General features: G+C 42.9%; 3 protein-coding genes across 5 annotated transcripts in view; all 3 read right to left on the bottom strand.

Moving 5' to 3' along the window:
- Positions 1–835: 835 nt before the first annotated feature.
- Positions 836–26597, bottom strand: prkcda (protein kinase C, delta a). Its single transcript, XM_064966242.1, has 18 exons — positions 26469–26597; positions 18568–18703; positions 18143–18342; positions 17995–18064; positions 17437–17596; positions 15373–15404; positions 15087–15172; positions 12458–12587; positions 12264–12364; positions 8019–8112; positions 7606–7736; positions 7205–7378; positions 6817–6908; positions 3122–3184; positions 2732–2870; positions 2381–2569; positions 2141–2269; positions 836–1870 (listed from the first exon to the last, which is right to left on the bottom strand). Exons 2-18 carry the CDS (start codon positions 18680–18682, stop codon positions 1712–1714), a joined length of 2064 nt encoding a protein of 687 aa, XP_064822314.1. The 5' UTR covers positions 18683–18703; positions 26469–26597; the 3' UTR covers positions 836–1711.
- Positions 26598–48857: 22260 nt separating this feature from the next.
- On the bottom strand, positions 48858–112528 carry LOC135539967 (FYVE, RhoGEF and PH domain-containing protein 5-like). Of its 2 annotated transcripts, none has more exons than XM_064966243.1 (21): positions 112268–112528; positions 102407–105164; positions 93299–93452; positions 93156–93214; positions 92946–92976; positions 89110–89261; positions 84827–84983; positions 72176–72266; positions 70647–70697; positions 64809–64867; positions 64314–64385; positions 63702–63770; positions 55740–55823; positions 55384–55463; positions 54885–54981; positions 54509–54646; positions 54233–54335; positions 53598–53737; positions 53148–53246; positions 50215–50369; positions 48858–49988 (listed from the first exon to the last, which is right to left on the bottom strand). In XM_064966243.1, the coding sequence occupies exons 1-21, from the start codon at positions 112320–112322 to the stop codon at positions 49952–49954; spliced, it is 4641 nt and encodes a 1546-aa protein (XP_064822315.1). In that variant the 5' UTR covers positions 112323–112528; the 3' UTR covers positions 48858–49951. The 2 variants fall into 2 exon arrangements, with proteins under 2 accessions (XP_064822315.1, XP_064822316.1); XM_064966244.1 differs by having other exon boundaries at positions 72176–72263; positions 112268–112527.
- Positions 112529–140510: 27982 nt separating this feature from the next.
- ccdc174 (coiled-coil domain containing 174) overlaps positions 140511–144179 on the bottom strand; it is a 6368-nt gene continuing 2699 nt past the window's right edge. For both annotated transcript variants that reach the window (XR_010455693.1, XM_064966246.1), the window contains one exon: positions 140511–144179. This exon is cut by the window's right edge and continues 1290 nt beyond it. The gene's annotated coding sequence lies outside the window, so the exon portion shown is untranslated.

Raw genomic sequence — 144179 nt, forward strand, 5'->3', positions numbered from 1 at the left:
TAAAATGCCTAAATTTATTATTCCAGATAAAATATCTATATGGAGAGAAATTGTGCTTGTAGATCAAAGACCATGCTAAAAGGGATTGTTATGGAAATTAGATTAATTAGTCGGGATTTTTTCAATATTGTAATTACACATTAGGAACATTTTGAGGCCACCTAAATGAGAAAAAAACATATCGAGAGATACAATTCCATATACAGCTAGGATTCTTCAGGAATTGCTGAATCCAATTAATCTTGAGTGCTATTCAAAGTGGGAAAAATCAAGATAATTGAGACCAACCCTCTTCATAATCACAGATGTCTTGATATAATGTGTCCTGTTCTTCCATACAAGATTAAAAGGCACATTATCAATGTTCTTGCTTATCTGATTTTCGACATGCAGCATAAGTGAGCCTGGAAATACCCTCAGCCTTTGTGAGCAATATTCTACCATTCAGAGATAAATCCCTTTGTAACAAATGATTGAGTTTATTTTCAGATATTTTCAGACCAATATCTATGGTGAAGACCCATTACGTCGCCAGAACGATGTGTACATTATGCAAGTGGCCCGCTAGGAGGCATCGTCACTCCAATATCGATTTTTAGATACAAGAACTAAATCAGAAATTAAGGTAAATTCTCATGAGAATTTAATTTAGATTCAACATCACATACAATAAAAAAAGAGTTCACAATTTGCAGAAAGCAAAGGTATTTGATTAACCAATCTTGCTAATAGGCAATTTCTTGATGAGTTCACTGAGTGTGGGGTTTATAAAACATCACTGTGTTTTGTATGTTCATCACAGAGTGAGTAACACTTGACAAGGGACTAAAGACACTGGGAGTTGATGATTTTTTATTAAGATGTAAAATGGAGACAGTAAAAAAAGCTAATCCTTAGCGCACCAATAATATACGCAACAACAATATACATATAGATCTATATACAGAATCTCGCTAAGTACCACTCAAATAAAGACATTCATATAGCATCATACACAATAAGCACTTATTGACTTACACCAAATCTGTCCCTGTCCCAGATGACGCTACATGGAATGGCAGGGATACCTGTAGTTGCTCAGTCTGAACTTGGTCTTGTTATGGCAAACACAGACCACAACTCCCTCGTACTTGGCTAGTAGATGCAAGGGCTCCCCATGCTGTGACAAACTGAACTTTGATTCAGTTAATCTTTCAAGAGTACGTGACACACATTCAGAGGTTGTTGAGATTGAGAGGTGGTTGGTGTTGGTATGAGGTCTTTATGCATGCAAACAGCTCATTCACACAAAACCCTCTGCATTGACATTGACATTTACATTACCTTACACACACACACACACACACACACACACACACACACACACACACACACACACACACACACCATTAAAATATAAGGCCCCTAGTACACCTGGACACTCTAGCATGCACACAATAACACCTATCTGTACAACAGAGGCCAATTCCTGTATAAGTTTAACTCTTATCATTTCACTAAGTAAGTACCCGAAGAGGAAACTTGTGTTTCTATTACAGTCACAAATACTGAACGTAGAACAGCTCACTCAAGATGAAGGTTTGATCACATGAATGAGGACACCTTGACAAAGTGACCCTAAAACAGTAGTAATGTAATCCTGGCTTCACCTATGACCCCAGTGATGTCACTGAGAACTAAGAGCATGGGGATTGGCTGAGAGACCCCTCCGTCACTTTTCCAAGAGGTGCTCCATCTCTGGGTTGATGAAGGAGAAGCCGGCGAAAGCTGATTGGTCCATGGAATCCATGAAGTTCTTGTCACCATGGGAGAGGCGGGGCTTCTCACTGAGGAACTCCCTGTCAAAGTTGCTGCAGTCATTTGGGGCTTTCTGTGATTGGCAGAAGAGATATGCCAGTCAGAAGAGAGGATACATGATAGATGGAGACAGTAAGTGATGAATCAAATAATAAACAGCACATGCCTAATTTCTACAGAGCATTCAGTAGTTGAATTACTGTAGATCTTTGACTTGATACACGAATGGCTGTCAGTGACAGCCTCTTCTCCCCTTTGAAACTACCCCAAATATGTTATATTGTGGTAGGCCTATTACAACTGTCCTTTATCATTACTATAAAACCTCATGTCTAGACCGTACCACTTTGGGTCTGAAGGGGGGTTCCACCTCCCTTTTCTCGAGGGCGGGCCAGCTGATGGTTTTGAAGAAGGGGTGAACACGGATGTTACCCACGATGCCTAGCCTGCGAGTGGAGTCTCTCTCAAACAGCTGCAGGGGCGGAGGAGAGAAACACAGTGAGAAAGGGATAAAAACACACGAAGGAGGAGAGAAACAAACTCAGGGCAGAATTGGGACACTGTATGGGGGGGGCATACAGACCCTCTCCATCAGGTCCTTGGCCTCCTTGGTGATCCAGCGAGGGTAGTGGGGCGTGTCTGTACGGATAGACTCAAACAGCTCGTCCTCATCATCACCATGGAAGGGGGACTGGCCAATCAGCATCTCGTATAGCAGCACTCCAAACGACCACCAGTCCACAGAGAAGGAGTACTTCTGACCCAGCAGGATCTAAAAGTGACAGGAAGACACAGTGAGTGATATCATCAGTGAGACCCTCACAGTGATAGTTTTTCAAATAATACCCTATTCCCTATTAAGTGCACTACTCTTGCTCTGGTCAAAAGCATGGTACTAAATAAGGAATAGGGTGTCGTTTGAGATGATCCATACCTCTGGAGCGATGTAGTCAGGAGTCCCACAGAAGGTTGTAGCCTGGTTCTCCCCAAACACATTCTCCTTACACATGCCAAAGTCTGCTATCTTTACGTGACCACTATGATCCAACATCACATTGTCCAACTTCAGGTCTCTGAGGGCAGAGAGACAAAACAAGTAAGGGAGAGTAGGAGGAAAGACAGGATGGGAAGAAAGGTGTGGAGGGGAAAGGGTGACTAGAGTTATGACAGCTAACAATCACATACTCACTGTCCCACAATGTGACACTATATCAATCCTTGGTGGAGGGGTTCTGGCCATTCTCTTTCATCTGTATGGTAATGTGATTGAGTGAGTGGTTAGTGAGTGTACATTAGAGTGCCGATGATGGTGTTTGTGACTTACCTGTAAATGATCCCTTTGGAGTGCAGAAACTGAAGACCACAGATGATCTCAGCAGAGTAGAACCTGGAGGGAGGGAGAGAAGAAAGGAGGGAGGAAAAATAAATATAAACATCACTACACAGTCTAGAGGTCCAGCTAGCTGGCAGCAGAGTACTACTCTATCTATCCATCTCCCCATTGAGTTGGCCCCTGAACAATGCTGTCTGTCCCTGAGGACTCCAGTCCAGTGTGTAGCTAGCTGCATTACTGAAGATGGCATTTGTATAGAGTGGTACACAGAAGAGGCAGCTGAACAATGGGTAAGGATGAATGAAACCTGAGAGATGCTCTTGGCCCAGTGGCCCCAGCCTAGCCACAACTAAAGGATTAGCCTATCTCTGACCTGCTTTTCTTTTCACCTCTGGGGGGGGGACTGATTGGGCCTTGATATGGATGGAGAGATTAGGATTAAGAGACTGATTGATTGACAGGAAGTGGATTTTGTGCAGACAGGTTTCTCCCTTGACTCTCACTCAACACTCACAAACATTAACAAGTACACAGCAAATTGGCCAGTGTTACTTAGTGTTGATTTTTTAGTGTAACATTCTAGTGTTGATTCAGGAGTTACATTAACTCTATAAGAGTGAAATTAACACTAGTGGTTTAAAAAAAACAGTGTTGGTGTTAATAACAAGTGTTGAGTGTGAGATTGTGATTGAGTCAGCTTTACTTTGTGGAGAGTAAAACATTCCCATCAAAACCATGCTCATCATTTTCAGATTTCCCAGCATACTGTAGTAGAGCTGTCACGTTCGTTATAAAGATGAGTTCCACACGTTTTTAACAAAACCGAAACTCAGCAAAACAAAACAAGCAAGCACAAACGAAACGTGAAGCTATACGAATAATGCAGACAGGCAACTAAATGTAGAACAGATCCCACACCAGAAAGTGGTAAAAAGGCCTGCCTAAATATGATCCCCAATCAGAGACAACGATAAACAGCGGTCTCTGATTGGGAACCATATCAGGCCAACATAGGCATACAAAAACCCTAGACATACAAAAAAACCTAGACATACAAAAACCTAGAGTACACACACCCTGACCTAACCAAAATATATAGAAAACAGAGATATCTAAGATCAGGGCGTGACAGCAGCTCGATTTTTTAAAGATTGGATATTAAAAACACAAAAAAATACAGTGAATACTACAATAAAGTCTTAAAAAACACAACAGGGAATACTATAGTATTTATACCATAGTATACTAAATCAAATCAAATCCAACTTTGTCACATACACATGGTTAGCAGATATTAATGCGACTGTAGCGATTCCCCAACAACTACCTAATACACACAAATCTAGGGGTGAATGAGAATATGTACATGTAAGAATATGGATGAGAGATGGCCAAGCGGCAAAGGCAAGGTGCGGTAGATGGTATAAAATACAGTATATAAACTCCCTTTTTCAGGACCCTGTCTTTCAAAGATAATTTGTAAAAATCCAAATAACCTCACAGATCTTCATTGTAAAGGGGTTAAACACGGTTTCCCATGCTTGTTCAATGAACCATAAACAATTAATGAACATGCACCTGTGGAACGGTCGTTAAGACGCTAACTGCTTACAGACGGTAGGCAATTAAGGACATAGTTATGAAAACTTAGGACAATAAAGAGGCCTTTCTACTGACTCTGAAAAACACCAAAAGAAAGATGCCCAGGGTCCCTGCTCATCTGCGTGAATGTGCCTTAGGCATGCTGCAAGGAGGTATGAGGACTGCAGATGTGGCCAGAGCAATAAATTCCAATGTCTGTACTGTGAGACGCCTAAGACAGCGCTACAGGGAGACAGGATGGACAGCTGATCGTACTCGCAGTGGCAGACCACATGTAACAACACCTGCACAGGATCAGTACATCCGAACATCACACCTGTGGGACAGGTACAGGATGGCAACAACTGCCCGAGTTACACCAGTAACACACAATCCCCCCCATCAGTGCTCAAACAGTCCGCAATAGGCTGAGGGCTTGTAGGCCTGGTGTAAGGCAGGTCCTCACCAGACATCACCGGCAACAACGTCGCCTATGGGCACAAACCGATCCTTGCTGAACCAGACAGGACTGGCAAAAAGTGCTCTTTACAGACGAGTCGTGGTTTTGTCTGTCTCACCAGGGGTGATGGTCGGATTCGCGTTTATCGTCGAAGGAATGAGCGTTACACCGAGGCCTGTACTCTGGAGCGGGATCGATTTGGAGGTGGAGGGTCCGTCATGGTCTGGGGCGGTGTGTCACAGCATCATTGGACTGAGCTTGTTGTCGTTGCAGGCAATCTCAACGCTGTGCGTTACAGGGAAGACATCCTCCTCCCTCATGTGGTACCCTTCCTGCAGGCTCATCCTGACATGACCCTCCAGCATGACAATGCCACCAGCCATACTGCTTGTTCTGTGCATGATTTCCTGCAAGACAGGAATGTCAGTGTTCTGCCATGGCCAGCGACAAGCCCAGATCTCAATCCCATTGAGCACGCCTGGGACCTGTTGGATTGGAGGGTGAGGGCTAGGGCCATTCCCACCAGAAATATCCAGGAACTTGCAGGTGCCTTGATGGAAGAGTGGGGTAACATCTCACAGCAAGAACTGGCAAATCTGGTGGTCCATGAGGAGGAGATGCACTGTAGTACTTAATGCAGCTAGTGGCCACACCAGATACTGACTGTTACTTTTGATTTTGACACCGCCTTTGTTCAGGGACACATTATTCCATTTGTTAGTCACATGTCTGTGGAACTTGATCAGTTTATGTCTCAGTTGTTGAATCTTGTTATGTTCATACAAATATTTACAAATGTTAAGTTTGCTGAAAACAAATGCAGTTGACAGTGAGAGGACATTTCTTTTTTTACTGAGTTTACATGTGATATGAGTCATGTAAGATATGTAAACATTATTAAAGTGGCAATATTTAGAGTGCATTGTATAAAGTGACTAGTGATCCATTTATTAAAGTGGCCAGTGATACATATGCATGTAGACACGCACGGGGGCGCACACACACACACACACACACACACACTGTGTCTGAGGGAACCGCACAATACATGCCAAATGGTGAAGAGGCAACTCTTTAAGAACCAGTGTGTATTTACTGTAATGTCTTAAGTGTGATTTAGTCATGGCCCACTGTGTCTGTGCCTCTGGGTTAAGAGGTTAGGGTCAGTCAGTGAATAGATAAACAGGTTCATTATGTTCTGAGATAGTGAAACTCATTGGAAACTCAGCAGTTTACCAATCTGTCCAAGAAACCAAACCAAGACTCCATTCTGCGATGCCAGCTTGTGTGGTGTGCAAACATACACACGCACAATTGGTTAATGATTAATACAGCGAGAGGGTGAATAGCTCTCTCTCTCTCTCTCTGAAACTGTCTAGCCCATGCTGGATCAGGTATCGTTGGCAACCGTGTCGAAGTGAATGCCTCCTCATCTCACCTGTCCTGAGCACAGAGGCTGTACAGGCTCCCGAGGACTGAACATCTCCATAATCCCAAACTGAGCACCAGTTAGTTTAACATCCAGTTTCAGATACACACTCTGAAGAGCTCAACAGCCACGAGACTCTGTACCTCCTCTGTGTTTGACCTCACTCAAACTATCTGAATCTATACACTATCAGTGTTTCTGACAGGTGAAACTCACGTTGCCCTGTAGAGGTCAAAGCGTCCCTTCTCCTGAATATGGAACATCAGGTCTCCTCCATTCAGATACTCCATGACAAAGAACAAGTGTTCCTGTGGACAACACGCTCAACGTCAGGCATCATAACACATAATGTATAGTCCCTAGTACAGTAGTAGTGTAATAAGCTATGAAAGCGAGTTTGTTATGCGTTTATATCACTTCTTATTGGAGACAGCTTTTGTAGACACTTATCTTTTGCTAATACTAATCAGAAAAAAACAACGGCTAATCTTTCTGTTGTGTTTTTGCTTCTCTTTAGTACATCACATTGCTATATGTTGCTGTAATAGCCAGATTGACACACAGTAAGAGGACCAAGGAGTGTGTGTAGGGCTAGAGTCCGTACCTTGGACTGGAAGGTGGAGTAGAGGTGTGTGAGGAAGGGGTTGTCCCAGGCCAGGGCCAGGACTCTCTTCTCCACCATGGTACACTCCACATCATCATCCATCAGAACCACATCTTTCTTCAGAGCCTTCACCGCAAACCACTCCCCCTGACCTTTCAACTCTGCCAGCAGGACCTGGGGAGAGAAGGGTGGGGGACAGTAAGGGGAATAAAATGAGAGGAAAAGAACAGAATAAAGGAAAGAAGACAAGAAGACAAGAGAAAACAAAAGAAGAGGGCTGAACCTGATTTAAATATTCTATTGGTGGTAATATCCTCCCATAAAGTCTGTTGTGTCTACTGGTGTCCAGTATGTGAACTGTGCTGCTCTAGGATCCTGACGGTCTGCTGTACCAGGCTTACCTTGCCAAAGCTGCCCTTGCCCAGGACCTTGTGAAAAACAAAGTTGTCTACGTTGATGCGTGTCAGGTGGGTGAGGCGAGATGGGGGGTGAGGGCTTGAGCCCTCCCACAGCTTGGCATAGGAGGGGCCATCTGGGGAACCCACACAGGTCATTATAAAGTCATCATCCCAATCGTCATGACCATCATCATTATTATAATTAACATTACCCTTATGGAAAAAACACACACATTTCACAAGTGATCATGTGAAGTGTTCGAAAAACACGTTTTCACATGTTAAATCATGTTTTTTCCGTAAGAGTATATATAAAAACATATTTGTCTTCAAACAATTTACACCAACTTGATTTCAGTGAATTTAACATCACACATCATCATCAAATATGTTCATAAAATCAAACACACACTGACCATCCAGACCACCAATGGAGTTCCTAATGACTTCCTCATAGACCCCTATATCTGGGTCAGGTAGGGTTGGGTCTGAGCGCCGAGAGGAGGATTTCTGAAAAACATACAGGCGACAGAGGGAGAGAGAAAATGTTTACAAAAGGGTGATGAGAGGGAGAAGCAAATAAAAACACTTTCCTTTTCACCACTGACATGTCCACACAGCAAATTCTTCAGTCTTAAATCAACACTAACCATGTTTCCATCCAACTTTTCTATGCGAGTGAAGTCTGATGGAAACTGCAAATTTGTCATAAACTTTCCAAGCCAGCCAAGGCCGATGGACACAATCTCTACTCCCAACCCCCCCTTTCTCTCTCTCTCCATGTCTCTCTACCCATACCTCCCACTATCGCGCTCACAGAACCGGCACCAGCCCACAACCAGGAACCAGCCACCACCACAAGAGGGAGGAGGGGAGAGCTAAACATCAGACCTTCACCCAGAGCAATCGGACAACAGGCGAATGCCCTCACTGACCCCTGGATCTAGGGCTCCTTTGTGTGCCTGCTTGTTCCTCAGGTTGTCATTCCTCCACTCTGCAGATCCAGCACCAGTCCCAGCACCAATCCAGAACCAATTGGCCAGTCCCAGCACCAGATGAGGAGGGACCAAGCACCAGACCTTCACCAGGAGCGAGCGGACCACAGGGGAATGACACAATTGACCTCTGGGTCTCGGGCACCCTTCCATGGCTGCTTGCTCCTCAGATTGTTGTTTGAATGGTTTATTATTTGGAATTTTATTTGACATTTTAACATGTAATTAATTTTGAAATAACCAAATAAATGGACCTAAAATGTAACTAGTTACAGCTCTGGTTTCTCTTTATTATGCCCATCCCTGTGTGGTGGGGATGTCCTGGGGTTGTATCCCTCTCTCTGCCATCTTTTTCTATCTGTCTCGCTTGTATTTGATTTTCTTTCGAACAGTGGCTTTACCGCGGCTGGTGCTGTTCGCCTAGTCCATGACCACTCAACACCCCGGAAGGACTGGGGAAGAAGGAAAGGTAACAGTGGCTTGACCGCTGCCCAACCTGACACCCCAGTCCACACGACACCTGAAGGGCTTTGGATGAAGGTGAGTGGGTTGAAGTTGGATGGATGAAGTTGAGTGACTCAACCCACTTGAGTGGGTTGAGACACTGATGTGATCTTCCTGTCTGGGTTGGCGTCCCCCTTTGGGTTGTGCCGTGCTGGAGATCTTTGTGGGCTATACTCGGCCGTGTCTCAGGATGGTAAGTTGGTGGTTGAAGATATCCCTCTAGTGGTGTGGGGGCTGTGCTTTGGCAAAGTGGGTGGGGTTATATCCTTCCTGTTTGGCCCTGTCCGGGAGTATCATCGGATGGGGCCACAGTGTCTCCTGACCCCTCCTGTCTCAGCCTCTAGTATTTACGCTGCAGTAGTTTATGTGTCGGAGGGCTAGGGTCAGTTTGTTATATCTGGATTACTTCTCCTGTCTTATCCGGTGTCCTGTGTGAATTTAAGTATGCTCTCACTAATTCTCTCTTTCTTTCTCTCTCTCGGAGAACCTGAGTCCTATGACCATGCCTCAGGACTACCTCATGACTCCTTGCTGTCCCCAGTCCACCTGGCCATGCTGCTGCTCCAGTTTCAACTGTTCTGCCTATGATTATTATTATTTGACCATGCTGGTCATTTATGAACATTTGAACATCTTGGCCATGTTCTGTTATAATCTCCACCCGGCACAGCCAGAAGAGGACTGGCCCACCCCTCTAGGGAGTTTTTCCTAGCCACCGTGCTTCTACACCTGCATTGCTTGCTGTTTGGAGTTTTAGGCTGGGTTTCTGTACAGCACTTTGAGATATCAGCTGATGTACGAAGGGCTATGTAAATACATTTGATTTGAAGGAAAGGTAACAATGTCTGGACTGGGGCACGAAAATGGCTGGTCCAGTTAAGACCGGATCAAATGGAGTGGGCGGAGTCCAACACCTCCCCAGCACCATCACACTTGGGAACAACAGGTGCTCCGTCCACTACTACAGCATGCCCAAACCAGGCAGGAACTGCGGCCAACTGGGCCATCTGGCCGCAACCTGCACAGCCATCATCTGTAAGATCTGTAAAAACATCCATCCCACCTCAGACTGTATCTCAACACGCCGCTGCAACCTGTGCTGGAAAAGGGGCCACTTCCTACACCGGCAGGGAAAGGGCCATCACCACCAACCCCAACCCCACTAACCCAAATCTCAACCCCAACACCCCACCCGTCCACTAGACAACAACTCCTGAATCAACACTAGAAATGTTACACTGAAAAAACAACACTAGGTGACGCTGGCCAATTTGCTGTACCAAACTTGATCTGGACATTTCTGACAAGTAATAGCTCTCTTATGGTATGAAATGACTAACATGACAAGAGGAACTGATGATGCGCTAACCAATTTCGAAATTGCACCTTGTGCATTCTACTATTTCAACTCTCAAGAGTAAGTTAAGCCGGACGGGGGGGCCTTTACAGGGGCTTTACACCCCCTGCTATATTGTGGATAAAGAGTTACCTGTCTAACTGAACACAGAGGGTGTTCTTTAATGGAAGCCTCTCCAACATAATCCAGGGGAATCAGGAATTCCCCAGGGCAGCTGTCTAGGCCCGTTACTTTTTTCAATCTGTACTAACTAAAGGCATTGTATTTGGGACAAATCATTCACTAAACCCTAAACCTCAACTAAATCTTGTAATGAATAATGTGGAAATTTGAGTTGAGGTGACTAAACTGCTTGGAGTAACCCTGGATTGTAAACTCTCATGATCAAAACATATTGATACAACAGTAGCTAAGATGGGGATAAGTCTGTCCATAATAAAGCGCTGCTCTGCCTTCTTAACAGCACTATCAGCAAGGCAGGTCCTACAGGCCCTAGTTTTGTCACACTTGGACTACTGTTCAGTCGTGTGGTCAGGAGCAACAAAGAGTGACTTTAGGTTAATTGCATTTGGCTCAGAACAGGGCAGCATGGCTGGCCTTTGGATGTACACATAGAGCTAACATTAATAATATGCATGTCAATCTCTCCTGGCTCATAGTGGAGGAGAGAATTACTTCCTTACTACTTGTATATGTGAGTGGTATTGACATGTTGAATGCACCAAGCTATCTGTTTAAACTACTGGCACACAGCTCAGACACCCATGCATACCCCACAAGACATGCCACCAGTGGTCTCTTCACAGTCCCCAAGTCCAGAACAGACTATGGGAGGCGCACAGTACTACATAGAGCCATGACTACATGGAACTCTATTCCACATAAAGCAACTCACGCCAGCAGTAAAATCAGATAAAAAAACAGATAAAAATACACCTTACGGAACAGCGGAGACTCTGAAGCAACACAAAGATAGACACATGCATACAAACGATAACATACGCAATAAACACACACTTATACATAGATTTTGTGTTATAGATAAGTAGTAGTAGAGTAGAGGCCTGAGGGCACACACTTAATATGTTGTGAAATCTGTTATGAATGTATTGTAATGTTTTTAAAATGTATAACTGCCCCAATGTTGCTGGACCCCAGGAAGAGTAGCTGCTGCATGGCAGCAGCTAACGGGGATTGATAATAAATACAAACAACATCGGTGATGTGAAGTCACTTTTGAGGACACAAGCTCAAGTACACAGTACAAACATGATAAAAATATGAAAAATCAAGTATGATTTTTTTCCTATTGAATAAAAGTAGGGGAATAGTACTTGAAATTATTGAAATTATTGAAATGATTTCTAAATATACTAACAATCTAATTCTAAATGACTTACTATAATATTTCACCTGTCTTATAACTGTAAAATAAATATATGATCATACTTATTGACAGTACAAAATTGGCACCATTTCATATAACTGACGACAGCGCATTTTCTGTCCATCGTCCTCTGAGCAACGCAGAGACGCCATTCAAATGCCTGCTGACTCATTGCAACTTCAGCTTTAAGCACACATTGATTTTGGCTGTCTGTAACCAAGAGAAAGTGGTCTTGTTCAATTCCACAAAATGATTTTGTATTTTTACATGTTGAGAGCTTTAAATCCATCTGAGAACATCACAGCGAGATGACTGCTTTTGCTGCAATCGCTTGCAAGAACGTACGTCCACATACACGGGACACACAGACCACATGCCTGCACGCTTTCACATACACACAACAAACTCTCTCACTTACCTGGCTGACTTGAGTAAGTGCTTCAGCTAGAAGTTTCTGGTTGATTCCACAAAGGTTGGCCACTTTATCCTGACACTTATGATGCACATTCATGGCACAATCTACAAGAGAATAGAAAGAGTTAAAGTATACTGTATAGGTAAATACAATGACAACACAAACACAACAGACACAGCACTCACACAGCTCCCTACCTTCACACTTGAGGCCCTGTTTGACCAGGCCCCACAGCAGACTGCCACAGTGGTCACAGAAGGTGGGACTCATGTAGTTGTGGTTCTTGAAGCGGTGTGGCATGTCAATCTTAAAGCGCTCCTTCTGGAACTGTGATGGACACACACACAACTCATCAACACCCAGATCCATCGGTACCAACTGGGGGCAAAACAGCCGCCTGGGAGGGTACCTCATGGCCCTGCGCACCTGTCTCATCATCCCCATTTCTCTTCCTCTCTCTCCCTCTGTCTCTCTCTCTCCTGCCATGCTCTCTCCCCCTCTCCTTTTGTTTTGTATCCCGTGGTGTGATGCTTCCTGTAGTAGTGTCTGTGGGGTTCCTTAGAAGGCCACAGACTGACAGACACACTTTCTCTTGGTCTCCTCTCCTGCTCTATCTCTAGTCTACAGATGGCCTTATTTAAGCCCCTCTCTCACTCAGAACATGCCCCTTCTCACCACTCCTCAGGTGTGAGTGAATGCAGAATCCCTCACTTTTGAATGTAACTAAGCACAGTTATCTGTGCTCTTTTGTCCACTCTATTGATTAATATTGACTGGAATGTGAGGGGACCTCATCCGATTGGTTGTAGGTCTGATTGATGCCTGCTAGTTTGGACTCTGACCCTATGACACTTCGACAGCTAATGGCATCACAGCTACACACTAAAAACAAATGGTTCTATATAGTTCCAAATAAGGGTTATTTGGCTGTAACCATAGCGGAACACATTTTGGTGCTATATGGAACCTTTTGTTGAAGGTTCTATAAAGAACCATGTTTAAGTTTCTAAATATAATCTGTATGGAGCTATAAAGAACCCTTTCCTAATGTTCTATAAAGCAGGGTTTCCTAAACTCGGTCCTGGGCTCCCTTGGTGCACATTTTTGTTTTTGCCTGTGCACTACACAGCTGATTCAAATAATTAACTAATCATCAAGCTTTGATTATTTGAATCAGCTGTGTAATGCGAGGGCAAAAAACTAAAAGTGCACCAAGGGGGGGGCCCAGGACCGAGTTTAGGAAACCCCGCTATGGTTACAACTCTTTTTGGGGCTATATAGAACCCTTTTTTATGGAGAATGGTTCTACAAAGAACCTTTCTCAATCTCAAAGATTATTTGTAGAACCAGAGAGTTTATTTATTTATTTTAGTGTAATAGCCATATCATATTGTAAAAAATCCATAGATTTTATTATTGTGTTTATTAACAAATTGAATCAGGTGTGCTAACTCTGGAACGGCTGGGGGTCCCTGAGGAGATCATTGAGAACTTCTGACTTCTCAATTGACACAAGGCCATACGTGAGTCTTTTACAAGACACAGTAACTGGCCATAGTCATATACACTGAGTATACCAAACATTAGGAACACCTCCCTAATATTGAGTTGCATCCCCCCTTTTGCCCTCTGTACACCCTCATGGTGTCGAAAGCATTCCAAAGGGATGTTGGCTGGATGTCCTTTGGGTGGTGGACCATTCTTGATACACACAGGAAAATGTTGAGCATGAAAACCTCAGCCTCCAGTATTTATGCTGCAATAGTGTATGTGTTGGGAGGCTAGGATTAGTCTGTTATATCTTGAGTATTTCTCATGTCTTATCCGGTGTCCTGTGTAAATTTAAGCATGCTCCCTCTAATTCTCTCTCTCTGAGAACCTGAGCCCTAGGACCATGCCTCAGGACTACCTGGCATGATAACTCCTTGCTGTCCCCAGTCCACCTGGCCGTGCTGCTGCTCCAGTTTCAACTGTTCTGCCTGCGGCTATGGAACCCTGACGTGCTACCTTGGACTCTCTCTCTCTACCGCACCTGCTGTCTCTAACTCTGAATGATCGGCTATGAAAAGCCAACTGATATTTACCACTGAGGTGCTGACCTGTTGCACCCTCTACAACCACTGTGATTATTATTATCTGACCCTGCTGGTCATCTATGAACATATGAACATCTTGGCCATGTTCTGTTATAATCTCCACCCGGCACAGCCACAAGAGTATTGGCCACCCCTCAGAGCCTGGTTCCTCTCTAGGTTTCTTCCTAGATTCCTGACTTTCTAGGGAGTTTTTCCTAGCCACTGTGCTTCTACACCTGCATTGCTGCTGCTTGGGGTTTAAGCTGGGTTTCTGTACAGCACTTTGTGACATTGGCTGATGTAAAAAGGGCTTCATAAATACATTTGATTGATTAAAATTTGATTACAACCATACCCCATTCAAAGGGACTTACATTTCTTTATTTTTCCCATTCACTCTCTGAATGGCACACATACGCAATCCATGTCTCAACTGACTCAAGGCTTAAAAATCCATCTTTAACCTGTCTTCTCCCTTTCATCTACACTGAAATAGATTTACCAAGTGACATCAATAAGGAATCATAGCTTTCACCTGGTCAGTCTATGTCATGGAAAGAGCAGGTGTAGTTAACGTTTTGTATAATCAGTGTATAACATGTAATAGCCTAACTAAACAGATTAGATAAACTGGAATGACACTCACTCTCACGGTTGCAGGGAGAGGGAGAAAACTCCACGTTGGACTGACACAGGACAAGTAAATAAGGAAATGTCCTAATCAATGAATGAATAAGTAGTCCCAACGTACCACAGTGTCCCGGCTGTTGGCGGCCGTGCCCGTACACCTGCCAATGATCTTGTCGATGCATTTCTTGTGGATGGCTGCATTGCATTCTGGGAGAGAAGGGATATGGAGTATATTGATGGCAGGTGAGCACCGTTCATACAGGCAGATATGAAAGTCACTGGTAGTGCTGTATAGTCTGCCCTGCAGTGTGGGAGTGTTCATAACTACAGTGTTTATAATGTGTATCTATGATGTTGTGTGCATTGGTTTGTATAGCAGTAGGTTGTCCATGTTATTGTACACTTACGTCTGCACTTGTAGCCTTGCTTGTTGAGGCCCCTGTAGAATACAAAGGTATAGGAGTGAGAGATTATGGAGGGCCATTGAAGATGATGATCACCTAATTATTAGGTGTTGTGCTGATGATGAAAGGAGATAAAGTGAGAATGGAGTACATACTGTACAGTCACGACCAAAATTATTGGCACCCTTGATAAAGACGAGCAAAGAAGACTGTATAAAATAAAGAACATAAATACTGAGCTATTTTGTATGCAAAAAATATGGGGAAATTATATTATTTCATACTAATACAATTGCTCGGAGAAAACATTTTTTAGTCATAAAATAAAATCTAAAAAAAGATACTTGGCAGAATTATTGGCAGCCCTAACGATTCTTATGAATAAAATCTAAAAACATTGAATCTGCATTAACATTCAGCTTTGTTTTAAGTTAATTTCTGCTTAAGGAAATGTATTGTGGCGTTTCAGGGCTTCCTGTTTCACTGGGGTTAAAGAAGTTGGTCCTCTTGTCACCCATCACCATGGGGATAGGCAAAGAACTCGCTAATGAAAAGAGACAAATGGTTTTTGACTTTCATAAATCATGCAATGTGTACAAAAAACAGACTGAAAAAAAGAATATATATACAGCTTACCACTATTAGGGAAACAATGAAGAAGTTTATAACCACTGAAACAGTGATAAACTTGCCTGGAAGTGGACCCACGTGTATCTCGTCCTCACGCACAGTGAGGAAGATGGTTTGGGAGGCAAAGAAAAGAGCAATGGCAACAGTTGGAGAATTACAGAACTTGGTCACATCCTGGGGTTGCCAAGTCTCCAAATCTAGAATTAGACGCCACCTCCATGCCAATAGACTATTTGGAAGGGTTGCCATAGAAAAGCCTTTATTGAGAGAAACCAACAAATGTAAACGCCTAGAGTTTGGTAAACGGCATTGGCACTTGGATTAGAACCAGGTGCTATGGTCAGATGAGACACAAATAGAGCTCTTTGGCCACACACACCAGTGGTGGGTTTGGCCTTGAAAGAAGGATGCATATGCAGAAAATAACCGCACGCCTACTGTAAAATATGGTATATTGATGTTTTGGTGCTGTTTTGTTTCCACTAGTCATGGGGCCTTGTTGGGCAGTCCATATGCGCAGACCGAAGAATATCAAGAATCTGGAAAGATGCTGTATGGAGGAATGGTCTAACATCCCTCCCAATGTGTTCTTCAATCCCATAAAACATTATAGAACAAGGCTAAGTGCCGCTATTTTTGCTAGGGGAGGCTGCACAAAGTATTGAAAACAGGGGTGCCAATAATTTTGATAGACATCTTTTTCTCAGAGCAGTTGTATTAGTATTTTTTTGAGCATAGAATATAGCTCAGTATTTGTATGCTGTTGATTTTATACACTCTTAGGAAAAAAAGGTGCAGTTTACAACCTACTGTAAAAGAGTGAACCCTTTGAAGTGCCCTTTTGGTTTCTAAATAGAACCCTTTCTACTTGGAACTGAAAAGGGTTCTCCTATGGAGACAAGAACTCTTTTGGATCCCTTTTTTTCTAAGAGTGTACAGTATTTTTTGCTAATCTTTATCAAGGTTGCCAATAATTGTGGTTGTGACTGTAGCTGACAGTTGAGCACCGTTTACACAGCAGCAAACGGAGACTGTCACCGTCTCTACAGACACCACCTATTCTAGTAGAACACAACACACTACAGCACTTGAAAATAAATGACTAGCAGTGGAAGCGGTGCTGATTTTGCAAATACACTACTAGATGTTGTGCTGGTATTTCCACACAATGCAGGATTTTTGACCCACTTCCTTAGCCACCAACCCTAAGTCTAAAGTTAGTTAGATAGGAGGAGATTACTAAGACATTGTCTAATCTTATCTCCCCACTCAGTCTCTCAGCATGAAGTAGACCGACCAAGACGTTGCCACTTAAATTAGATGAATGGAACCGATAATAAAACGTGTAAATATTGAATCACTTCTGTTAGCAACAAGCGAACAGATAATAGAGCGAGGAGTAAAGAGCCAGATGGCTGGACAGACTGAATAACTGACCAGACAAACTCTCTGCAGACGGAGCAGAAAGTGGGCTGTCTGAAGAAGGTGGCGATGAACTCGTGACATTTGACCTCGTGGATCTTGGCCTGTTTGATGGCTCCTCGCCTGCGGTTTATGGTGGGCCCCCCTTCCTCCTCCTTCGTGGGCAGCTTGCCCTCTATGGGTGACAGGGAGAGAAGCGTCAGTGGAGCGCTACAATTTAGAAACATGAATGTAGTGTTAGGAACAGTAGGGACAACATTTGGAGTGCTTCGTCCACTGTTAGTATGAGAAAACAGGCAAAACCTTATATAGGAAAGCCAAGAATAGAGAACTATGTTTAGAAAACCGGGATTCATATACAAGACCTGTACATGACTGCAAGAATGTGTGTGCTGTGCTGTCTGCTCTGTCTGTATTCAAGTAAGTGCAGTGAACAGATGAGAACCAAGGGAACAGACAGAAGGCTTCAGCGTGACAAACATCACATAAAAGATACATTCAAAACAGGCCAGGTAGGAAGGGAAAAGTGGAGGATGAGAAGAAGACAGGTGGGCTTTGTCTCCTGACTCTCACCTGTATCAGTTGCTCCCTCCAAGAAGAACTGCACTGCCATCATCACCTTCCCTGAGGGCTGCAGGTCCACCTGAACACAAACAATCATCTGTAAATTAGACACATAATTCAGGCAGGAAGGTAGAGAATCCGACTGCAGACCTCCTACCCAAAATTCAGCACGGCCGTTGCCCTTTTTGCAGCGCTCGGCGAGGACGGACACGCCCACTGTGACCTCGGCCAATGGCTCCTCGGCAGACTTCATCAGCAGCACCTGCAGGACACGCCCCTCGTAGATGTGGGCGTCGAAGCTGGCCTTCCAGGCTGGGAACATGGTGGGCTTCCTCTGAACCAGTGTCTTACCACGCTCTGGAGAGAAGGAGGGAGAGAGGGAAAGAAGGGGAAGGGGAGAGAAAGGTTAGATAAAGGTTAAAAAGATAAGAGACTGATTTTTCATACTCTTGTGTAACAATCAAAAAATGTGCACATCTATACCACACTGGTTACAGGTTACAATGTGATTCTATGGGACAATGGGACTGAAATAGTCCTACTATAACACAGTAATAACTACAGTAATAGTCAGATTATCACCGGTGGTGAGGGCCTCCTTCATCTTGATGGCACAGAAGGGGGGATCAGAAGGGGCCAGTGGAGACAGCACACCCAGGTCGTAGGAGTTGAAGGCAATCCGCAAGAAGGGCGCCATGGTGATGTGTCACTGGGCCACCTGTTCAAAGACATGGCCAAGCAGAATGTAACCACGGCAACATATTTGCAGTGACATGTCCGTCACTCAGCCTCCTGTTCATACGCACATGACAGCCGTGATTCAGTAACTTCACCATCTGTTATGAGGGGTATGCACACACGCACGCAGGCACGCGCATGCAAACACACACATCCACCAGCATCAGTCACATGCTACTAATGTGGATAATTGTTTAATTCATTGTTTCATGAGTCAAAGGTTTGGACACACCTACTCATTTGAGGGTTTTTCTTTATTTTTAATATTTTTCTACATTGTAGAATAATAGTGAAGACATCAAAACTATGAAATAACACATATGGAATCATGTAGTAACCAAAAAAAGTGTTAAAACAAATCAAAATATATTTTATATTTGAGATTCTTCAAAGTAACCACCCTTTGCCTTGATGACAGCTTTGCACACTCTTGGCATTCTCTTCAACCAGCATCATGTGGTGTGCTTTGATAAAAGTTCATTTGTGGAATTTCTTTCCTTCTTAATGCGTTTGAGCTAATCAATTTTGACAAGGTAGGGGTGGTATACAGAATATAGCCCTATTTGGTAAAAGTGTCACAACCTGATCCGTTTCAACCGTCCTTGTGCTTGTCTCCACGCCCCCAGGTGTTGCCCATCTTCCCCATTATCCCTGTGTATTTATACCTGTGTTTTCTGTCTGTCTGTGCCAGTTTGTCAAGTCAACCAGCAGTTTTTCTCCTAGCTCCTGTTTAATTCCAGTCTGTTTTTGTCGTCCTCATGGTTCTGACCCTTGCCTGTCCTGGCTCTGAGCCCGCCTGCCTGACCATTCTGCCTGCCCTTGACCTCGAGCCTGCCTGCTGCCCTGTATCGTTTTGGACTCTGACCTGGTTATGAACTCTTGCCTGTCCCCGACCTGCCTTTTGCCTACTCCTTGGATTATAATAAATATCAGAGCTCAAACCATCTGCCTTCCATGTCTACATCTGGGTCTCGCCTTGTGTCGTTATAAAAGACCAAGTCCATATGATGGCAAGCTAAAATAAGCAAAGGAAAATGTCAGTCCATCATTACTTTAAGACATGAAGGTCAAAAAATCTGGAAAATTTCAAGAACTTTGAAAGTTTCTTCAAGTGCAGTTGCAAAAACCACCAAAGCGCTATGGTGAAACTGGCTCTCATGAGGACCGCCACAGGAAAGGAAGACCCAGAGTTACCTCTGCTGCAGAGGATAAGTCATTAGAGTTACCAGCCTCAGAAATTGCAGCCCAAATAAATGCATCACAGAGTTCAAGTAACAGACACTCTCAACATCAACTGTTCAAAGGAGACTGTGTGAGTCAGGCCTTCATGGTCAAATTGCTGCATAGAGGCCATCAAGGCCATCAATAAGAGAGACTTGCTTGGGCCAAGAAACACGAGCAATGGACATTAGACCGGTGGAGATCTGTCCTTTGGTCTGATGAGACCAAATTGGAGATTTTTTGTTCCAACTATCGTGTCTCTGTGAGACACAGAGTAGGTGAATGGATGATCGCCTCTTGTGTGGTTCCCACTGTGAAGCATGGAGGAGGAGGTGTGATGGTTGGGGGTGCTTTGCTGGTGACACCGTCAGTGATTTATTTAGAATTCACGGCACACTTAACCAGCATGGCTATCAGAGCATTCTACAGCGATATGCCATCCCATCTGGTTTGCGCTTAGTGGGACTATCATTTGTTTTTCAACAGGACAATGACCCAAAACACACCTCCAGGCTGTGTAAGGGCTATTTGACCAAGTAGAGTGATGGAGTGCTGCATCATATGATCTGGCCTCCACAACCATCTGACCTCAACCCAATTGAGATGGTTTGGGATGAGTTGGACCGCAGAGTGAAAGAAAAATAGCCAACAAGTGCTGAGGATATGTGGGAACTCCTTCAAGACAGTTGGAAAAGCATTCCAGGTGAAGCTGGTTGAGAGAATGCCAAGAGTGTGCAAAGCTGTCATCAAGGCAAAGGGTGGCTACTTTGAAGAAGTTGATTTGTTGAACAATCTTTTGGTTACTACATGATTCCATATGTGATATTTCAAAGATGGATCTATTCACTATTATTCTGCAATGTAGAAAATAAAAAAAATAAAAAAAACAACCCTTGAATGAGTAGGTGTGTCCAAACTTTTGACTGGTACTGTATGTATCCATATGTGTGTATATTACAGGAGGCTGGTGAGGGGAGGACGGCACATAGTAATGTCTGGAATGGAGTCAATGGAATGGCATCAAACACATAGAACCATTACTGTAAAATGAATAGCTCTATGTTGTAACAGTTAACAAGTTATAAATGGTTAATAGTGAATAACAGTTCATTTAACTCAACTATGGAAAGAAAATGTATCTGCTTTATCTAGGATGTGAAAATCTTAAGTAGATTTTGTGTTCTTAGCGAAGGTAAAACTATGTATTTACTCTTATGTGTTTGATACCATTCCATTAATTCCATTCCAGCCATCACTATGAGCCCGTCCTCCCCAATTAAGGTGCAACCAGCCACCCGTGGTGCAACCAGCCACTATTTATGTGAGTGAGTATATTCGTGTGTGTGTGTGAGTGCGTATGTGGGAGAGTGTGTGTATGCGTGCGTGTGTCAGTGAGTGAGTGAGTGAGTGAGTGAGTGAGTGAGTGAGTGAGTGAGTGAGTGCGTGAGTGAGTGAGTGACTCTAGTTAGCGAGTGAGAGTATGGGTGTGTATGAGAAATAAAGATATTCTGAGTCACCTTAACAAACAGAAACTCTTTCTGTGACATAGGCCTAAACCTACTAATGAGAAACGGAGCTGAGTCAACGCCCATATCTCACATTCACATGTGACTTTAACCTTACTGACACTGTAAACCAAAGGTTCAACTTGAACTCTGATGGTTCAATCTCACATTAGAAGAACCCTAATCCAAACCAACACACACACATAGCCTACAATAGGAACACAGAAAACATGGCATTTAAGCACTTCTGTCAAGAACAGCTTCATTTATAATTTTGTCAGTGAGAATGTGTGTTTGGTGTGAAATGATAGTAGCAGGTGTTGAAGAATGTGTGTGTGTGATCTCTGTGATTCTCTCTGAGTGTAGCTCTCGTACTGAAGGTATTTCCCTGCATCCTGGGAGGGAGCAAGTCTCAACAAGTCCAAAGTCTAAAGAGGGCTCCTCAACAACATTCCTGTGTTTCTGTTCCCCAGCTTTACACCACCACCCATACACGTCAAAAAATATGTCAGAAGACAAAGAAATGATGGCAAAAACAAGGAAAGAAAAAAGAGAAAAAGTAAGAGAGGACAGAAAAATAAAAACAAGGAAAGAAAAAAGGTAAGAGAGGACAGAAAAATGACAGACAGAGGAATGACATTCAGCATGTATTAAAGCAGGAGTCGATGTGTTCAAGCTTTGAGCTGTGATGATTCCGGGTGTTGATCAATAATAAACTGTGTGTGTGTGTGTTACCAGGCAATCAGAGATTGGTGCCAGCCGCACCAATGTATCGGAAGGAAACACCGTTCAACTGACGACCAAGGTCAACTTGCAAGTGCCCGGCCTGCCACAAGGAGTCACTAGAATGCGATGAGCCAAGTAAAGCCCCCCCTCCCTGGCCAAACCCTCCCCTAACCTGGACGACACTGGGCCAATTGTGCAACGCCCTATAGGACTCCCGATCACAGCCAGTTATGATACAGCCTGGGATCAAACCCAGGTCTGTAGTGACACCTCTAGCACTGTGATGCAGTGCCTTAGACCGCTGTGTCACTCAGAAGGCCCGATCATTTTTTTAAACATGAAATGCTCTATGCATTATGTGGATTGAATGCTGCAACAACACAGAATAAAACAATGAATAAAAGTCCCCTGATGGTAGTGACCATTACTGCTTATCACTTATTAACCATCACTTATTGACATTACTTTATTTTAATAAAATATTTCAGTTGTTGTGTATATTACATTTGTTTTATTTGCTGACTTTATTATTTCATTCCAAGTCATCATCTCATCTCTATACACCTGCTGTCTATGCGGTCTGACAAAATCACTATTTTATTAGTTCTTCAAAGTAAATAAAGCATACTTTTATGACTGCTGAAAACCTACCAGCAATCACTTAGATCATGTATTTTCAGGTAGAGATACCTCACGAAGAAACTGCTCTGTACATCAGTAGTATGTGAGTGATGGGTGAGCGTGTGTAAACTGCTCTGTACATCAGTAGCATGTGAGTGATGGGTGAGCGTGTGTAAACTGCTCTGTACATCAGTAGTATGTGAGTGATGGGTGAGCGTGTGTAAACTGCTCTGTACATCAGTAGTATGTGAGTGATGGGTGAGCGTGTGTAAACTGCTCTGTACATCAGTAGCATGTGAGTGATGGGTGAGCGTGTGTAAACTGCTCTGTACATCAGTAGCATGTGAGTGATGGGTGAGCATGTGTAAACTGCTCTGTACATCGAATGTATGTGAGTGATGGGTGAGCGTGTGTAAACTGCTCTGCTATGTATCCTCTTGATCGCACATCCTTCTGTCTCTTACGTAGCAGGAGTAAAATAAACACAGACCGTACAAGTATACGCAAAATGGATTATGGTCATTGTAGTTCATTATCATATTTTCTGAGCTAAACTATGTAAAACATTGGCCTGTTGGAAACTACAACTCACTACTATATCACACAGTTCTGGCATGATCTAATTTATCTCCAGAAAAGGTGCAGCGCAGTGTGCACATTGAGCTCACATTAAAAAGAAAAACTAAATGGAATTCAAATAGGTTGGTCAATTAGTTGTTTAAAAAACTAAAAATAACTGATATTTCGGTTAATCGCTCAGCCCTATAATCTTGTCCACCAGCCGGTTCTCTCTCTCTCTGTATGTAGTGGCAATGAGCCTGGCTGTGAGCTCATACTCCTTTCCATATCGCTTTCTTTCTTCCTCCTCTCCCATCGCCTGTGTCCACCTCCCTCTCCAAACACTTTGTTTGTTTATAGTATGACAATCTAGTGAATCACAGCAACTGTGTTGAATAAACATATGCATATTGTCCCAATGCAGTCATGCATTCACACATTATCCCCTTCTGACTCACAGACAGCTGACTGACAGCACCTCAGACAATGACATCACACAGCTGTGCTACAGTACACTGGCCATCATTAGCCTGGCAAACTGTAGCAGAGCTTTTTGGTAAATGACTAGCGCAGACTGGAAACGTGTTAGTTACTAGTCAGCCATGGGTAGCCAGGTGTATTTACAAGACTGTAGATGGTTCTATTACAGCACACAACGAAATAAGCATCACACATCCTATCAAATCACGTGGGTCTTAAAGCTGGACTCATTAGCAGTGAAACTGCCATGTCCATTTGCGATGTCACAACAAAGACAGTTCTTCCCCGTTGGACATCATTGCACATGTGGTAAAACAGCAGAGTTTATATTCCATTTTTGTTTTACCAATATGCTGGATGCTCCTTTCCTCCTTCCATAAACAAAACAAAAACAGTAACAAATGCGCCTGGGGCGACCATTGGCGCTGTTTCACCTAATGCGGATTCCAGCCTTAAACCGAACACTAATAGTGTGTCTGCTTGCGTGCATGTGTGTGTGTGGGCGGAGTGTGAAACTGTGTGTTAGTCCAAACTTTCATGTAGAGAATACAGATCTGGACAAGGAAGTGAAGCATCATCGCATCATCACCCTGTGGGGATCAAACAACGCAACAACGGTAGACTCATGCTAGTAGACATGCAAGCACACACACCATACACAGAGACAAACACTTATTATAGCTGAGAGACCATCACACAAGTGTAAGCTTAAAGAACCCCTCTGACACACACACACACTAGTGAGACAGCAGTCCTGGAACAAGCTCATACGATCTATGGCAGTCATGGTTGTTTCTTTCACAGCAGACCACTTCTAGTAGACTCTGCAGGAGACATGACCTGTAGTAGACTGTAGAGGACCTGGACTCTAATCTCCTCCTTCATAACTCAAGGCTACTGGGCCAGTAGTGAACTGTACAATTTTCACTTGGGACATGTCCCCCCACATTCTGAAATTGCATTTGCCTGACCCCCCCCCCAGTTTTATCATTAAAATGTGAACCAAAACGAAGCCAGGGTGTGCTTTAGGACCATGCGGATGCCTCAGAGCGGTCTGGTAGGCTGTTTGGAGTGTTCATCTGACCTGATAAAAATATATATGTCCCTGTCCACCTTTTGTGTTACCATCTATAGTGTAATTTATCCTATAAAGTTGAAGTCTGTCACCAAACCAACGGGTGAGAACAAATACTTATGATCTAACAGAGAGACCGAGATGAAGGGAGAGAGGGAGAGATGGATGAACGGAGAGCGAGCGGTAATGACTACAGGCCTTCTTACACAGACTCATAACTCAAACTCTAATGGGGCCATTCAAAGTGACCACTATTCAGCCTGTTAATCTATGACATAACATCTCCAGTGCAGTCACAGCCAAAGCCATGCAGCTAGTGAGCTGAACAATGTTCCAGTCGGGGTATGATCTTCTGATTGTTGAGCAGCGCAAATAAACACGCACGCACACTCACACAATGGGCTACACTCCAGGCAATGAAAGTGAAGCGTATGGATAAAGCTGATCACCCTCTGTGATGGAGGCTGCAACACGATGATCAGTCCAGTCTTTATAGTGGGACACAACGGAATAAGATATTAAAGAGTCAATTTACTCCATGCGCCGGAACACACACACGCACACACACACACACACACACACACACACACACACACACACACACACACTTCCTTTTGAGAAGAATGAGATCAGTGTCTTCAACATCATCATCTGATCAGTTCAAGTTGGCCAACAGCTGGGTGTGCAGAGATCATTTCTTCTTCTTGTTTCATCTTTGCACTGTTAGTTGGATGTGAATGTGCTTCACCAACTCCAGTAGGCATTGTGATTGGGCCCAGTGGTGACTCACAATGCAATGCAACATGAAAGGGGGATTCCCTTAGCAAGCAAACCTGCATACAAAAGGGCCCCGGGGACCAAAGTTTCAGTCAAGTACCTTTCTTTTAGCCAACAACAAACATGCAGAATTGGTCATGAAAGGTAAAGTAATTGGGAAATGAACTGAACAGTGTTGATAAGTGGATGCCTTTAAAACGGGTTTTCCATCAATGCCTTCTCACTGGGCACAGACGTCAATTCAACGTGTCGTGATATTGAGAAACCCCAGAGCGCTTTGGAAGCAAGGTAGGCTATTATGTACAGTATCATCACTCTTTTCTACAAATAGAAAATAATAGTTTCTTGATGTCTCATAATTGAGAAAAGTCTGGATTTATATGACAGTGTGTTCATAAAAAGACCCCGGCGTTTACAGTTTAGAAACATTTGAAATATTCGTCAAGGCCAACGTTCTCTTGAAGGATTCATTCGTCTCTTGCACGCCATGAAACTGTAGGTTACTGTGCAATTTTTTTTTTATCTGGAATGTGGCGCATGTCAGTGCCCGCCATAAACAACAGATAACATTACAGTTGTAGGCTTGTACTCGAAATACTAGTACGCTATTCGCGCAAGCGCAACTACTAGTAAAACGTATACAGGCTATTTAAGCATTCAATAATCAACCCTGAAAAACTTCTCAAACTAGGTTGCAAAACGCAACAAAACCGAAAAAAGTTTTTAAAATATATATTTCCTCAATTGGCCGAATGACCGAAACTCATTTTCCGTTGACTTACCTCGTCTTGCAAACGTGTGGATTATTTCTTGTTTCGTGAGTTTTCTTGTCCTTGTCTTCCCTTCAGTTTCTCGTCTGTGATTCCGTCGATCGAGGAAGTAAGCTACTGCTCGCTTGCTCTCAGGCTTCTCCGCAGACTGTAGCGAAGTGACGTCGACCATACACACACACACACACACACACACACACACACACACACACACACACACACACACACACACACACACACACACACACACACACACACACACGCACGCACGCACACACACACACACACGCACTATACTGCACTGCACTGCGGATGCAGAAGTCTTTGCGGCAACCCAGAATACACGGGTCCATGTCCTCTTTTGGTTTCACTGATTATTGGTAATCTACTGACTCCTGTGTGACATTGATCCATTGTATAGGCATCATAAAACATTTATGCCAATTGGTGATAATAATGAATTGCCCTCTTTTAACTCCAAGTGCTTCAACTCTTAGCGTTACAACAGTGCTTAGTCAAGTCTGCCTCCACTTCCCTATTGAATTCTACAGTTTTTTATACCGTGACTTTTTTTAAGCCTTTCTCAATATTGGCAGCGCTGTGAGTATGTCTGTCCTAGATCGCTGTATGCGGGATGAGTATGTCTGTTCCAGATCGCTGTATGAGGGGGACCGTTATGGAAAAAAACACTTTTCACATGTGACATTTCCACATGTTTTGCACAGGTGAAATCATCTAAAACAATGTGTTTTTCGAAAACTTCACATGTGATGATATTTCACATGAAGTTTCACATGTGATCGCATAACCTTTCACAAGTGAATTACACATTTTCACATTATTTTTTTTAACATATTTGACACACTTTGAATATGTTTACAGTAATAACTATTTAACATGTCCTTACCTGGGATTTGAACTCACAAATGCTTGGAACACTGCATTCCAATCATCCTGCTATCCCACCATGTCTATTACTGATTTCGCCTTTATTCATACACTTTTGGACTTCAAAGTACATCCCAGCTTTGATAAAAAAATACACTCAAGAAAAAGTATTATTTATCATAGGGATTCAGGTGTAACATTAAAGCAGACTAATATGCACCACCAACATTATACAGCTAGACAGAAAACACTCAAATTGAGGAAATAAATCAATGTAAGTGCAGAGATGTATTGAATGTGTATACATACTTTGTGGCACAGCAGAAAGGTCAGTGTACCTCACATCCAGAAGATGTGAGTTCAAATTCCAGGTGGGGTCATACTTGAGCTGAATAGCGATAACACATGAAATTGCCCATGTAAAAAAAGTAACCTCCAGGCTGTGTAAGGGCTATTTGACCAAGAAGGGGAGTGATGGAGTGCTGCATCAGATGACCTGGGAACCACAATCACCCGACCTCAACCCAATTCAGATGGTTTGGGATGAGTGGGACTGCAGAGTGAAAGAAAAGCAGCCAACAAGTGCTCGGCATATATGGGAACTCCTTCAAGACGGCTGGAAAAGAATTCCAGGTGAAGCTGGTTGAGAGAAAGCCAAGAGTGTGCAAAGCTGTCATCAATGCAAAAGGTAGCTACTTCGAAGAATCTGAAATATTATTTTTATTTTATTTGTTTAACCCTTTTTTGGTTACTAAATGATTCCATATGTATTATTTCATAGTTTTGATGTCTTCACTACAATGTAGAAAATAGTGAAAATAAAGAAAACCCCTGGAATGAGTAGGTGTGTCCAAACTTTTAACTGGTACTGTACATGTGCGGAGAATTTAGCATAATAGTAAAATTTTCTACCCAATACATTCAATTTAATGCTGCATTCGTAACAATTTGGGAGGTGGGAATGTACCAGTTGTGAAGTCGTAAATACCAGTTGGATGCATTCAGGTGCTTTGAACTTGTTGAGAAATGCTGATTGCCTAATGACCAACAAGCTGCATTAACCATAAACTAAAAGTACAGCTATCATGCTTGTAAGCAAATTACAGTGTTCAAAATTCATATTAATATATTGCTTTTTATTAATAATGTTGTGTTGTTGCATTTTTCCTGCCGAAAATTATGTTATAAAGGTAATTTCCTTAGTAGCTGACGTCAGAGGTCAGCATGTGGGAGAAGTGGGAGCTCAGGATGATAGACAAGTTTGACAGTAGTAATTACCAGTTGGAAGGCTGTTCAAGTGGATTTCTCCCAGTTTTATGTGTTAATTCCCACTTCCAAAAGAATAGGAGAGCCGCACACCCAGATACAATCATTTGATAAACTAATAACCAAGACAAGCTGTCTTCATCAGGGTATAAATTCCGACTTCCCACTTGGTTAAGAACACACGCTGCGTTCATGTCAGTAGAGGCTCCTCAGAGAAGGAAGGGGAGGACCATCTTCCTCAGTGAATTTTATAAAACATTAAAATGGTAAAGCATTTAAGAAGTTATCCTTTTCAGATAAAACTATACTAAACGTCACCAAATAATTTATTAAAACACACTATTTTGCAAAGAAGGTCAACAGTAGCCTCAACAGCACTCTGTTGAGTGGCACCATGGTGTAGCCGGAGGACAGCTGGCGTCAGTCCTCCTCTGGGTACATTGACTTCTATACAAAACCTAGGAGGTTCATGGTTCTCAGCCCCTTCCATAGACTTACACAGTAATTATGACAACTTCCGGAGGACGTCCTGCAATCTATCGGAGCTCTTGCAGCATGAACTGACATATTATCCACCCAATCAAAGGATCAGAAATGAATCTAGTACTGACAGCATAAGCTACAGCTAGCTAGCACTGCAGTGCATAAAATGTGGTGAATATTTGACTTAAAGAGAGAGAAAGATAAAAGTTGATCAGTTTTGAACATATGAAGGAGAAGGAGAAGCAAGAGAGAAATATATAAAGAGAGAAATTGTATTTTTTCTTCACTTTAAGTTTTACTTACTTAGCTAGCAAATGCAGCTTGCGAGTTTAGCCTACTGAAACACCCTGCTCAAACAGAGGCTAAGACTATCCAACACAACACTGGAACTCTTCCAAGTCAAGGTAAGCTTTTGGTTTTACAAATGTATTGCCACCAAGCCCACCGGTGCAACTGCTTGCACTGTAATGTTACTTCATGATTGTAGCACATTTACTAACCCGTTAGTTCTATTAGCTATTTATTTATTTTTTTACCTTTATTTAACTAGGTAAGTCAGTTAAGAACAAATTCTTATTTTCAATGAAAGCCTAGGAACAATGGGTTAACTGCCTGTTCAGGGGCAGAACGACAGATTTGTACCTTGTCAGCTCGGGGGTTTGAACTTGTTGAACTAGTAACTTCCGGTTACTAGTCCAACGCTCTAACCACTAGGCTACCCTGCCGCTATGCTGACTATGACGTTACTTTAGCTAATATGGTGACAACAATGTAGGCTTTGTGTTGTGCAAGAGATGAGAGGAGGAGAGCGCATGTCAGGGGTTAAAAAAACTTTTCTTATATGGAAGCAATCGGAACAAAACGGCAATAAACATACTTGAATTTATCCAATAGAAACCCTTGTTTGCAACTGTTGGACTAATGATTACATCCTATATCAGCAAGATGCAGGCAAGTGTGCAAGGTGGTATGGAATTTCACACTCAAATTTGTCTCTCGACCTGTGTGCACCTAAGTTATAAACTTTCCGTCATACGCTGTCAGTTCTGCAATTGTTGTAAGAACTTGTGACAATAAAGAGCTGCAGTGTGACAAGGTTGCTGTGCATTTTCCAGTAGGTTAATGGCAGCTGGTTGACAAGAAGTTTATTTTCAATAACTTACTGTAAACAAGTTGCAAGCGGGTTCTTGTAAAATTCACAGTAACTTACCTGTAGCTAAACCATTACACTCACTGACCTGGGGGTCTGGTAGGCACGTGAGTATACTCCTGAGACCTGCAATTATTTGGGGTGAAAAAACATGTTACCAAGATTTGATTTTATGTGCAAAATTGTCCTCCGTATTGGTCATTAGGATGTAAATATGAAAAATTGTACATTACAGTCAATGGGTACAATAGGTGAAAAACATAGTTGCGGAATCCAGGTGTCACGACTTCCGCCGAAGTCGGGTCCTCTCCCTATTCGGGCGGCGCTCGGCGGTCGGCGTTGCCGGTCTTCTAGCCATCATCGATCCACTTTTCATTTTCCATGTGTTTTGTCTTGTTTTTCCTCACACCTGGTTTCAATTCCCTCAATTACATGTTGTGTACTTAACCCACTGTTCCCCCCACGTGTATCCCCACAGGCGGAGACGGCGGCTATGGAAACATATGTCTCCGAATCCCTGCGTCAGGGGAACATTTGGTCCTCCACTTCACCCGCCTCCTCAAGTTTCTTTTTTGTAAAGAAGAGGCCTAAATCAGATCACTGTGAGGTACAGTTACCCGCTACCTCTTCACCAAACTAGATCTCAGGAGTGCTTACAACCTGATGCGTATCCGGGAGGGAGACGAGTGGAAGACAGCGTTCATTACTCCCTCAGGGCATTATGAGTACCTCGTCATGCCGTACGGGTTGATGAATGCTCCATCAGTCTTCCAAGCCTTTGTAGACAGGATTTTCAGGGACCTGCACGGGCAGGGTGTAGTGGTGTATATTGATGACATTCTGATATACTCCGCTACATGCGCCTAGCGTGTGTCCCTGGTGCGCAGGGTGCTTGGTCGACTGTTGGAGCATGACCTGTATGTCAAGGCTGAGATATGCCTGTTCTTCCAGCAGTCCGTCTCCTTCCTAGGGTACCGCATTTCCACCTCGGAGGTGGAGATGGAGAGTGAACGCATTTCAGCCGTGCGTAATTGGCCGACTCCCCCCACAGAAAAAGGAAGTGCAGTGGTTTCTGGGGTTTGCCAATTACTACTGGAGGTTTATCCGGGGTTTTGGTCAGGTAGCGGCTTCCATTACCTCACTGCTGAAAGGGGGCCCGGTACGTTTGCAGTGGTCGGCTGAGGTGGACAGGGCTTTTGGTCACCTGAGGGCTCTGTTTACCTTGGCTCCCGTACTGGCCCATCCGGATCCCTCTTTGGCGTTCATAGTGGAGGTGGACGCGTCCGAGGCTGGGATAGGAGCCATGCTATCTCAGTGCTCAGGTACGCCACCGAAGCTCCACCCCTGTGCCTTCTTCTTGAAGAAGCACAGCCCGGCGGAGCGAAACTATGACGTGGGGGACCGGGAGCTGTTGACTGTCGTCAAGGCTCTGAAGGCGTGGAGACATTGGCTTGAGGGGGCTAAACACCCTTTTCTCATCTGGACTGACCACCGCAATCTGGAGGACATCCGGGCAGCGAGGAGACAACCCTCGCCAGGCAAGGTGGGCAATGTTTTTCACCCATTTTGTTTTTTCCCTTTCCTACAGACCAGGTTCCCAAAACGTGAAGGCAGATGCACTGCCCCGACTGTATGACACAGAGGAGCTGCCCATGGATCCCACTCCCATACTCCCGGCCTCCTGCCTGGTGGCGCCGGTAGTGTGGGAGCTGGACGCGGACATTGAGCAGGCATTACGTGCAGAGCCAGCTCCCCTCCAGTGTCCTGCAGGGGCGTCTGTACGTTCCGTCTGCTATCCATGACCGGTTGATCTATTGGGCCCACACGTTTCCTTCCTCTGGTCATCCTGGGATTGTTCGGACGGTGCGCTGTTTGGTTGGGAAGTACTGGTGGCCTACCATGGCCAAGGACGTGAGGGTATATGTTTCCTCCTGCTCGGTGTGCACCCAGTGTAAGGCTCCTAGACACCTGCCCAGAGGGAAGCTACACCCATTACCCGTTCCACAGCGGCCTTGGTCGCACCTGTTGGTGCATTTTCTTACCGACCTCCCCCCTCACAGGAAAACACCACGATCCTGGTCGTTGTAGATCGGTTCTCTAAGTCCGGCTGTCTCCTCCCTCTACTCTGTCTCCCTATGGCCCTACGGACTGCGGAGGCCTTGTTTACGCATGTCTTCCGGCACTACGGGGTGCCTGGGGATATAATGCCTGTCAAGGTCCCCAGTTCACTTCGAGGGTCTGGAAGGCGTTCATGGAAGGTTTGGGGGTCTCAATCAGCCTTACCTCTGGGTTTCATCCAGAGAGTAATGGGCAGGTGGAGAGAGTGAACCAGGATGTGGGCAGGTTTCTGAGGTCGTAATGCCAGGATCGGCCGGGGGAGTGGGCAGCGTTCGTGCCCTGGGCCGAGATGGCTCAGAACTCGCTCCGCCACTCCTCCACTAACCTCTCCCCCTTCCAGTGCGTACTGGGGTGAAGCCAGTTCTGGCACCTTGGCATCAGAGTCAGACCGAGGCTCCTGTGGTGAATGACTGGTTCAGGCGCGGGGAGGAGATATGGGACATCGCAGAAAGCCAGCGCAGACTGTCACCTCAGTGAGGCCCCGGTGTTCGGCACCGGGGGACGGGGCTGGCTCTCGACCCGGAACCTGCCCTTAGCTTACCCTGCCGGAAGCTGGGACCGCGGTTTCTGGGGCCATTTAAAGTCCTGAGGAGAGTGAACGAGGTTTGTTATAGGTTATAGCTTCCCTCTGATTAACGTATTAACCCCTCGTTCCATGTGTCGCTCCTCAGGCCGGTGATGGTTGGCCTGCTCCAGGAGTCTGAGGTACGGGAGGTTCCTCCGCCCCCTTTGGACATCGAGGGCACCCCGGCGTACTCCGTTCGCTCTATTCTGGATTCAAAGCGTCGTGCGAGGGACCTTCAGTACCTTGTGGAGTGGGAGGGGTATGGTCCGGTGGAGAGGTGCTGTGGATGTGTTGGACCCGTCAATGCTGCGGGAGTTCCATTGTCTCCGTCCGGATCACACTGCGCCTCGCCCTCCGGGTCGTCCCGAGGCCGGCGTTGGCGCGCAGCTCCAAGGAGGGGTACTGTCATGACTTCCTGCCGAAGTCGGGGCCTCTCCTTGATCGGCGGCACATGGAGGTCGGCGTCGCCGGTCTTCTAGCCATCATCGATCCACTTTTCATTTTCCATGTGTTTTGTCTTGTTTTTCCTCACACCTGGTTTCAATTCCCTCAATTACTTGTTGTGTACTTAAGTAACCCTCTGTTCCCCCCATGTCTTTGTGTGGGATTGTTTATTGTAGTGCTTGTACACGTTCCCCATGAGCGCACAACGGGTTATTTTTGTGCCCATGTATCTTGTTGTTCTGGATGCCGTGGGTTTTGCTAAATAAATCTCCGGTTATCACCCAGTTCTGCTCTCCTGCGCCGGACTTCTCTGCCACCAATTACGCACCACGCTACACCAGGTGTCTTATTGAATGTGAAAAAAGTATTGCACAGTCCTGACAACTCACTTAACTATGCCTGATATTTTCACTTACTAGAAACAATTTGAATACCAAACTCACAAACATTATAATAATTACTGTACACACACTTATTTTGAAATGTCCATAGAATGTGCTAAGTTTGACAGCCATTTCGTTAAGAACCAGGAAGATAACGTGGCCAAGGTCTCTCCCCCACACATGTGATATCAATGAAAAGCCCAGAACAACATGACTTAATACAGTGGCTTGTATGGCCTCTGAGGTACGGACCAAGGACTGCTGTCCACTAGAGAGGACAACAATGAATTGCTGAGTATTACAATGACAAACTAAATATTGTATGGCTGTTTTGTAGTACTTATGTCAGCCTTTAACAAGGCTGCAGAACTGACAGTTTTGTGTTTATGAAAATAATGCAGCAGAGTACATTAACTTGGATGACACACCTTATTAATGGGAGACAAAAAGTGTCAGCTAAAAGCTACATCTCCAAAAAGCTACACCTGCAATCTTCTGCCGCTGCTACAGTATGCTGCCAATCAGCAGGTGATGTGCATGTTGTCAATAGAAGAGCCAGTGAAGGTACAGTAGGTTACTGGCGAGTATTGTTAGTAGCAGTGTGTGTCTTGTAGGTTACTGGCAATGTTTTGCCAGTATTAATGTGAATTTTACAATGACTTACTAGGTAAGAAATGACGAATTCACAAAAAAAGAATTGCCATTAATTTACTTACAAAGTTTGCAGAAGAGGCAGTATCAAAAGAAGTGCATAATTTCCATCGCCATAACCAACTGCTACAACACTTCCACTGACGGTTGGCACAAATGCACATTTATTTGACCATGCCCCGAAATATGCTAATGTTCCCTACTAGTATATTTCCCCCACTTACAGTTAAAGTCCGAAATGTACATACACCTTAGCCAAATACATTTAAACTCAGTTTTTCACAATTCCTGACATTTAATCCTAGTAAAAATTCCCTGTCTTAGGTCAGTTAGGATAACCACTTTATTTTAAGAATGTGAAATGTCAGAATAATAGTAGAGAATTATTTATTTCAGCTTTCATTTCTTTCATCACATTCCCAGTGGGTCAGAAGTTGACATACACTCAATTAGTATTTGGTAGCATTGCTTTTAAATTGTTTAACTTGGGTCAAACGTTTTGGGTAGCATTCCACAAGCTTGCCACAATAAGTTGGGTGAATTTTGGTCCATTCCTCCTGACAGAGCTGGTGTAACTGAGTCAGGTTTGTAGGCCTCCTTGCTCGCACACACTTTTTCAGTTCTGCCCACACATTTTCTATAGGATTGAGGTCAGGGCTTTGTGATGGCCACACCAATACCTTGACTTTGCTGTCCTTAAGCCATTTTGCCACAAATTTGGAAGTATGCTTGGGGTCATTGTCCATTTGAAATACCCATTTGTGACCAAGCTTTAACTTTAACTGATGTCTTGAGATGTCGCTTCAATATATCATCTTAATTTTCCTACCTCATGATGTCATCTATTTTGTGAAGTGCACCAGTCCCTCCTTCAGCAAAGCACCCCCACAACATGATGCTGCCACCCCTGTGCTTCACGGTTGGGATGGTGTTCTTTGGCTTGCAAGCCACCCCCTTTTCCTCCAAACATAACGATGGTCATTATGGCCAACTAGTTCTATTTTTGTTTCATCAGACCAGAGGACATTTCTCCAAAAAGTACGATCTTTGTCCCCATGTGCAGTTGCAAACCGTAGTCTGGCTTTTTTTATGGCAGTTTTGGAGCAGTGGCTTCTTCCTTGCTGAGCGGCCTTTCAGGTTATGTCAATATAGGACTTGTTTTACTGTGGATATAGATACTTTTGTCGCTGTTTCCTCCAGCATCTTCACAAGGTCCTTTGCTGTTGTTCTGGGATTGATTTGCAGTTTTCGCACCAAAGTATGTTAATCTCTAGTAGACAGAACGTGTCTCCTTCCTGAGCGGTATGACGGCTGTGTGGTCCCATGGTGTTTATACTTGCATCCTATTGTTTGTACAGATGAACATGGTACCTTCAGTCGTTTGGAAATTGCTCCCAAGGATGAACCAGACTTGTGGAGGTCTACATTTTTTTTCTGAGGTCTTGGTTGATTTCTTTTGATTTTCCCATGATGTCAAGCAAAGAGGCACTGAGTTTGATAGTAGGCCTTGAAATACATCTACAGGTACACCTCCAATTGACTCAAACGATGTCAATTAGCCTATCAGAAGCTTCTAAAGCCATGACATCATTTTCTGGAATTTTCCAAGCTGTTTAAAGGCACAGTCAACTTAGTGTATGTATCACACTGGAATTGTGATACAGTAAACTATAAGTGAAATAATATGTCTGTAAACAATTGTTGGAAAATTTACTTGTGTCATGCACAAAGTAGATGCCCTAACCGACTTTCCAAAATGATAGTTTGTTAACATCTAATTGTGAAGTGGTTGAAAAACTAGTTTTAATGACTCTAACCTAAGTGTATGTAAACTTTCGACTTCAAATGTATATTTCAAAGCGCGCTATGCACACAATGCCCCATAAAGATAAAGCAAAAACATTTTTTATTTATTTTTGCAAATTTATTAAAATAAAATAAACTTCAATATCACATTTACATAAGTATTCAGACCCTTTGTTGAAGCCCCTTTGGCAGTTATTACAGCCTCAAGTCTTATTGGGTATGACGCTACAAGCTTGGAACACCTGTATTTGGGGAGTTTATCCCATTATTCTCTGCAGATCCTCTTCAGTTCTGTCAGTTTGGATGGGGAGCGTTGCTGCACAGCTATTTTCAGGTCTCTCTAGAGATCGGGTTCAAGTCCAGGCTCTGGCTGGGCCACTTAAGGACATTCAGGGACTTTTCCCGAAGCCACTCCTGCGTTGTCTTTGCCGTGTCCCTGTCACTGAAAAACATCCCCACAGCACCTCCCTGACCAAGACCCTTCTCACCCATTTGCTCAGTTTGGCTGGACGGCCAGCTCTAGGAAGAGTCTTGGTGGTTCCAAACTTCTTCCATTTAAGAATGATGGAGGCCACTGCGTTCTTGGGGACTTTCAATGCTGCAACATGTCCCTCGACACAATTCTGTCTCGGAGCTCTATGGACAATTCCTTTCACCGCATGGCTTGGTTTTTGCTCTGACATGCACCGTCAACTGTGGGGTGTTATATGAACAGGTGTGTGCCTTTCCAAATCATGTACAATCAATTGAATTTACCACAGGTGGACTCCAAGTTGCAGAAACATCTCAATGACGATCAATGGAAACAGGATGCACCTGAACTCAATTTTGAGTCTCATAGCAAAGGGTTTGAAAACTTACTGTACGTAAATAAGGTATTTATGTTTGTTATTTTTAATACTTTTGCAAACATAAAAAAAACTGTTTTTGCTTTGTCTCAATGGGGTATTTTGTGTAGATTGATGAGGGGAGAAAAACTATTTCATCAATTTTAGAATAAGGCTGTAACAACAAAATGTGGAAAAAGTGAAGGTGTCTGAATACTTTCTGAATGCACTGGTGGCAGGAACTTCAGGTAGCGAGCAACCAAGAAGTTGTGAGTTCAAATCCCAAGTGTGGTTGAGTCCCAAGTAATCAACATACAGCATCATACTGTCCTTTCACATTAACACCTTCATTTAGTTGTAAAAATTCACCAATTTGTAAGTCGCTCTGGATAAGAGCGTCTGCTAAATGACTTAAATGTTAAATGTTAATGTTAAATGTTAACACAATGTCATGGTATCACATGTTGAGATTTTGTATCTCCATGTTGTCGCATGTATTTCACATTAATTTCACATGAGATCATGTGCTTACATGTGCTAACATGTCACGTGTAGTGTTATGTTATCACATGTTGCTTCACATGTTATCACATTTACTTTACATTGAATCACATGAGATCACGTGTAGATAATCTGAAATTCATGTGTTTTTTCTGTGTGGGGAAAAAGACCTGGGCTGAGTTTTACATAAAGTCCTGGTGTGTGTGGGTTTGGATCACGCGGCTCGGCTGCGGGGGTAGTCTGGTTTGGGCAGAACTCTGAGGATGTGGAGGTGGTAGATTTGGCTGCTGCTGAGGCTACCACTGTACCTCAGGCTAAACTGGCACCAAAACTGTAAATTGTTGAACATCATCCAATGTTTAGGCTTCAAGTGCAGATACTCCCCACACTCATGTGCGCACACGCAATGCAGTAGCAAGTGCACACACAGACACATGCACGTAGACACACACACACACACATCATTAACTACTAAAGACCATCAAAGAGATTAGCCGCAGTATTTCGGCAGTATAAATATGTCTATTATCCCTACATAGAGGCATAATTATAGATGGATTAATTAAACTGTGTGTATGTGTGTGTGGAGGGGGGGGGGTCCCCTGCTGTAAGATGAGACCTCTGTGGGACAGGGAGGTACAGGTATGTGTCACTGCTCTACTCCAATCATGATTACATAACAGGGAGATCCTGACTCATGACAGAACTGGGGAATTCCTCACCTTACACAACTCTGTGGGTGTGTGGAACTCAGCTTCTGACTCTGACTCTGGGGTGCAGAACATGGAGGTAAATTTAGCATGTGGAGATTACATTGAGCGATGGCTTCCTGATGGATCTGGCTCCACACAGCTGACTCCTGCAGCTCTGCACTGACATACATGGCTCTAATTCTCTAATAGGTCACAGCTAGCTCGAGGTCACAGAGGCGGAGGTAAATGGCACCATATTTCTTTTTAGGGCACTTCTTTTGACCAGAGCCCATAGAGCTCTGTTCAAAGGTAGTGCACTATATAGGGACTAGGGTGCCATTTGGGACATAAGCATGGTTACTGGGAACAATCACACCCAGAGGTTCCATGATGTACTTTCTGACTTCTCTGACTCGTGGCACTACTATCTCTTCTATAGTGTTTATACCGAGTCTCTTGGGTAAGTTAATGAGAGTCGCTCTGTGGTAATGTGATCAGTGATTCATTGTTTGATTAAATTGACTGGAGAGGAAAACCTGTCATAGAGGTGCTCGTAATTACCCTTTGCGTTGTTATGAAAGCCCAGCCATTCAATTCCTAATGCTAATGACCCTCAGCCAATAGGATACTTACGTAAATCCCCACAAGGACAGATAATACCACACAGCACCACTACAGACAGACATAGCATGAGTCTCAAATGACAATCTATTCAATATATAGTGGACTACTTTTGAACAGATCCCTATGGGTCCTGGTCAAAAGTAGTGCACTCGGGAATAGGGTGCCATCTGGGTCACAACCATAGACACAGGCGCCTGTCCTCAGAGCTGGGCTTTAAACTTAATGTGTGTTTGTGTGCATATCGGGGGTGTTAGATGAAAGCTGAAGACAAGTATATTTGATCTAACTTATCTGATCTTTAGTGGCATCCATCAGCGCTGCTCGCATGTTTAGGTTTCTCTCTCTGCCGACCAACATTGCTGAAACAAAGTATGGAAACCATAACACACTCCATGTATAGATAACACAGGGCCGGGTGGTTGAGGGGCTTATTTTCTTCCTATTTGTCTGTTTGTTTCAGGGAGGGAGAGAGGGAGGATTCTAAAAGTGGACTGGTGAAAGGATGGCGGAATGGAGGGAGAGGAAGAGGTGTGACTTGTCAGTGTGGGCTGCATGTAGAGTCACTAAAGTGGGACATACAGCTTGTCCCTCTCTTCTTCCACCCTCCTCTACCTCTCCTCCCCTCTCCTGTTCTCCTCTCTCTCTCCACTGCATTGCGGAGGTGCAGACCCAGAAATGTCAAGCTAATGTCATGAGGATGTATTTGCTCTTTTTTTCTCAATCTCTTTCTTTCCTCTCTTTCTCTTTCACAGCTCCAGTTCTATGACTCTTTAAGTCTCTGTAAATGGGTTAAACCTCCTCCTACATCCCTACTGATGATGCTTTCTCTTTTTGAACATAAAGCAGCAGAAAAAACACATTTGGGTAATACTTGACACACAGGAAGATGAGGGTGTATACGGTAACCAATGGCAATATGAGTTTCAGGACTGCATTTGAAGCTAGTGCACAGACACACACGGCTCTTTCGCCTCTCTGGTGAGTGCCTTAGAAAGCTTATCATGTGTGTGTCAACGTGAATGTGTGTGTCAACATGTGTGTGTCAACGTGAATTTGGCCATGAGTTCACACAAGGCAGCTCTCACTTTGTCATCCTCTAAGGTCAGAAGGAATATGTTTACTTCCTTATAGATATTTCAGCAATCTTTAACAGTTTGCTGTGCATTTGAGAGACAATATCCTGAGAGACAATTAGAGCTGAGGGCAGCTGACCTTATTGAGCTGTTCTATTCTGTGGCATTGATGAGTCGCATGCTTCGCTCTCTGTGCCTCATGCCTGGGGCATGTGTGTGTGTGTTTGGGTTATGACGCTGCTACAGTACCATCCCACTATAACAGCGTATCCACCCACACTCGACCCCCATCCTAAAACAAGCAGTGTACTCAACACTCAGTCAGTGTCAGTAATGAGGACACAGAGAAAAACTAAGATGACTACAGATGTAGAATCTTAATTTGATCACTCTTTTGTTACTGAGAATTTTCCTGCGCCTTACATAAATTCACAAAAAAACCTCACTAACACAAAAATATTGCCTGCAGAAACAGGATTTGAACATTTAGTCCATAATGTTGCTTGATTGATGGTTAACAGTCAAGGATGGTCAGATAAATGCACTTTTAACAATATTGCACTTTTCATGTAACCTAATTTTAGCCAGCTAACCATCAATCAAGCAACATTATGGACGAAATGTTCAAATCCTGTTTCTGCAGGCAATATTTAATATTATTTTGCTGTGACAATACAAATTAAGAGCCTACATCTGTATTAGAACTGACCTCCCTCTCCTCTCTTTTTAGGTCTCACTTCTCCACCCCACTACTTCTTACTTGTACAGACATCAAAATTGTTATATCGCCTTGTTTATTATTGTCCTGTCCCGTCTCTATTCTGATGATCACTAATCTCTCACATTCAGTGTTTCCTTTGAGACAGTTTGGGCGCATGGAATACAAAAATGGCATTTCTGGTATTGATACAATATAGACTAAAGAACAGATGGCCAATAGGGGCCAGAATTAGAATACTGAAGGTATTATAGGCTGATAAAGAAAAGAAAAAGTCAAGGATGGTCAGATAAATGTCATATTATTACCTGGCACTTCCCTCTTTGATCATGTACATGCCTGCCTCTTGATTGATACATCTGCTGAGCAAATGATCAGTACTGTGAATAATAACTGAAGTACAGTAACAGCATCAACAGTAGCTATTAGCACAACCTAGTTGCTAATGAAGTGTTTAGGAACAGGAGCAGCAGGTACCAGGGGAGGGGTTTGTATCTAGAGAGGGAAGAACTGGAGCAAATGAATGGTCATTAGTCAAAAAGAGTAGGAATCACTGGAGTGGTATGCAGTATGAGTAGAGCATGGAGTTTTTCTTGCTCAGATCTGGAAAAACCCCTGTCCCTATGTAATAGGTATGAGTAAGTATGATGAAACCTGCATGAACTAAAGAGGACCTAACCAACAGCCTTACAACTGAGAAACAGGATACGTTGTGAAACAGAAAGAGAGATAGACAAAAAATAATGAGGAAGAGTTGAAATAATGGGGGATACTGTTGAAGAAAGTAACGAGAAAGAGAGGGACCCTGGGAGAGGGAAAGAAGGAGAGCACTGGATGATGAAGGATCCAGCCTATATAGAACAAGGTGTCTGCAACTTTCAGTTACCCCAGAAAACAAACTTTCCCCCCTCACTATTCTGGGTCAGGAAGCCTCAAGGGAGAGGTAAGGAACAGAGCAGTGCTGCCATTTCTCCTGCCCTACTCTCCTATACTGCATACTGCTGTCTGTATGTCTGTATCACCCAGGCCCTGCTGCTCGCTCTGCTGAAGCCCTCACAGTGATCTGAAACCAGATACATTGCACTTCTGCTTTATTAGTGCAGTTACAGTTATACACAGACACAGTTGAAATACGTGTGGGAGTATAAATAGCCCACAGAGACTTTAGTTTATTTTTGAGTCTTTTGTTTGGGCATGCCTTTTGTATTTTTCCTTTTTGTACATATTTATGTTCTCATCATCATCTGAACAAATAATAATCCACTTGGACAACCAAGACTTGAAGAGAGACAGTGCTGGTCCTGGACCACAGTAAGGTTGCCGTCTCCCTGAGCACATGTACAGTACATTCAGGAGAACAGAACACTATTCTCATGCTTAAGTTCAAAGTCAGAATGTGCACTTTGTGTTTTTTGTTATTTTACTACTGTAATGTCAATGTCTCTCCCGAGCCCGTACGGGAGTTGTAGCGATGAGACAAGATAGTAGCTACTAAACAATTGGATACCACGAAATTGGGGAAAAAAAGGGGTAAAATAAAAAATAAAAATAAATTAAAAATTACTGAAGATTTTGGGAACTTTGGTAAATTACCAGTAGCTTTGCAACCCTAGCACAGGGTAATTAGAAGAAATCACACAAACTGACACATGCAAAGGATATCTGACCTTAGTCACTTTACTTGTCTGAGAAACCCCCATGGTTTGAAATAAATAACTCATCCAGTACAAAGTCCACTACAGTAGTTATGCCTAATAGCAGGGTTTCACATCAGGGAAACCACTCTCATTATAAAGCTGAGCTGTGGCTTGATACAAATAGGAATTTGACATGTTATGTAACTTAATGTTGAAGTCTCTTTTTGTCATTGATCTGATATAACTGATATATCCATGGTAACTCCAGGCACTGGGCTTAGTGAGTTTGGCACAGGTCGACCAAGACACAGGATTAAAGAATAACATTTAGGTGAAGAGTGCACTTACATTCCACTTTCAGTTCCATTCTCATTTTATCAGTGCAAATAAAGCAAAACAATATTTGCCTATCAAAATCTATATGTATTTACATGAACTAGTTGCTGTATGCAAGGCCATTTCAGAAAATACAGTACATGACAAAAATGCATAGCAAAGAAACACACTAAATGCAAAAAAAAAACAAGACATATCATTTAATCACAATGTTGTTTTTAACGTTCGTTTCAGGACTGAAGCCCAGCTGAGCATTCTATGCAATGCAGTCTAAATACACACGTATAAAAAAATTTAGAACCTAAAAGGGTTCTTCGACTGTCCCCATAGGAGAACAATTTGAAGAACCCTTTTTGGTTCCAGGCAGAACCCTTTTGGTTCCATGTAGGACCCTTTCCACAGAGAGTTCTTCATGTAACCCAAGAGGGCTCTACTTGGAGCTCAAAAAGGTTAAACCGAGAACCAAAAAGGGTTCTCCTATAGGGACAGCCAAAGAACCCTTTTGGAACCCTTTTTTTCTAAGAGTGTAGGTGCTGATTAAGATTTTGTCTGAAGTGCATTACTGTGGCTTGGTAACAACATTTCAAAAGGAGGCAAATAATTAGTAGGATAAGCTTTTGTCATCATTGTGATGTCACCAGATTGACTTGAGATGCAGTATAACTTTAGCTAGCTAGGTGAAATTGGGGGGAGAGCACTGACATTTCTGCTAGCTAACATTAGCATTTCTAGCTATTTCTGAGGGACCATGTCCATGTTACATCAGCCTTGTGTTTCTAGCTATTTCTGAGGGACCATGTCCATGTTCCCACAGCCCATGTTCCCACAGCCCTTGTTTCCACAGCCCTATGTTCCCACAGCCCTATGTTCCCACAGCCCTATGTTCCCCAGCCCTATGTTCAACCTATGTTCCCTCGGCCCTATGTTCCCACAGCCCTATGTTCCCACAGCCCTATGTTCCCACAGCCCTATGTTCCCACAGCCCTATGTTCCCACAGCCCTATGTTCCCACAGCCCTATGTTCCCACAGCCCTATGTTCCCACAGCCCTATGTTCCCACAGCCCTATGTTCCCACAGCCCTATGTTCCCACAGCCCTATGTTCCCACAGCCCTATGTTCCCACAGCCCTATGTTCCCACAGCCCTATGTTCCCACAGCCCTATGTTCCCACAGCCCTATGTTCCCTCAGAAGAAGGGAGTGATTACAAATATTTGACATAGCTTGTATTTTTCACAGCCTTGATGTACACATACAGTGGCTTGCAAAAGTATTCACCCCCTTGCCATTTTTTGTATTTCGTTGCCCTACAACCTGGATTTTTTTTTAAAAATGGGGGAGGGGGGGTTGTATCATTTGATTTACACAACATGCCTACCACTTTGAAGATGCAAAATATTTTTTCTTGTGAAACAAACAAGAAATAACACAAAAAAATCTTGGCACATCTAGCCACTGGTGCACAAACAACTGAGCAAAAGGAGAAGTACATTAGAGTGTCCAGTTTGAGAAACTAATCACAAGTCCTCAACTGGCAGCTTCATTAAATAGCACCTGCAAAACACCAGTCTCAACAGAGAAGAGGCGACTCCAGGATGCTGGCCTTCTAGGCAGAGTTCCTCTGTCCAGTGTCTGTGTTCTTTTGCCCATCTTAATATTTGATTTTTATTGGCCAGTCTGCAATATGGCTTTTTCTTTGCAACTCAACTAGTCGAAAGAAGGCCAGTTTTATTGCTTCTTTAATCAAACAACAGTTTTCAGCTGTGCTAACATAATTGCAAAAAGGTTTTCTAATGATCAATTAGCCTTTCAAATTGATAAACTTGGATTAGCTAACACAGCGTGCCATTGGAACACAGGAGCAATGGTTGCTGATAATGGGTCTCTGTACGCCTATGTAGATATTCCACAAAAAATCAGTTGTTTCTAGCTACAATAATTATTTACAACATTAGTAAGGTCTACACTGTATTTCTGATCAATTTGATGTTATTTTAATGGACAAACACTGTGCTTTTCTTTTAAAAAACAAGGACATTTCGAAGTGACCCTAAACTTTTGAACAGTAGTGCATTTCAGTTACTTTTGAGTATTTAGTGTAATTTGTATTCCACAGGCCTTAACTACAAAGACATGTATTTTGCAACAAGTTACACAATTTCAAAATACTTTTCTACACCATTTTTTATAGCGACTCACACTTCTGTGGGCTCCTATCACTCCAAATGTACTGCATTTGTATCAGAAGTGTGATGGCACTATGGTGTGATAAAAATGTCTGCTAAAGGACCAATATGTTATGTGAAAATGAACACTTACAAAGCACACTGGGTATTTGATTAAAATACAAATGATTTGGACAATAAGCATTTATACCAATTTTGATTGAAATTGGTTTAGTGGGTACTGAGGGAACATAGGGCTGAGGGAACACAGGGCCCAGGGAACATAGTGCTGATGAAACATAGGGCTGGGGGAATATAGGGCTCTGGGAACATAGGTTGAGGGATCATAGGGCCCAGGGAACATAGGGCTGAGGGAACAAACTTTTCTAGCTCAAGGCAACATTGCCATCTTTCTAAAGTAAACTTGACGACATCCTAATGATGGCAAAGTTGTTTTCTACTAATTATTTGTATACTTTAGCAATGTCATCGTATTTCCAGGCTTCTATAGCGTAATTTTCATGAAACAGTGATTAGCCCTCGTTCAGAAAGACTGACCATTAACCATCAGTCGGACATCAATATGCTGCGAGATCTAACAACGTTGATAATATCGGCAACAACCGAATGAGGTGCAACCCATGAATAGTCATACTTTGAGCAGAACCTGTGCTTTAAAATGTCAGGTATTAAGGCGTGAAGCTGGCTAAGTCGAGTGCAGGAAAGTGTTCTGATAAAATAAAGAAATTGAGAATTCATTCAGTAAGTAGTGCCATATTGGTTTAGAAAGGCTGTCTTGCACTGTGAACATGACAGCACATATTGGGTCTAATGGGAGGGGGGTGAATGAACCCACCATCTCAAACCTTGGTGGATGACGTTATAATACCTGGAGATCCACTCTTAAGCTTCTGACATCACATTAAAACAACGTGTGGTCAACGTGCATTAATAACAGATTCAGCATTTTCATAACCTCTGGATGTAGGTTACACCCTAGTAGTACATGCAGTTTAATAACATTTACTGTTATTGTTCACTGAAAAAAAAACGAGTTGTTTCAACTAATTATTATTAAGTAACACAGCCTTTTTTTCTGTTTACTCAACTTTTCATGTTATCTGAACAACAACAAAAAATTGTTGGCCCAAACTTGTGAAAACTTAGGCAAAAATTTAGTCAATTTAAATGTAAATTATTATTTGGGCATCTTAACTAAAAAAAGCTGGGCAACTGGTTACACACACACACAGTGCTTTTAACATACAATGTTTTCAACCTACAAATTTGACACGTTGATATGATTACCTACCATGCATGTTCATTTATACAGAAAATATTCGTATAGCAGATGCTCTTATCCAGAGCAATTATGGTTAAGTGCTTTGCTTTAGGGCACATTGACAGATTTTTAAACTAGTAGGCTCTGTGATTTAAACCAGTGCCCTTTCGGTTACTGGCCCAATGCCCTCAACTGCTAGGCTACCAGCCATCCCCACGTCCCCATTATTCAACATGTGCTCACCTGGGATTTGAACGCACAACCTTTTGGCTCATGGCATTCCAATCTTCCTGCTACACCACCATGTCTGTGTCAGTTCTGAGTTAATCAGACTATTCTCTCATCATTGATTTGATTTACTTATTTCATTTGATGGTTTTCTGTCTGGTTGTTTAATGTTGGTGGGGTATATTACTCTGTTTTAATGTTACTCCTTAATCCAGCGTTTCCCAAACTCGATCCTCTGGACCCCAGGGGTCCCAAAGGCACGTTTTGTTTTTTTCCTAACACTACACAGCTGATTCAAATGATCAAAGCTTGATGATTAGTTGATTACTTGAATCAGCTGTGTAGTGCCAGGGTGAAAGCCAAAATGTGCACCCCTTGGGGTCCCGAGGAGTGAGTTTAGGAAACACCGACTTAATCACTATGATAAATCATATATTTTTTCTTGAGTGTACTTTTAATAGAGCTGAGATTTACTTTGAGGTGCAAAGTGTAGCAATGCAGGTGAAATCAGTCATTGACACAGACATGGTGGCTCAGCATGCACTAAGAGGTTGTGTCTTCAAATCACAGGTGAGGACATTTTAAATACAGGGCTCTCCAGAGGGTGGTGCGGTCTGCACAACGCATCACCGGGGGCAAACTGCCTGCGATCCATGACACCTACAGCACCCGATGTCACAGGAAGGCCAACAAGATCATCAAGGACATCAACCACCGAGCCACTGCCTGTTCACACCGCTATCATCCAGAATGCGATGTCAGTACAGGTGCATCAAAGCTGGGACCGAGAGACTGAAAAACAGCTTCTATCTCAAGGCCATCAGACTGCTAAACAGCAATCAGGAACACAGAGAGGCTGCTGCCTACATTGAGACCCAATCACTGGACACTTTAATAAATGTATCACTAGTCACTTTAAACAATGCTACTTTAATAATGTTTACATATCTTACATGACTCATATCACATGTATATACTGTATTTTATACCATCTACTGCACCTTGCCTATGCCACTCGGCCATCGCTCATCCATATACAGTGCCTTGTGAAAGTATTCAGCCCCCTTGAACTTTGCGACCTTTTGCCACATTTCAGGCTTCAAACATAAAGATATAAAAATTTATTTTTTTGTGAAGAATCAACAACAAGTGGGACACAATCATGAAGTGGAACGACATTTATTGGATATTTCAAACTTTTTTAACAAATCAAAAACTGAAAAATTGGGCGTGCAAAATTATTCAGCCACTTTACTTTCAGTGCAGCAAACTCTCTCCAGAAGTTCAGTGAGGATCTCTGAATGATCCAATGTTGACCTAAATGACTAATGATGATACATACAATCCACCTGTGTGTAATCAAGTCTCCGTATAAATGCACCTGCACTGTGATAGTCTCAGAGGTCCGTTAAAAGCGCAGAGAGCATCATGAAGAACAAGGATCACACCAGGCAGGTCCGAGATACTGTTGTGAAGAAGTTTAAAGCCGGATTTGCATCCAAAAAGATTTCCCAAGCTTTAAACATCCCAAGGAGCACTGTGCAAGCGATAATATTGAAATGGAAGGAGTATCAGACCACTGCAAATCTACCAAGACCTGGCCGTCCCTCTAAACTTTCAGCTCATACAAGGAGAAGACTGATCAGAGATGCAGCCAAGAGGCCCATGATCACTCTGGATGAACTGCAGAGATCTACAGCTGAGGTGGGAGACTCTGTCCATAGGACAACAATCAGTTGTATATTGCACAAATCTGGCCTTTATGGAAGAGTGGCAAGAAGAAAGCCATTTCTTAAAGATATCCATAAAAAGTGTCGTTTAGAGTTTGCCACAAGCCACCTGGGAGACACACCAAACATGTGGAAGCAGGTGCTCTGGTCAGATGAAACCAAAATTGAACTTTTTGGCAACAATGCAAAACGTTATGTTTGGCATAAAAGCAACACAGCTCATCACCCTGAACACACTATCCCCACTGTCAAACATGGTGGTGGCAGCATCATGGTTTGGGCCTGCTTTTCTTCAGCAGGGACAGGGAAGATGGTTAAAATTGATGGGAAGATGGATGGAGCCAAATACAGGACCATTCTGGAAGAAAACCTGATGGAGTCTGCAAAAGACCTGAGACTGGGATGGAGATTTGTCTTCCAACAAGAGAATGATCCAAAACATAAAGCAAAATCTACAATGGAATGGTTCAAAAATAAACATATCCAGGTGTTAGAATGGCCAAGTCAAAGTCCAGACCTGAATCCAATCGAGAATCTGTGGAAAGAACTGAAAACTGCTGTTCACAAATGCTCTCCATCCAACCTCACTGAGCTCGAGCTGTTTTGCAAGGAGGAATGGGAAAAGATTTCAATCTCTCGATGTGCAAAACTGATAGAGACATACCCCAAGCGACTTACAGCTGTAATCACAGCAAAAGGTGGCGCTACAAAGTATTAACTTAAGGGGGCTGAATAATTTTGCACGCCCAATTTTTCAGTTTTTGATTTGTTAAAAAAGTTTGAAATATCTAATAAATGTCGTTCCACTTCATGATTGTGTCCCACTTGTTGTTGATTCTTCACAAAAAAATACAGTTTTATATCTTTATGTTTGAAGCCTGAAATGTGGCAAAAGGTCGCAAAGTTCAAGGGGGCCGAATACTTTCGCAAGGCACTGTACTTATATGTACATATTCTCATCCACCCCTTTAGATTTGTGTGTATTAGGTAGTTGTTGGGAATTGTTAGATTACTTGTTAGATATTACTGCACTGTTGGAACTAGAAGCACAAGCATTTCGCTACACTCGCATTAACATCTGCTAACCATGTGTATGTGATCAATAAAGTGTTATTTTATTTGATATGAATTCCTGTATATATGAACATGCAAAATGTAATCAAGTTTGTGCCCCCCAAAAAATTGGGTTCAGGTAACACTCTGCCCGAAACGTCTGTGGAAACTGTTATTTAATAATAACTAGTTGAAACAACTACATTGTTTTTACAGTGTTCTTAATTAAAATAAAATAAGAAATCCCCAAAAAATGTGAATGTAATTTTCATTCCATTTGTATAAGTAATCCAGAGTGGTTAATGCCATGAAAAACTGGAGGGAGAGTCATATGTAGCCTTGGTGGAATTTTCCAGAAGGGTACGTATCTGGGACAGCTTCTCTCTTGGCTCTAGGCATCACACCTGCTGTAGCAGCGGGATGGGGACGTTGGAAGATGACAAAGTAGGTGAGCGTGTCCCCTCCTTTAAGAACACCATGTCTTGTTCTCTCCTCTCCCAGTCCACACAGTAACACACAACCATCACAGCTGACTAAACACAAAATGAGCATCTACCTCCTCTTCCCTTTTTGTTTTACATTCAGGCATTCTGAGGGATGGGATGTGTCGTAGGAGAGTGGCAGCGAGGACTCCAGGGTAAGTCTGAAAGGTGAGTTATAGGGCGCGTTCCTCTGTCCTGGCGTTGCTGACGCCTGCCAGATCTTATAACGCCTGGATAGGTATTTTACGTATCAGCCAACCACATCATATGTTATAGTAATCTGTCAGTCGATGACACAGTCAATGACGTGGCACGCAATCATTGGTTGATACATGCAACGTCTGAGCAGTGCAACGCAACCACAGTCTCAACAAACCACCCAAGATGGCCACTGCTATAAAACTGTGGCTTCCTCCATGGCATTCACCCATCTGGATAGAGAAGAAAGTGCTGACTGTAATAACATTGTAATAACAATATGATTGTTGTGTTGATGCTGTTGTCAATGTGAGTCACACCTATGAGGTTACTGAATGAGGCCTGTAACTGGGGCCAGGAGTTCTACCTCACTAAGTAAAAGGATAAAGGCTATAACTTGGGCCCCTAGTTTCTCCTGGTCAGATCATGTGGTCATAAAAGGTGCAGTGCAGAGCTCACCTCTCAGCAGTGTGGTTGTTCTCGGCCTTAAAGGTGTAGTACAGGGTCTTCTTGTGGTACAGCTCAAAGACGTTGGTTGTCTCCTCTCCACCTGGCCTGTCAGGCAGCTTCACTGTGAAGCCCAACAGAGGCAAACTCTCAGACGCCACCTTCTCCTGAAGAAAGAAAGAAAGAAAGAAAGAAAGAAAGAAAGAAAGAAAGAAAGAAAGAAAGAAAGAAAGAAAGAAAGAAAGAAAGAAAAGAAAGAAAGAAGAGAGAGAGGGAGAGAGAGAGAGAGAGAGAGAGAGAGAGAGAGAGAGAGAAAGTCAGTCATACAGACAGAAAGAGACCAGCATAGTCTTCAGGGTGGATGAAATGCCAACAGTTTACTTAATCAAATACAAAGTGTTGGTATTCCTGTTTCCATATGTGATCATGAGTCATATCATGTCTGATGAGAGTACAATCAGGAAAATCAACACTTGGTATTTTCTTAAATGAAAACACATTACTCAACAACACAAAAATAAAAAAAACAATATGCATGTGAAATCAATATGTAAACATGGCTCAGACATTGTATAGGCCTATGCTATGATGTTTTCTAACAAAGAGAAAAAGATTGGCACTTGTGTGACTCTCATAAAGGGGGCGTGTCTCTAGCGCGTTAATTCTCATTACCACTCCGGGGTAATGTGATGGGCTGTCACTGTTAAAACTTCTTCAGGATTGGTGGGTCCCCTGCAGGACGGTTGAGCTAACGTAGGCTAACGTAGGCTAATGCGATTAGCATGAGGTTGTAAGTAACAAGAACATTTTCCAGGATACAGACATTTCTGATAATGGCAAAAACCTTTTATTTAATCTAACTGTACTGTCCAATTTACAGTAGCTATTACAGTGAAATAATACCATGCTATTGTTTGAGGAGAGTGCACAGTTTTGAACATGAAAAGTTATTAATACACAAATTAGGCACATTTGGGCAGTCTTGATACAACATTTTTAACAGAAATGCAATGTTTCATTGGATCAGTCTGAAACTTTGCGCATACACTGCTGCCATCTAGTGGCCAAAATATAAATTTCACCTGGGCTGGAATAATACATAAAGGTCTTTCTCTTGCATTTCACAGATGATGGTACAAAAAAATACAAAGAAATGTTTTTTCTCTTAGATCTTTTACCAGATCTAATGTGTTTTATTCTCCTACATTCCTTTCACATTTCCACAAAATTCAAAGTGTTTCCTTTCAAATGGTACCAAGAATATGCATTCCTTGCTTCAGGGCCTGAGGTACAGCCAGTTAGATTTGGGTATGTCATTTAAGCGAAAATGTAAAAAAAAGGGGCCGATCCTTAACTTCATAAGAAGATGTTTTAATTAAGTAGCTCTCTATAGCCCTGGAGGTTCATCCATCTGTAGCAAGCGCAACACGTGAGAGAACTACCTCAGAAGCATTATGAACAATGATAGGCGCATGGGCCCCTCAGGGCTGGGGGGCAGCCCCCACCCCTCCCTTGCGTCCAGTGTGCTAGTAATGCTGAAACACCCTATTCTCAACCAAAGAGAATGGGCGCATATCTGAGGCTATAAACATACTACCTATCTCTCTTCTTTGGCCTGATCAGAATCAGTTGAGAGGGGCTGCTTGAATGCAGAGTGGAGAGAAAATGTTATGTTGATGTTTTTTTTGCGTTTCTGTCTGCATCCGGTGGTAGGAATACTGGGGTGATGTCGGCATAAATGTGTCAACATCTTTCAGGTGTTGGTAGCTGCATAGGCTATTCTCGTTGAGCAGTGGCAACATCATCTCTCTGTTCATCGCTGTTGTAATTTACTGGGAGGCCAAAATGTTCCCAAACTGGAGATTTAAACTATGATGGATCCTCCTGGTTTATTAACCCTACCACTCTCCATCGTACAGAACTAGTTCCCGGCTCCATCTCACAAAAGGATCGTTTGAAATGCGGCAATAAATATTAGAATTTTGATTACAAAGTGCGCATAGGCTCTAATTATTTTTTTCAGATCAGATTTACAGCAGTTTTGCCTAGGGTTTTATTTTTAAAATATATTGTTTTATGTATTCATTCAGGTTCACAATGTGGACCGAACTGATGTCCCCATACTGAACAGTTCGTTACAAATACAGTTACAGTTACACACCTAGTTTTGTGAATACATGTACCATAGTCCCCTAGTTTTGTGAATGCATGTACCATAGTCCCCTAGTTTTGTGAATACATGTACCATAGTCCCCTAGTTTTGTGAATACATTTATTAATTTATTTTTTTAACCTTTATTTACCCAGGCAAGTCAGTTAAGAACAAATTCTTATTTTCAATGATGGCCTGGGAACAGTGGGTTTTGTTCAGGGGCAGAATACATGTACCTTGTCATCGGGGTTTTGTCCAACCTTAGTTTTGCTCTAACCACTAGGCTACCCTGCCTCCCCATGTACCATAGTCCACTAGTTTTGTGAATACATTTACCATAGTCCCCTAGTTTTGTGAATACATGTACCATAGTCCCCTAGTTTTGTGAATACGTGTACCATAGTCCCCTAGTTTTGTGAATACATGTACCATAGTCCCCTAGTTTTGTGAATACATGTACCATAGTCCCCTAGTTTTGTGAATACATTTACCATAGTCCCCTAGTTTTGTGAATACATTTACCATAGTCCCCTAGTTTTGTGAATACATTTACCATAGTCCCCTAGTTTTGTGAATACATGTACCATAGTCCCCTAGTTTTGTGGGCATTCAGAAACTAAGAAAGTGGAGCTATACTAGAGAAACTCAATGCTCTTTCTCCATCTGAGTTGGGTATGTGTAAGTTACAGATTTACAGGGAGAGGTGTTGTAGGGGTGAGGTGTGTGTGAGGGTTCAGGTTTAAGGGGAGCGTGTGTTCCCCCTCACCTCGCGGGCCTGGTAGGTGTAAAGCACCTTGTCTTTGAGTTGGAACCACAGCCTCTTCCAGTTCCTCTTGCTCCTCTTACTGCGCTGTAGAGTACCACTCATAGAGCCCTCCTCTGACACACTCGCCTGGAGACAACACAGGAACAGCCATTAGTTACATACATAACAGTGCACAGCAAAAAGTATACTGCCACTTACTCAGTACAGGTGCATGAATTGAAGACAAAAATGATTTATATTTTTGCTGAATTTTCTATAATAATTTTCTACAATGATCGATTCTTACAATTATCTTATAATTCTAACATCGTAATTTGGGTCCAATAATAAAGGACAACTTTTCAAATGGATAACAGTACAGGACTGAGTAATGTAGCTACAGCAGGATGTGGACAATTACTTTCGCAATGTCAATGTCAACCTCAACCAATTCCCTGCTCATTTGGTAGAATAGGAGTGGTGTGTGTGTGTGGATACCTGGCTCAGAGATGCGGTGCCCTTGCGGTGTCTCCACAGGCTGGGAGGGTGAATGTTCTGGAAGACGGCAGAGAGTGGGCGGCTGGAGCGACGGTTAGAACGAGGACTGTCAGTACCACTCGCCCCAGACACATCTCCTCCTATGGCGGCAGAGATCACCTTAATACTGGACTCACACACATTCAATGTGCTCCAGTAGTCAAGGGGGGCATGTACAGTATAGTGCAGTACAGTATAGTACAGTACAGTAAGTGCAGTACAGTGCAGTACAGTAAAGTATAGTACAGTACAGTGCAGTGCAGTACAGTATAGTACAGTGCAGTACAGTACAGTACGGTATAGTACAGTGCAGTGCAGTACAGCACAGTATTGTACAGTATGGTACAGTACAGTATAGTACAATACAATATGGTATAGTACAGTATAGTACAACACATCATAGTATAGTATAGTACAGTACAGTGCAGTGCAGTGCAGTACAGTACAGTATTGTACAGTATGGTACAGTACAGTATAGTACAATACAATATGGTATAGTACAGTATAGTACAACACATTATAGTATAGTACAGTACAGTATAGTACAGTACAGTTTAGTACAATACAAACAGTAAAAGGCAAAAGGCGGAGTGTACCTCTCTTCTTGAGCTCGCTGTAACAGTGGTCACACACTTTGGCCATGTGGTCCTTCAGGTACTTCAGAGGGTATCTGTTCCTGGAGCAGCTCCGACACACAATCTGAGTAGAGCAAGACCAAGACCAGGACACGTCAGAACACTAAACACACACAGGTCAGACCATAGACTACCATACACTCCAGCCACATCATACTGCACAAAACTATGCTTCTAAGTAACATAGCCATTCCTTTAAAGATTTTCATTCCATGTGTGTGTGTGAGAGAGACTCACCCTCCCGCAGGCGTGGCAGTGGTGTCTGCGCAGTGTGAGGCTGAAGTCTGAGGTGCAGTTCATACACATCATCACATGGGATACAGGCACCAGAGTAGGAGCCTTCTCCCCCAGGGACAGCCACTGACGCTCTCTGGCCTGGGAAAGAGAAAGGATAATATAGTTTCAACATGCAGCTACCACACTAGACTTCAGTCATACTAAGGAGACAGGCTGCAATGTAGCCTACAGACACTTGCAATGCTATGTAACTTTAGAAAATGTATGACTATTGGTTTGCTACTGTCATTGAGTGGGGAGCATAACTATGTTATTGCTAAAATTGCTAACATGACATTTAATGTAGGCACCGTCTCCCAGTCAAAGCCGTCCTCACCTCTCCAGAGCAGCTGCTGAAAGTTCCAGGTCCTCTGGCGTGGTCAGACACTGTCCGACTCAGAGTGTGGAACCAGTCCTCTCTCTCACTACAGGAGCTGCACAGGGACACACAGAGCATAGGTCATTAAGCCCTCTTACTGTACGTAGTCTCATTTACCAGTAATGTCCCACTGGGCACAGACGTCAATTCAACATCTATTCTACAGTACGTTGATTCAACGTAATGTTACTGAAATGACGTGTAAACTTTGATTCAACCAGTGTGTGTTCAGTGGGGTGTTTGACTCTGTTACTTTTTTGAGGTATAAATGGCCCGGAGTGTTCTAGATATGTGGTCAGGAAAATAACACTGGCACTACTTGTAAAAGAGCCTAGAAGCCCGGCACAAGAGGCATCACTACACTTCATTCACTGTTGAGACGGTAAAATTGGTGACCACGAGAACTGTGAACCCCAATCATTATACCGACCAAGGTGTATGTATTAGTGTGACGCACCTGGCTGCCAAGGTGATGGAGATGTCTGCTCCCTCGATCCTCAGAGCGTTCTGCACATCCTCTATGATGGGTTTACTGACCTGGAACATCAATCATCAACAGCCCATGACATAGACTGATGAGGAATCAGTGAGAGAGAGGACAGATAGGTTTAAAAAGGGAAGCGAGATTGAGAGGCTGGTGTGAGAGAGAGAGAGAGAGAGAGAGAGGATGGTGAGTGGCAAAGTGAGATGTTAGGGAGGGACAAAGAATAAGTGAGAGGGAGTGAAAAAGATAGAGACAAAGTTCAAGAGATGGGGGCGAGAGGGGAAAAAATGTGAGAGAGGGGAATGAGTGATGGGGAGGGGGACTCTGACCTTCATCCCAGTCAGTAGGAGGGTGTTCTTCAGTCTGTATTTCCCATCCTGCTGAGGGTAGGTGTACAGCAGCACATCATTCATCTATTAACACACAAACACACTCATATTCACTGACAAGCCTCAGAATCAAGCATACTTTCATTTTTTATTCTCATTCTCATTTTATTCTCATTCTCTAAAATCCTTTTGACATTATGCCTGCATGCTAACTGACCACACGATGGCGGTCTAAACTAAGAGGAAACTATCAGTTCTTTAAGGAGGAATCGGGCTGTTTTAGTGATCATCATTTCATCAGATTTGATCACTTTTGTCAAGACGTTGACCAATGTTGGTTACCGCCTTTCAGTATGTGTTGCATTAAGGGTATATGCATTTTTCCACTTGCGACTACATGTCGACTGCATGACCTTTACAACAACCATGTGAACAAAGTTCATAAACTTTCAACTGCAGTCAACTGGAAATTTCTGCAGTTTCTCCTCACCAACTGCAACTTGAAGCAGGAACTGAAGCATTGTGGGACACAACCTTGTTCTGTTTTTTGGACTCAAAAGGCACTACATGCTCATAAATGGTTGATGTCGCCACCCTTCATTGGTTATTAGCAATGCATGTTTACTGTTTTGGTTGGATGACTATTTAGAGCTTAAATACATCTTCATCCTTACAATCTATGTACAAAGGCCTACATGTGATCCACATTTCTAACATAAATAAATGAAATATAAATGAGCAAGTAGCCCAGACACCAGTCGTGGGGTTAATACCAAGTGCATTTGACTGCTTGGCTTATCGCTTTTCATAGTGTTCACCCAGTAATTATGATGTGAACTGATGTACATGTAGTCTAATCCTTTTCATATTGTTCACCCAGTAATTTATGTGAACGGATGGACATGTAGTCTAATCCTTTTCATAGTGTTCACCCAGTCATTTATGTGAACAATGTACATGTAGTCTAATCCTTTTCATAGTGTTCACCCAGTAATTTATGTGAACTGATGGACATGTAGTCTAATCCTTTTCATAGTGTTCACCCAGTCATTTATGTGAACTGATGGACATGTAGTCTAATCCTTTTCATAGTGTTTACCCAGTCATTTATGTGAACTGATGGACATGTAGTCTAATCCTTTTCATATTGTTCATTTATGTGAACTGATGGACATGTAGTCTAATCCTTTTCATAGTGTTCACCCAGTCATTTATGTGAACTGATGGACATGTAGTCTGGTATATATGTATTGTGTTATCTTTTTCTGTACAGTGAGTGTTTTGTCCTTCATGTGATTTAATCAAATTCTGTTATTTACATGCTTAATGACAAAAGCAACATACAGGTTGAGAATTAGGGGAAATGGTGATACCTAGTCAGTTGTACAGCTGAATGCCTTCAACTGAAATGTGTCTTCCACATTTAACCCAACCCCTCTGAATCAGAGAGGTGCGGGGGAGCTGCCTTAATCAACATCCACGTCTTCTGTGCCTGGGGAACATAGGGTTAACTGCCTTGCTCAGGGACAGAACGACGTTTGTACATTGCTCTAACCACTAGGCTACCTGCCAAAAGGCTGTTTTGGATAATGGATAATGTGATGCTGACATGCAAACATGTACCATACAGTAAGAATCTTGGTGGACTCCATTTAATCACATCTGTTTCAATTCCATGGTGCACAATCACAAATAATAATGAGGAAGGTACAAGGGCATGAAGAAATGGCAAACAACAGAGCATATCCCATATGCTCCAAAAACACCTCCATGTTCTCGTTCTAGTTGCCTATGCACTCACTAGCTGGTTATATTTTGAGAAAACCATCACAAAAAAGTATTGTGAATGTTAGAAAGAACTTGGGCTGATATCTAATTTCCTTATCAGGATATTCATTCCTTGAACCATGTTGATCATGTTGAGATTTGTGTAGGAGAAGTGGAAAATCAATAGCATCCACTTCATCGGCAATAACAAAAGTGAATGCCATGTCTGCCATTTCCTAGAAACAGCAGAAGTTGTCTGACTAGTTGTCTGTGCATATGTACCTCCCCCAACATTACTTGTCGACTTCTGTCTACAGTCGCCTACTTTGGGCTTACCACTCAAACGCGCCCAATGTCACAATGCAGTCACTTGGTATAACATACTCTGGGGAGTAAGCGACCAATCACATTCACCTTAAGAAAAATTAAATCACGCCCAACAGGCCAATGGATGCCGAGCCTGCCGTCGGAAGCACCGCCTTCCTGGCTATAATACCGGGGGGCTCGCATTCATTTCCTCAATTCTTCAGCTCGCCTGGAGGAAGAATGTGTCACGCAGTTTACAAACTTTTCAAGCACACAAAGACGACAAGATGCGGCTCTGACTTAGGTCTGTTAGTGGGGAGAGAGTACTCATCCCTCTAGATCAGGGGTATTCAACTATTGTGAGGTCCGAAATCTTCTGGTTTTCTGTTCTATTTGATAATGAATTGCACCAACTGGTGTCCCAAGTTTAAATCATTCCCTGATTAGAGAGGAACAATGGGAAAATGCAGTGGAAATGGCTTTCAGGTCCAGAGTTGAGTTTGAGAGCCCTAGATGTTGCGAGTTTTGGGTCTTGGTCTCAGTTTTTGAGTTTGCTAAAAGCGAACTACTTTCTGCTCTGCTTGTGTAGCTAATACTTCCTTGCTTGGGTAGGATGGTCAGTGGTAAGAGTAAGTTCAAAAAGGTTAACCAGCTGAGTTTGAACCTCCAACCGTGCCGGGCATGTGGTTTCACAATGAAAATTAAAAACTCACGAGTGATGTCCTGTTTGCCTGGGGTGGAAGGCTCAGAGCAGTTTGAGTGACTATTGTCTCTGGCTGGGTTCAACTTCCATTGGGGGTCAAGTTGACTTTGTGAGAAAGATTGGGCCTGCTGGCAAAGGCTCTTCCAGTGAAGCGACCATGGGAATGGGGTTGTCTGAGGCTGGGAGAGAGCAACAGCAGTGGTCAGTGTTGATAGGGGTGTCATCCCAGCCGAGTGAGGCTCATTCCAGTTTCTCAGGCAGTGTTCAGAATCCGGATTCCGGATATACTATCCCTTGTATCTGGAGGGTTTCCAGTGTGTGAATTGAATGACATCAGTCCTGGGCAGCCTAAAGCCACGGCTTTGGATTTGTCGGGGAGAGTGAACCATTGTTGGTTAATGCGCCTGTGTTGTAGGGCGGCAGATCACCTGGGAGTCGTCTTCTCCCTCACAGTGGAGTTCCTCCAGGTTTGGATTAAGGTATTTACCTCCTGTCCTTGCAACGGTGAAGCGTTGCTTACCCCTGTTTAAAGATTTAGCTGATGAGCTAAAGGTAACCTGGGATTCCCCTCATTCAGCCAGGCTGATGCTACCAGGTTATGGCGAGTTCATGAACGTAGAAGGTATGAAGGAGGCAGGGCTAGTTTGCACACCACCGATGGATGGAAAGCTGGCGAGTTACTTAGCTCCAGAGGCTAAGAAGGGGGCCAATCCTAGCATGGTGTGCCGGCCGATCAGCTGGACAAGTGTACCAGGCTGAGGGTGTGGCAGCCCGGTTGTTGAATGTGGTCACAATGGTGCAGATGTATCATATCGATTTGCTGCTGCAGCTGAATAGGACTGTAGAGATGGCGAAGCCGGTTTCATTGCTTTTCAAGAAAATCCATGCTACAGTTGATTTTGTGCTGCGTCTGTCCCGCTGTACTGTCCTGGGAAAAGTTACTGGTTGCGGAAGTCCCCAAACCTGGTGTGGGTTGGGTATCAGAACGCGGTACAACAACAGCGCATTGTTTTGATTTTGTTTTAAACAAGCACCTCAAAGTTTGCAAGCTCAAAATGTTCACACTTCACCGGCGATTGCAGTCGGTGCATCCCAGTGATTGGTTCATGTCCATAGATCTGAAGGATGCGTAATGTCATGCGGCTATACATCCTCCCCACAGAAAGTTTTGGAGGTTTCATTTCGAGGGTGTGGCCTATGCGTTTCTGGTCCTGCTTTTCAGGCTCTCCCTATTGCCTCACACCTTTTGTATGGTGGTGGAGGCAACTTTGGCACCGACGCGGTGGCAGGTGATCTGAGTATTGACCTTTCTGGATGATTGGCTGGTTGTAGCGGAGTCGAGGGAACAGGTGGAGCTCCACACTGCCACGCTGCTTTCTCATATTCTGGGGTTCATAGTGAGCCAAAAGAAAATGAGTTTGACTCCAGCTCAGTGCGTTCAGTTTCTGGGGCATGTTGTGGACTCGGTTCTGAATCATGCATCTGGCTCCGTCTGCCACGGTTTCAACTGGGGCACTCAGTGCCGTTTCGCTTGTGCCTGTGTTTATTGGGTCTGATGGCCCCTGTGATACCTGTGGTGCCTCTTGGACTTCTGTTGATACGTCTGTTTCAGCTCTGGGTGATTGAAATACATCTGGACGCATCGCACCACTGCCATTGGTTGCTCAAGGTATCCTCCTCGTGCCTAAGGGCATTGACTTCTTGGACGGACCATCGACTGATATTGCATGGAGTTCTTATAGGCCGGATAGCGTCCCGAAGGATGATCATGACAGACGCATCCTTACTGGGATGTGGAGCACCATGTGTGGTTTACTCGGGAAAGGGGTTTTGGTCAACAGCACAAAGGGCTCTGCATATCAATTACCGAAAGCTACTGACAGGTTTGCTAGCGCTGAGGCGTGTCCTTCCGATGTTGGAGGGCCAGCATGTGGTGATAAGGTCCGGCAACAGGACAGCGGTGGCGTACATCAACATCACCTGGCCTATTATCTGCTCGTATGGAGCAGCGCACATTTCCTCTCGGGCAGGGCAAGTATCTTTCTGGATTTCGCAATGTGGTCGCGGTTCTACTTTCCAGGGGGTCCTATCTCTACGGAGAGGAGACTGCACCCCTGGGTGGTTGCCCAGATATGGGGTCAGTTCGGCAGGCCCAACGTAGATCTTTACGCATCACGAGAAAATGCGCATTGTTGTCTATTCTTCTCAATAAGGGATCTGGGCACTCCGTTAGGAACGAATGCTTTGGTGGCCTCTGCCCCTTATCAGTGGCCTGGGACCCTGCTCTATGTGTTTCCTCCAGGGGACCTGATTCAGGCCACCGTGCAGAGGGTCCGTTAGGAGGGTCTGTTGTTGATTCTGGTGGCACCCCGTTGGCACAGACAACCCTGGTTCCCAGAGATCATACCTCTGTTGGGCGGGAACCCATGGAGGGTTCCGTGTCATCGGAATCTATTGTCCCAGGCACACAGGAAAGTTTGGCACCCACGAACGCAGATATGGGATCTCTGGTTTTGGCCCCTGAAGGCTGAATTTGACGGCTTCGAACGTGAATACAACTATACAGTCGTCACGTGCACCCTCTACAAGAGGCTATACAAAACATAAGAACACCTTCTCTTTCCATAATATAGACTGACAAGGTGAATCCAGGTGAAAGCTATGATCCCTTATTGATGTCACTTATTAAATCCACTTCAATCAGTGTAGATGAAGGGGAGGAGACAGGTTAAATAAGTATTTTCAAGCCTTGAGGAGATTGAGACATGGATTGTGTATGTGTGACATCCAGAGGGTGAATGGGCAAGACCAGAAATGTAAGTGCCCCCGAATGGGGTATGGTAGTAAGTGCCAGTTGCACCAGTTTGTATCAAGAACTGCAACACTGCTGGGTTTTTCACACTCAACAGTTTCCTGTGTGTATCAAGAATGATCCTCCACCCAAAGGACATCCAGCCAACTTGACACAACTATGTGAAGCATTGGAGTCAACATGGGCCAGCATCCCTGTAGAATGCTTTCGACACCTTGTAAAGTCCATGCCTCGATGAATTGCGGCTGCTCTGAGGGCAAGGTGGGGTGGGGTGGGGGGGTAGGTCTCATGTAGGGATTGACGGCTCTACCCCGAGGTGTCATCCTCTGCTGGTGCGGCTCCTGAGAGGCGTGAGTCAGCTCAGAACAGTGTCTAAGCCTATGGCACCGACCTAGACACTTCAGGTGAATATGATTGGCAGTTGACTCCCCATAGTACATTATACCTCGTTCCCTCATTCAGAGAAGTGTAGTTATATTCAGAACTGTACGTTTTTCTGATCGCATGACATGTGCCCTACTCATCATTCCACTAAGACCCTGAGCACACCATAACTCCACTTCCTTGACGAAGCGAGAGTACTCTGTTGTAGAAAAACATTAAATGGACGATTATAGTTGTGTCATCATGAGTGGATTGACAGCCTATAGCTTCAGTGTTTATTCTTACATGTTTAAGGGATTTCCCACAAGCAGTTCCTACAGCTTTTCCTATAAGATTTGAAATTAAAGTTTTATCCTGTTGGATAATATTTCCAAATATGATTGAGTAAATCGACCTTAAATCCCTCTAGTTTGACAACAGTGACTTATAAAACATAAAAGTTGGCTAATACTGGGGTATAAATAGATGTAAATAAAGGTCATTGGTCATTCGAGGATAGGCATAATTTTTGGATTAGCTTTTCATTTTCAGATTATGTTTGTCTTTCTTTAAAGCTAGAATCCGCAGTTTAAACAATAACAAAGCCAACACCACGTCTCTGTTGGTAAAAGGTCATCGGCCTGGGGAAATGTGCCCTCTCTCAAATTCATAGACAGAGCTGTGGGTGCAAGGACTGACCATCCATGATATCAAAATGATTTGAGGATATAATGTTTGTTTACATTTACTTTGTTTACAAACATTGGAGTAAAACAAGCGTATGACAGTTGAACTAAGCTCATGAATATATATAAGTGATATATTCTTCATGAATCAATAGGTATATAACATTAATTTATATGTCCAAAATGGATGTAGCAACTGCAGATTGACCCTTTAACTCTGTAACTATTCTTTCTATCTTTGTTTACCGCCACTGAGAGGGCTAGACATTTGAAAAAAGATCGAAATCCCCTTTTATCCTGTAATTATATGTCATAGTAAACCATTCCTTGTTTTATGCTCTTTCTCTTCTGCTCACATCCCTCTTTCTCACTTTGAGAAGGCACAGTCAGAGTGTTCTGTTGGCATGGTTACAGAGGGGGCTCGCGCTGCCAGGCTGCTAAAGAATGGCCTGTCTGAAGTCGTTACTCTATTTAGAGTTATGTCTTTATAAATTACACCCTCCCTATCCTCCTCCTCCTCTCCCTCCTCATCCTCCTCTCCTACCCCAGATAGGTGACCCATACTACCCTATCATGAGTGTAGATGTAGGGTTGCTTAGGATGTGCGTGTTCTTTTTTAGAAAGATGACAGTATCTAGGTGGGGGCAGTAATGAGTAATGATACAAATATTGATTAACATGGTGTGGTAAAACAATAGTAGGACATCCATTTAAAGCATCTACTGATCTACATACTAAATATTACACATTTCTATCTTGCTCTATTTCTTAAAGACAGTTATGATTGGACGAACTAACAAAAAGAGGTTTAATTAGTGGAGTTTTCTCCAGGTCTAGTGTGTGAGGCTGTATCAGCAGTGTTGAACAGAAAACCTACCAGGTTTAGTGTGTATGGCTGTATCAGCATTGTTCAAATGAACGAGTATCTGGTCTATGTGGTATGTGTGTGTGTGGGTGTATGAGGAGTGTTCCTGAGGGTCCCTGTCCCCTCAGTAAAGAGCAGTTCAGGAAGCGCCCATTCAGAAACATCCTGCCAGGAAACTGCTCTCTCAATAGCAGGGTCTGAGAGGACCCGGCCATAGATATAGTGCAAACAGAACAGAACTGCTGCTTCTCCCTTTCACATTTACATGGCAGAAGATGGTGCATAGTTGTTTAGTCAAGTGTGATGACCATGTTAAAATTAGAGCAAATTGTGATTGACAATTCTGTTAAACAATGGTATTTTTAGCCTAAAAACCCCATTGCTTGTTCTGTCAGTTGTATATCTATAGGTTTGTGCTGGTGAGTGTCCTACCCTCCCACCAAAAGGAAGTGACATTTACCAGAAACAGGTGGCGTGGCTGTCTGAACTTCCTGCTGACCTTCATCAGAGTGCCCTCCTTCACAAACACCTGAGAACAACACACACACACACACACACACACACACACACACACACACACACACACACACACACACACACACACACACACACACACACACACACACACACACCACACACACACACAGGGTCAGACATAGGGTTACAAAATTTCTGGTCGAAGGAATCCCGGAACTCATCGAAAATAAGCAGGAAATCCAGAATCCTCCAACCAGAATTTCTGGAAAACCAGGGAATTTAATAAATATTTATTTATTTTTAGAGAATGTTATAACCCTAGTTAGACAAAGTAGATTACATAGCAATTGGGGGCAGTCAGTGGGAAGTATTCAGCAGTTTTAACATTGAATCAAGAAAGTTGGAGAGAGGGCTTTTAAAGAGTCCTTTAATAGTGTGTGCCTGCTCTACTCCACCCCACCTAGACACAAAGAGAGGGCCAGGGGATTCCCAGCTGACTGGTTATATAAAGGGCGACACGGGTGGGATGGAGAGGTGGAGGGTGCCCAGAGCCCTGGGTAGAAACAATGGTGTTATCAGGCAGGACGGAGCTCACCCTGCCAGGCTGGAGCAGATCCCTCTGGCCTCGAACACTGTACTCTATGTTGACCAGGCGCAACAGGTTCTCCTGAGAGAGAGGGAGAGAGGGGGGAAGGAAGGGAGAGAGAGAGAGCTTGTATGAGAGATTATGCCAACATTCCATGTTAAACAATAACAATAACTAACAGATAAAACGTTGTGCATCCCACAACACTGACTGTACACGCTAACACACAGACAGACAGACAGACAGGCATATAGGCAGATAGACAGGCAGACAGGCAGGCATATATGCAGATAGACAGGCAGACAGGCAGGCATATATGCAGATAGACAGGCAGACAGGCAGGCATATAGGCAGACAGACAGACAGACAGACAGACAGACAGACAGACAGACAGACAGACAGACAGACAGGCAGGAATGTACGCAAGCACTCACACACACATAATGTACACACACCATGTTGGAGGAACTGTCACAAACACTCGTCTTCGCACTTGAAACTCACCCCATGTTTCAAACTGTCATTGGCTTGATCCGCAACGTCTGATACTATCACCAGTGCGGCTGAGAGAGAGGAGACAGAGAAAATAGAGAAGTAAAGGGGTGTTAAAACAAAAATCAAAATGTACAGAGAACTAGAGAGGGACAGAGACCATTCTCATCTTTCATGACGTGTACATGTTCCACCCTTTTATCTAAGAAAATGTAGCCTATTTCGGAAAACAAAGTAGCCATTTTCATTCGCTATAGCAATACATTAAAACGTACATTTATTTTGCAAGCTCCAACATCCCTTTTGAAAACGTTGACAAAATGCACTCATTCATTAACACAAACGTAGCCTATAGAACGGAGTTGCAGTCTGGTAAAAGAAAACTGAAAGAATCTCCATAATAACGGACGAATCCACTGACACACAAGACTATATTTTGTAGGAGAGCTGGGTGAAGACAAATTGTTCTGGCTGATACAGTGTATTTGCAGGCAGTGTATTATTCAACAATGTCAGTACAACAAGGGGGAAATTGTGGTGTAGATATTTGGGGGGACGAGGGGGTTTTCAGGGGTATATGGAGGGGTATTTTGACAAAAAATATTTTGTATTATTATTATTAGGGGGGGAATTGCAGCTAACTTCCTTGATTTCACAACATTTGCTTTATAAAAAAATGAGTCAGAATTTATTTTCTGCAATTCTACACATTTTGCCATGGGGCAGAGAGAAAAATGTGCAATTCATGTCATGCTATTCTTCATATTTTGCCATGAGGATGAGAGAACATTTTGCAGTTTCAAAGCTAATTTCCTGTTACTCTACAAATTGTTCCATCAGGCTGAGATACCATTTTGTTTTAAAGTAACTGTCCAGTGAAAATCTCATTTTTAAAAGTTCATATTCTGTTAACTCATCCAAATAATGTTGTTGACTCATCCTATACTGGTTTTTGGGCCAAAGCATAAATTGGAGAAAAAAACAACAAAACAATCACCTCAAACTTGTATCTCAAATAGACCATTTAAAAAATGCTTGATATTTCCTCATAGAGGATGATGTCATCCTCCTGAGGAGGATGAGCTTCTACTCGCATTAATATTTTTTATGACCGGTATTTTCCCACACCATTCTGATGTTGGGGTACGCCCACACCATTCTGATGTTGGGGTACGCCCACACCATTCCAACACAGAAAAGCTGCTTTTTAACATAATTAAGGAAAACTATTTCACTCATATTGTAATTAATTATCGGTCATATTTAATAGAAATCTGGAAACACTGGACACTTATTACATTTTTATATATTTTTTACCCCTTTTTCATGATATCCAATTTGTAGTTACAGTCTTGTCCCCTCGCTGCAACTCCTGTATGGACTCGGGGGAGGCGAAGGTTGAGAGCCATGTGTCCTCCGAAACACGATCCTGCCAAGCCCCACTGCTTCTTGACACCCTGCTCGCTTAACCTGGAAGCCAGCCGCACCAATGTCTCGGACGAAACACCTTACAACTGGCGACCATGTCAGCGTGCATGTGTTGCTAGAGCACGATGGGACAAGGACATCCCGGCTGGCCAAACCCTCCCCTAACCCAGACGATGCTGGGCCAATTGTACGCCGCCTCATGGGTCTCCTGGTCGCGGACAGCAGCGACAGAGCCAGGGACCGAACCCGGTTGTCTAGTGATGCCTTAGACCGCTGCGCCACTCGGGAGGCATTGGACACATACTTTAATGTTAAACTTTGGCCAAAAACGCAACAATAACTTTCAACTGTATAACTGATCAATGCACCATCATACCAGGTCATTTAATGTTAAAAAAATGTATGAATAAGAGACTTGACTACAGAAGTACCATTTCCTACCAATCTCTACAGCTTCTGTCCAAAAACAAATCATGTGAAATGACATCAACACATACTGGAGGAGTTACTGGCTAGCTACAAGTGGCTAGTTTAGTTAACAAACTAGCTACGTAGTCATGGCGCGCATGACCAGAATGACACATCGATGAACCACCAAAGGCACACCCCATTTTTGTATGAAAATTGAGAAAGAGGATAAGTTGGACCCTTTTTGTGCCCAATGTCGACCGTTAAAGCTAATTTACTGCAATTCTACACATTTTGCCATTGCTTATGATGTGTTCATATGCTATCTGGGGGGGGGCATATTTTTAAAGAAAGTATTGAGGGGGATGAATCGACCTGTTCTGAATATATCCTCAGTGGCAATTTCGCCTATGCGAGTACCTGTGCTTTTACAAATGCTTCGTGAAGGTGGAGAAGCATTTCTCTCCAAATACTGTGGTCTTAACAGAATTGTTAACAGAACAGCCCACTCCTGTACTCCATGTTCACCCATGACTGCATGGCCACACGCCTTCAACTCAATCATCAAGTTTGCAGACCATACAACAGTAGTAGGCCTCATTAACAACAATGACGAGACAGCCTAAAGGGGGAGGTGAGAGCCAGGAAAATAACCTCTCACCCAACGTCAACAAAACAAAGGAGCTTATCAGGGACTTCAGGAAATGGCAGGGGGAGCACCCCCCTATCCACATCGAGGTTAACGGCAGTGGAGAAGGTGGAAAGCTTCAAGTTCCTCGGCGTACACATCACTGACGCACTGAAATGGTCCACCCACACAGATAGTGTGGTGATGAAGGCGCAACAGCGCTTCTTCAACCTCAGGAGGCTGAAGACATTTAGATTGGCAGCTAAAACCCTCAAACTCTTTTACAGATGCACAATTGAGAGCATTCTGTCAGGCTGTATCACCGCCTGGTACGGCAACTGCACTGCCTGCAACCGCAGGGCTCTCCAGAGGGTGGTGCGGTCTGCCTAAAGCATCATTGTGGGAAAACTACCTGCCCTCCATGACAACTATAGCACCCGATGTCACAGGAAGGCCAAAAAGATCATCAAGGACAACAACCATCTGAGCCACTGCCTGTTCACCCCGGTATCATCCATAAGGCGAGGTCAGTACAGGTGAATCAAAGCTGGGACCGAGAGACTGAAAAACAGGTTCTATCTCAATGCCATCAGACTGTTAAATAGCCATCACTAGTACATTAGAGGCTGCTGCCCTATATACATAGACTTGAAATCACTGGCCACTTTAATAATGGAAGACTTGTCAATTTAATAATGTTTACATATTTTTCATTACTCATCTCATATGTATATACTGTATTATTTTCCATTCTATCTTAGTCTATGCCGATTTGATATTGCTCATCCAAATATTTATATATTTTTAATTCCATTCCTTTACTTTAGATTTGTGTGTATTATTGTGAAATATTTTTCACAACGTATTTCATTAGAAAATCAAAATTGTCTTGGGCCTTCTTCTGAGACACCGTAATATAATTTGTTATTATTTCAGATGGCTGTCTATCCTGTCTTTCCGTTTATAATCTAATGCTAAATTGCAGGTTTTGCAGAATATATTGTTGTAATCTGCAAAGATCTTCCCAGCGGGGTATTGGCACGCTAATTTTTCGAGTGATATTCTGATTTCGAATTTGTGATATTTTCTGGTTGGATTCATAGTCTCTCTCATGGTCTCCCCCCTTTAACTGTCCTGACTGCCCCATTTTATAACCGCCGATGATCAAAGATTGAGTCCGTTGGAGAGGATCAGCTTGAGAATAGTGAGGTGTAGAATCACTGATCTACAAATAGTATTCCCTGCCAAATAATAGGCTTTGTGCAATTAAGATTAGGCGACACCCCCACCAAATACTCAGGTACCAGAAATTGAATGACTGATTGATTGGAGACAGTTTGAGTCAATTAAAGAGCATTTCCTAGGATGTTTTGCCTACAGCAAATCAAGTGGATACCGCTGGAAATACCAGTAAAATAAAAAAAAACACAAAAAACCAACCAAAACACCTGATATCTGTATTGTCATAAACTAATTTCAATTCAAATCAAATGTAATTTGTCACATGCGCCGACTATAACAGGTGTAGACCTTCAAATGTGAAATGCTTACTTACAAGCTCTTAACAATGCAGTTCAAGCAATATAGTTAATACAATATTTACTAAATAAACTTTAGTAAAACATAAAAATCACAAGGTAACAAAAGAAATGTACATAACAATAACAAGGCTATATACAAGGGGTAATATGCGGGGGTACAGGGGGCAATATGCGGGGGTACAGGTTAATCGAGGTAATCTGTAAAGTGACTATGCATAGATAATAAACAGCGAGTAGCAGCAGTGTAAAAACAAAAGGAGGGGGGTTCAATGTAAATAGTCAGGGTGGCCATTTGATTAGTTTAATTGTTCAGCAGTCTTATAGCTTGGGGGTAGAAGCTGTTAATGAGTCTTTTGGTCTTAGACTTGGCGCTCCAATACTGCCTGCCGTGCAGTAGCAGAGAGAAAAGTCTATGACTTAGCTGACTGGAGTCTTTGACACTTTTTTGGGCCTTCCTCTGACACCAACTTATATAGGTCCTGGATGTCAGGAAGCTTGGCCCCAGTGATGTATTGGGCCATACGCACTACCATCTGTAGCGCTGCCATACCAGGCAGTAATACAACCGGTCAGGATGATCTCGATGTTGCAGCTGTAGAACTTTTTGAGGATCTAGGGACCCATGGCAAATCTTTTCAGTCTGCTCAGGGGAAAAAGGTGTTGTTGTGCCCTCTTCACAACTGGCTTGGTGTGTTCGGACCATGATCATTTGTTGGTGATGTGGACAACAATGAACATAAAACTCTATAAACAGTTTACTGATAACGTTCACCTACGGTAGTAATACACTTGAGAAAGTCCACAGAATTGAAAAGTAATGAATTCAACAACCATGTCTCTGTCACTAACAAATACAGTCATGAGTGGTAACTTTACAATTCACTTTAAAAGGCAATTAGATTGGGGAGTGGCTTACTGGGGGCGTGGCTTTCAACTAGTTATTTTTGGCCACCCGTGAGTGGAAGTGTTGTAGCAGTTTATGTGGTCTATGGTTGTGTTAATTAAATACTGAGTATGTCTGCTGCTAATTATGATGCCTTTGTAAATGCTTTCATAAAAACAAATTCGCAAATGGCAAACTAGATATTCTTGTGTTGTCTTTATTCCAACACTGAAATACAGACCTCGGGGTGTAATAATAAAAAATACTATATGAGATGTTATTGCACAACACTGAAAGTGTTAATTCCCTAACACTGATAAAGTGTAACAGCATCAGCACTAAGCACAGTGTTATTAAACACTTAAAAGTGTGGACCTGATTTAACACTGGAGAATTTGCTGTGCACAGACACACACAGACCAGAGGGGCCAAAGATAGCACAGTAGCTAACCACTCGTGAATTACATATACAGTACACAGAGACAAGACAGCCAAAATGTCTCCCTAGTGACTCACCCACACACAAAGAAAAACATAGGGTAAAATGGCTCCCCTGTGAGTTACTCAAAATGCCAAATGAGCCCAAATAAATCCCTTATAAACACATACAAACAAAGCCGACATGGCCCTCTTGTGAATAATGCAATACAGACTAAGGAGGTATTATAATCTGGGTGGTTCAAGCCCTGGATGGTGATTGGCTGACAGCCGTGGTATATCAGACCGTATACCACGGGTATGACAAAACATGTATTTTTTACTGCTCTAATTACTTTTGTAACCAGTTTATAATAGCAGTAAGGCACCTCAGGGTTTGTGGTTTATGGCCAATATACCACAGCTAATGGCTGTATCCATGTACTCTGCGTTGCGTCATGCATAAGAACATGCCATGGTATGTTGGCCATATACCACACCTCCTTGGGACCATGGCTATTGCTTATAGCAGAGCTCCACTGTACCTTGTGTATCTTCGTATTCTTTGGAGTCTGGGGAGAGGTTGTTCAGGTAATCTGGAGGATGAGGAAAACAAACAGCAGCAATTGAGAAAAGATACATGGCCATTGATGGAACCACAATAAGATGAGACAGAATGAGATCATTTTCATCATATACAATTTTTATGTATAAATGTTTTGATATACAGTACCGGTCAAAAGTTTCGACACACCTACTCATTCAAGGGTTTTTCTTATTTTTTCATATTTTCTTCATTGCAGAATATTAGTGAAGACATCAAAACTATGAAATAACACATATGGAATCATGTAGTAACCAATAAAAGTGTTAAACAAATCAAAATACATTTTATATTTGAGATTCTTCAAAGCAGCCGCCCTTTGCCTTGATGACCGCTTTGCACACTCTTGGCATTATTTTATCCAGCTTCACCTGGAATGCTTTTCCAACAATCTTGAAGGAGTTCCCACATATGCTGAGCACTTGTTGGCTGCTTTTTCTTCACTCTGCGATCCAACTCATCCCAAACTATCTCAATTGGGTTGAGGTCGGGTGATTATGGAGGCCAGGTCATCTGATGCAGTACTCCATCACTATCCTTCTTGGTCACATAGCCTTTACACAGTCTGGAGGTGTGTTTTGGGTCATTGTCCTGTTGAAAAACAAATGATAGTCTCACTAAGCTCAAACCAGATGGGATGGCGTATCGCTGCAGAATGCTGTGATGCTATGCTGGTTAAGTGTGCCTTGAATTCTAAATAAATCACAGACAGTGTCACCAGCAAAGCACCCCCACACCATCACACCTCCTCCACCATGCTTCACAGTGGGAGCCACACATGCAGAGATCATCCGTTAACCTACTCTGTGTCTCACAAAGACACGGCGGTTGGAACCAAAAATCTCAAATTTAGACTCAAAGGACAGATTTTCAACAGTCTAATGTCCATTGCTCGTGTTTCTTGGCACAAGCAAGTATCTTCTTCTTATTGGTGTCCTTTAGACCATGAAGGCCTGATTCATGCAGTCTCCACTGAACAGTTGATGTTGAGATGTGTCTGATACTTGAACTCTGGGAAGCATTTATTTGGGCTGCAATCTGAGGTGCAGTTAACTCTAATGACCTTATCCTCTGCAGCAGAGGTAACTCTGGGTCTTCCTTTTCTTTGGCGGTCCTCCTGAGAGCCAGTTTCATCATAGCGCTTGATGGTTTTTGCGAATGCACTTGAAGAAACTTGAAAAGTTCTTGAAATTTTCCGGATTGACTGACCTTCACAGTAATGATGGACTGTAATTTCTCTTTGCATATTTAATCTCAATTATAACATTTACTTTTGATTTGTTTAACACTTTTTTGGTTACTACATAATTCCATATGTGTTATTTTATAGTTTTGATGTCTTCACTATTATTCTACAATGTAGAAAATAGTAAAAATAAAGAAAAACCCTGAAATGAGTAGGTGTGTCCAAACTTTTGACTGGTACAGTACATAATCAAAAATGATTCACACGCGCACGCACACACTTACCATTGAGGAGCATGCAGTATTGAGCCACCCGTACGATGACCTGCAGAAGCTGGTGTTTGAGAGAGACATTGTCTCCTGCCGGACTCTGCTGCTGGGAAAAACAGACAGACATGTTACTAATAGCCTACACATAACACAAAGCTATTTCCTATATCCATATCTTTCCAAAAATTCTTCACTGTTACAGTAAGAGAAAGGTTGACCAAATTATGAGCTTTTGCACCGACAGATAAGTAGACAGACAGAGAAAATAAAAAGAAAGTGAGCGGGTGGGAGGAGGATTGACCTGTGTAAATTGCTCTCCCCACTCTTAAAAGTAAAGGTGCCTGGAAGAACCTTTTGGGTTGCCATACCGGCGGAACCTTTCCATTTGAAAAAGGTTCCTTGTACAACCCCTCTGAAAAGAATGCTTGAGGAAACACTGTGTAAAGGTTCAAACCTTTCTGTGATGGGAGGTGTTCAATGTTGAACCTTTTTACAGGCATGAACAGTCAAAATCATGAAATGTAATGATATTTGGATGAAACCAGATCAAAGTGTGATGACCAAAGTATGAAAAATGACTGACTGTTGCTTCTACATAATGTTTCTGGTCCCCTTCCGCATGTCAAACACGTGGATTCAGGAGGCGGGATTGTTAAGGGGATAGGGTGACGTAACCCTAACTCAAAAATGTGAATACACCAATGGTAACATGATATTCTCTTACCCAATTCAAATAAGTACCTACTTGTAACCAACATCAGAGAAGGCATGTTTGCAGAGGGGTGGGGCTTATATAGCTAGATCACTACTCTACTGGTGCCAAAATATTTCTGTAGGGTGTCAGAAAATATAATTAAAAGAGTACCCTATTCATATATGGCAAAGATACATATGTTTCCCCTTTCATCTGTGTTTGGTGTTAGCTAGTTACAGGCTAGCTAAATCTCCAGCCAGCATGGAACAAAAGGGGAGGAGGGTCATTCAAACCTCTGACGGAGTTGTCATGTCAACACAACCGTCAGTGATGTGAACCACATCCAAAGACACATACCAAACAGAAGATATATATATATATTTAAAATACATAATTGATGAAATTTCAATGTTCTTTGAGTTGATTGTGTATTGCCAAACTTGCTTGAGACTATTTTACTGCAACACTGCATCCAAGTTTCTTGACATAGGCATCTCAAAGAGCTGTCAGTCAAGGTGAGTTCATGAATAAAAGCTCCTGCCCACTCAGCCTGTCTTTTCAAACTTCCTGGCACTTAGCAATGAGAGAAAAAGTACTTTTCACAAAAACATAATGGGTGATATTTTAGTCAGTCAAAAGGCTATTTACAGTTGAAGTCGGAAGTTTACATACACCTTAGCCAAATACATTTAAGCTCAGTTTTTCACAATTACTGACATTTAATCCTAGTAGAAATTCCCTGTCTTAGGTCAGTTAGGATCACCACTTTATTTTAAGAATGTGAAATGTCAGAATAATAGTAGAGAGAATTATTTATTTTAGCTTTTATTTCTGTCATCACATTCCCAGTGGGTCAGGAGATAACATACACTCAATTAGTATTTGGTGGCATTGACTTTAAATTGTTTAACTTGGATAGCCTTCCACAAGCTTCCGACAATATGCTGGGTGAAGTTTGGCCCATTCCTCCTGACAGAGCTGGTGCAACTGAGTCAGGTTTGTAGGCCTCCTTGCTCGCACATGCTTTTTCAGTTCTGTGCAAATGTTTTATAGGATGAGGTCAGGGCTTTGTGATGGCCACTCTAATACCTTGACTTTGTTGTCCTTAAACCATTTTCCACAACTTTGGAAGTATGCTTGGGGTCATTGTCCATTTGGAAGACCCATTTGTGACCAACCTTTAACTTCCTGACTGATGTCTTGAGATGTTGCTTCAACATATCCACATATCCACGCCATCTATTTTGTGAAGTGCACCAGTCCCTCCTGCAGCAAAGCACCCCCCCGCATCCCCCCGTGCTTCACGGTTGGGATGGTGTTCTTTGGCTTGCAAGCCTCCCCCTTTTTCCTCCAAACATAACATTTGTCATTATGGCCAACAGTTATATTTTTGTTTCATCAAACCAGAGGATATTTCTCAAAAAAGTACAATCTTTGTCCCCATGTGCAGTTGCAAACCGTAATCTGGCTTTTTTATGTAAACTTCCAACTTCAACTGTTCGGGACCTTTAATAATATATTGTAGTGGCAGCCTATCAGACGGGAGGTGTGGCAGAGTTATTTTTGGTCATTCCTGTTTATCATGTTCAGTTGGTACACTGCAAATCAAAATGTTCCTTGAATATTTATGCATATTAAACATTCTAATATAATATTGACATTGCTGCGTACATACAGTAATAAAGTGTTAACTAATCCAACTTTGGGATTTGATTAGGCTCTTTAAGAACTCATACGCCTCTGATACCTTCATTGAAGATACTAGCAATAGTTCCTTGAGGAACTCTAGGGATTCCTTGATGATCTCCAGGTTTCCTCAAGTCACCACTAATTCTAAGAGTTTCAGAAGAATTACAAGTCACTTATGTGACGAGCCAGGGCCAATATCTCAACATAGTGCTGGTCAGCACTTATAGTCCCTACAGTGCCCTCCAGAAACATCCCTATACACTTGCACTTTTACACACACAAACAAGCATGTACACACACACACACACACACACATCCATGATCACACTTCCCCCCACATACAGCATGGGTCACAAATCAATGCCAAAGTCCTGGCAGAGCAATATGTTGATTTGATAGGGGAGTTTTAAAGACTGACCATCTGCTAATTAGCTTTCTCATCTTCTTCACCAGCAACTAGACAACAGCAATGCAACCAAAGACAAACACCCTACTGTAAAGTAACATAGACCATATCAGCTCTCTCTCTCTCTCTCTCTCTCTCTCTCTCTCTCTCTCTCTCTCTGTCTCTCTCTCTCTCTCTCTGTCTGTATGCTGGGAGTTTTGGAGTTTGAGTGTTTGGTGTGGAGGGCTCTGTCCTAACTATCTTTCTTGATTCTGTCCTTGGTCTCTTCTTTCAATTTTATTTTCTATAGTGGAGGGCTAATGCATGATTTGTTTTAGCGGTATTCACAGTCTTTTTCAAAGTTAGGGTGGACGAGGACAGAGTTAGTTTTCTGAGGTTTGAAAGGTGTGGTGTGCGCGATGGCTTCTCACCCGAGCGTGTCGATATGGCATGGATTCAGGTGTGTTCCTGAGAGTGGAGTTAAAGTGCAGGAGGTTCTGCTTGCAGTTGGTGAACAGGTAGGAGCTGATTTTATACATTCCGCTTCTAGAATGAACAAAGCTGTGGTTGTGTTCATGAAAAGAGCACATTTGGTTGGTAGGCTAATTACTAGTGGAATATTTGTAAGGGGTGTGTTGGTGCCAATTTGACCTCTTTCTACCCCTTCGACAAGGGTGGTAGTTGCAAATTTGCCCCAGGTTTAGTAAGTTTGCTAGCGTGTTTATGTTTTTGAATAACAATGAGCAACAGCTAAATGTGCATTTTAAAGTGAGGCATGGGGTATAGCTCTACGCAGGGTTTGCTAGCACAGATAGTCAGGACTGGTTTTGAGTCATGGGGATTTGGGGCATAGATGAAGCTGGGCCTAGTCAGACATAAAGCCATGGAAAAGGTGAGGGCTCAAGTCACTATGGATGGGGGAAATCGAGGTCTGGGTCTAGGGGGCAATGGATGGTGGTGTAGAGAGACTGGGTCTAGTCATGCTATGGATGGTGTTGTAGATGAGGCTGGGTCTAGCCATGCTATGGATGGTGGTGTAGATGAGGCTGTGTCTAGTCATGCTATGGATGGTGTTGTAGATGAGGCTGGGTCTAGTCATGCTATGGAGGGTTGTGTAGATGAGGTTGGGTCTAGTCAGGTTATGCTAGTGGATGAGGAGAGTATAGTGGGGAAGTGTAAAAGACTAGGGGGGAGGAGGAGGGTGTCAAGCGGAAAAGGAAAAAGGAAGTGGTCTAAGGCACCATGGAACCTTTGCCTAGTGCTGGGGGGGAGGCCCTGACCAGAGAGGAAGGGCAGGTGGTCAGGATGGGAGATGGAGATGAGGAGGAAAGTGAGTCTGAGGAAGAGGATGATGAGGAGTTATTTTTTTTAGACTCCTCTTCAATGGGTCCGGAGCTGACAGCCAGTCAAGCAGAAGGGTCAACGTTCACATTGAAGGAACTGACAAGGTTCCTGAATGAGACCAAGGGGAAAAAAATTAATATTGAGGCTTTTTTTCGGATCCAAGAAAGTTTGTAAGATCAACACAACATGCTATGAAGAATGAGGGGCATGGAGTCCTCTCACCCAGGAAATGATTTAGGTTGAGTAAGTGGGTCACAACAGTGCATAAGGGTCTACCTTCAGACACTGTTCAGATGTATAGTTTCTTTCTGGCAGGGGGGCTTTTTGAGCTTTGCTATTGGTCTCTTTCTTTGCTGGCTTTTCTCCCACTTATAATGGAGACTCTTCGGGTAGGCTCGCTCAATATAAATGGAGACTTATGGAGACTCTTCGGGTAGGCTCGCTCAATATAAATGGAGACTTCTTATGGAGACTCTTTAGGTAGGCTCGCTCAATATAAATGGAGACTTCTTATGGAGAAGGCTCGCTCAATATAAATGGAGACTTATGGAGACTCTTCGGGTAGGCTCGCTCAATATAAATGGAGACTTCTTATGGAGACTCTTCGGGTAGGCTCGCTCAATATAAATGGAGACTTATGGAGACTCTTCGGGTAGGCTCGCTCAATATAAATGGAGACTTCTTATGGAGACTCTTTAGGTAGGCTCGCTCAATATAAATGGAGACTTCTTATGGAGACTGTTCGGGTAGGCTCGCTCAATATAAATGGAGACTTATGGAGACTCTTCGGGTAGGCTCGCTCAATATAAATGAAGACTTCTTATGGAGACTCTTCGGGTAGGCTCGCTCAATATAAATGAAGACTTCTTATGGAGACTCTTCGGGTAGGCTCGCTCAATATAAATGGAGACTTCTTATGGAGACTCTTCGGGTAGGCTCGCTCAATATAAATGGAGACTTATGGAGACTCTTCGGGTAGGCTCGCTCAATATAAATGGAGAATAGGCTCGCTCAATATGAATGGAGACTTCTTATGGAGACTCTTCGGGTGGTGCTCAATATAAATGGAGGTAGGCTCGCTCAATATAAATGGAGACTTCTTATGGAGACTCTTCGGGTAGGCTCGCTCAGTATAAATGGAGACTTCTTATGGAGACTCTTCGGGTAGGGCTCAATATAAATGGAGACTTCTTATGGAGACTCTTTGGAGACTTCTTATGGAGTGCAGTATAAATGGAGTCTTATGGAGACTTCTTATGGAGACTCTTCGGGTAGGCTCGCTCAATATAAATGGAGACTTCTTTTGGAGACTCTTCGGGTAGGCTCGCTCAATATAAATTGAGACTTCTTATGGAGACTCTTCGGGTAGGCTCGCTCAGTATAAATGGCGCCAGAGATGCGGGAAAGAGGAGTGTGTTGGGTGAATATTTAAAACAAAAATAAATACAGGTTGTTTCTGCAGGAGACGCATGTGTTGAATAAAGTCAATTAGGGGCTCTGGTGTAAAGGGGCAAGTGTGTTGAGCCATGGGACACATTTTAGTGCAGTGGTGGCAGTCCTTTTTGTACCGTGTCTGTCTGTAAAAATTTGCTCCCCAAAGGTGGTGTGTAGGGGTAGGCATGTTGTAGAAAAAGCAGAAATTAACAACATAGGTTTTGTCTTTATAAATGTGTATGTGCCTAACACAGGGAGAGAGAGGGCGGTTCTATTTGGGTGTCTTAAACAGGAACTCTCACAGTTAGCACCTGAGGAGACGCTGGTGGTCGGCGGGGACTGGAACTGTACAATGGATTTTACGAAAGACAGAAATGAGGAAGAGCCTCATTCAGTGTCAGTGGGGGATGTTAACTTCTTATGGCTGCAGGGGCAGTATGGAGTATCTTGGATGAAAGGTGCCCAGAGGTGCCCAGAGTCAACGGCCTGCTCCTCAGTCCCAGTTGTTAATATATGCATAGTATTATTAGTATTGGATAGAACGCACTGTGAAGTTTCTAAAACTGTGAGTATGTCTGTGAGTATAACAGAACTCATATGGCAGGCAAAAACCTGAGAAGAAATCCAAACAGCAAGTGGAAAATCTGAGGTTGGTCGATTTTCAACCCAGCCCCTATTGAATACACAGTGGGATATGGATAAAGTTGCACTTCCTAGGGCTTCCACGAGATGTCAACCGTCTTTAGAAACTTGAATGAGGCTTCTACTGTGTTGTGGAGCCGGATGGGAGCTCTTTGAGAGCCTGGTCCTGGTCATGCGCATTTCACATGATAGCGACCTACGTAGGAATTCTCCGGTTGGAACTTTATTGAAGATTTATGATAACAACACCCTAAAGATTGATTATATACTTAGTTTGACAAGTTTCTTCAACCTGTAATATAACTTTTTAAAGTTTTCGTCCGATGTTCAGATGGACCTGCACGAGCGTTTGGATTTGTGTACTAAATGCGCTAACAAAAGTAGCTACTTGGACATAAATAATGGACATTATCGAACAAATCAAGCATTTACTGTGGAACTAGGATTCCTGGGAGTGCATTCGGATGAAGATCGTCAAAGGTAAGGGAACATTTATAATGTGATTTCTGATATCTGTTGACTCCAACATGGCGGATAATTTTATTTATTTTCTGAGCGCCATCTCAGATTATTGCATGGTATGGTTTTTCCGTAAAGTTTTTTTTAAATCTGACACAGCGGTTGCATTAAGAAGAGGTATATCTATATTTCCATGTCTAACAATTGTATTTATCGACATTTATAATGAGTATTTCTGTAAAATGATGTGGCTCTCTGCAATATCACCGGAGGTTTTTGGAACTAGTGAACGTAATGCGCCAATGTATACTGAGATTTTTTTATATAAATATGAACTTTATCAAACAAAACATACATGTATTGTGCAACATGAAGTCCTATGAGTGTCATCTGATGAATATCATCAAAGGTTAGTGATTCATTTTATCTCTATTTGTGCTTTTTGTGACTCCTCTCTTTGGCTAGAAAAATGGCTGAATTTTTCTGTGAGTTGGTGGTGACCTAACATAATCGTTTGTGGTGCTTTTGCTGTAAAGCCTATTTGAAATCGGATACTGGTGGGATTAACAACAAGATTACCTTTAAGACGGTATAAGATACACGTATGTTTGAGGAATTTTAATTATGAGATTTCTGTTGTTTTGAATTTGGCGCCCTGCACTTTCCCTGGCTGTCATATCATCCCGTTAATGGGATTGCAGCCCTAAGAATTAAGGGACATCATGAATCAGTTCGACCTAGTAGATGTTTGGAGAACTAAACATCCCAACACAAGACAGTATACATGGGTGAAGGGTTTTGGGGCTAGGGTGAGTGCAGCCCGACATGATCGGTTTTACATGTCCAGGAATCGGAGCAATAGGCTGCTGGGCGCTACCATTCTCCCGGTGGGGTTTTGGATCACCACATAACCATGGCTCGGCTGTCTATTTCACCAGGGCCCCGGGAGGCATCCTATTGGAAGTTTAATGTAAAGCTCTTACAAGATGCCACTTTTTGCTCAGGTTCCCAGACCTTTTGGGAAAGGTGGGGGTAGCGAAGAGAGTATGATGAGTATCTTAGTCAATGGTGGGATGTGGGGAATGTCCAAATTCGGCTTTTCTGTCAACAGTATACGTCTCTCTCATCCTCAGAGGCTAGGAGAGTATTGGGGGAACTAGAGCATTGTATAAGTGAGATGGAGGTAGAGATGGTGGGGCAAGGCAATGTAGGCCTCCAGGCTAATTTAGCTGAATTACGTAGGGACCTGGGCAGTTCTTTCCAGGTTAAAGCAAAGGGAGCACTTGTAAGAGCTAGGTTCTCCATGCTCAAGGAGATGGATGCTCCCAGCTCCTTCTTCTTTGGTTTGAAAAGACAGAGCGGTGAAGCCAAGGGTATGCATTGTCTACGGCTGTCTGATGGGCAGGTGACCGCTGTGGTGGGGGAGATGCGGGAGCGGACTGTGGAGTTTTATACTGAGTTGTATAGGGCAGAAATGTGTGATCCTATGTGTGCTCAGGTCTTGTTCGCAGGACTCCCTAAGCTCTCTCTGGCACAGAGTGATGAAATGGACATTCCTCTGTTGTCCCATGAACGGGCAGAGGCCTTAACCCAGATGTCCCCCGGTCGTGCACCGGGGGTCGATGGACTCCCAGTGGAGTTTTATAAACAATTCTGCGGAATAATTGGACAGGACTTCTTTTGTGTGTTGCATGGATGCGTCGGGGTAGGAGAGTTGCCGATGAGCTGCCGTTGGGCGGCTCTGACTCTCCTACCCAAAAAAGGGGACTTGTGTGAACTTAAGAACTGGAGGCCTGTGGCATTACTCTGTGCAGACTGCAAGATATTTGCCAAGGTCCTCTCTAACAGACTGAAGTCCCATCTGGACTCTATAGTACATAAGGACCAAACATCAAGGGTTGGACCGGCAGCTGTTCCCCATGAGGCTGAGTACAGCAGGTCTCTCAGATTTTTACTCTGCAGTGCTGAGGGCCTGGCAGCCGCTAAGGCCCACATGAGAAGGGGGTGTGGAGCCTGGGCTGTGGGTGTGGGAGGAGCCTATCTTCCACAACCCAGCCATCCCTTTGAGATCGGTTCAGTCTGCCACCCTGCAGAGGCAAACGATGGCAGCAGGTTTACAAAGGCTGGGTGACCTGCGACTGCTGGGAGAGGAGGGGTGGAAAACCCCGGAAGTCCTGGCACAACAAACAGGAATAACGTCTCTTAGGCTGGAGGAGGAGGTCCAGGAGGCACTGTCTGAGCCGGTAAGTGGGGTGTTTGAGTGGCTAAAGGGGGATTGCCACCAATGTTTCCGTCACGCCACTGCAGATGACGGCAGAGACTGGAGACTGGCAAGGGGGTCTGGAGGACTTGTTAGATTTTAACACTCCAAGCCTGGGGGAGTTTGAAGAGGTGGAAGGTAAAAGCCCTCTACAACCTCTATGTCAAGGTAAGGAGCATTAGGAGCCTAACAGGAGTGAAGGCACATCAGTGGCAGGGGGAATGTGGGGCGAAGAGTATGGTGGGTTTTAGATGGAGGGGGCTTTACAAACCCCAAGTACCAAAGAGGTCAGGGAGGGTTCTTCATGGAGCCCTGGCCACTAACAGCAGAACAACAGAATCGGGCAGGGGTGTCCTTTCTGTGTTATGAAAGAAACTGTGATTCATGTGTTTTCTGTGTGCGCCAGGCTAATGCCATTTATGTCTCTGTTGGAATGTCTGTGTGAGAGGTTGTGGGTAGTTTTTACTGTTGGGATGCTTATAATGGGATACAGGTATTCAAATAAGGAGAGGGCCAAATGTGTTTTGTTGAATTTTTTGTTTGCTCAGGCGAAGTTGGCTATTTGGCTAACAAGGAGGAACAGGGTCAAAGGTGGGGGGATAACAGACCCTTTACTATTGTTTAATGGGATGGTCTCTGCGCACCTTAGGGTGGAATTTGAGTTCTATAGAATGATAAAACGTGTGGAGATGTTTCAGGAGATATGGTGTGTTGGGGGGGGCTGTTTGTATAGCTGATGTTTTGGATATACAGTTGTAATAGTGGCAAAGTTTTTTGGTTATTGTGATGTGTTGTTTTGTATCGTGTGGTAGAAGGAAAGGTGAGTATGGTACATGCATGGAGTACAGGATATATTTTGGGTGTTTTATTGTTAGGGGGGGTTAATTAAATGAGAATGTTTCATTAAAAGTCTCTCTCTCTGTATAGGGCTGTTGCGGTGCCTGTATTACTACCACACCGGAGGTCATAATTAGGCTTCTCCAAGCTCTGATGCTGCTGATGCTGCTGACCAAACTTGCTAACTACCTGGTACTCAGCCCTTTATTGTCCCTCTCCAATCACTGACATCATTTAGGTGCATAGATGACATGTATTTTTCCCCGCTGTCTATTTCAACACAGTTGCATGATAACGCTCCATTCTAAATCGAAACAAATTTCATACATATATTATTTAGTATAGATAAAGACAAGATTAAATCAAGAATAGTGTGATGGATGACAATATTAGTCTATCACTTGTGAATGATATATTATCACTTGTGAATGATGCCCAGCATAAGAAACAGACTTTTTTTTGCGACTTTTTCAAATCATAGTCGCACACCTCACAACTAAAGTGGCCAAATAACTTCTTAAAATTAAGCACAATAATCCACTTTACAAGGGATTCAGAGCATAACTGGCATACATAAGCAGAGCCTGAGTTTCATGTTTGGGGATGGTAATTGTCACCATAAAAATGCACCTTTATAATAAAAGCATTACATGCATAATCACATTTGTGGTCACTTTTGATAACTTATTGACATTTCCACTTTTCATTTTTTATTAATATGTAAAAAATTCTAAAAACATAATTCCACTTTGACATTATGGGGCATTGTGTCAAGGGGTGTGAATACCTTTTGAAGACACTGTATGTAAATTATATATGTCTGTATTTATTTCAATACATTTGCAAAAATGACTAAAAACATGTTTACACTTTGTCATTATGGGGTATTATGTGTAGATAGGTGCGAGGCTGTCAGGCTGTCACACAACAAAATATAGAATAAGTCAAGGGGTTTGAATACTTTCTGAAGGCCCTGTAGGTGCTAGTACATCATTTCATACTCATTATGATATAGCCACTCCATAAGAACATTATGATACAATTTAAGAAGGAACTCTTTTACACAAATGTGGATAGCTTTAAAATATGCCTACATTTGGCATATTTAGTTGTTTTTTATGCTTCTTTAGATTTATGGGGAAAAAGCTGTCTTAAATGTGATGTTTATAATTGTTCTATAATACTGTATTCCACATTTTTATCTATCTTTAGTTTTGTACTTCTAGATTACTTAATGATATGTGTCCTTTTTAACCCAAGTTATGTGGGTGTCATCAACTTTCTCTAAACATATGGCTTTTATTGTATTGAGTGCTCTTCTGAAAAAGTAAATTATGTAAACACTAGGCTATGTCTAAGACTGGGTTGTTTTTCATTATAGCTGGCTGTACCATGGGTATGGGTGCATAGAATAATAGAAGGAAATTAAATAATTGAATCAACATACACCTGATTAAAAGTAATAATGATATTCTATCCAGTGTTGAGACAACATTTTGGCCTACAGTCCTCTGCCACAGGATGTGGTTAAAGTGGCATGACATTCTCACACTCATCTAACACTGTGCACGGAAAACTAATACTGGCTAACAAATAATTCACAGTAGCTTCAGGGCCTGCATACATACAGTTGGTTCTGAATTGATTGACACCCTTGATAAAGCAATAACGACTGTATAAAATTAAATAATCAAAATATTGAGCTACACTACCGTTCAAAAGTTTACGGTCACTTAGACATGTCCTTGTTTTGGAAAGAAAAGCACATTTTTTGTCCATTAAAATAACATCAAATTGATCAGAAATACAGCGTAGACATTGTTGGTGTTGTAAATGACTATTGTTGCTGGGAAGGGCTGATTTTTAATGGAATATCTACATATGCGTACAGAGGCCCATTATCAGCAACCATCACTCCTGTGTTCCAATGGCACGTTGTGTTAGCTAATCCAAGTTTATAATTTTAAAAGGCTAATTGATCATTAGAAAACCCTTTTGCAATTATGTTAGTACAGCTGAAAACTGTTCTGATTAAAGAAGCAATAAAACTGGGCTTCTTTAGACTAGTTGAGTATCTGGAGCATCAAAACTGGCCTTCTAGGCAGAGAAAAGAAAAAGCCATATCTCAGACTAGCCAATAAAAAGAAAGATTAAGATGGGCAAAAGAACACAGACACTGGACAGAGGAACTCTGCCTAGTAGGCCAGCATCCCGGAGTCACCTCTTCACTGGTGACGTTGAGACTGGTGTTTTGCGGGTACTATTTAATGAAGCTGCCAGTTGAGGACTTGTGAGGCGTCTGTTTCTCAAACTAGACATTAATACACTTGTCCTTTTGCTCAGTTGTGCACCGGGCCTCCCAGTCCTCTTTCTATTCTGGTTAGGGCCAGTTTGTAATGTTCTGTGAAGGGAGTAGTACACAGCGTTGTACGGGATCTTCAGTTTATGGGCAATTTCTTGCATGGAATAGCCTTCATTTCTCAGAACAAGAATAGACTGACGAGTTTCAGTAGAATGTCCTTTGTTTCTGGCCATTTTGAGCCTGTAATTGAACCCACAAATGCTAATGCTCCAAATACTCAACTAGTCTAAAGAAGCCCAGTTTTATTGCTTCTTTAATCAGATCAACAGTTTTCAGCTGTGCTAACAATGATGAGTGAGAAAGTTACAGAGGGTCAAAACATGCGACTCTTCCTTGTTATTGGTGATATTGAGAGGTTAGCATGTCTTGGGGGTATGATCTTGAGTTTCAAATATTTCTTTTATACAGTAATTATTGCTAATCTTTATCAAGGGTTTAAATAATTTCAAACCCCACTGTATATACATCCAGACTTGGAGAAACACACTCTTGTCATCTATTATCTTATTCAACACAATCTATCTGCTATAAACAGTTTTGACTTGACTTTGACATCTGACCTCATATTGGCGGACGATTGCTGAGAAAGCGGGCGAGGTCCGGCAGCTTTCGTCCAGCAGGCTCATGCTGCGGTCGTAGTGACCGATGTAAGTCGTAAAGACCACAAACTCTGACTTCCTGGATAGGATGACATCCGCAATCCTCTGGCTCTCCTCCCTGAAGGAAGAGAAAGAATGGGATGAAGACAAAAAACAGGGAGTGAAATGATGGAGTGCACACTAGACACTGGGCTCAGTATGCAGCAGACACATTACTAAATTGTTAATTAATTGTTAACCAAATAGTTACCTGGACTATCTGCATTGACCCTCGTTGCCATAACTCTTTTGACTCATCACATATGCTGCTGCTACTGTTTATTATCTATCCTGTTGCCTAGTCACTTTACCCCTACCAACATGTACAGTTTACATATCTACCTCAATTACCTTGTACCCACTCAAATCGACTCTGTACTGGTATCCTGTGTATATAGCCAAGTTATCGTTACTTATTGTGTATTTATTCCTTGTGCTAATATTTTTCTATATTTTTGTCTCTGCATTGTTGCGAAGGCCCATAAGTAAGCATTTTACTGTTAGTTTACACATGTGACATACAAAATTTGATTTGTCAGCCCTTGAGTTGTGTATATGTCAGCCGAGGCTCCTCTAGTGGAGGTGGACTAAAGTAGCCAGCATACTACTTTAATAAATATAACACTAGTCATTTTAATAATGTCACTTTAATAATATTTACATATCTTACATTACTCATTTCATATACAGTGGGCTCCAAAATTACCGATACCCCTGACTGGCAGTGCACAAACAATACTTAAAAAAATATATATATATATATATATATATATATACATATATATATAATTATAGAGAGAAACTCAAAATACCAACATGTGAGAAATGCTGTACTTTATTAATGTTTCAATGAAACCAACCAAAATCATACAATTATTTAATACAAAATCAATTGAACCAAAATCAAGGTTTCATAATTATTGGCACTCCTCATTTAGTACTGTGCAACCATCTGTGTGGATCTTGAGGTATGTTTTGGGTCATTGTCTTGTTGGAAAGTCCACCTACGGCCAAGTCCCAGCCCTCTGGCAGAGGCAACCAGATTGTCAGACAAAATTGCCTGATACTTGGTGGAATTCATTATGCCATCAATCTTAACCAGTGCCCCTGGACCTCTGGAATTAAAACAGCCCCAAAACATCACTGACCCACCACCATATTTCACCGTGGGTATGAGGTGCCTCTCCTTGTATGCATCTCAGTTTCGACACCAAACATGCCGATGCTGTATCTGACCAAAACTTTTAATTTTGGTCTCATCTGACCAGAACACCTTCTTCCAGTCATATTTTAAATGACGTTTGGCAAACTCCAAGCACTTGTGTCTGTGTCTTGTGGTCAGAAAGGGCTTTCTTCTGGCAACCCTTCCAAAGAGCCTGTGGTTGTGGAGGTGGCATCTGATGGCGTTTTTTGAAACCTGGTGACCCCAAGACGCCACCACGGCCTGCAATTCTTTCACAGTGATTCTTCGGGATTTTGTTGCTTCTCTCACCATCCTCCTCCCTATCCTGGGGGGCAAAATGCATTTGCGTCCTCTACCCGTGAGGTTTTCAACTGTTCCATATCTTTTGCATTTTTTAATATTTGCCCTGACAGTGCTGTGGTATATTCAATCGGTTGTGGATCTTCTTGTAGCCATTACCAGATTTATGAAGGTCTACGACCATCTGTCTCTTTTGAAATGCCAGTTCTTTTGTTTTCTTCATGGTGTTGGATGACAGTGGGATATTGCGTGTGTGTTACCTCATTTTTATACCCTAGTGAAACAGGAAGTGATGTAATGGCTCAATATAGTTCCTTAAGACTTAGATACACTTAAATAAGTGGAATTTAATTTGTAGTTTAATTTTGGTAGATGTTATTTCCAATCATCTTTAAGTGTGCCATTAATTGTAAAACCTTGATTTGGAGGACATGGATTTTTAATTAAATCAATAAATTATTTTGGTTGATTTCATTGAAACATTAATAAAGTATCGTATTTCTCACATGTTGGTATTTTGAGTTTATCTCTATAATTATATTGTTTATATTTGTTTAACTTCTTTGGGGTAGGGGCAGTATTGGGTAGCTTGGATGGAAAACGTGCCCAAATTAAGCTGCCTGCTAATCAGCCGCTAGAATATGCATATAATTAGTAAATTCGGATAGAAAACACTCTGAAGTTTCTAAAACTGTTTGAATGATGTCTGTGAGTATAACAGAACTCATATGGCAGGCAAAAACCTGAGAAAAAAATCCAACCCGGAAGTGGGAAATCTGAGGTTTGTAGTTTTTGAACTCAGCCCCTATTGAAGGGACCGTGGGATATTAGTTATGTCTCACTTCCCAAGGCTTCCAGCAGATGTCAACAGTATTTAGAAACCATTTCAAGGATTCTACTATAAAGGAATGCGTTGAGTGAGTGGTCTGGCAGAGTGCCACAGCCTCGGTCTGGCGCGCTCACGTGAAAGGTGGCTACGTTCCATTTCATTTGTACAGACAAAGGAATTGTCCGGTTGAAGCATTAATTAAGTTTTATGTTAAAAACGTCCTAAAGATTTATTCCATACTTAGTTTGGCATGTTTCTACAGGCTGTAACGGAACATTTTTAACTTTTCATCCGACGTTCGGCGCGACCTGAACACGCTTTTGGATTTGTTTACCAAATACCCTAACAAAATAAGATATTTGGACATAACTGATGGACATTATCGAACAAATCAAACATTTATGGTGGAACTGGGATTCCTGGGAGTGCATTCTGATGAAGATCATCAAAGGTAAGTGAATATTTAAAATTCTATTTCTGAGTAATGTTGACTACCCAATATGGCGGGTATCTTTTTGGCTGCTTTGTTGTCGAAAGGCTGTACTCAGATTATTGCATGGTTTGCTTTCTCCGTAAAGTTAAAAATAAATCTGACACAGCGGTTGCATTAAGGAAAAATGTATCTAAAGTTCCATGTATAATAGTCGTATCTTGTTATCGTATCAATGTTTATTATGAGTTGTTCTGTAATTTGATGGGGCTCTAAGTGTCATGTTCTGACCAGGTTGGTCAGGGCGTGAGTTGGGGTGGGTAGCCTATGTTCTTTTTTCTAGGTTGTTATATTTCTATGTGTTTGGCCAAGTATGGTTCTCAATCAGAGGCAGGTGTCGTTCGTTGTCTCTGATTAAGAATCATACTTAGGTAGCCTGTTTTCCCCATTTTGGTTGTGGGTTTAATTTCTGTTTAATTGTTTAATTTCTGTTCAGTGTCTGTTCACCTGGCAGAACTGTTTCGTTTTCTCTTCGTTATTATTTTGTGTGGTGTTCAGTTTGTTCAATTAAAACATGATGAACACTTACCACGCTGTATTTTTGTCCTCCTCTCCTTCCACCAATGAGAAGCGTTACACTAAGCTAAATCACCACATGTTTTAGAACTACTGAACGTAACGTGCCAATGTAAACTCAGATTTTTTATATAAATATGAACTTTATCAAACAAAACATACATGCATTATGTAACATGAAGTCCTATGAGTGTCATCTGATGAAGATCATCAAAGGTTAGTGATTCATTTTATCTCTATTTCTGCTTTTAGTGACTCCTCTCGTTGGCTGGAAAATGACTGTGTTTTTCTGTGGCTTGGTGGTGATCTAACATAATCTTTTGTGGTGCTTTCACTGTAAATCCTTTTTGAAATCAGACACTGGCTGGATTAATGAGAATTGTATCTTTAAAATGGTGTAAGATACTTGTATGCTTGAGGAATTTTAATTATGAGATTTGTTTTGTTTGGCGCCCTGCACTTTCACTGGCTGTTGCAGGAACCCCAGTCCTAGACAGGTTATTAAGCATTATTTGTGCATTGCCAGTCAGGGGTGCCAGTAATTTTGTAGCCCACTGTATATATATATATATATATATATATATATATATATATATATATATATATATATACTGTATTCTATACTATCTACTGTATCTTAGTCTATGCCACTCTGACATTGCTCTTCCATATATGTATATACTCTTAATTCCATTACTTTACTTAGATTTGTGTGTATTAGGTATTTGTTGCAAAATGGTTAGATATTACTAGTAAGATATTGCTGCACTGTCGGAACTAAAAGCCAAAGCATTTTGCTACATCCGCAATAACATCTGCTGAACACATGTATGTGAGCAATACAATTTGATTTGATGTGTGTGTATGGTGTTCAGTCAATGTCTCACCACTGTCGGATGCGGTTCTCTAACTCGGTGAGGATTCTGCGGTGCAGAGTGTAAACATCGGGCAGCTCATTGAGGATCTCTCTCAGCCGCTCCTCCTCCAGCACAGGATCCCCCTCATCCCCTACTGCAGCCCCCACCGCCTCCCTGAAGTCCTGACACAGAGACAAAGATGATTTCATCATATGGGTTATTAATAAACTGTACATGATACACACTCAACGTATGAATTCGACAAGTGCTTCCAGTCCTACGGCTGGACGACTCCTCCATTCACATAACTAAAATGATAACTTCCAATTCAGTGAGCATTCTGTCTGTCTGTGTTATGATGTCTATTTTTAGACTGACTATAAATGACTGCATGAAGTAGCCAGTTAGCATATAATGTACAGAGCACAGAACATTAGATTATCTCCATACGCCATGAGAAGTAAGTAGGATTTCTACGGTATGTTTACCAGCTTCCCTATGTACAGTATAGTACAGCACCCTGTCAATGACTGGGAGAGGGGCATTACCACATTCTGTGATGGAATTTTCATTACATCTTACAATTACGTCTCATTGATCACAACAATTGTTCTCAACCAGTATTTTAGAAATAATACAGTGTAAAATTGCTGTGTCATTCCATTAACCACGTTGGAATGTTGAATCAGTCCCAAGGCAAGAGCTGACCCACTTTTTAAAGCGCCATACCAATCCAAGCCTGGTTTCTCAGGAAAGAGGTGACAGACAAGGCCTTGTGATGTAATGCAGCGAGAAGTGAACCGAGATGAACTTTGACCACAGAAGGGTTGCCTTCCCTTGCCTTCTCTCTGAAATGTGTAATGAACCACTTACTCTCCCCCAACATAGGATAGGCTTCTCTGCTGCTGAAAACCCTTCTACACAGCTAATGCAGACAGTGCTGTTCTCCAGTCTGTAGGTACCCCTCCATTACATAATTCAAAGACTTCCCAATGATTCTATCTTGTCTGAGTGATTCACACGATTTGACGTCACCACAGACAAAAAAATGTTATGTCTGCCAAGATCTGAACATGCTTTTGCTTGTGTACCTATTACTGTACCAACCATATCACTTTATACAATGGGTGTGTCTAATCCTATCATTGAAGAACCAGATAAAACATTTTAGCAGACATGTCATATGAGGGTGGTGGACATCTCATGGATATGGGAAAGTCATAGTATGAATACATAGTTATTGTATACATTACATTTATAGAATGTGTGAACATGTAGGCTGAGAAAACATTTAATAGATGAACACACATAAAGCAAATACTTTGTACTTTGAGGTGTTATGCCTTTTTAGGGCTTTTAGGCTCCAACTCCTCTCCTAATGTACCAAACGTCTGTGGGTTATGTCATTGTAAATACATTAGAGAAAGACTGCCACTTAAACACTGTGTTCAGTGTTATGACTGTCCTGTGAGGATTCAAATGGGTCAGATCAGCTTGGCAATGGATGACAGTAACCAGTCCTTCTCTCACCCACAAAAGAGGGGGGGGGGAGAACTGGGCCAGTTTGACAGCTCACCCTCTGTCATAAATTAAAGGAGAGGAGATCATCTCCCTCCAAAATCCACCAAGGAATGTGCTTTGTTAACAGACTTTTTCCCACTAAACAATATTTCTAACAAAAGAACGTGGGGAATGGTCAGAGATGATCTACAGAAAACTAATGTCAAATTGTTATGTATTTTGTCATGTTATTCAAAAGGTTATAAAAGAAATACTGTAACTTAAATTATATACACTACATGTATGAAGTCTCCATACTTAACGTTGTATAGGAAATATGAAAAATTATGAAAATACTTCTGTTAAGATAGGAATGTGATTTTAGGAGCCATAAGATAATTTGTCTCCTAAATCTTTGAATAGCATGTAGCCACACCCTGAGTGAGGTCAGAGAGCGTGTCAGCCAGACGGAGCCATCCCCTTCAGTGCATAAAAGGATTGGTGGAGAAATTAACAGTAGACCAGGAAATGTGAAGTGGTAGTTAAACTTTTGAAATGGTTGGAACTTTGAACCTCAACATGAGGTGAAGAAAATAAACTCACCTCCCAGACCAGAAAGGTGTGTATAGAGCTGCAGCTCACGTCCAGAGTGGTTTGAACCTTGAATATCAACACCCGGAAGCGGAGAGAAGCTCACCTTCCAGACAATCACTGGTACGGCTGTTTAGCCATCCTACCATCCTACTACTCTTGTCAAATCATTGTATCCTACTACTCTCATCCCCAATGGGAACTGTCGACACAGCTGGCTACCCTATCTTCCATGGAGCATCTTCCAGAGTGAACAACAGTAGAAGATGGGAAAGGGGAGACCACTTTCGGACAATCAGAACTTTACAAGCGTGTCGCTGAAAGGCCAACAACCTTGCCATCTTCCAGAGTGAACAACAGTAGAAGATGGGAAAGGGGAGACCACTTTCGGACAATCAGAGCTTTACAAGCGTGCCGCTGAAAGGCCAACAACCTTGCTGAGGAGGGCTGGTTGTGACAGTGATAAACGGCAAGCGAAGGCATACACACATAAATAAGTTCATGATTTCTAATTCTAAAGAGGTGGCGGTTCTTGTGCAAAGTACATGATTACTGTGAGAATAGTTTCTAAAATGTATAAATGATGTGTCTCACTTTCTTTTTCTCTCTCTCTCCATGTCGTTTTGTAAAAAGCCACCATATTGTGTCAGTCCACGAGGGACCTTTTTCTTATGCATTGAGTGTGTAAGTTTATTGTGTTATTATTTAGTTAGCTATAAAATAAATAATTAAACCAATTCGTGTAGTATAGAATTCATAAGTAAGGCTGGGGTTTTTGCAGATCCAAGAAGGTTATGACTGTTCAGAATGACGATATGATAAGAGGTTATCATTAATACGTTGACTGCTTTATGGATGTGATAGGTAAAGACCTTTAGAGTTTAATTCGGGAGATGGTAACTCTTTAAACAACTTCTCTCATGGTGCCCCAAATTCCCAATGAGTTAATTGTTACATTATTAATTTAATCGGGTAACAATTAAACATAGTTGATTTGATAAATAAAAGTAATCAGATTAATGAAAGTAAAGTCACATTAGTTTGTAATACCTTCAAAATTGAATTAAAGTACAGTGGTTGGTGGGGCTCTACTTGGGGAAAGTGGTTCACAGAGAGACAAAAGTGAGATGAGTGGAGGCACCACACATACTTCAGGGAAGTGTCTGATGCCCTCCCAGCCACCTTGGCCCTCAGATAGAGCCCCATCTCCACTCTCACCAATGACCACCATTGGCTATAATGGCAAACAAGGAATAATAATAACTCGACACCCTCTCCTAATTTGTCCAGAACTCTTATTCATTTTACAGCAGGTTTGCAAGTCACAAAAATAAATACAATTACATTGTATTATAGATACATCCTTCCTTCCCTCTCTCCCAAGCCAAGTTTCCAACTGTTATCTATACACAACAACCCACGTCTATGACGGTGAAATGCTTGTTTACTGTTCTATCTGAGAAATCACTGCACATCCACTGTCCCATCAGCCCAGCCAGGCAATTCATAAACTTTATCTCCACTGTAAAAAGCATCTAGACATTATTTTCCCTTGCTTCTAGTCTAGCATTGGGATTGCAACAGAGGAGATTTGTATAAACCTTGTTGTCTGCCTCTCTGATCCATCTCCTGTATCTTTCTCCAACCAACTCATAGGGGCACTAAATGCCCAATGACAGAGAGCTTTCCTGGAGCAGAGTTTGCTACATGAAGGTAAGAGGAAATCTAATCCATCTAGAAATACATGTCTGGTTCAGAGACATCTTCATACCTACCTCCTGGAGAAGCTTGAGGGCTTTCACATGTCTGCAGAGAGAGAATTGAGGCACTGTCAGGTTTACATGTGCAGATGAATGTAAAAATGCATTCATTTACAGGTTATTAAGGTGAAACAACAAGGTGAAAAGGACACAACAATGTTACAGAGTAAAAGAGTTACAATGATGCTGATTAGTAGTGTTATATGTGATACTCAGGTCACTCACAATCTCTCAGTGTCCACCAGCTCTTTGGCAATGTAGAAGGCTCTGGATCGACCGTCGGTCTGTAAAGAACAACATTATCACTAACAAATCTCTATGGAATAGCAAACATAATACAATAACAATATCTTGGTTTGAAAACTTACCTGTCTGTCATATGTGTTATCTGCTCCTCCCTCCTCCTCCTCAGAGGTTTGTTCTTGGTCCTCCTCCTCCACTGTCCCGCCCCCAGCCTCAACCTCTGACCCGCCAGGTGAACCAACAGCTATGGCGCACACAGTGTAGGCTTCTGTATAGGCACTGAGAGGACAGGACCAGATAAGAGCATCCGTATGGAGATGTAGGATCTTAATTTGATCACCCTGTTGCAGGTGAACTTTCCTACATGTAAAACATGTAGTGTATTTGAGGTTAAAAAAGGCTTCTGAAGTTTGAAATTTCCACTCTAAATTTCAGACTTGATTTTCTCTTACAAAAAATGTATCGTCAGTTATAATACACATAATAATCCACATTTCCCGTTGCTGCAGGATTATTTTCCTGCTGTAGCAATCTGGCTCAAATTAAGATCCTACTGTAGTGTAGTTCACACATACATGTCAACAAATACACATTCAAACATTAAAATATGTATGTTAACAAACACACACACCATACAGTGACAGTTTTGTCAGTGCAGTTTTCTGAAATCTGGCAAATGATGAGGGTGAGCCAGTGAAGGAAGGAAGGAGAGGAGAGAAAGGAGAGACAATAAACCCATCAAATATATTACTAAACCAAAGGACATTTACAGAGAGGCATTATGAAGCTGTAACTCATCTAATGGGCAGTGGATCGAATTCATAAAATCCCAAACTATGATCATTAGCTAGAAAAAAGAAGAAAAAACTACATAAAAAACATCTTGAGATTAATATGAAGGTGGGAGACAGAGTGAGACAGCTTGTCTTCAGCTAGGATCCATTTTCAAACCAACACAGAGAGGGCTGGTATAGCTTATTTATAGGAAATTAAGAGGAACATGTCTGATCAATGGAAAGGAGGATTAATCAACCCCAGAGTGATCTCTCATAGGTCACGGTGTCAGGCCTTATGCCATGATGAATGGCTAATACAACTCAAAGTTTCTCAGGGAAACAAATTAAAAACCATTTGTTCAGGAAGAGAACAATGACATTGTTAGAGACATTTTTCAAGATTCTATCTGCCCATTCCAATGTACAGTATGGCATTTCCATCATGAATGTCTTTATCTACAGACCACAACATGAAGTATTATCTTTATACCGCATTGACAGTACATTTACACTGAGTGTACAAAACATAAGGATTCCCTGCTATTTCCATTACATAGACTGACCAGGTGAATCCAGGTGAAAATTATGATCCTTTATTGATGTCACTGGTTAAATCCACTTCAATCAGTGTAGATGAAGGGATCAGACAGGTTAAAGAAGGATTTTGAAGCCTTGAGACAATTGAGACACTGATTGTGTATATGTGCCATTCAGAGGTTGAATGGGCAAGACTGCTGTAATAATAGCAGGTTATATGGAGGAAAATCAGACATATGGAGAGCGACAACGTGACATTATGAGAAGAGATGAGAGGTCTTTTTAGTGTGGGGAAAGACCACCAATAAACCTAGAGTGCCTCCAGCAACACAGCCATACCCACAGCCATACCCAGGCCATACCCACAGCCATACCCAGGCCATACCCAGGCCATACCCACAGCCATACCCACAGCCATACCCAGGCCATACCCACAGCCATACCCAGGCCATACCCAGGCCATACCCACAGCCATACCCAGGCCATACCCACAGCCATACCCAGGCCATACCCAGGCCATACCCACAGCCATACCCAGGCCATACCCACAGGCCATACCCAGCCATACCCACATCCATACCCAGCCATACCCAGGCCATACCCACAGCCATACCCACAGCCATACCCACAGCCATACCCAGGCCATACCCACAGCCATACCCACAGCCATACCCACAGCCATACCCACAGCCATAGGCCATACCCACAGCCATACCCACAGCCATACCCACAGGCCATACCCACAGCCATACCCACAGCCATACCCAGGCCATACCCACAGCCATACCCACAGCCATACCCACATCCATACCCAGGCTATACCCAGGCCATACCCACAGCCATACCCACAGCCATACCCAGGCCATACCCACAGCCATACCCACAGCCATACCCACAGCCATACCCACAGCCATACCCAGGCCATACCCACAGCCATACCCACAGCCATACCCACAGCCATACCCACAGCCATACCCACAGCCATACCCACAGCCATACCCAGGCCATACCCACAGCCATACCCAGGCCATACCCACAGCCATACCCAGGCCATACCCACAGCCATTCCCAGGCCATACCCACAGCCATACCCACAGCCATACCCAGGCCATACCCACAGCCATACCCACAGCCATACCCAGGCCATACCCACAGCCATACCCAGGCCATACCCACAGCCATACCCAGGCCATACCCACAGCCATACCCACAGCCATACCCAGGCCATACCCACAGCCATACCCAGGCCATACCCACAGCCATACCCACAGCCATACCCAGGCCATACCCACAGCCATACCCAGGCCATACCCACAGCCATACCCAGGCCATACCCACAGCCATACCCACAGCCATACCCAGGCCATACCCACAGCCATACCCACAGCCATACCCACAGCCATACCCAGGCCATGGACCAGCATCAATGGGATGGGATGCAGTTAATAGTGGTGTTCTCGACTAGATCGGAACAAAGGAACCGGTTGAATCAGTTCCCAGTTTTCAGCTTCCAAATAATTTCCAACCAAAAACACATCTTAATCTCTGCATGTTACAACTTTGTCCCTTAACCATGGCAATAGCATCCGGTCTCTGCAGCCTCTGTGCTATAATGTTTTATTACAGCCAAAGAACAAATCTACAGTGGCGAATTACAAAAGAGGATAACAAATTATACTTCCCCGCTTCCCCAGGCTCTTTGTGAGCTTATTTGTTTGTCCTGCTGATAGTGGAAGGATGAGTATCCACTGGTCAGTGACCTCAAATATACTGGAGGACTTGGTTTCTCAGATAGTAATTATTCTAGTGGCGAAATTAGTAAAGATACCTGTAAAGAAGGCTGGAGTAACAAATAATTGTGCCTCAGTATGTTGAGTGATGTGCTACTAATGCTTTCACAAGAGGTGTTACCGGTGCTTGACTGTTTCTGCGGTCAACACCACAAACAAGTCAAGACCTGTATGTACTGTAAAGCCCTTTAAAGTCCTCCACCCCTTCTCCGGCATTTCCCGTAAACAGAGAAATGGACGCTCAAAGGCAGGACACTTCCTCCCGAGGGATGACCTGACAATGACCTCACAGGCCCCACACCCAGGCCTTCCTGTAGCCAACACCTAGCCTATGGGCAGGGCTCCTGACCACTGCTGACCAACCTCTAGCCAACACCTACAAGCAGAGCCCCTGACCACTGTTGACCAACCTCAAGTTTCAAATTCAAGTTTTATTAGTGGTATGTACGGGATGCTTACTTGCTGGTTCCTTCTCGATAAATGCAACAACAATAAGAAATAATAAAAGATAAGAATACAAACATTCAGTAAACGGCTCAGTAGAATATAATAAACATCTTAGCATACGTACAATAGAGGAACATTTACACATGTTTTGGGGAAGGAGAAATTAGGGGGGCAAGTGTTTCAATTGTGCAGTATTTAGCAATCATAATAATTTTCTGGTAGCAGCAGTTGTGATGTGTGTGTAGCATGAATGTGTGTGTGTGTGTGTGTGTGTGTGTGTGTGTGTGTGTGTGTGTGTGTGTGTGTGTGTGTGTGTGTGTGTGTGTGTGTGTGTGTGTGTGTGTGTGCATGCGTGCGTGTGTGTGTGTGTGTGTGTGTGTGTGTGTGTGCGTGCGTGAGTGAGTACATGTGTGGTCAGCCCAGTTCAAGTGTTCAGCAGTCTGAGGGCTTGTAGATATAAACGTTCTCTGAGCCTGTTGGTATCAGACCTCATGCTCTGATGTCATCAGCCCGATGGTAAGGGAGTGAACAGCTCGTGGCTGGGGTGTGTGGTGTACTTGACGATGCTGCGGGCTTTCCTCGGGCACCGTTTGGAGTAGATGTCCTGGATGGGTGGGAGCATGGTCCGTGTACTGGGCTGTCTTCATCACCCGCTAGAGTCCCTTGCTGTCGTGGACGGAGCAATTCCTGTACCAGGCCGTGATGCAACTGGTCAGGAGGACGCTCTCAATGGTGCAGCAGTAGTATTTGGAGAGGAATTATTCAGCCACCTTAGGAAGTAGAGATGCTGTTGCACCCTCTTGACAAGTGTGGTGGTGTTGTTGGTCCATGTCAAGTCCTCGGGGAACAGAACAGAAAACTGTAAAATAACAAATTATTTGAGGAACAGAACCCGAACCAAAAATGTAAATATTATGTTCTGTTTCGGAACTGAATTTTTTTTTAAAGCATGGGAACCGATTATCAACGTACTTTCACGTTTTTTATAGTCCCACAAAAATTGCTTTAAAAAAAATTCAAACCTGTGTAGAACATTATTTTGCTGGTCGGAACAGTGGAATGCAACGGAAAAAATTATGGTTCTGTTCAGAATGAAATGATAGGGCTGGACGCCGAGAAACTTAAAACTGCTCTACTGCAGTCCTGTTGATGTGGATTGGTGCATGTTCCCTCCTCTGCTTTCTGAAATCAACCATCAACTCCTTTGGTTTGCTGACGTTGAGGGAGAGATTGTTGTCCTGGCACCACAATGCCAGTTCACTTAACCCCTCCCTACAAGCGGACTCATTGTTGTTGATTATCGGGCCTATAACCGTGGTGTCATCAGCACACTTGATGACGGAGTTGGTGTCGTGCAAAGTCACACAGTCGTGGGTGAACATGGAGTACAGCAGAGGGCTGAGGACACATCCCTGGGTGCCCCTGTGTTAAGAATCAGTGTGAAGGAGAAGTTGATGCCAATCTTCACTGCCTGTGGACTGCCCGTCAAAAAGTCCGGGATCCAGTTGTAGAGGGTGGTGCCCAGACCCAGGGTGGTGTCCAGATAGTCTGTAGTCCTTGCCAAATGTGTCGCGAGTCTGAGTTGTCGAACATCAATTCAAGTTTGAGTCTGTATTGTCTTTAGCCAACACCTACAGGCAGATCCCCTGATCACTGCTCACCAACCTTCAGCTACAACATACAGTGTAATTCTCATGACCATGACAAACTGATTAATAGCCAAAAGCCTGCTATGGAAAGTAAAGACAGTCAAAATGTGCAGTCTAAAACCATATCAGTTCAAATGAGAGAGTAGAAAACAGTAAGACCCTATGTGTTTGGTACAGGCAGTGGATCTCTGACCCTTTATTTGCAAACAATTTCATTAGAAATTCCTTAAAAGCACACAACAAATGTGTAGGTATTAACATCTCTGTGGTGAGGTAACAAGTGTTGTGAGTGTTATATCTGAGTGTTGATTCTAGTGGGGTTAACACCAGTGGGATTGAAATTGACGCCACCTGTGGTGAATAAATGAAGTGTTAATCAGGTGCTACTCTACTGCGTTTAATTTATTTCCGCTAGCTCTCTCAGAGTGAAAAAGACATGGGAAGGGGCCATAGTATCATATTTCCCAGTATGATTTATTGCAGGTTGCTTTTTAGAAATAGCTTGTTTTAATATCTATGTTTCTGCATGTACATTGATTGAGTAATTGATCTTATACTACACAAAGATAAATAACATTTTCCCATTATTGAGATGGCTGTACCATTTTAGACGGTTTAAGTAGTCTCATTTATCATTCTTCCCTACCTTGGCAGTCATTCTAACTGCAGTGATTAAAAGTTTCAATTGTTGGATATTCTAATACTGGCTGGATTCCAATAGGAAATATACAATTTGCAAGCCATCATATTATGGCTTGCAAACCAGGAGTTTCAGACCACTGTGTTAAGGTAAAATAAGGCTGTCAAAGTATTTTAACAATCATGTCTCTGTCACTAGCAAACACAGTCATTGGTGGTACTGTTACTTCTAAAATTCACTCAAAAGGCACCCTTGGAAACAGATATGAAAATAATGCTTTAATCTGCAGGATTCCCCAACTGGAGCCTTATTCTAAAATGTATGAAATTGTTTTTCGCTCATCAATCTTCACCCAATATCCCATAATGACAAAGCAAAAACAGGATTTTATAAATTATATATTTTATAGAAAAAATGGAAATATCACATTTACATAATTTAAACATTTATGTATTGACACCCTTTACTCAGTACTTGGTTGAAGCACATTTGGCAGCGATTACTGCATCGAGTCTTTTTGGTATGACGCTACAAGCTTGGCACACCTGTATTTGGGGAGTTTCTCCCATTCTTCTCTGCAGATCCTCTCAAGCTCTGTCAGGTTGGATGGGGAGCATTGCTGCACAGCTATTTTCAGGTTTCTCCAGAGCTGTTCGATTGGGTTCAAGTCCGGGCTCTTGCTGGGCCACTCAAGGACATTCAGAGACTTGCCCCAAAGCCACTCCTGCATTGTCTTCGCTGTGTGCTTAGGATCACTCTATTGTTGGAAGGTGAACCTTCACCCCGGTCTGAGGTCCTGAGCGCAATGGAGCAGGATTTCATCAAGGATCTCTCTCTCTACTTTGCTCTGTTCTTCTTTGCCTCGATCCCGACTAGTCTCCCAGTCCCTGCCGCTGAAAAATATCCCCCACAGCATGATGCTGCCACCACCATGTTTCACCGTAGGGATTGTGCCAGGTTTCCTCCAGACGTAATGCTTGGCATTCAGGCCAAAGAGTTCAATCTTGGTTTCATCAGACCAGAGAATATTGTTTTTCATGGTCTGAGAGTCTTAAGGTGCCTTTTGGCAAACTCCAAGCAGGCTTTCATGTGCCTTTTACTGAGGAGTGGCTTCCGTCTGGCCAGTCTACCATAAAGAACTGATTGGTGGAGTCCTGCAGAGATGGTTGTCCTTCTGGACGTTTCTCCCATATCCACAAAGGAGCTCTGTCAGAGTGACCATCGGGTTCTTGGTCACCTCCCTGACCAAGGTCCTTCTCCCCCGATTGCTCAGTTTGGCTGGGCGACCAGCTGTAGGAAGAGTCTTGGTAGTTCAAAAACTTCTTCAATTTAAGAATGATGGAGGCCACTGTGTTGTTGGGGACCTTCAACGCTGCAGAAATGTTTTGGTGCCCTTCCACAGATCTGTGCCTCGACACAATCCTCTCTGAGTTCTACGGAAAAATTCCTTCAACCTCATGACTTTGTTTTTGCTCTGACATGACCTGTCAACTGTGGGACCTTATATAGACAGGTGTGTGCCTTTCCAAATCATGTCCAATCAATTGAATTTATCACAGGTGGACTCCAATCAAGTTGTAGAAACATCTCAATGATGATCAATGGAAACAGGATGCTCATAGGAAAGGGTCTGAATACTTATGTAAATAAGGTATTTTTGTTTTTTATATTTAATACATTTGCTAAAATAAAAAAGTTACTGTTTTCGCTTGGTTATTATGGGGAATTGTGTGTAGATTGCTGAAGGGAAAAAAACAACTTAATCCATTTTAGAATTAGGCTGTAATGTAACAAAACGTGGAAAATGTCAAGGGGCCTGAAAACTTTCTGAAGGACATAAAATCCAGGAAATCAGCTCCAAGTGATTTTAATATAAGAAATCTTTTCCAAAGTATTCCCACGCATAATAAAGGGGCAAGAGGTGACCGTATACAAATGTAAGCAAGGTTTGAAATGATTATGTTTTAGTCAAAACATTATATTCGGCTTCTTGCGGTCAATTTGCAGTCTACAAATGATTTGTCATTATGGTCCGGCCCCCCGACCATCCACTCAAGAAAAAAATCGGCCTGTGGCTGAATCTAGTCGATGATCCCTGTCCTACAGTGTTAAAACAACACCCCAAAACAAGTTACTGTAAGACCACAGGTGTTCATTCCCTAACACTATGAACAGCATCAGCTCTAAGAAAGTGTTAATTTAAGTCTGAATTTGCAACACCCTTGATGTTAGGGACTCAACACTCTTGGGGTGTTAGTTTATCAACACTGAAAGTGTTAGTTTAACACTATTTCGGTGGGTCATATTATACACACTAAGAAAGTGTTCAATTGAACAATGTGGGTATTAAAATTGTAATCTAAAATGTGCAGTGCACCAATATGTCACCTTAATGCTGTGGTGTCAAACAAATTTTGCACCAGGGGCCGCATCCGGTCTTCAACGAGGTCCAGAGGGCTGCACCGATTTTTGGACACTGTCAAGAAACTGTATGAATATAGGTCCATTATAATTTCTACACAGTTTCCATTTGGTTTTAGTCATTTTTAAGTATATTGATTTTTTTTACTCAAACCACCTGCAGGCCGGATTGGACCCCCTTTACTATATCGTATGTTTGACACCCCTGCGTTAATGTGAACTGAACATCTTTTGGAAGCTTGTGATGCAACAACATGCAACAGCATCACTAATTCAGAGGATTCCCAGAGACTTGTGTATCAAAACACCCTTGTGTTTAACTCCCATACACCTCCAGAATAGTAAACATGGCTACTATACTGCATTGCTGAGGGCAACACATCATAGAGCTAACGGAATACTGAGATTGCATCTCCCAATCTTCTTTCTGATTACCTGCCTGGAGGGAAGAGTGATGAGTCCAAAATGTTCTGAAAATGAATCATCCAAGGAGGTCTGTATAATACCTTTGGTAGCCATCCAAAGCAAACTATGACCTGCCAAAATGAATTGATATATGCATTCCTCAATGATAAACTAATTCCTACTGTATGTGACTGAACATGTAAGCACAACTTCCAAGCTGTCTCCACCAGTCCTGCGGCCCCACGGTCTCCTTGTGACTGACCACTGTGTGGTCAAGGCAGCAAGGGACCCTCCCTAAGAAACAGTTCTAAATCCCTTATCCCTAGGGAGTAGTACACACACAACGGGGACACAGTAATCAAAAAGACTAGTGCTCTGTATAAGAGGTGGCAGGGATCACTAATATTACAACCGGGAGCATCTATCTACTTCAGTGGTTCACTCTCATACAGTACACACATAACCCACCACACATTAAAAAAAATGAATGTTACAAGTGTGTTGTATGTTACATGAATATTACAAGTGTGTTACCAGTGCAAACTATACACCTTGAATTTACCCATACCTTTCAGGCTCTTGCTCAGGCGACTGAGCTTTTCTCTCAAACCCAGGGAAGCTACTCATATCCACGTAACCATCAGTGTCATTGGCAGAGGACAGCACCCGACTCGTGTGGTCAAAGAACTCTGCAAAGGTCCCAGGTCGTACAGGCTTCCGGGAAGGGATCTGGATGTTCTCATAGTCGGAGCTGAGGGTCTGGGCGGGGATATTCTCATAGTCTGACATGTCAGTGTTGGGAAAGGAGATGGAGCGGGGCTTGGTCAGAGGGAGGGGGGTGTAGGGGGCGCGGGAGCGGTCCTCAAAGGACTCCACCCGTGCCACACTGCGGTTGAGGAAGGCCACGGAACCCCCTTTTCTCTTCCCATCCTTATAGAACAGGAAGGTGGAGGGGGAGTCCGGAGACCGCTGGGGCTTACTGACCATCCGGGACTTGAGTTGCGGGGAGCTGCCTGTGCAGCGCCTGTCTAAATCAAGGACCCTGGCAGGGCCGTGGTGGCTGGACTCAGGGGAGGACCTGGAGGACACATTGACGTCCACCAGCAGCTTGCTCTCTGTCTTCCTCCTGAACTTCAGCATCAGGAAGCGCTTGAAGGAGGACTTCTTCTTTTTCTGCCTGTCTGGGGAGTCCCCCTCGATGAACAGGGATGGAGAGCTCTTGGTGATGGGCTTCTTGGTGATGTATGCTAGCTCAAAGGGAGGAGGGATGTCCACCATTGAAGTAGGGGTGGACAGGCCGCTGGAGGGCAGGGGACTTTGCTGGGTGAAGCTTCCAGAAGAGCCCATAACACAGGGCAGGGAGAGGCTGTCCTCCCTCCTCTCCCCTGGGGAACCCTGGCCCTCCCTGTACACACACAGGGGCAGGTCCCGTCCCTCCATGGAGAAGGAGCGGGGGTACAGGAGAAAGCGATGTTGTTTGGATGAGCTCTTGGCCCAGGTTGAGTTTAACATGGGACTGCTGCTCAGCGTGGGTCCACTCCGGTCCAAATCTACCTCGCAGTAGTTCTGAAGGTGGAACTCGGAGCCCGCCTCCTCAGGAACCGTATCAGGCACATAACCAGGCACTTTCCCTGACAACGACCGGGACCTGGTCACAATGGATTTTCTGTCAAAAGGCAGGAAATTCTCCCCCTCTGAGTCCAGGCCTGCCTCTTCGTAGACATGCTCATCACTAAGGTTACCTTCTATGTCGGTTGTCTCATCCAGGTAGGGAATGATGTGGCCCTCAAGGTCCTCCTCATCCCTGAACACATCAGAGTCATCTGGGGAGCGCAGCTGGCTGTCAGAGAACGATGAGGCCTGGGAGATGTCTGTCTCCGCTGGCACAGAGATGGACACCAGCCTGAAACGGGGCTGGTTGTTACTCTGGTTCAAGAAAGCCTCCACCCTCTGGACTACAGGCATCCTTCTCTGACATGAACCTGTCATGTTCTCCCTGTCGTCATCATCGTCATCTCCTATCTCGACGTAGTCCTCAGAAGAGACACACTCAATATGACCCATGTCCTCACACAGGGAGTCATCGTCACCTATGGCTGCGTACTCACTGGGTTCCGTGGTCTCTGTTGTGACCAGTGAAGATTCTTCCGGTGTGCTCTCACTCTCTGCTGATCCGTCACCTTTGCCCTCTGCAGGGCTCTGCTCTGGATCCACAATGTCCTCAGTTGAGATGTAGTAGGGTTCCAGGCTAGGGTCAACTGCTTCCTCCTCTGTGTTGAAAAGTTGTTTTGCTTTATGTTTGCTGTGTTGGCGCTCACCCTCTTCCATAGTGTACTGAACAGTCATAGGCTCTTCATCAATTAGGGAATATGGTTGATACCTTTGTGCTCTCTCCTCTGAGGGACCAATGACATCATATCCAAAGTCCTCCTGTAGGACATTGGTAGGACTACCAGGGTAAGGTGAGGATTCCTCTACTTCCCCTTCATCCTCCTCCTTGAAGGATGAAGGCTCTTGGGTAACAAGGTCCTCCTCTACGTTGTCTTTGACAAGGAGATCTATGTGTTCCTCAGAGAGAGATTCTGTATCTGCTGTGGTATCAGCTGCTTCTTCTTCTTCTTCCTCTATTTGGTGCTCTTCCTCCACATTCTCCTTTTTTTCTTTCCCAGGCCAAGTTTCACAGAAGTAGCATGCTGCCTCCTCCTCCTCAATGCTGGTGATAGAGAAGCCATCTGTGTCGGCCAGCGCCTCGCCAGCGTAGCAGCCCTCTGTGTCAATCTCATCAGTGATGTCCGTGTCGATTATCTCCACCGAGTCCACTGAATAAATTGTGAATCCAGCATCACTGACCCCCAGTGTGTCCAGAGAATCCACCTCCTCTGCTTGAACACTGTCAGTTAACCTCCAGTCCTCCTCTTTCTCCTGCATCATCTCCTCCTCCTCCTCCTCCGGTTCGATCTGCTCTTCATAACCATTCTCAGGATCGTTGACCCCTGAACTGAGAGAGTATGAGTCATACTGAGGTTCCACTGGCTCCTCCTCCTCTAGCCCCTTCCCTCCACTCAGACAGTCCTCTGGCTCGTTCTCCTGGTCTAGGTCCTCATCTGAGGACAGCAGGTCCCCGTTGGTGCACCCCTCCTGGGCGTTGTTGCAGAGTAGGGAGGAGTCGCGCTCCTCAGGGTCATGTGGTACTGTGGGTTTGGGGGCGATGGGAGGTTTGGGGCCCCTGGCTAAGGAGCAGGGCCGGGACATGAGGGGGGAAGGAAGCTTGAAGGCAAGGTGACTCACAAGTTTTGGTTTAGGAGCAAGAGGAGGCTTCTTAAAATCTGAAAAGAAAACAAAAGACATCATCATGAGCTACTACTAGATATATCCAAACAAGATAATGGATTATTCAAAATTTACAGAGGGGGAAAATTGTGAGGTTAGCGGTCTACACAAAAAACAAATGTTATGGTTAAACTCAAATATATTGATTCATAAAAAAACATTCTTTATGGATTTTGTTATTTAAATGGTATTATATGCATTAATGATATTATGAATATAAATGGAGGAGTTATGTCACATATGCAGTTAGCGAAAATATATGGGAATATCTCCTCAATCTAAATGTACAACCAATTGATTGCAGAACTACCACAAAAAAATGGAGGAGGCAAGTGGATAAGGGAGAAGGTAAGGCACTTATCTGCCTGCCAGATATTACAGATACAAATTAGCTAAAAGGAACTGGCATAAATAGAAAAATATACCAGTTTCATCTGAGGACAACAATGTTGACAGCTGCGCCATACAGGTTGCAAGGTAAATGGGAGATTTTTGATGTACCAATTCCATGGCACATGGTTTTGAACCGGTACAAAAAATACCCTTGACTCAACAATTACAGTTTGTCAATTTAAATTATTATATAAAATTCTTGCCACCAACAGAATGCTATGTACAGTTGAAGTCGGAAGTTTACATACACCTTAGCCAAATTCACAATTCCTGACATTTAATCCTAGTAAAAATTCCCTGTCTTAGTCAGTTAAGATCACCACTTAATTTTAAGAATGTGAAATGTCAGAATAATAGTAGAGAGAATTATTTATTTCAGTTTTTATTTCTTTCATCACATTCCCAGTGGGTCAGACGTTTACATACACTCAATTAGTATTTGGTAGCATTGCCTTTAATTGTTTAACTAGGGTCAAATGTTTCAGGAAGCCTTCCACAAGCTTCCCACAATAAGTTGGGTGAATTTTGGCACATTCCTCCTGACAGAGCTGGTGTAACTGAGTCAGGTTTGTAGGCCTCCTTGCTCGCACACGCTTTTTCAGTTCTGCCCACACATTTTCTGAAGGTTTGATGTCAGGGCTTTGTGATGGCCACTCCAATACCTTGACTTTGTTGTCCTTAAGCCATTTTGGACTTTGGATGTATGCTTGGGGTCATTGTCCATTTGGAAGACCCATTTGCGACCAAGCTTTAACTTCCTGACTGATGTCTTGAGATGTTGCTTCAATATATCCACATAATTACACTTCCTCATGACGCCATCTATTTTGTGAAGTGCACCAGTCCCTCCTGCAGCAAAGCACCCCCACAACATGATTCTGCCACCCCCCTGATTCACGGTTGGGATGATGTCCTTTGGCTTGCAAGCATACCCAAACATAACGTTCCTCCAACATAACGATGGTCATTATGGCCAAACAGTTCTATTTTTGTTTCATCAGACCAGAGAACATTTCTCCAAAGTACGATCTTTGTCCCCATGTGCAGTTGCAAACCGTAGTCTGGCTTTTTATTGCGGTTTTGGAGCAGTGACTTCTTCCTTGCTGAGCGGCCTTTCAGGTTATATCGATATAGGACTATATAGATACTAGATAGATACTTTTGTACCTGTTTCCTCCAGCATCTTCACAAGGTCCTTTGCTGTTATTCTGGGATTGATTTGCACTTTTCCACCAAAGTACGTTCATCTCTAGGAGACAGAACGCATCTCCTTCCTGAGCGGTATGACGGCTGCGTGGTCCCATGGTGTTTATACTTGCATACTATTGTTTGGACAGAAGAACATGGTACCTTCAGGTGTTTGGAAATTGCTTCCAAGGATGAACCAGACTTGTGAAGGTCAACAATTTTGTATCTGAGGTCTTGGCTGATTTCTTTTGATTTTCCCATGATGTCAAGCAAAGAGGCACTAAGTTTGAAGGTAGGCCTTAAAATACATCCACAGGTACACCTCCAATTGACTCAAATTATGTCAATTAGCCTATCAGAAGCTTCTAAAGCCATGACATCATTTTCTGGACTTTTCCAAGCTGTTTAAAGGCACAGTCGACTTAGTGTATGTAAACTTCTAACCCACTGGATCTGTGATACAGTGAATTATAAGTGAAATAATCTGTCTGTAAACAATTGTTGGAAAAATGACTTGTGTCATGTACAAAGTAGATGTCCCAACCGACTTGCCAAAACTATAGTTTGTTAACAAGAAATTTGTGGTGTGGTTGAAAAATGAGTTTTAATGACCAACCTAAGTGTATGTAAACTTCCAACTTTAACTTTATATTTCAAAGCGCACAATACACACAATGCCCCATAAAGATAAACTGTACGTATAAAAGTTTGTGCATAAAATAACATATGCGCAGAACATAATCCGGATCCGTAACTTGAGAAAGAAGTTTCCAGAGGGGCTTCAAATGGGGGTTCCCTAAAGTCTACTGATTACAATGATAAATAATATGACATTCTGTATTTTGTCCATTTCAAGCAATGTGACAAGAAACCTTACTTAATTCCAAGAATGTTGAAAATTGAACCATGGACATGAAACCATTCCAATAGAACTCTACCATTTTGAATAGGATGTATAGTACGTAATACTTAGGCTACGATTACTTATTATGCAAGCACTGTTCTAGTACGTGCCATCATTCTAATCCACAGATATCATACAATATTTTGAAATCATTATGAGCATGCTGAAATGTTATCATCTCAATGGAGGGATCAAAATATCAACAACAATCTGTGATTTAGACAGCATTTTTAAACATTAAAAAACATACATGATCCATTTGATTGTGTTTTCCATACTACCTGGAACATTTTAAGCCATCATTAAGCTTAATATATCATTTACTAATGAAGTTATGGCCAATTCAAATTACAGAACAGTAATTTGAGGGCACATTTCTAGCATATTTTTGCAAAACGTTTAAGGACAGATATACAGTATATGGCATAGTTGGGTTATTTTATTGTGCTCTCCTCACCACTTAAAACATTTAAAGATATCATTAGGTTGTATGTACCAGTTATTTATGGCAATATGGCAATGTGAATCCTGTCCAATTAGAACCAATGCAGCTCGTTGATTTATATTTGCAACTTTATTAACAATCTGTTTTCAAATTTTTTTACCATTTCAGCTCTTTTCTAGTGCCTTGTCTACAGCTTGGTGGCCAGGTGTGTTTGTTAGACGGCGTGCTGCTAATTGGCACATTTTATTATCCTGACATGGAAGGGTGCATCGGGGAGATTCCCCCTACATCCAGCATAGGGAAAACGGATTTCCCCAGTTTAAAATATGCTCGAATTTTCTATTTAAAATTGATATACTGTATTTACAACTAATCATGTTAATGCTTAAAATCATGTTAATGCTAAAAATGTAAGGAATAGATCCTCAATCATTTACGTGTATCTTTGTAGCCTACCTGCCTGAGAAATTTGGAACTGGCCATTCACTTTATATTCTATGTGCTAACCTTATGGCTTCAGTTAACCCTGAGAGTTGCGCCTGTTCAGTGATGTAGACCGCAGTTATACATTTAGAACAGTTTTACGTTGCTATTTTACATACCCTAAACTACTCTTTTTATGCACTATGGTTTTTGAATTATCTTACTTTGTAAACAACTTAATGTTTGGGAAAATAAAACCCCTAATATTTTCACCCCTACCTAGCTGTCTTTCGTTGCCTCCTTGTTCATCCCCTTTATATGGCGGCAGTGGTGGGATGGCCAGTAGAGGGAACTAGAGGTTAAAGGACTTTTTTTTATCTTAACCAAAAACCAAGATGACCAACAAAGGACAAGCCAGGGTGAGGACCACTGAATATCCAGAAGAAGACTGTTGCAGGACCGTTAGCCATGGTATATTGGCCATATACCACACATCTGGCCTTATTGCTTAATTGTACAACAGCTGATGAAACTAACACTGTGAAAGTGTGAAAAAATGTGATCAGTGGTATTTTCTGATAGTTGCAGGTTGAAAATACAATCTACGAGAGACTACCAAAACAGAGCATGTTCGACAAAACAAAAATCTTAACCACCCCACACTGGCTTCCCAGACGCAAATATACTTTTGTAGGATAGCCAGAGGCAAAGTCATTATCTGCCAGGTGATTGGCTGAGCCTTCTTGGGTGTGTGACATCACTCCGAGCCCTTACCAAAACACAAAATACATTGCAGACATTTTATCTTGCCTCGAATCTAAAACCAGTAGTAACCAACAACTTTAAGGACAGTTATCTTAAAATGAAAATACATATCTAATATTCCCGCATGCCAATAACATTGTCGCAAAGGAGGGCTTGCTAGCTAGCTACAAGGTTTGAGTTACCTCAGCCGTTTTTTTATGAAACAGTGCAGCTAGTGACGCTGGCTAACTAACCTTAGCTAGATTGCGTCTAGACTTGGGAGCTCATGGTCAAGTCTAGATGGGATGCAGCTTTTGACAAATTGACGTAAAAGGTTGTTGCTTATTTGCTAACCCTAAACATTTTCCTAAACTAATTATCCTACTATCTTATATTTTCCTAACCTGCTACGTAAGTTCTCCTAAACCTGCTACGAAAACTCAATTTTGACAAAAGCTGTATCCCTTTTAGACCATACCGTTGCTCATGGACACATCATATGCTTCAGGAGCCAGCTGCAGATGTGATTCCACCATGGGCAACAATAACTGGCTACTTGTTTGTTTTCAGACAAATATATTCAACTCATAGCTAGTTTATCCAGTGACCACTGCATTTAGAAGGATAGCTACCGACTGAAATGTAGCTAGCTAGCATGCTGGCTCACACTGGCCATGCAGTAGCCAACTAGCTAGCTAATAGTTAGCTTATCGTGGACACCAAACGACAACGCTAGCTCATGGGCACACGGGCTACAATAGTAAACTAGTTAAAGATGATAACACCATGGGAAACAATAATTGGCTAGTTTGTTTTCAGACAAATATGTTCAAGTCATAGTTTATCCACTGACCACCACATTTAGGATACCTAAATGACTTAAATGTAGCTAGCTAGCTCACTGGCCAGGCAGTAGCCATTACTATCCAATAAATTGTGGATTTCATATTCTTTGATACATTTGGGATAACATCAAGCAACAGACAGTTTGTGTAAATGTAAAAATAAGGATTAGTGGACTCCTCTTATGAATGATCGAACAGTGAAACTTAAATAGATTGGTGAGGCTTTAATTTATTTCCCAATGAATTGAGCTGAAGGTAGGTTTCTCAAGTCATTTGGTTCTTACTGTCTCAACCAATCACCCAAAATAACTTATGAATATTAATTACTTTGCCTCCGGCTATCCTACGAATGTAAATTTTGCTTCCCAGACTGCTTCCAATCATTAAAATGTTCCTTACTTAAAGGGGCAATCTGCAGTTGCTACATCCATTTTTGGTTTTCTAAATTAATTCATAAATGCCTCATAAGCTAAGTTCAACAGTCGTACCCCATCAGAACCCAAAATATACGCTTGTTTTACTCCAAATGTTTGTAAACAAAGTAAATATAAACAAACACTGTATAGGCTCAAACATAGTTAAAACTATCATTTTCATCGCATGGATGTTCAGGCCTTCATCCACAGCTCAGTCTATGAATTTGAGAGTGATTACATTTTTCCAGCCCCATCCCTCAGCTTTTAACCCGAAACAGGGGCAGAGAGGACCCTGCGTTATCATTTCAACTGCGGATTGTCCCCTTAAGGTATCTAGAATTAGTGTACCAAGTTTGATAATTTTATCACAAAATGCATGATTATTTCCCCTATCCGTTGGACTAGGGCACCTGGGAAGCGTATTGGCAGTGAACACTTTGCTCAGAGGGACACAAGTTAACACTAAAGGATTTACTAAAGGATTTACTAAAGGATTTACTAAAGGATTTACTAAAGGATTTCCCCAAGTCACTTTCTGCAATTCACTGGAAAGAAGCCCCTCTCATAGACTGTTTTTGCTCCTTTGAAGTTATGAGTTTCAAGGGACAAAGAAACTGAAGACAAAATAAAACATATGGTCATATGATATATATATGATATATACAATATACATATATGGTCAAACAGGACACAGAAGGACATTACATAAGGACATTACATTACATTTATATGATCCAGTGGAGGCAGCTGAGGGAAGGACGGCTCATAATGGCTGGAACAAAGTAAATGGAATGGTATCATGGAAACCATGTGTTTGATGTATTTGAAACCATTCCACCAACTCCGCACCAGCCATTACCATGAGCCCGTCCTCCCCAATTCAGGCGCCACCAGCCTCCTGTGATAAGATCTCCTCAACATAACCTTGAAGAACCAATCAGATTCTCCCGTCCTCCCCAATTCAGGCGCCACCAGCCTCCTGTGATAAGATCTCCTCAACATAACCTGAGGAAAACAGCACCCCTGGCTGTACCTTGAAGAACCAATCAGATTCTCAACAAAGCAGCAATGTGACAAGCATCATACAGGCTTACTTAGTCCTTGTAAACTGTCCCCATAATTACAACAGAACAATGCCATTGACAAACTTGTCAAAAATCTATAATGCACATTATCAAAAGAATATCTGGTGTCTATAAATTCATAATCACTCATGTGTTTCGATATTAGATAAATCGATTATCCTATATATTAGATATATTTGTAGACCACCAACAGTCATTTCCCTTAACACTACATCATAGAAAGCCTAACTACTGCACTGTAGTTGTTCACAGTTTCAGATATAGACTAAAGACCTAGTGACTCTTTTCACACTTGGAATTTCAATGATTGAAATGATAAGATTGGAATTGCATTACCAGTTCTATATCTAAACAACACTTTGACCTCTATTTGGCTAGTCAACCACGCCTATAGGCTATCCCAGTCTGTGGCATTGTGATCCCAGGTCTTGTCAACTTCCACAAATTGTAGGCAGCACAAGTCTGTCCCCCTCCCTTCACACAGAGTCCCGTTCCCGTTTTGTTATGGGTAGGACGCATTCTTACAGTCCTTTTTTTATCGGGATAAAACAACTCAGACAATGCAGCGTTTTATTATGAAATGAACAAATGTTGTCAAGACCTAGGGCCTATTTGATTAGTAGGCTACATTTGTTCAAATCGAAGTGCTCTCATACCTGTGTCCATTTTCAGGAACCATCCGCGCGAGCATCCGAACCATTTATCGTTCATTAATCCTTGTGAGAAAGCAACATCCCGTAGGCTATATTCCAGACCACACGTATTCCGAGAAACAGAAAGGAAAGCTATTCAAATACCAGAAAGGTAAAACAATAACCTTAGTTTTATGTCATTTTTATTGTGTCAAGTTACTTTCCAGCTGTAGCGGTCCTCGACTGGTGGCGCGTGCATATGCGGTGAGAGTCGCGACTGAACATATGCTGGAGACTGGGATCTGAGCGCAGGGGGAGTTCCCTGGCGTTTCCTGAGGAGGAACCCACTGGTCACAAACTGGTTGAATCAACGTTGTTTCAACGTAATTTGTCAACGTATTGTGACATGGAATCTACGTGGAAAATGCATTGGATTTTAATGGCAACTGTTGTTTTGGGGTGAAATTTCATCATGGTAACCTAATTTTAACATAGACAAACCTTGTATAAATTGTTGAATTTGTACCTTTAAAACAACATCAAATCTTTAACATTATATCCACAATCATAAAAATAAACAATAAATTGGACAGCACCTCCGACTGGAGAATTTATCTATGTGCAGCTCCACTTTGGTCTCCCATCCAGGGTTTTAACCAATCCCTGTTTAGCTATGATATTACCAATGTGATATCATAAAAATGATTGTTGAGAGTTCTCCACCAGTCTTGGGGAGATAGTCAGCAGGTAGCTGACTAGTGGTGTATTTAGCAGCCTGATGGTCTGGGAGTAGAATCTAATCTAATATATAATCTATTGGCCAGATTTACATTTTTTTCCCTATACTGCCTGCATCTGATTGATGCAAACAAGGAAAACAGGCCATGGCTTGGATGGCTCATCTCTACTACGGGGTCCCTGATGATCTTCTTGGCCTTCCTGCAACACCTGGTATTGTATTTGTCCTGGAGGGCAGGCGGTGTGCATCCAATGGTGCATTTGGCTGAGCGTACCACCCTCTGTAGTGCCTTGCGGTCTGCAGCAGTGGAGTTGCTGTACCAGGTTGTGATGCAGCCCGACAGTATGCTCTCGATGGTGCTCCTGTAGAACACTGTGAGGGCCCTCGGTGACAGGCTGAATTTCTTCAGCATCCTGATGTTGAATAGTTGCTGTCGTGCCTTCTTCACCACACTGTCCGTGTGTGAATGTGCTGAGCTTTGATTGGTTCTCTCAAATGTTTTCTGGTTTCCTGGGAGGTTAAGGCCTCACATTATTTGGATTTTGAAATGCAACAGTTGTATTGGAAGTGGTTAGCAATCGAGGGCTGTGTGTGGTTGTCTATGTGGGTGATTGAGTGAGAAAGACACAGAGCCGAACCAATCAGTAAAAAAGCACATCCCTTCATTATCGACTCATCATGCAGACAACGTATAAATATTCTTTCCAGACTCTGAAGTCAGGAGGACTTTGAGTTATGTGTTAGCCAGACTAGTGTGACTGTAAGCTAACTTACAATTATAAAGTATTTATTGAATCCTGGCAGCTCAGAGACATCCAGCTAAAAACAGAATGTGTGGGATCCCAGAGACTGCTGCTATTTGGACATGATTTCCTGCCCATACATCTGAAGTCTGATTGGAGGACAGAAGTCCCTTAAAACGTTTCTGCATAACAGGAAATTGCACTCCCTGTTTCCTGCACAACGAGGCTCCACTTCCTTAGCAACTGATGGACAAAACTGGCACATTTTAACCCATTGGAGAGTTGAAACTTAAAAACATGAGGTAACATATTTTGTCTCCTAAAGTAGTCACCTGATGATAGGATACACAAAAAATATATATTTTCCATTACAACAATGAAATAACGTGTTTTCCTATTGTGGTACAAACTGATATACAGTGCCTATTAACCACATTCAGCATTATCATAATTATACCATCTCTTTTAACTGCAGCTATCTTGATCCATGTGTACTGAACTGACTTTACCTCACTCTGTATCTCTCAGGGGTAAAGAGTGTGACACATGGACTTGCAAGCGTGTGAGCGCACACACACACGTTCGGCTGTAGAGGTAATCCCACTCTCTACTCACTGTTACTTGCGGTTCAGAGAGAGGCTAATCCTGCACAGAAGGCATTGCTGGGTTCTGCCCAGGGCCACCAAAGGGAAATGCCAGGATTACAGCATTCCCAACAACCATTCCCCCCTGCTGTGACATTGCACATGACTGGATATTGGATAAACTGCCATGGTGCGGTCTCTCTCTCTCTCTCTCTCTCTCTCTCTCTCTCTCTCTCTCTCTCTCTCTCTCTCTCTCTCTCTCTCTCTCTCTCTCTCTCTCTCTCTCTCTCTCTCTCTCTCTCTCTCTCTCTCTCTCTCTCTCTCTCTCTCTCTCTCTCTCTCTCTCTCTCTCTCTCTCTCTCTCTCTCTCTCTCTCTCTCTCTCTCTCTCTCTCTCTCTCTCTCTCTCTCTCTCTCCACTGAAAGGTTAAAAAAAATTCTGGCCACATCACAGCCGGCCTGGGGACTTCTGCAGATATAATTCAACATGCAAAATACATAAATAAGTCCCATTGCTGGCAGCATTACAAGACGAGAGACATCAGGGCAGAGTAGAAAAAAATACAATACATGGTAAAGAAGATCTCAAGCCCAGTCGAGTGCTCCCAGGCTCAAACTAGAGGAGGCACCACCCCTGGGTTCCACTAGGTTAGACCTGGCCAAAATATGTCACCCACACTGATCCTCTAACACATTAACTAAAACATTCTTGAGTGCCCAATGACCAAAACTTCCCAACTGTATATCTGCAGAATTCTCCTGTTTGTACTTTTGAACCAGGAGTATCGTGCAGGCACAGACAACCAGTCCACATAATATGAAGCGAATCTGGGCATGACACCTCTGTTTTCAACAGTCCCCCAACCGAGGCTAAGCATAGTGTTACTAGCAGCACAGATTGTTCTGCTCATTTAAAAACATTACATGTTGTTACCTTTGACCCCTTTTGTTGGTCCAATAAGTATGTTTTTATATTGACTCAATGAAGGGCAGGGAGGTGGGCTCAGAGAGCAGACCTGCTCTGTGGCGTGAGAGAATAATGACGGATCTCCTGATAAACAAGGGGCTGCAGATGTGGAGCATGAAAACATGTTTTGGGCTCATACAAAAACACACACAGACAGACACACACACACACACACAGCCATCCCTGCCTCCCGAAGGGAAACGGATCTGAAAGAGGGAAAACAGGCCTCTAAGTCCAATGCTGCTGATCTCAGGGCTGGAGCACAACTCTCTCACAGGGACGGATGTGAAGTGTTCTGGTCAACATACCAGCTCCACAAACTAGTCTGAGGCCAGTGTTGTGGAACACCTCTGCTGTTACAGAGCAGGTTGTTGGTGGTGTTCTGTGTGCAGCCAGCTGTGGTGTTACAGAGTATGTTGTTGGTGTGTTATGTGTGCAGCCAGCTGTGCTGTTACAGAGCAGGTTGTTGGGGTGTTCTGTGTGCAGCCAGCTGTGGTGTTACAGAGCAGGTTGTTGGTGTGTTCTGTGTGCAGCCAGCTGTGCTGTTACAGAGCAGGTTGTTGGTGGTGTTCTGTGTGCAGCCAGCTGTGGTGTTACAGAGTATGTTGTTGGTGTGTTATGTGTGCAGCCAGCTGTGCTGTTACAGAGCAGGTTGTTGGTGTGTTCTGTGTGCAGCCAGCTGTGCTGTTACAGAGCAGGTTGTTGGTGGTGTTCTGTGTGCAGCCAGCTGTGGTGTTACAGAGTATGTTGTTGGTGTGTTATGTGTGCAGCCAGCTGTGCTGTTACAGAGCAGGTTGTTGGGGTGTTCTGTGTGCAGCCAGCTGTGGTGTTATAGAGCAGGTTGTTGGGGTGTTCTGTGTGCAGCCAGCTGTGCTGTTATAGAGCAGGTTGTTGGGGTGTTCTGTGTGCAGCCAGCTGTGGTGTTATAGAGCAGGTTGTTGGGGTGTTCTGTGTGCAGCCAGCTGTGCTGTTACAGAGCCGGTTGTTGAGGTGGGAGGAGCAGAGTGATTCATGGACAGACCTATTCAATCTGGCTGCTACACCACATACAGTGATTAGGTACACCTGCAAATCAGCATCTAGAATCAGGGAGTAAGGAAAATACTGTGTGAGAGAGAGACAGACAGAGAGGGGAGGGTGGATAGAGTGGAGGACAGCTCTTGAACCCCATCAATAAAATTGCCCTTTATTACGAAGCCTTGTTCTCTTGGTAATAATGGAACGGACCTACTGACCCCACCAAATGGCATTTATTTGTCCACAATATGTTACCAGGGGATTTTAACATTACATTGATGGTTTTGAGTTGTTCTCTTTCAGAGCAGGAAATACTTACAATGAACCAGCCTTATAGAACAATTACGCGGGATGATTTTACAATAATCACCCTCTTGTAGGAACAGGTGTTATTTAGAGCCACTGGAAAAACAATGAGAGCACAGTCCAACCAAGAGCCAGCAAAATCACTCCTTCACAGTTGGATTTCAGGCCATGCATCGAAGAGGCATATGAGCACGATGCTTGGTGTTCTGGCTTAGCTTAATCATACTATGCACAATGGTCTGATGCTGAAGTATTTCAGAGCTAACATATGTGATAAAGTGGGGGAATCCCTCCACTGTGTGTGTGTGTGTCTCCCTCAGCACTACACTCCATTGGCTGTCTGTCTCCTGTCTGCATCACACCATATTTTACCGTTATTTAACTTGGCAAGTCAGTTATTTTCAATGACGGCCTAGGAACAGTGGGTTAACTGCCTGTTCAGGGGCAGAACGACAGATTTGTACCTTGTCAGCTCAGGGATTTGAACTTGCAACCTTTCAGTTACTTGGCCAATGCTCTAACCACTAGGCTAGAAGAGAGAGAGGGTGCATACCTCTTTTTTCTCCTGCTCTGAGAGAAAACAATAACAATGTGTCTTAAAAAAAGAACTCCCTCTTGATATACTCTTTCCTGTGACTCTTTTCACATCTATCAGAAAAAAATGGCCAAGGATTGAGAGAGGGTACGGATTCCAAACCTGTAAACATATTTTCTTTATCTCTTCTTACTCTTTTCATCTGAAACAATAGCTTTTGTACGCGTGATAGTTCTGGCCAGAGCAGTAATGTATTGGGTCCCTCAGTCTATGATATTACATATTAATTTCTAAATATTTGAAGTGTCACAAAGAAGTGCTAGTTATAAAAGAAAGATAACATCATGTACAGTGCAAACAACAAACTACTTCTGTTAAAAACCCTCTGACAAGTAGTTGATGTGGATTACACCAGCCGTGATTCAACAGTAACTGTTTTGCAGGTGGGGACAAAAGTGTGTCAAGGGGTTGAAGTGTGTTCCTGTAAATACGCTTTTATCTGTCATCATATCTATTGTGTGAGCCTGGGAGTCTATTCAAATATTTTCCCACTGGGCCACGCTAACCATAAAATACAGTCACACTTTCGCAGCATTGAAAATGACAGAAAATATTTATGTAACAATGTAAGCAAACACTCATGCTCACACATAAATACAGACACCCACACAAACTGAATGAAAACATGTTTGTTCTACTTGAACTGTGCTCTTGGCTGGCACAGCTATGCTGAGTGTAGCATGGATGCGTGTCCTGTCAGCTTTACAGTGGGAATAGAAATGGTAGCATGGGTATCTGTCCTGTCAGCTTTACAGTGGGAATAGAAATGGTAGCATGGGTATCTGTCCTGTCAGCTTTACAGTGGGAATAGTAATGGTAGCATGGATATCTGTCCTGTCAGCTTTACAGTGGGAATAGAAATGGTAGCATGGATATCTGTCCTGTCAGCTTTACAGTGGGAATAGAAATGGTAGCATGGATATCTGTCCTGTCAGCTTTACAGTGGGAATAGAAATGGTAGCATGGATGTGTGTCCTGTCAGCTTTACAGTGGGAATAGAAATGGTAGCATGGGTATCTGTCCTGTCAGCTTTACAGTGGGAATAGAAATGGTAGCATGGATGTCTGTCCTGTCAGCTTTACAGTGGGAATAGAAATGGTAGCATGGGTATCTGTCCTGTCAGCTTTACAGTGGGAATAGAAATGGTAGCATGGGTATCTGTCCTGTCAGCTTTACAGTGGGAATAGAAATGGTAGCATGGGTATCTGTCCTGTCAGCTTTACAGTGGGAATAGAAATGGTAGCATGGGTATCTGTCCTGTCAGCTTTACAGTGGGAATAGAAATGGTAGCATGGGTATCTGTCCTGTCAGCTTTACAGTGGGAATAGAAATGGTAGCATGGGTATCTGTCCTGTCAGCTTTACAGTGGGAATAGAAATGGTAGCATGGGTATCTGTCCTGTCAGCTTTACAGTGGGAATAGAAATGGTAGCATGGATGTGTGTCCTGTCAGCTTTACAGTGGGAATAGAAATGGTAGCATGGATATCTGTCCTGTCAGCTTTACAGTGGGAATAGAAATGGTAGCATGGATGTCTGTCCTGTCAGCTTTACAGTGGGAATAGAAATGGTAGCATGGATATCTGTCCTGTCAGCTTTACAGTGGGAATAGAAATGGTAGCATGGATATCTGTCCTGTCAGCTTTACAGTGGGAATAGAAATGGTAGCATGGATATCTGTCCTGTCAGCTTTACAGTGGGAATAGAAATGGTAGCATGGATGTCTGTCCTGTCAGCTTTACAGTGGGAATAGAAATGGTAGCATGGATGTCTGTCCTGTCAGCTTTACAGTGGGAATAGAAATGGTAGCATGGATGTCTGTCCTGTCAGCTTTACAGTGGGAATAGAAATGGTAGCATGGATGTCTGTCCTGTCAGCTTTACAGTGGGGAATAGAAATGGTAGCATGGATGTCTGTCCTGTCAGCTTTACAGTGGGAATAGAAATGGTAGCATGGATGTCTGTCCTGTCAGCTTTACAGTGGGAATAGAAATGGTAGCATTGATGTCTGTCCTGTCAGCTTTACAGTGGGAATAGAAATGGTAGCATGGATGTCTGTCCTGTCAGCTTTACAGTGGGAATAGAAATGGTAGCATGGATATCTGTCCTGTCAGCTTTACAGTGGGAATAGAAATGGTAGCATGGATATCTGTCCTGTCAGCTTTACAGTGGGAATAGAAATGGTAGCATGGATATCTGTCCTGCCAGCTTTACAGTGGGAATAGAAATGGTAGCATGGATGTCTGTCCTGTCAGCTTTACAGTGGGAATAGAAATGGTAGCATGGATGTCTGTCCTGTCAGCTTTACAGTGGGAATAGAAATGGTAGCATGGATATCTGTCCTGTCAGCTTTACAGTGGGAATAGAAATGGTAGCATGGATATCTGTCCTGTCAGCTTTACAGTGGGAATAGAAATGGTAGCATGGATATCTGTCCTGTCAGCTTTACAGTGGGAATAGAAATGGTAGCATGGATATCTGTCCTGTCAGCTTTACAGTGGGAATAGAAATGGTAGCATGGATATCTGTCCTGTCAGCTTTACAGTGGGAATAGAAATGGTAGCATGGATGTCTGTCCTGTCAGCTTTACAGTGGGAATAGAAATGGTAGCATGGATATCTGTCCTGTCAGCTTTACAGTGGGAATAGAAATGGTAGCATGGATATCTGTCCTGTCAGCTTTACAGTGGGAATAGTAATGGTAGCATGGATATCTGTCCTGTCAGCTTTACAGTGGGAATAGAAATGGTAGCATGGATATCTGTCCTGTCAGCTTTACAGTGGGAATAGAAATGGTAGCATGGATATCTGTCCTGTCAGCTGTGGGGAGAGTAAAGGGATGCTGACTGAACTTCTAGTTGTGTCATGGTGGGCTAAATATAATTGCACATCACATCACGGGAAAATAAGGAAGAAAACACAGCTGGGTTGTTGTTGTTGTACTTCTGTAGTACCTTCCTGACCTTCGTACAATGACCATGGGACATTCCCTTGCTCTCTTTCCTCTCTTTCTCTCTGGATTTTTCAGCAAATATGTTTTTTTTTAAATGTTCTGATTAAGCTACTGGTGAGAAAAACAGCTGCCTCAGAATAGTTTTTGATAAATAGAACTTTATTGAACTACAGTGGACCCACTGACACATGGGAAAAAGGTACCAGGATGAGGTATCTTATCACAGATAAGAATGACACTTGATTTTTAAGGGGCTTTGTTAAAGAAACAAGAAACCTTACAGAGACAATTTCTTGACCTATTAACATTGCTTACCCTCATAAATGACGATTATGGTGAAAACATACACATATGTCTGTCAGGCGCATTCTTCGAATTGCAAATTAATGTGATTTTTAAAGCTGTTTTAAAACATTCCTGCACTAAATCATGGAAGGCAAACAAAATAGCATCAGGACAAGTAAAGTACTAAAATAGCAACCACAAAACAGCATGGTGTGCATGCAATTTCAACCCCTGAACAATAAACAATGGACTAAGAAAGGTCAAACTGTCTCTGTGTGTGTGTGGACACACACACATACACACACACACACCATAGTTACGGTTGTAGCTGCTTGTCCTTGGAATAGTTTCGGTACTGGACCTGTCCTCTCATATCATATGTGTTGTACTGGACCTGTCCTCTCATAAGTGTTGTACTGGACCTGTCCTCTCATAAGTGTTGTACTGGACCTGTCCTCTCATAAGTGTTGTCCTGGACTAGTCCTCTCATATCATATGTGTTGTACTGGACCTGTTCTCTCATATCATATGTGTTGTACTGGGCCTGTCCTCTCATAAGTGTTGTACTGGACCTGTCCTCTCATAAGTGTTGTACTGGACCTGTCCTCTCATATCCTGTCCTCTCATATCATATGTGTTGTACAGGACCTGTCCTCTCATATCATATGTGTTGTACTGGACCTGTCCTCTCATATCATATGTGTTGTACTGGACCTGTCCTCTCATAAGTGTTGTACTGGACCTGTCCTCTCATAAGTGTTGTACTGGACCTGTCCTCTCATAAGTGTTGTCCTGGACTAGTCCTCTCATATCATATGTGTTGTACTGGACCTGTCCTCTCATATCATATGTGTTGTACTGGACCTGTCCTCTCATAAGTGTTGTACTGGACCTGTCCTCTCATAAGTGTTGTACTGGACCTGTCCTCTCATATCATATGTGTTGTACAGGATCTGTCCTCTCATAAGTGTTGTACTGGACCCGTCTTCTCATAAGTGTTGTACTGGACCTGTCCTCTCATATCATAAGTGTTGTACTGGACCTGTCCTCTCATAAGTGTTATACTGGACCTGTCCTCTGATAAGTGTTGTACTGGACCTGTCCTCTCATAAGTGTTGTACTGGACCTGTCCTCTCATAAGTGTTGTACTGGACCTGTCCTCTCATAAGTGTTGTACTGGACCTGTCCTCTCATATCATATGTGTTGTACTGGACCTGTCCTCTCATATCATATGTGTTGTACTGGACCTGTCCTCTCATAAGTGTTGTCCTGGACCTGTCCTCTCATAAGTGTTGTACTGGACCTGTCCTCTCATAAGTGTTGTCCTGGACTAGTCCTCTCATATCATATGTGTCGTACTGGACCTGTCTTCTCATATCATATGTGTTGTACTGGACCTGTCCTCTCATAAGTGTTGTACTGGACCTGTCCTCTCATAAGTGTTATACTGGACCTGTCCTCTCATAAGTGTTGTACAGGACCTGTCCTCTCACAAGTGTTGTACAGGACCTGTCCTCTCATAAGTGTTGTACTGGACCTGTCCTCTCATAAGTGTTGTACTGGACCTGTCCTCTCATAAGTGGACCTGTCCTCTCATAAGTGTTGTACAGGACCTGTCCTCTCACAAGTGTTGTACTGGACCTGTCCTCTCATAACTGTTGTACTGGACCTGTCTCTCATATCATAGTGTTGTACTGGACCTGTCTTCTCATAAGTGTTGTACTGGACCTGTCCTCTCATAAGTGTTGTACTGGACCTGTCCTCTCATAAGTGTTGTACTGGACCTGTCCTCTCATAAGTGTTGTACTGGACCTGTCCTCTCATAAGTGTTGTACTGGACCTGTCCTCTCATATCATATGTGTTGTACTGGACCTGTCCTCTCATAAGTGTTGTACTGGACCTGTCCTCTCATAAGTGTTGTACTGGACCTGTCCTCTCATAAGTGTTGTACTGGACCTGTCCTCTCATAAGTGTTGTACTGGACCTGTCCTCTCATAAGTGTTGTACTGGACCTGTCCTCTCATAAGTGTTGTACTGGACCTGTCCTCTCATAAGTGTTGTACTGGACCTGTCCTCTCATAAGTGTTGTACTGGACCTGTCCTCTCATATCATATGTGTTGTACTGGACCTGTCCTCTCATAAGTGTTGTACTGGACCTGTCCTCTCATAAGTGTTGTACTGGACCTGTCCTCTCATAAGTGTTGTACAGGACCTGTCCTCTCACAAGTGTTGTACTGGACCTGTCCTCTCATAAGTGTTGTACTGGACCTGTCCTCTCATAAGTGTTGTACTGGACCTGTCCTCTCATAAGTGTTATACTGGACCTGTCCTCTCATAAGTGTTGTACAGGACCTGTCCTCTCACAAGTGTTGTACTGGACCTGTCCTCTCATAAGTGTTGTACTGGACCTGTCCTCTCATAAGTGTTGTACTGGACCTGTCCTCTCATAAGTGTTGTACTGGACCTGTCCTCTCATAAGTGTTGTACTGGACCTGTCTCTCTACTCATAAGTGTTGTACTGGACCTGTCCTCTCATAAGTGTTGTACTGGACCTGTCCTCTCATAAGTGTTGTACTGGACCTGTCCTCTCATAAGTGTTGTACTGGACCTGTCCTCTCATAAGTGTTGTACTGGACCTGTCCTCTCATAAGTGTTGTACTGGACCTGTCCTCTCATAAGTGTTGTACTGGACCTGTCCTCTCATATACACCTGTCCTCTCATAAGTGTTGTACTGGACCTGTCCTCTCATAAGTGTTGTCTGGACCTGTCCTCTCATAAGTGTTGTACAGGACCTGTCCTCTCATAAGTGTTGTACTGGACCTGTCCTCTCATAAGTGTTGTACTGGACCTGTCCTCTCATAAGTGTTGTACAGGACCTGTCCTCTCATAAGTGTTGTACTGGACCTGTCCTCTCATAAGTGTTTACTGGATAAGTGTTGTACTGGACCTGTCCTCTCATAAGTGTTGTACTGGACCTGTCCTCTCATAAGTGTTGTACTGGACCTGTCCTCTCATAAGTGTTGTACTGGACCTGTCCTCTCATAAGTGTTGTACTGGACCTGTCCTCTCATAAGTGTTGTACTGGACCTGTCCTCTCATTAGTGTTGTACTGGGCCTGTACTCTCATAAGTGTTGTACTGGACCTGTCCTCTCATAAGTGTTGTACTGGACCTGTCCTCTCATAAGTGTTATACTGGACCTGTCCTCTCATAAGTGTTGTACTGGACCTGTCCTCTCATAAGTGTTGTACTGGACCTGTCCTCTCATAAGTGTTGTACTGGACCTGTCCTCTCATTAGTGTTGTACTGGGCCTGTACTCTCATATCAATGTGTTGTACTGGACCTGTCCTCTCATAAGTGTTGTACTGGACCTGTCCTCTCATAAGTGTTATACTGGACCTGTCCTCTCATAAGTGTTGTACAGGACCTGTCCTCTCACAAGTGTTGTACAGGACCTGTCCTCTCATAAGTGTTGTACAGGACCTGTCCTCTCATAAGTGTTGTACTGGACCTGTCCTCTCATAAGTGTTGTACTGGACCTGTCCTCTCATAAATGTTATACTGGATCTGACCTCTCATAAGTGTTGTACTGGACCTGTCCTCTCATAAATGTTGTACTGGACCTGTCCTCTCATATCATATGTGTTGTACTGGACCTGTCCTCTCATAAGTGTTGTACTGGACCTGTCCTCTCATAAGTGTTGTACTGGACCTGTCCTCTCATTAGTGTTGTACTGGACCTGTCCTCTCATATCATAAGTGTTGTACTGGACCTGTCCTCTCATAAGTGTTGTACTGGACCTGTCCTCTCATAAGTGTTATACTGGACCTGTCCTCTCATAAGTGTTGTACTGGGCCTGTCCTCTCATAAGTGTTGTACTGGACCTGTCCTCTCATAAGTGTTGTCCTGGACCTGTTCTCTCATAAGTGATGTACTGGACCTGTCCTCTCATAAGTGTTGTACAGGACCTGTCCTCTCATATCATATGTGTTGTACTGGACCTGTCCTCTCATATCATATGTGTTGTCCTGGACCTGTTCTCTCATAAGTGTTGTACTGGACCTGTCCTCTCATAAGTGTTGTACTGGACCTGTCCTCTCATAAGTGTTGTACTGGACCTGTCCTCTCATAAGTGTTGTACTGGACCTGTCCTCTCATATCATATGTGTTGTACTGGACCTGTCCTCTCATAAGTGTTGTACTGGACCTCTCCTCTCATAAGTGTTGTACTGGACCTGTCCTCTCATAAGTGTTGTCCTGGACCTGTCCTCTCATAAGTGTTGTCCTGGACCTGTCCTCTCATAAGTGTTGTACTGGACCTGTCCTCTCATAAGTGTTGTCCTGGACCTGTCCTCTCATAAGTGTTGTACTGGACCTGTTCTCTCATAAGTGTTGTCCTGGACCTGTCCTCTCATAAGTGTTGTACTGGACCTGTCTTCTCATTAGTGTTGTACTGGACCTGTGGTGCTTGGCTGAGTGATGAGCCTTCACCGGCACCATCAACTCTCAACACACACAACAATTATCCCTGGTTAAAATACTAATTACATTTGCAGGTGAGACTATGGTAAAGGTTCTGCTTTAGAACACGAGGCCCTGGATCTTGTGACTAGGGTCATAACCTGGCCTTGAGTATGATTTTCACAAGGGACATCACTTTTAAGTAATTCATCACAATTGATTTAAGTGACAACTCTTCATTTACACAATATGGCCTCTGACTTGAGCATGCTGTTGTGAGCAGCGGCCAATAAAACTGCATTGGATTAACCTTTCATCATATGTGTATGTGTATGTATGTGTGTGTGTGTGTATGAGTGTGTGCACGTGCATCTGACTGTGTGTGCGTGTGTGTTTGGGATGCAGAGAGGTGGAGAAGTGCACCAGACAGTTATCACGCTGAAGTAATGGATGTCCAATCCAGGCGATAATCAGAATCCCAGCAGCTCCATAAGGACTATAGAGCCCAGACTTTAAGTACAGCAGAGCGGCCAAAAGCAGTGGACAGGTGGGATTGATCCTGGCATATTCATGAAGTGAGTTCTACAAATTCTTTATCTCCAACGGAGGACACCATGGGGTTAGTTCCACCGGTAGCCTATAGACCTACTGTTTTCCCATAGAGACCACAGAGACAAGATAATCAAACTGACTATTAAATGCATTCATAGGCTTCCCTCACTGGCTTTATCACTGGAGGAGATAACCCCGTTGCCATGCTCGCCAGAGTCGTAGAATGCCATGACAGTGGGCTACGTTGGTAAGCCTAGAGAAATTGAGATCAATTGTGGTATGGGTTAGCTAGTGTGCTTCCTGGGTAAATTGAATCAGAGATGCCCTCTGTGCCAAGCGGAGGAGAACTCAGTACATTGGCAGATTATCTGCTGTTTCCAACCATTTACTCATTAGTTAACAACTTCACTTCACCATGAATGTAACCCAACCCAGTATAAGAAAAGTACTATTTCCATTTAAACTTCCTGCCATCAAATGCTTAAACTGTTTTCAATTGGTTCTGTCAGTGACATTCAGGTTGTTTTGACAATGAAAGGGAGATAGAGAGATAAGAGCAGCAGGGAGTCCCAGTCAGTCTTGGTGCAACTGTTCATTATCATTATATTTGGTTGTTTGTTTCATAGAGGCACCATTAATCTCCCCCTGAAAGACACATTGAGACGCAAACCACTGCAAAACTGCTTTCGGACTTCACAATCAATATTGGTTTTGGGCCTGTAGGAGCAACATCATCACTGCCATGAGGTGTTAGTCACGGATCCTCCTTATCTGCACCTCATTTGGGATTCTCCCTGAGAAAACCGTGTTGGAATGCCTTAATAAAGCCATGCAGGCTGGGAATAAAGAGCAGATCGATATCTGGGCTCCCATCCATCTGCCTGAGAGGGGAGCAACATGAGAGAGCCACTGTCTGGCATCTACATTGAGTATACCAAACATTAGGAGCACCTTCCAAATATTGAGTTGCTTAAAAATCTTTCTTTAGCCTGTCTCCTCCCCTTCATCTACACTGATTGAAGTGGATTTAACAAGTGACATCAATAAGGGATCATAGCTTCACCTGGATTCACCTGGTCAGTCTGTCATTAAGAAGTACTCAGTGTATGTCACCATTAGACTAAACTCTGCTTTTATTTGTAGCACTAAATCTACATTAAACACAAACGCAGTCATTTGAGTCATGTCATTGGTGCAATTGAACATTCATCTATCAGTATTTGTCTTAAGTGCTTTTCACAGTACTGAGCCGAGCTGAGCCAAACCAAGCTGGCCTGGTTACACATCCACCATATCTGCTGGAACTGTGCCCAAAAAGACAATTGTTTAAAAAGAAAATCTCCAAGCCAGCACAGTTTGGCTTGGGTCGGCCCTGTAGTGTAAAAAGGATAATAGACCCTCCAGAATAGCCTAGCTGTTCAGGGTGCCATAAACATTCTAAGGCATCAGCAAGCCCAAAACAGTATACTAAAACTTTCACATGTTGTTGCAACATCAAATCCCTCATGTCATCTCAACACAGCTCATGTCATCTCAACACAGCTCATGTCATCTCAACACAGCTCATGTCTCCTCAACCAAGGTCTTAGCCTCTCCAGAAACACCAGCTGGCAGAGAGAGATCGTGCACTGATGGTTTTCTTCTTCTTCCCTCAACCCCTCCTCCTCTCTTTCTCTTTTCCTTTTATCTTTTACGTCGGCAGAATTTACGAGTCCATTACGAGCGTGCGTGCTGTGCCCACAGCGCTCAGCACTCTGCTAATCTCTTTATCTGCCAGCGTGAGGAACAGGCCGCGAAGGACGACAGATACACCACCTGGAAGACAAACGGCCTGTCGACTTCCCATTCCAGCTGAACACAGAAGTATACAAACGCTCTTTCTGCAATTTGTTACATCTTGGTTTAAACACCTTAACTGCTCTCTTTTGGATAGATTTCCAGGTACTTAGGGGATCAATTGAAACCAGTTTTTAGTCTTGGAATCGTCCTTACAGTATCATCCACGAGGGCAGGATCTCATTTGTGGGCAACAAAGGTTTAAAAGGGCTAAATTACTCACTTTTCCTTGCAAAGCCACAGTATAGGAACTGAAGGTCCTATGCTAGTGCCTTGGTTGGGAAAGCCTGCTCCTCCTCACCACACAGAGGGAACAACGGAACCAGTGAGGAGAAATAAAACACTAGGAAATGTTTATCAAACTGTGAAGGCATTATTTACTACATGAATCCAGCTGCCTCACACTGTGAGTTGTATCATAGCCAAATGGATTCATCACAATATCCACAGGGCCTCTTTTCTCTTTGCTCTCTGTCTCGCTCTGATCCATCTGCTACTGGGATGTACTGGGGAGACACCGCTGCAGATCTGCCATCAGCCCTACTGGTGCCAGCCTGCATTACATATGCTGATTTTAGGCTGCTTTACACAGCCAGGTCACCCATGGTACAAGTCATTATTCAACGTCCATTCATGTCTGAGGACGTCGGCAGACAAAACTGTCCACTAGGGGCAGCAGTGAGCGATGTTACCTTCAGGTAGGTTTCAATTTAGCTAGGGTGTCGTGGACGGGATGGCGGATGGGCGTAAGCATCTGTCTCTGGCGCCAAAGGCTGCATCTCTGAATCCATCTGCCTCTGGTGCCAAAGGTTGCATCTCTGAATCCATCTACCTCTGATGCCAAAGGTTGCATCTCTGAATCCATCTACCTCTGGTACCAAAGGTTGCATCTCTGAATCCATCTGCCTCTGGTACCAAAGTTTGCATGTTAAAATCTAGCAATAGAAAGTTGTTTTTGAGATTTTTACCTTAATCATTTGGAGTTAATACCGAACCTAAAGATTTTGGAGTTAATGGCTAAACTTAACCCTAACCTTAAAATGTTTGGAGTTAATGGCTAAACTTAACCCTAACCTTAAAACGTTTGGAGTTAATGGCTAAACTTAACCCTAACCTTAAAACGTTTGGAGTTAATGGCTAAACTTAACCCTAACCTTAAAACGTTTGGAGTTAATGGCTAAACTTAACCCTAACCTTAAAACGTTTGGAGTTAATGCCGAAACTTAACCTTAAACACTTTGAAATTTGACATTTGAGAAACATGGATGAACGTCTAATTCTGATGTGAGACTGTGAGAGCGAGTTGGTTTTACACAACACATCAGGAGAGTCTTTTTACGGTGAGCCTCCATACTGGCTGGAGAGTCACAGCGGTTGTGGGAGAATTAGCCTGTGTTGCGCTTTCTAACTCATTATAACTCTCTGTGCGGTGATGGAGGGACAGATCCTTAAGGTCTGGACCGCCTGCTGAACCAGTTATTAGAGGCCATGCAGTACGTACTGGGCACACCACGCCATTTCAACGCGGATAATGGGGAAATATTTAGTTGAGACGTTGATCAATGATATTTCAAACTATACTCACACACACAGCCAAAAGGTAGTTGAATTTCCAATGTGCTATCATTATGCTTTCAACCATCTACAGGCACAACCATATTCCAATGGAAAAACAATGTCTGATTTTTGGTTTAGTTGTCACCCAAATGTCTATCACTGGGCTTTCAAAATATTTAAAAGCACAGCAAAGTTCAAATGAGAATACAATGTCAGATATTTTGTTTATTTATACAACGGATTGCTTTATCACTGTGCTTCATCTAATAGCAGAACCAAATGACCTGGATTGCAGTTTAGATTACACGGTGCTAGTGATCAATGCCGTTCGAGATTCTTCGCAGGTTATTACATCAATTGTGAAAATCTCCACAGACCTGCAACGACCTATGCATGCTATCTTGGACATGCGTGCTTTATATGATTAGAGAAATGTATATGTTTATCTTCTGGGTCACTTGCATTATTTAAAATAATATGACCAATTTGCACAATTTGCTTAATTTCTCCGAGATCAAATAAAACGTAAATAAAATAATGTTTCAGGAATGCAAATCGTATCTATTTCTAACTACAAAAACAATTTCCAAACCATCTGAGATGATGGGTGTCATGGCTTGCTGAAAATATATATATTTATTTGTTATAAAACCAAATATCAACATGTCAAGGAGATGTATCTTTTGCTTGCATAGTTCCATCTGTACCACTGACTTAGTCTATCACTAAATATCATTACATTTGAAATCAACTAGTGCTTGAAGCCCTAGGCCTATTGTATTGTCTATTTCTTGTTGAATTCTGGGTTGAACTGAAACAATAGCTGTTGATGACTTGCAAATGCTACATAGGCCTAAATGCCATCAAATCAATTCAAATATTATGTCACATGCGCCGAATACAACAGGTATGGCTACCCGAAACGTTTGACCCAAGTTAAACAATTTAAAGGCAATGCTACCAAATACTAATTGAGTGTATGTAAACTTCTGACCCACTGGGAATGTGATTAAATAAATAAAAGTTGCAATAATGTAACGACGTTCTTCGTTTGTCGAAAGAGAGTCGGACCGAAATGCAGCGTGTTGGTTACTCATGTTCTTTAATGAAACAAATAACGGAACTATACATGAAATAACCAATAAATACAAAACGGAACGTGAAACCTATTACAGCCTGACTGGTGAACACTAACACAGAGACAGGAACAATCACCCACGAAATACAAAGCGAAACCCAGGCTACCTAAATACGGTTCCCAATCAGAGACAACGAGAATCACCTGACTCTGATTGAGAACCACCTCAGGCAGCCAAACCTATGTAACACACACCCCTAATCAGCTACAATCCCAATAACTAAAAAACCCCACTAAGAATACAACAAACAATAAACCCATGTCACACCCTGGCCTGACCAACTAATTAACTAAAACACAAAATACTAAGACCAAGGCGTGACAAATAAATCATTCTCTCTACTATTACTCTGACATTTCATATTCTTAAAATAAAGTGTTGATCCTAAATGACCTAAGACAGGGCATTTTTACTAGGATTAAATGTCAGGAATTGTAAAAAACTGAGTTTAAATGTATTTGGCTAAGGTGTATGTAAACTTCCGACTTCAACTGTACATGCAGGTAGGGTTGTTAAAGTAGCAATGCATAGATAATTAAAGAGAGTAGTAGCAGCGTGGGGGGGGGGCAAATAGTCTGGGTAGCCATTTGATTAGCTGATCCGGAGTCTTATGGCTTGGGGGTAGAAGCTGTTTAGAAGCCTCTTGGACCTAGACTTGGCGCTCCGGTACCGCTTGCAGTGCGGTAACAGAGAGAGCAGTCTATGACTAGGATGGATGGAGTCTTCCTCTGACACCGTCTGGTATAGAGGTCCTGGATCGCAGGGAGCTTGGCACCGGTGATGTTCTGGGCCGCACGCACTACCCTCTGTGGTGCCTTGCGGTCGGAGGCCGAGCAGTTGCCATACCAGGCAGTGATGAAACCTGTCAGGATGCTCTCGATGCTGTCTCCCGAGGGGGGAATAGGTTTTGTTGTGCCCTCTTCATGACTGTCTTGGTGTGCTTGGACCATGTTAGTTTGTTGTTGATGTGGAGGCCAAGGAACTTGAAGCTCCGAACCTGCTCCACTACAGCCCCATCGAGTAGAATGGGGTGTGCACAGTCCTCTTTTTCCTGTAGTCCACAATCATCTCCTTTGTCTTGATCACGTTGAGGGAGAGGTTGTTGTCCTTGCACCACATGGTCAAGTCTCTGACCTCCTTCCTATAGGATGTCTCATCCTTGTCGGTGACCAGGCCTACCATTGTTGTGTCATCAGCAAACTTAATGATGGTGCTGGAGTTGTGCCTGGCCGTGCAGTCATGAGTGAACAGGAGTACAGGAGGGGCTTGAGAACGCACTCCTGAGGGGCCCCCGTGTTGAGGATCAGCGTGGCGGATGTGTTGTTACCTACCCTTATCCACCCTTACCACCTGGGGGTGGCCCGTCAGGAAGTCTAGGATCCAGTTGCAGAGGGAGTTGTTTAGTCCCAGGGTCCTTAGCTTAGTGATGAGTTTTGAGGGCACTATGGTGTTGAGCTGAGCTGTAGTCAATGAATAGCATTCTCATATAGGTGTTCCTTTTGTCCAGGTGGGAAAGGGCAGTGTGGAGTGCAATAGAGATTTGTGGATCTGTTGGTGTGGTATGCAAATTGGAGTGGGTCTAGGGTTTCTGGGATAATGGTGTTGATGTGAAAGCATTTCATGGCTACATACATGAGTGCTACAGGTCTGTAGTTATTTAGGCAGGTTACCTTAGTGTACTGGGGCACAGGTACTATGGTGGTCTGCTTGAAACATGTTGGTATTACAGACTCAGACAAGGAGAGGTGGAAAATGTCAGTGAAGACACTTGCCAGTTGGTCAGCGCATGCTTGGAGTACACGTCCTGGTAATCTGTCTAGCCCTGCGGCCTTCTGAATGTTGACCTGTTTAAAGGTCTTACTCACATTGGCTGCGGAGAGCGTGATCACACGGTAATCCGGAACAGTTGATGCTCTCATGCATGTTTCATTGTTACTTGCCTCGAAGCGAGCATAGAAGTTATTTAGCTCGTCTGGTAGGCTTGTGTCACTGGGCAGCTCTCGGCTGTGCTTCCCTTTGTAGTCTGTAATAGTTTTCAAGCCATGCCACATTCAGCAAGCATCGGAGCCAGTGTAGTATGATTCAATCTTAGTCCTGTATTGATGCTTTGCCTGTTTGATGGTTCGTTGGAGGGCATAGCGGGATTTCTTATAAGCTTCCGGGTTAGAGTCCCGCTTCTTGAAAGCGGCAGCGCTACCCTTTAGCTCAGTGCGAGTGTTGCCTGTAATCCATGGCTTCTGGTTGGGGTATGTGCGTACAGTCAGTGTGGGGACGACATCCTCGATGCACTTATTGATAAAGCCAGTGACTGATGTGGTGTACTCCTCAATTCCATCGGAAGAATCCCAGAACATATTCCAGTCTCTGCTAGCAAAACAGTCCTGTAGTTTCGCATCTGCTTCATCTGACCACTTTTGTATAGACCGAGTCACTGGTGCTTCCTGCTTTAATGTTTGCTTGTAAGCTGGAATCAGGAGGATATAGTTATGGTCAGATTTGACAAATGGAGGACGAGCTTATCTACAGTTTATCATAAGATACTCCACCTCATGCGAGCAAAACTTTGAGACTTCCTTAGATATCGTGCACCAACTGTTGTTTACATAAATGCATAGGCCCCCACCCCGTGTCTTACCAGAGGCTGCTGTAATTGCAAACAAAGGTTTCTGTACCAAATATTAAGTTCTGCTTTTCTGATGTATCAAATACTTATGTCATACAATAAAATACAAATTAATTACTTAAATATCATAAAATGTGATTTTCTGGATTTTTGTTTTAGATTCCGTCTCTCACAGTTGAAGTGTACCTATGATAAAAATTGCAGACCTCTACGTAGGAAAACCTGCAAAATCAGCAGTGTATCAAATACTTGTTCTCCCCACTGTACGTGCCTTCAGTTCGTCCTATTTATATTCTAGCTATTGATTGTTAGCTAGCAGAACAGAGGGCAAGGGCAGATTAGCCACTCGTCGCCTGGTCCTCACAAGGCACCCTGATCTTTTGCCTCGGAATCTCTGTTTCCTTCTCCAGCAAATCACGGAGATTGGGGCCTGGTCGGGTGTCAACAGTATATCCCTTGCGTCCGACTCATTGAAGAAAATCTCTTCGTCCAGTTTAAGGTGAGCAATCCCCGTTCTGATGCTCTTTTTGGTCATAGGAGATGGTAGCAGCAACATTATTGATGATATATGAGTGATAAAGTATGGTCACATTTCATTTGCTCTGTTAAACCTTCCCTTTGGAATGACTTCGATAGCAACAGTGAATCTATTTAGTTGGGAAAGTGGAGACCTTTCAACAATCATTCTCATGCTAGCACGTTGGTAATAGTCAATGACAAAACCCTGGGTGCAAGACCAAAAGGTAAAGCTGTAGATAGATCTATTTTCCAGTAGGAGGTGCTGCACAACCTATAGATTTTTGTCTGATAGTGAATATAATGTTGACGAGTTCACGTTGTTTTAAAGGTAGAAATTCTACATATTATATGCAATGTTTGTCTATATTGAAATTTGGTTACCATGATGACATAATCCTGTGCTTGAAATTTTCACCCTCAAAAAAACAGTTAATTAATTTTTTCAAATCCAATGTATTTTCCACGTAGATTCCACGTCACAATATATTGACAAATTACGTTGAAACAACATGGATTCAACCAGTTTGTGTTTAGTGGGACACGACTGGAATGAACATTTACAGAAACTTTTGTGACAACACTTAAATGACCTTAGTAAAGCAACTCTTATCTGTAGTGATAAATACTGTTTTATTCCTCTCCTCTGTCCAAGGCTGATTGCCGCTGGTCGCGTGTTTGCGTTTTCTGATACCATGACTGTTTATGTAAGCGTGTGATGAATGGATGTGTGTGATTGGCAGGGTATGTGTAGGCATGTGTACATGCTTACATTTACATTTTTGTCATTTAGCAGATGCTCTTATCCAGAACGACATACAGTAGTGAGTGCATACATTTTTGGCTATGTCGACTCACTGCCCTCCTGTCTGACTGACTGTTCCCATGGGGCATTCTCTGAAAAGGTCTGGTTTATACGCTGCATCGATTTGCATTCACCCTCTCTTTCTCCCTTTCTTTATCTCTCCTTTTCTCAGTGAGACATCAGTCCCCATTGTCCACCTGCTTATCATCTGATGATGTGGGCATGTCCAATGTCAGCAAGGATACCCTTCGGTTTATCTGAAAACATGGCACTAGATGATAACACTCTGAAATCCTCCCCTATGCCCTATAGTCTTCTCTAAGACACAGTAGATTTCAAATGTGTGTGACCCCAACCAGATGTATGGATGTTGGCATTGCCTGTCCACCTCATGACTTACTTGAATTAAGCTCTTGCCTTCTATGGAACATAGGACATCACACTTAGTTTGGGACAGGTTTTTCCAGGTCACACTAATTGAGGCCTCTCTTTCATTTCTGCCTGGACGTCTCTCCTCCAAGTGTTTCTGGGTCACCCTCCTCGTGAGATAGGCTTATATGAGACAGGGAGCTCGGTTAGCTCCAAAGCTGTTGTAGCATTTAGCTTACAGTTCCCGTAGAGGATTCAACTCGAGGTAACCACTGTTTCTGGCATGGAGATAATGAATGAAGAGTTACTATGCAGGAGTAGATCATTGAGGTTAATTAAAACACAAACTAACCAGCCAACTTTCAAAGGCATGCAAATATAATGGGAAATCTCACTAACACCATGTCCAGTGTTATGTCTCTGAGACTTTGACAGGATCCCATTCCATCCCTAGAAACCTAAAATTGGTTAGACACAGGGGTCTCTCTTTATGACCCATGTCCTTTGACCCACCCATGCCCCTCTATCAAAACATTGCAACATCAACCCGCATTAGCATGTGGGAATTCCATCCTTGACATCAATTTAGTCAATCAAGGAAGTGATCCCTGTTGTGATAACACGGCCTACGGTGTGACTCTACTGACCTATGATGCGTTAGACACAAGGTCACACTGAAGACACACACCACCACTAACCCAGAGTGCCCCTGCTCCACTCGCCTTATCAATGCTAACCCTGGTTGGGGACTTGTAAATGGTGTTGGAAAACCCATGGGTAAAACAAGGAAACGCTTAAGTCATGTGGATCAATGCTGACATAATCCATCAGACATGTCTCCAGGCTCTTTCATAGAACCTGCATTGCAGTAGAAGTCATCCCTCTATCTCTCTCTACCTCCAGCGGTCGCTGAGTGCATCAGGATCCCTCTGGTCTTATCTGGGTGCTTTGACACTTCAGTGATTACAACCTTGTGTGGTGTTATGACATTACCTGCCAAATGTTCTAATGAATCTGTAGTATTGATAGTACCTGAGATGTGCCACAATATGAGGGGAGCGTCAGGGACACCGTCGGGAGCATTATTTCAATAACAAGAGTAGGCAGTTGTATGCAATGGTGACATCATTTTAGTGTGTATTTAATGTTTAATATGCACGTTATAGATGACCTATAGTTTGGGCTATTCCCCCTTTCTTAAGAGCTGTGGAGACACTCCTTCAGGAAAAACACAATATGTCATGATCAGCCATTTTAGCTTTCACAGCATTTATTACGACTACCACCTCAGCCATTTTGGCTCCATGTGCTTTCATATTGCTAGTTTTATTGCGTCTCATGCCTGTGAAATGGCATTCACGAGGAGTAGCCATACCGGAAACATGTTCCATCTGCCCCCATCTTCCCTGCACCGCAATAAAGAGGCCATTGATCGTGGTCCCTGCTCAATGCTAGAGGACATAAGACAGGGGGATTACCAGGGTAGATGTGTCAGATACTGGCTGCCCTCCATCCCATCTCCATATATCCCCCACTCATAAAGGCTCCATTAGCTCATGTTGTGGTCCGGATGGGACAGACGTTAAAACAGACCAACTGTGACGAGTGTCTTCAATAAAGAGGCGCAAACCAACACCACTGTGCTCTATGTGTGTGTGTGTGTGTGTGTGTGTGTGTGTGTGTGTGTGTGTGTGTGTGTGTGTGTGTGTGTGTGTGTGTGTGTGTGTGTTTGGTTTTACTATTGGATAGTAAAACAAGGAAAATTCTGACAGGTGTGGACATTTCGTCGGTCCCCAAAAAGAAAAAGGTTATTTTAGGCGGCTTGGGGGTTAGGGTTTGGGGTTAAGTTTAGGGGTTAGGGTTAGGAGTTAAGGTTAGGGTTAAGGTTAGGTTAAGGGTTAGGTTTAGAGTGAGAGTTAGGGAAAATAGGATTTTGAATCGGAATCAATTGTTTGGTCCCCACAAGGATAGTAAAACAAACAAGTCTGTGTGTGTGTGTGTGTGTGTGTGTGTGTGTGTGTGTGTGTGTGTGTGTGTGTGTGTGTGTGTGTGTGTGTGTGTGTGTGTGTGTGTGTGTGTGTGTGTGTGTGTGTGTGTGTGTGTGTGTGTTTCTTTACAGCAGATCAGGGAATGTTTTTTCTTGTAGTTGGAGCAGGAGGATCGGGTCCAACCCCTTTACTGTGTCCTGCTGGCTGATTCTGAGCAGGATACTTGGCTTCCCAGCCCCTGCATCACTCAAGCAGAGCTCAGTGACAAACTAAAACTACAGTCCACTTGAAGTCATTGGTCACAGGTCTGCTGGCTTTACAGGCCAATGGGAGGCTCTCGCGTACTGTTTTCCATTTCATCCATCACAGCATTGATCTGAAACAGCCCAATCCTTATAAACACTCAAACAAGCACACTGATACATACATACTCAAACATATACACACTCTTTCTGATGCCAATACACGCTATCCTTTACGCTCCTGTTAATGCCTTTACTTTAAGAGCTGGAGAGTGTTATTGAGTTAACACGTGTCCATTAGCCTGTGTGAATGTATTGATTTTATCGCAAAACATGTTAAATGATCACACTGACTGAGCCAAAAAATGTGAATCAAGTGTCATGTTAACCCACATACAGAATCTGGGACAGCCCTTGGCTGTTTGACCAGTCAATGAGCAAGGTGATGGGGTCCGATGTGGTTCTATGCCAGACACCCCAGTTTGTAGTCATGGGGCAGGAACTTGTCCTTGGCATGGTCACTCTAGGTTTTGGATGTTGGTCTTCCTGAAGCTGTAGCTAATCAGAGCACCCACATTACTATAGAATACTACAGTACTAACTATAGAATTCTCTAGTATACTGTAGAATACTATACTACACACTTTAGCATCTCTCTATCATGTGTAGTACATACTTTATAATCTTGTAATATACTGTAGAATACTAGAGTAAATACTACAGTATCATACCCACAAAAAAGATTGCAGTAAATACTACAGTAATGTCCGCAAAAACACTACAGTACGGAAAAACACTACACTTTTTTAACTATACAAAATACTGCAATATTTCATTTGCATATACCCTTCCCATTCCCCTCCCCATATCCCAATCTGTGCCACCCGTAATTGACAAACCTACATGCCAAGTATAGACCATATTGTGTTCCATAAAGATTATAGACAAGATCTGAAGTGCTAAACTAGCTGTCCTACCTACCTATCGACCTAGCTACATGTTATGGAAAATGTACTCTTTATATATTTGTCAAACATAATAAAACAAAACACTATAGTAAATACTACAGTCTGTAAAAGCACTACAGTAAATCCTACAGTATACCACAGTAAAGTCTGCAAAAACTATAGTATTCTTTTCATGTGGGCACTGTCTCACCAAAAAAAATCTACTTTCCCGCTGTGTACAATTGTGGACACATGACCCATTGCACACATACGGAGAGAAGACAGTAAAGTGTGTTAGTTTGGGAAAGAGAAATAAAAATAAAGGAAACTTAAACATTTGAATATGGTTTTGGTTATTAACCACAACTTTAAGGCAAAACACTGAAAGTCTTATTATGTGGCCATCTAGTACATAGAAAGTCATTTCACTGTATATATTATTTTTAACTTTATTTTACTAGGCAAGTCAGTTAAGAACAAATTTTTATTTTCAATGACGGCCTAGTGGGTTAACTGCCAGTTTAGGGGCAGAACGACAGATTTGTACCTTGTCAGCTTAGGGATTTGAACTTGTAACCTTTTGGTTACTAGCCCAACGCTCTAACCACTAGGCTACCCTGCCACCCCTGCCACATCTCAGGCTATCTGCACAATAACATAGAAACATACCTTATTTACATGTCCCAAAAAAATATATGGCTTGTTGTTTTTCATCTGAGCCCAGTGCGGTCATTGTGTGTGTCACTCTCTGCTCTTATTAGGTTGAATTATTCAGTCATAACCTTCATTAAGTGGCCTTTTCTTTATTGTTGTGTGCGTTCTGCCCTGCATAGCATTATATTTTCATGAATGTGCATATTAAATTTCCCTGCATCACTCTGTGGGGTCCGGTCACTGCATCCCCACCCTCCCTCTGCTCTTTCTGAAATGTGCCCTGGCAGCAACCTATAAATCCATCTTCATAAATGGGAGTGCAGACTAACACACACAGACAGTCACAGTCCCACACGCACACACACACAAACATTTGACATTTTAGCCATTTAGCAGACTTACAGTTAGTTAATTAATCTTAAGATAGTTAGGTGGGACAACCACATATCACAGACATAGTAGTAAGTACACATTTCCTCAACAAAGTCAAGGCTAGAAAGGGGGAGGGGGGGGGGGTCAAGTGCAAGTGTTGTTTGCTGCAAACACACAAACAGTAACGAACATTACAAACACACACACACAGATGGTGACAGAGCTTTCACTGTCTAAGTGAGTGTTTCCCAGTCTGTTGGGCCGGTCTCACCAGAGGAAAATGGATAAAGAAGTGGGAAAACACATGGTCAAGGTCACATGGGAGTCGGCCCTCAACCAGACCAGGAAGAGCCCCATACAGACGATACACAAAACACTCACAGAATGTGTCTCAATACTATAACACAGACTAATGTCCCTTGTCTCCTTTCCTTCATGAGAGAACTGGATAGGTTTTCACCATATTGCATCCACCTTTCAAGTGTTGCCAGGTCAGTGATCATGGAGGACAGGACACAAGGAGAGAAAGTCAAAAACCTAACCCAGACAGCGCTGGGCCAATTGTGCGCTGCCCTATGGGAATCCCAATCACGACCAGTTGTGATACAGCCCAGGATCGAACCAGGGTCTGTAGTGATGCCTCTAGCACTGAGATGCAGTGCCTTAGACCACTGCACCACTCAGGAGCCCTAATGATGTCAAATCAATTGAATTTACCACAGGTGGACTCCAATCAAGTTGTAGAAACATCTCAAGGAAAATCAATTTAGAGTCTCCTAGCAAAAGGTCTGAATACTTATGTAAATCAGGTATTCTGTTTTCGCTTTGTCATTACGGGGTATTGTGTGTAGATTGCTGAGGATTTGTATTTATTTAATCCATTTTAGAACACGGCTGTAACGTAACAAAATGTGGAAAAGTCAAGGGGTCTGAATATTTTCCGAAGGCACTGTACATTCAGAGTCACATTCCTGTAAAGCTTAGAGCGGATCTCATGTTAAATGAGACCATTCTCATTTAACCATTCGACACCATTCTGTATACTTCTGGCCCTTCTTTGGACACTGTGTTAACCAACCTCCAGACGAGCTTCAATACCATTCAACTCTCCTTGCGTTGCCTCCAACTGCTCTTAAATGCTAGTAAAACTAAATGCATGCTATTCAACCGAACGCTGCCCGCACCTGCCTGCCCGTCCAGCATCACTACTCTGGATGGTTCTGACTTAGAATATGTGGACAACTACAAATTCCTGGTTAGACTGTAAACTCTCCTTCCAGACTTGCATTAAGCATCTCCAATCCAAAATCAAATCTAAAATCGGCTTCCTATTTTGCAACAAAGCATCCTTCACTCATGCTGCCAAACATACCCTCATAGAACTGACTATCCTACCGATCCTCAACTTGTCATTATTTAACCAGGTAGGCCGGTTGAGAACAAGTTCTCAGTTAAAACTGCGACCTGGCCAAGATAAAGAAAAGCAGTGCGACACAAACAACAACACAGAGTTTCACATGGAATAAACAAACGTACAGTCAATAACACAATAGAAAAAAATTATATACAGTGTGTGCAAGTGAGGTAAGATTAGGGATGTAAGGCAATAAATAGGCCATAGTGGAGAAGTAATGACAATTTAGCAATTAAACACTGGAGTGATAGATGTGCAGAAGATGAATGTGCAAGTAGAGATACTGGGGTGGAAAAGAGCAAAAAACTAAAATAACAATATGGGGATGAGGTAGTTGGATGGGTTATTTACAGATGGCTATGTACAGGTGCAATGATCTGTGAGCTGCTCTGATGGTCGGTGATCTGTTTGTTAACTTGGCTTCTGTAGACCTTAGAAAGGCAGGGTAGGATAGATATACAGTGGGGCAAAAAAGTATTTAGTCGGCCACCAATTGTGCAAGTTCTCCCACTTAAAAAGATGAGAGGCCTGTAATTTTCAGCATAGGTACACTTCAACTATGACAAAATGAGAAAAAAAATCCAGAAAATCACATTGTAGGATTTTTAATGAATTTATTTGCAAATTATGGTGGAAAATAAGTATTGGTCTTTATTTATTTTTCCTTCCTTGGTCTTTGGGTTATTCTGGGCTCTATGGCACCGAGTTGCTCCCTCGTTTGTTGAAACAACACTGAGCACAATATTAAGACAAAATTCATTTATTTGCAGTGGTGTAAAGTATTTAAGTAAAAAAAAGTTTCATGTACTACTTAAGTAGTGTTTTGGGGTATCTGTACTTTACTAATCATATTTTTGACAACTTTTGTGATGTTGGGTGCGTTCTTAAATTCACTCTGGAGTGCCAGAACGCGCACTGTGCCGTTGTAGCGCTTCGCTTTGGGTGCGTTCAGAACGCACACTGGGCTGACCGAGGACTAGGGTTGATCCGAGCGTTCTGACCTCACAACGGCGGTCAAGGCACCCAAGCTAACTGGCTAACGTTGCCTAGCTTGCTAGCTACTTCCAGACACAATTTACAGAACACATCACTCTGACCATTTTACTCGCCCTAAGCAGAGCTGGTTGGGCTGTTACCCAGAGCGTTAATGACTGTAACTGTGCTGCTGGCAACAATTTAATTACACTTTTTTGTTGACGCTTACTGACAACGGGTGTTGAGCGTTCGTCAATTCATCAGTTAGTCTAGTACACAGGCAGAGCGAATTTTCGAATGCACCCATCATTGAAGAAAAGTCCTGTCTCTTGATGATGTCATTAGTGTCCGACCTGCTACTGCAATACGATTATTTTATTGTAACAACATAATTTCAATGAATTCTGAAATTATATGGAACCATTGCATCGATAACATTAAATTACTGATTTAAATGTAAAATATATTTTTAGGGTATTAAAATAATTGGCAAACTGAAATTAAAGGAAGTACGTGTAAGCAGTAAGCACATATTACACTGCCTTTTAGTGGTAAGATATATAAACATATAAAAAGTTGAAAAAAAGGAAACAGTAGTGATTTTACCTGATTTTACCTGATCTACTGTACTTCAGAGGTGCATTCAAAACGGTTTAAACATGGATTAAGTGGTACAAAATTGAAACATTTGCTTGCTTACAGAGCCTTGTTGGTAAAGTTTATATGATTGTGATTGTGTGTGTGTATATATATATATTATTAACTCACATGGCATAAATAACTCTAATACAATATAATCATCAGAAATATTAAAGTTCCCTTTGATTCTCTGTTTGAAGAAGCTAAACATTTCCCTGACCTGTCTTCCTGATGGGACAAACACACCTGCCTCCTTGTCAATGGACCAGAGGAGGTCATGCCAGGCCAGTGAGTACTCCGTTGGATTGAAAACCGTTTAAAACACTCAACATTACACATTCTGAACACACCTACAGAGTCTGGTGGCTCATAAAACAATGGTAAATGGGCACAGCGCCATCTAGAGCATGTCAGTCAAACCTTCCTCACCGAAAGCTATATCCCAACACTGAATATACACTGCTCAAAAAAATAAAGGGAACACTGAAATAACACATCCTAGATCTGAATGAATTAAATATTCTTATTAAACTTTTTTTCTTTACATAGTTGAATGTGCTGACAACAAAATCACAAAAATTATCAATGGAAATCAAATGTATCAACCCATGGAGGTCTGGATTTGGTGTCACACTCAAAATTAAAGTGGAAAACCACGGGCGGGCCACCCTCATGGAGTCTGTTTCTGACCGTTTGAGCAGACATGCACATGTGGCCTGCACAAAGGCGGAGGTAGCGGTCCTGCTGCTGGGTTGTTGCCCTCCTACGGCCTCCTCCACGTCTCCTGATGTACTGGCCTGTCTCCTGGTAGCGCCTCCATGCTCTGGACACTACGCTGACAGACACATCAATCCTTCTTGCCACAGCTCACATTGATGTGTCATCCTGGATGAGCTGCACTACCTGAGCCACTTGTGTGGGTTGTAGACTCCGTCTCATGCTACCACTAGAGTGAAAGCACCACCAGCATTTAAAAGTGACCAAAACATCAGCCAGGAAGCATAGGAACTGAGAAGTGGTCTGTGGTCACCACCTGCAGAACCACTCCTTTATTGGGGGTGTCTTGCTAATTGCCTATAATTTCCACCTGTTGTCTATTCCATTTGCACAACAGCATGTGAAATTTATTATCAATCAGTGTTGCTTCCTAAGTGGACAGTTTGATTTCACAGAAGTGTGATTGACTTGGCGTTACATTGTGTTAAGTGTTCCCTTTATTTTTTTGAGCAGTGTATATTCCATAGATCCATTTAAATGATCACAGGTAATTGCATATGTTTGAATATAATGACAAGCATCCAGAGACGTCTCAATGCCTGTACTTAACCAGAAAACAGCTATTACATCGTGGCTGATCCTCAGTATTGTCCTGTCACTCAAAACACACAATCACCACACATGTACAAGATCAGCAGTCTAAATCCAAGATCAGATTACGAAAATGGGTCCATCTCTTTGGTGCCCTCTGAGTGGTTTAAAGATCATGGTAACGTCACTATAGTCTAACACCCATCGACGTTGTTTGTGTGTTTGGGTTAGTTTAATACAGGTGCGTCTGTGAGTATCAAGCAGAGTTCTTGCTGAAAGACAGCATGTTATCCAGGCTCTGGGAAGGGAGCTGGGTCTGAGGCTGAGGGGGGCACTGGGGCTGAGTTTGGGGCTGCATACTGAAGTTGAGGAAGATACTGAAGGTGAAAGGGTGGAGGTTCAAATCGGGACTGAAATGGGGAAGCAAACTGAGGGTATGTTGGTGGTGGTGTGTATTGGGGTTGGGGCTGTTGGGAGGGTACTAAGGTGGGGGGTTGAGGGGGCACTGAGGGGCTGGAGGTACATTTTGGGGTTGGACAGTGTTTTGGTGCTGACCAGGGGATCAAATCAAATCAAAGTTTATTTGTCACGTGCGCCGAATACAACATACTTACAGGCTCGAACCAATAGTGCAAAAAAGGTGTTGGGTACACAACAGGTAGGTAAAGAAATAAAACAACAGTAAAAAAAACAGGCTATATACAGTAGCGAGGCTATATACAGACACCGGTTAGTCAGGCTGATTGAGGTACCATGTACATGTAGATATGGTTAAAGTGACTATGCATATATGATGAACAGAGAGTAGCAGTAGTGTAAAAGAGGGGTTGGTGGGTGCAGGACACAATGCAGATAGCTCGGTTAGCCAATGTGTGGGAGCACTGGTTGGTCGGCCCAATTGAGGTAGTATGTACATGAATGTATAGTTAAAGTGACTATGCATATATGATAAACAGACTAGCAGCAGTGTAAAAAGAGGGTTGGGGGGGCACACAATGCAAATAGTCAGGGTAGCCATTTGATTACATGTTCAGGAGTCTTATGGCTTGGGGGAAAAAACTGTCGAGAAGCCTTTTTGTCCGAGACTTGGCACTTCGGTACCGCTTGCCATGCGGTAGTAGAGAGAACAGTCTATGACTGGGGTGGCTGGGGTCTTTGACCATTTTTAGAGCCTTCCTCTGACCCTGCCTGGTGTAGAGGTCCTGGATGGCAGGCAGCTCAGCCCTAGTGATGTACTGGGCCATTCGCACTACCCTCTGTAGTTCCTTTGTGGCCAGAGGCCGAGCAATTGCCGTACCAGGCAGTGATGCAACCAGTCAGGATGCTCTCGATGTTGCAGCTGTAGAACAT

Source organism: Oncorhynchus masou, chromosome 5 (genome assembly GCF_036934945.1).
Source record: "Oncorhynchus masou masou isolate Uvic2021 chromosome 5, UVic_Omas_1.1, whole genome shotgun sequence".
Lineage (NCBI taxonomy): Eukaryota > Metazoa > Chordata > Actinopteri > Salmoniformes > Salmonidae > Oncorhynchus > Oncorhynchus masou.

Coding starts and splice junctions, on each gene's coding strand:
- prkcda (XM_064966242.1), bottom strand. CDS start 18,682: ATGGCGCCCTTCTTGCGGATTGCCTTCAACTCCTACGACCTGGGTGTG. Junction 15,173..15,372: donor GCAAGGCTACAAGTGCAGAC/GTAAGTGTACAA, acceptor CTTCTCTCCCAG/AATGCAATGCAGCCATCCAC. Junction 6,909..7,204: donor ACTCCACCTTCCAGTCCAAG/GTACGGACTCTA, acceptor TGTTGTCCACAG/GAACACTTGTTCTTTGTCAT.
- LOC135539967 (XM_064966243.1), bottom strand. CDS start 112,322: ATGAACGATAAATGGTTCGGATGCTCGCGCGGATGGTTCCTGAAAATG. Junction 93,453..102,406: donor CCTGAGCAAGAGCCTGAAAG/GTATGGGTAAAT, acceptor CTGTCCTCTCAG/TGCCTATACAGAAGCCTACA. Junction 54,336..54,508: donor ACTGCCACGCCTGCGGGAGG/GTGAGTCTCTCT, acceptor TGCTCTACTCAG/ATTGTGTGTCGGAGCTGCTC.